At 37.9% G+C, this 126,688-nt stretch overlaps 4 protein-coding genes and 1 long non-coding RNA gene across 6 annotated transcripts; all 5 read right to left on the bottom strand.

Annotated features, from left to right (window-relative positions):
• Positions 1 to 19,157: 19,157 nt before the first annotated feature.
• On the bottom strand, positions 19,158 to 37,265 carry stk40 (serine/threonine kinase 40). Its single transcript, XM_008431108.3, has 11 exons — positions 37,024 to 37,265; positions 33,201 to 33,327; positions 32,654 to 32,739; positions 32,173 to 32,316; positions 30,650 to 30,874; positions 30,362 to 30,414; positions 25,723 to 25,838; positions 24,181 to 24,325; positions 23,734 to 23,853; positions 23,492 to 23,576; positions 19,158 to 23,117 (listed from the first exon to the last, which is right to left on the bottom strand). Exons 2-11 carry the CDS (start codon positions 33,316 to 33,318, stop codon positions 22,899 to 22,901), a joined length of 1,311 nt encoding a protein of 436 aa, XP_008429330.1. The 5' UTR covers positions 33,319 to 33,327; positions 37,024 to 37,265; the 3' UTR covers positions 19,158 to 22,898.
• A 4,620-nt stretch (positions 37,266 to 41,885) lies between these two features.
• On the bottom strand, positions 41,886 to 50,664 carry oscp1b (organic solute carrier partner 1b). 2 transcript variants are annotated; one of them, XM_008431109.3, is made up of 11 exons: positions 50,437 to 50,664; positions 50,011 to 50,052; positions 47,734 to 47,888; positions 46,159 to 46,326; positions 45,151 to 45,231; positions 44,950 to 45,053; positions 44,369 to 44,497; positions 43,875 to 43,944; positions 43,575 to 43,714; positions 43,399 to 43,462; positions 41,886 to 42,226 (listed from the first exon to the last, which is right to left on the bottom strand). In XM_008431109.3, the coding sequence occupies exons 1-11, from the start codon at positions 50,546 to 50,548 to the stop codon at positions 42,107 to 42,109; spliced, it is 1,185 nt and encodes a 394-aa protein (XP_008429331.1). In that variant the 5' UTR covers positions 50,549 to 50,664; the 3' UTR covers positions 41,886 to 42,106. The 2 variants fall into 2 exon arrangements, with proteins under 2 accessions (XP_008429331.1, XP_008429332.1); XM_008431110.3 differs by lacking the exon at positions 50,011 to 50,052.
• Positions 50,665 to 57,390: 6,726 nt separating this feature from the next.
• On the bottom strand, positions 57,391 to 63,252 carry mrps15 (mitochondrial ribosomal protein S15). Its single transcript, XM_008431111.2, has 8 exons — positions 62,987 to 63,252; positions 60,713 to 60,775; positions 60,561 to 60,636; positions 59,535 to 59,583; positions 58,595 to 58,679; positions 58,424 to 58,482; positions 57,819 to 58,010; positions 57,391 to 57,654 (listed from the first exon to the last, which is right to left on the bottom strand). Exons 1-8 carry the CDS (start codon positions 63,129 to 63,131, stop codon positions 57,553 to 57,555), a joined length of 771 nt encoding a protein of 256 aa, XP_008429333.1. The 5' UTR covers positions 63,132 to 63,252; the 3' UTR covers positions 57,391 to 57,552.
• An 887-nt stretch (positions 63,253 to 64,139) lies between these two features.
• On the bottom strand, positions 64,140 to 76,566 carry csf3r (colony stimulating factor 3 receptor). The gene is made up of 17 exons (XM_008431112.2): positions 76,395 to 76,566; positions 73,902 to 73,999; positions 72,477 to 72,551; positions 71,987 to 72,280; positions 71,128 to 71,260; positions 70,801 to 70,967; positions 70,138 to 70,307; positions 69,853 to 70,009; positions 69,473 to 69,555; positions 69,171 to 69,378; positions 68,356 to 68,544; positions 68,061 to 68,162; positions 67,673 to 67,819; positions 67,459 to 67,599; positions 67,262 to 67,358; positions 66,160 to 66,238; positions 64,140 to 65,815 (listed from the first exon to the last, which is right to left on the bottom strand). The coding sequence occupies exons 3-17, from the start codon at positions 72,541 to 72,543 to the stop codon at positions 65,336 to 65,338; spliced, it is 2,514 nt and encodes an 837-aa protein (XP_008429334.1). The 5' UTR covers positions 72,544 to 72,551; positions 73,902 to 73,999; positions 76,395 to 76,566; the 3' UTR covers positions 64,140 to 65,335.
• An 8,506-nt stretch (positions 76,567 to 85,072) lies between these two features.
• LOC103477808 (uncharacterized) lies at positions 85,073 to 87,663 on the bottom strand. Its single transcript, XR_014091486.1, has 3 exons — positions 87,505 to 87,663; positions 87,349 to 87,407; positions 85,073 to 86,064 (listed from the first exon to the last, which is right to left on the bottom strand). It is a non-coding gene; the product is annotated as an uncharacterized LOC103477808 (long non-coding RNA).
• Positions 87,664 to 126,688: the final 39,025 nt, after the last annotated feature.

The following is a 126,688-nucleotide window of genomic DNA, read 5'->3' as shown; positions in this document are numbered from 1 at the left end:
GGGTTCTCTCTGGGTACTCTGGTTTCCTCCCACAGTCCAAAAACATGACTGTCAGGTTAATTGGTCTCTCCAAATTGCCCCTAGGTGTGAGTGCGTGTGTGCATGGTTGTTTGTCCTGTGTGTCTCTGTGTTGCCCTGCGACAGACTGGCGACCTGTCCAGGGTGACCCCGCCTCTTGCCCGGAACGTTAGCTGGAGATAGGCACCAGCAACCCTCCTGACCCCATTAAGGGACAAGGGTGTAAATAAAATGGATGGATGGATGGATGGATGGATGGATGGATGGATGGATGGATGGATGGATGGATGGATGGATGGATGGATGGATGGATGGATGGATGGATGGATGGGTGGGTGGGTGGAAGTTAAAGTGCAACTATTGAATGAATGGATCAAAGAATAACGAAAATCACAAAGACTTGTGCAGTGATCTGCTCCTGGGCGATCAAATAATCATGTCTAAACAGCTTATCATAAAAAACCTCCAAACACTGAATGCAAGCTGACACTGAATCACAATGACTTGACAATCAGAATATGGAGATGTTTCTATTATGTCAGGGCAATTTATCACATGAACCAGTTTGGACATATTCAATTTTTTTGAATAAATCATGGATTTTTATACCAATGACAAAGGGGCCCTATAATTAATTCAAAGAGACATCAACTCCAAACACACCAGTAGGTGATTAACATCTGGGATCCAGACCAACAAGATTCAGCCCAATCCCCAAAGCTTAATCAGCAGACAACAGAAAAACTGTGGGATGAGGAAACGCTGTTTCTGAGGCAAGACCAATAAATGCAGAAGAATGTGGAATGAGTGATTCAATTGTTCAGCACTGAATATCTAGTCACAGGTGCTGGAAGTTGGTAAAATACATCACAGATGTGAAGCACTGGCATTGCAACTAAATATCTCAGAAAAACCAAAGCTCCAAGTTTTTTGAAGAGTTAGTAGATATTTGAGTTTGGAAAGAAAAATCAGTTTTTTGGGGGGTTTTTTGCCTAAAATATTTTTTTGGCAAATCTGTGGTGTGATTAAGAATAAAATGAACATGTCTTCGTGTTTTTCTTTAAACTGTAATGTGTGGTGTGGTACGGACAAGACAGTGACTGGAAGGATGGGTAGTTTAGCATTCCCAATGCATTAACACACTGCTGACTAACTTTCTTAGTATATTGGAGCTCAAGCTGTTTGACAGCAATAAAACAACATTACAAGCGCTCACTGGTATTTGTGAGCCTTGAGAACAATCTGAAGCGAAACACAAAGTAGAAATGTGGTGAAGAGCAGTTTAATGGTATAACCGCTGGCAATTGTGAGCCCTTCAGAGACGCCAGTCTTAAAAGCTAGTGACATTGCAACTGGCATGCACAAGATGTCAACAAACAATCTGCTTTTATTCAGGACTTTCCCACAGTGATTGAGCTACAGTGGATAAAGATGCTATGATTATAATGATGCCACGGCTGTGGAGTTAACAGCTCTAGATTGGTAAAAAAAAAATAGAAGAAAAAAATCAGCCTTAAAGATGTAAGTCAGAGTCATTACTCTTTTGCGCTCCCTCTTATTAAAGTTGAGCCCACAGGAGTGTGCTGGAGGAGTGTAATCGAGATAATCACACAGCTCCACTGCTGCTGATGGAGAGTGTGGACCTTAGCCAGGTTGGAAGTGAGTGTTCTGAAAATCAGAGGGCAGGTTGCCTTCGCAGCACATTCTGAGGACAGGATCCAACAGGTCAAATTAGATGAGGCCACAGATGTTAAAGGTGAGTGAAGTGGTGGCTTTTTGCTTTCTGTGCATATGTGAAAGAATAACAATACTGTCTGAAACATGCCAACCAAGCTGTATAAGACAAAAAGATGAGATGATTAAATAGATACATATCAGACGCTTAAATGCGGCAACATTCTGAGTGTGAATAAAATAAATAGAAGCGACAAATGTACTCGTAAACACCAATGAAATAGTGTCACAAACACGCTAAAAGCAGTGTAATTACAGCCACCCACACTGGTGGCTACACATTGCTATGTTTTGACCCTCTGAATCATTCAGGCATCTGCTTCCTGTTTGCCCCCTCCCCATCCCAGAAGCTTAGGCTCCACAAAATCATTCAACACCACCGCACTTCCTCTCCTCTGCAGCCCCGTTCCTGCTGTCCCCCTCTGTTGGGAACTGTTGACTCATGGCTGACTAAGTCAACAGCACTGGAGCAGAGGCATCCATCTGGTCAGCAGCCAGGTCTGCCGGTCATTTGCCTCTCACCGGAACATACTCCCATGCTAACAAGCTTCGACGGGTCTTCATTTGGGAAGAGTCACTTTGACTCCAGAACGTCGTCAGCAGAGAAAAGTGGATTCAAAAGGTTTGTAGTGGAAACCTTAAGTCCCGAAGGTTTTTGAAACATCACTTAAGTGATGTTTCAATGCTTTGAAAAAGTGAGCAAGTACTAAAGGAAGGCAAAGGTTGCATGCCTCAGTGGGAGTTTTAATGCATTCCCTCTTCATGCTTTGATACCATCAAAGGTAACTACTGAAATATGAAATATAATTTGACCTTACAAATGAGGAGCTCAAACAAGTGCTGACATGTAAGAGATAAAGCTGATCTTCTTAAACTATAGCTAACCCGTACACAAAATATCCTTTTACTTTGTTGTATTACTTCAGGCACAGCAGAGGGAATATTAGAGGCATTTAAAAATGTGGCGGCAATCAGTTTAAAATATGTTACCTGCAGGAGAACAATATCACAAGAGACACACATCATGAGAGTCTAAAAGTTTTCTTTAAAGGCTTAAATTAGAGAGTGCATGTAACAGCAGACTGTGACTCTCAATTGTTTTAAACAGAAAACAGGTGGTTTCCTTGACAAAAAATGACTTTCTAGTAGGAATGACCCCAGGCTGGGATTTGACCCCACAACCTTAAAATAGAGAGGCCGCTGCCCCACCACACAGCCCTAGAATGTATACCTGGTGATATATTGGCATATTGAGTAGTTTTACTTTCCCCGAAGATCCTACAAGTAGTAAAAAGTAGTTGAGATTGAAAACAGTAAAAGGTGAAGTAGGTTAATTTCTCTAAGGACAGTCTTCACCAACCAAGATGAGTCTTTCTGTTCAAAACATTTTTTTGACCCCAGATCATCACACAGATTGTCAATCCAAAGCTGAGAGACAAGGATGCAACACATTATACCATGATTATGACAAATAGCTATAGCAGAGAGTCATCAGCCAGGCTATTCAGACAACTGTATGTGCTAATTAAGCATCTCAGGTAAGATCATTTGTTGGCGCAGTATTGCCCATAATTATTGGCTACAAGACTTGTTTTTCTAAGTCTAATAAAATTAACCACAGATTGCATGTTAGTGTTTTGACTTTGTGTTTTGCTTTAAGTGATATTTTAGTGCCAAGCAACATAGAATCATAAGAGAACTAACCGCAGATGTTGTTGTGATAGATAGTATTCTCAGAATATGGTTTAAATGCTAATTTATGATGGCTTAGTTAAGCCACAATGCCTGACATGAACTGATTATGTGTGTGAAAAGTGTCACTTTTTGATACTTTGTTCCATCACACTGCCATCATTTTTACAAAATCACTGTATGGGCAAATATTACAAAGTAGTCTGGTAGAACAGTGGTCAGAAAAAGTGATCAACTCTTCGTTCACATAAGCCACGATGCTGTTAAAAATGTCACCGGAAAACAACGTCTTTCTAAATGCAGTCAGAATTTCTGTTTTTCTAAGCAGTCTTTCTCAACTGTGGTGAATTACAGACTTTGCTTGTCACCAACTTCTTACTCAAATCTTTGTAAAAAAAAAAAATCCACATAAATCTTCAATGTAGGAGCTCACATTTGAGCCAGAGGCCCTAATGTTTTCATTTTCATCTCAGGAGGTCATTTTTTGATGTCTGATACCCAAGTTAAGCTACAAGCTACCATGCAGTTCAAAATCAAACGTTGTAAATCTAATGACATGTCCTTTATTATTTAGATATAGACTTCCCTTATTAATTAGCAATACAGACAACTAATACATTAGTGATTGAGTATGAAAGCTGAATCCTTGCAGCATGAAAATAAAACAACTATGAGTGATTACTCCCTTGCCCATGTGCAGCATGGATTTTTTAGCTCTCCCAGTGACAGGGGAATGTAAAAACAGAACTCCCTTGGAGTTGGAAACCATCTGCCTCGCTTGCAACCAGCTTGTGCAGTGTCAGGGTGTTTACACTAAAGCTTCATGCTTGGAAGAGAAAAAGAAAGAAAAAAATACGTGCAGGACATCATAAATCAGCTTCCTGTTAAAACACCCACAGTTTATGCAACCTCAGCAGTATGATGCTTATCGGTGATGAAATGAGTCATTTAGGATAGGAAGTAGCCAAACTGAACAATTTACAAGGCCTCCTTCTAGCTGGCTTTTATTAGAAATATTTGTAGTTGGCTGCAAAAAGTTTAAACAGGATCCAGGTGGTTACTGGGTTGCTAAGTTAATGTCGATTTTAATTTGAGGGATGAGGAAAAAATGTGTGAAAATTCCTGAATATTGGCACTCTCTTATTTTAATGTTCCAAGCCTCACACCATTCACAAGCACTCCAAGGATATCTTAGTTTTTTCTTTTTCTTTTTTGATGAGATCTAATAGACATCTCTACAGAGGGAATGAAATTCCAGGGATGCAGCTGCGGCATTCGACTACAGAGCCTGCCTGATCCCCCACCCCCAACAGACTCACGCTCTCAAACAGCACATATAGTCTCTTCTCGTATGGCTTTAAGACCAGACCAGAGCTGCAGCAACTGCGGTAACATGAGTATGCAGCCAGCATGCTAAACTAGAAGTCAGGAAATTAAATTGTAGGAGTAAAACATTCCTTCTTTGCCCTGGAATAATGACTTCATGGCCTTTCTTTTTAGAGGATTCCAAATCAAACAGTGTTCTGATTTGGCTTCAACGCCGAGTGCCATTCAGAGTTAGAGCGCTGTTATTTAATACTGTATTTGTAGAACCCCTCCAATTCCAGTTTCTCTTGCTACTTCCATTTTGAGTCAAAATATTTTTCGCAAATGCCTATAAGTTAAAATGATCACTTGGTCAAGACTACTGTGCAATTTCATGGGTTTATGCCCAAGCCGACTCCTCGTTGTGTCATTGTCAGCATCCATAAATGGAACTGATAAATAGCCCAGTTTTAACCTGAACAGCACGGCAGAGGGTGAAGCTTTTCCTGGAGGGTATGGAAGGCCAGATAGCTCGACGACTGAGTTCACCCCAGGACATATTCAGAGAAAAAAAAATAAACTATTACAGCCGCACAAAGTGCATTCACTGTAAGCAAGTGAGCTGTTTATAGGTGTTTGAGTGAAAGAGAAAGAGAGAGAGAGGGAAGAATGATGCATGCAAGTGTGTGGGAACAATAAACACAGCTGGGAGCTCTGAACACTAAACCGCGTCATGTTGTTGCCAAATTCAATTCATATCTGACCATAACAGTGAGAAAACTGCGACAGACTTGCCAGTAAATTCTCACCTGCTGCGAGCAGCCAATGCTGACACGTGTTTTCTGGTGGAGGTATTAACTTTTAATTTTATCATAAAAATATTTACAGCTCAGAATGCATGTAAATACAGAGGGTGGTCAGGTGAAGTGATCTCTTTCCAGGTTTAATCCCCCTCTCCTGCTCCACATGGACCAGTTGCTTGGAATAGAAATGTGGAGGGCAGGAGATGGATGAATGGAAGTGACACAAGCTTAATAAATAATATTCTCTGAAACCAGTTTCACAGTATAATGTGATCCTTTGAAGCAAGATGTTGCTGATAGAATTATGACTTAATTAGAAGTGAGACTGAATCACTTACACTATTTTTGCATTAAGTGCAAAAAAGAAAAGAGAAGGAACCGCTTAGAAGTGCTGGCTGATTGTCAACCACTCCATGGAGCCCACAGCCTTGAAGAGACTTGAGAGCCACTTGAGAGAGAAGGCCAGGAAGCGACCTGCCTGTTTCTGAAAACAAATTTAAGCTTGCAAAACAACTTAAGCAGAAACTCCAAAGGGAGCTTATCTTCCTTAAAGCTGAGCTAGACCTCCATCTCAGTCATGCATTCACCAAAGAATGCAGGGAGCAAAGACTTAGTTGGAGGAAGTCCCTGATGAACCCAAAAGCACTGACACTAGGCCTTGATAAGATGGCGCCCAGCCAAAGGAGGTCAAGGAGAAGGTCAAATATCTAAGAGATAGCCCAGTGCAGGACTGAATTGAGGACTTTAAAGACAAAATATCTTCTTATTCGACAGCCAGGAAATCAAAACATTTGAGAGTATGACGCGTAAAGGAATCGATATCATTCCAATATCATTATTTTTAATGCAAAATAAAAACAGAGAGAAATATTTTAAGACACTTTTCTAACACAAAAAAAGAGTTTGAGTGACGCCCTTTAAACCGGAAATGTCTTTCCGCCTAAAACTGATGCAGAAGATGCAAAAGTACCGTCTGGAAATTAGGCACTTTGGATGCAAATAACAACAACAATATATATATATATATATATATATATATTTTTTTTTTTTTTTTTTTTTTATTTAGTTTTTTTTTCTATATAAAAAAGAAAAAAAAACTTTCTTAGAGGCTTAACAGATGTGTGGCTGCTTACTGGTAACACAAAAATGGAGAACTTTTTGCTACAAATATCTGTACAGGAAACCAGGGTGAGGTCTTAGAAAGTAGATTAGTGAAGCAGATGCATGTCAGCCATCAAGAACAGTCTCTTATTTGGAAACACTTCTTGTCCAAAGAATTATAAAAAGGTTATAGGAAGGGAAGAATCCTGAAGTTAACATAAGAATGTCAAGTGTTGCATCACTTGTTCAAAATAATTTAAACCTGACTGGTCTGCTAAAATCTATTGTCCTTACTGGTACGGATGCTTTAGTTGCTTAACTGTCTTCATCAATAACCTCCAAATGTTTTTATTCTAGAGAAAAAAAGACATTTTAAGTAGCTGCCAAATTATCAACTGGACAGAAATATTTAAATTCAATAAATGATCACTGTTTAAGCACAAAAGGGAGACAGACACCTGTTAATAAGACACCAAAACAATCATAATTTAATGTTTTAGGCACCATTACAATATTCTAGTCACCGATAATGTTTCTGGAGATCTTCCCATTTCTAATGAATGGATCATCAGGTTTGCATTGGATATTGCTGGAAATATTTTAAAATGGGAGCTACATTTTCTCCTCTTACTTTGACAGAACCACAAGTAGCAGGTACTAAGATTTCTGTTTAAGTCAGAACAGAATGGATATTGAGGACGGTGTGTGTCATGTATGCTGTTGTATGTTCCTTAGTCCATGAAGCCTGCCGTGTTCATCCCGGCCCTACCAATTCGGTCAAAAGGGGGGAAGGGAGAGTCATCAGCTCACCCTCTGTGGTTCAATTCCTTCCCAGCTGCTTGGAAATTGCCGCTTCCTGAGGGACATGCAGTTAACCATCTGTAGTCACCACAGAAAGTGTTTCAACACAGTAAGGTGGGCAACCTTTTTCAACCTGTGAAAGGGCTTCCATCTGGTGCAAAGCCCACCTCCCATGTGCCCAAGTGCAATGGCACAGAGAGCAGAAAAATCAATCTGGACGAGCAGCTGAAGTTCCCAAGTGTCTGCTGATGCCAGAGATACATATGGCATCCATCTGCAGCTTTCAAGGAGGATCATTCTCCTAATCCTCCTTTTCTCACAGACATGTGGAATTAGAAATGTTTTTCTGCCTTTTTTTAGTTGTTGGATTTTCGTCAAAGACAGCAAACACACATTTATGGTGGTTGGGTTTTATTCCAGGTTTTTAGATTCCTAATAATGGAACGTTCTTGTTTTTTATATATTTTTTTTTACAACATGGTCACGAGTGACCTTTAACATTAAAGTTTTACTATGTGCTCTTTAAAACAATATTTTTATTTAAGTGACTTTTCCAGTTGTTTGTTTAATGCAATCAATCATCCTTATTAAGAGGAAACAAAGTCACATCGTGATCTAAAATAATTAATTACTGCTTAAAGTGATTACATTAAAATCCAGCAAAAAAAGGCCAGAAGGTTAGAGTGTTCCCAGAACTGAAACAGCTCCTTCTTATCTAATTTCAGCTAACACAGGAAGAGATATTATCAGAGTAATATTCAAGCCCCTGTAGCTGTTCTTTATCCATGTTATTTCAGTACTTTACATAGAACAGTCTGAATCACCCTTGTAGGAAAAACAAAACTAATATTCCTGCTGCAACATTTTTCAAATACATTCAGTTTCCCTGGGGAAACGAAAGCCTGTCTGGTCTTTTCAGCCTATAAAAAGGACCATGAAAAAAAGAGGGGCATGTCATTTTTTTTATAAAGCCATAAAAAAGAGCAACTTCTTGATATGTTTGCCTAAGCATAGACTGCACTTGAGCATATATTCTGTTCTGTTAAAATACACTCATGCAGTAATCTGTATGTGTTCACGCTCTTGAAGGTTCCACATGTTGTCTCATGACAAACAAAATGTTCAGCTGGACTTTATAAGACAGACCAACATAATGTAGAGCTTCTCAGTTCGAAATCTTTTGGCGGTATGTCTTTTAAAACATTTGTAAATCTAAAGACAAAACAATTCACCAAACAAAATAGCTAATATCACATCTACATTTACATTGAAGATGGCATCAGCTTTGCTCCATCTCAGTGAGCAAAGCCGAAAATCTTAATGGCCCCCGTCCTCAGACTTGACCAAATTTTAGCTGCCATACACTCGAGATGGGACAGCACATTTTGCTCGAGTGTTGCTTGTAGTTTTCTTGGAAAAAAAAAGAGAAGAGAAGCTTAGAGCGATAAATTCCAGAAATTGTTTTTTTTTTTTTCATAAAGGCAGAGCTCTTATCAATATTTCCCCCAGGTGTAGAGTAAAAGTTCACCTAGGTTCCACGTGTTACACTTAATATCTCAGTTACTAACCTGAGAACCCAGCGAGTGAAGATCCCTGAATACAGTTTGTTTTACTAAAATCACACTGAAAAAGACACTGACTTTCAGGCTCAACGATCCAAATCAAGCTTCCTCCCACTGCTAATTTAGCTAATTTTTTTTTAGAATTTTCCTTTCTCTTTAAAGTCCTGCACTAGTTCTTGTTGGCCGATCACATGAAACCCCTATAAACTAAACTGAAGTTTTAAATCAGAGACGGAGTATTATCAGAATACACAATATACAGTTTTCTGCTTGGAGATTTAAAAGACTTTCATAAAACAACACATTCGTATCACTGACAGGCCAAACTTGAAAAGAAAGCAAGAGCTTTAGCTGGAAAGATGCACCTGGTCTTACGATAAACCCCAGAAATGCCTTTACGTCTTCCTGCTGGAAATGCTCTCACAGCTATCGAGCGACGCAAGTCAGCCGCCATTATGGAACAGATCCCAAACCAAACCCCTGAGGAATTTACATCTGGAACAGGATGAGGCTGGAATTTAGCTCAGACGTGCTCTTCTCTACGGGTGCCTGGCACCATTCAGGGGGGAGAAACTCGGTTTGGTTTTAGTAAGTGGCACCCCACCCATGCCTCATTGGGGCTAAGGACACAACCGCAAGAATTACACCCTACATGAATGTTTGTCACCCAGTGTCTGCTGTAAGAACCACCATGAACCCACTTTACCCCGACAGAGCCAGAATAGACACGGGGAGCCAGTCAAGCATTCATCTGGGAAGCCTGTAATGATAACTTTGAGCTGTATTTGGCTTCGTGTGGTGACAATGATGCCACAGAGTGAAACAGAATGAGAAGGTCTAAGAAGAATGTGTTTCTGATGTAGGTATCTCAGAGATTGTTGTTGCCTTGTTTTTTCTACTGTAAATCAAACATTTTAAAGAATGTGTGGCATGATCATCCTTGCGTGTACTGATGTTTACAACAAGTTTGATTTTAGAAGGATTAAAACTTAACAAGGATCTGGATTTAGCAATTTTATAGTTTTATGGAGAATCCTGAAGCACAGTACTTTCCATATGAAGCAACTGCAGAGCAAAAATCCAGTCCAACTCGCCACATCCTGCAGAAAATAAACTACAGAACCAACATGTAAATTTTAGATTTCACTGCTTTGTGATAGGATTCACAACTGCAATTTAATTAAGACAATTCTGTAAATTCATGACAAATGTCATCTCAATGCAGTTCTAAAAAAATTGCACTGAGATGCTGTAAGGTGAGATCAGACCAATGTGATTTTATTGTAGTGATTCAAATTTAGTTGAACAGATCACAGTTTGATTCTGCTTTGAATTGACTGCAGTCAAAATCAGTTTATTATGCCTATTGGTAAAAGAGTCATCTGAAGAAGCTTTACCAATTGGATAAAGTCACTGAAAATAACATGGAAGATGTTTTAAGGCTGGAGGCGAATGTCACCCAGAGTAAATTACTGACTAAGCAGTTTCTTCTTTGGATGCTGTTGTCCAAAGAGGGAAACCTGTCTTGTCTGAGTTTCAAAGCAGAAAATAAAGAAGCTTTTATGTTCTGAATACAGGCTTAAGTTTTATTAACTGGTTGGTTTTATCTTGTCTTATCAATAAGTATAGCTGAGCATCACTGGAATATTTATCTCATGCTGTCTGGTAACTTTACCAAGCAAAGACAAGTAAAGACAACTCCCCTAAAGCACTGAACCCTGTGGTACTTCATAACTAACTCTGGTCCAAAACAAAGATTAATCATTAACATTATGCAACTGTTGAGTGTTTTGATTCCAACAGCATGTGCAAGCTTTTTATTGTTTTTGTTTTTATTTATGGATTTTTTTGCACCCTTTATTTGACAGTCAGCTGCCAGGAAAGTGGGTTTTAGAGAAGGGCACCACAAGATATCAGGCTGGGATTTGTACCTGTCTCGGCCGTATAGGGGACTGAGGTCTCCGTACATGGGTCACACGATTTAGCCTTGTGTCATCGCCACACCTGTTGAAGCTTTTTATATTCCATATTGTGAACATCTAAAAGGACAAGTACAGACACAAGGGTATAATCTGAGATTATTCAAATTACATTAGTGCGTTTTATGGCGCTGCTTTAGTGCAATGTTGAGCTCTGAAACCTGGGTAAAACTCTTCAGACAAGCCAAGAATTTTAGATGAGGATTAAATGTGGATCTTATTGATTAGTTGATTAATTTCTTGCACTGGGTCCAAAAGTATAACTCATTTTTTTCTTCATTTGAAAATAAATGATTAAATGTTCTGTCACACTATTACTTTCATTTCATAATGAAAGTAAAAATAAGAAATACCTCTGCTGTCACCTCTACTAAGTACAGCATTCTCCCAGCACACAAAGAATTCCATGTGGTCTCATGAGACCAGAGCACCTCCTCCATATATTCTCTGTGTCCCCTAATTGAAGGGTTGAACATTTTTGAGCAGGAAGTTTTATAGCTTTCTTTCAACAACTGAGTTGTCCATGCCATGCCACTTCACTGGCTACTTTTATAGAGCCAAGTAGCGTCATATTGCACCACTTTGAGTTGCTCCATCATAAAAGGTCCATTAAAAGAAAAAAAATGGCAACTATGACATGAAAAAGGTTGAATACTTTCGCCAGTCGTTGTAATAGAATACTTTTTCCAGTCATTATAATACATATAAAACTTGATAATGATGTATGTGAAGAATTTCATTCATTTAAACTCTGCAGCAACTTATTTGATTTTAAAAAGTACGTTTCAAGTTGGAATTTTGAATTTCAAAGGCGTTCCTGCAGATTTTTATTACTTGGGAAACAGAATCCAGAATGATGTTCAAATGCTCCCCAATTCAAAAGTTTGGGGATTTTTAAAAAATGAATTGATTTTAACCCGGTTGTTTTTCAGAAGGTTCTAAGGGTTTGTCCTCGCCTCACTTTTCAATTTTTATTGGATTTCTTTAAACTTCTGCTTATATTCACTCCATTGATTTCAGTTTATCTATCCAAAGTTGTGATGTCCATGGGTGTACCATGCTTGTATGTAGACACGTTTTAACTGAAACAAAGTGGGAGATGCATCCACCCGTCTTGTCTTAACTCATCTCCTTCATCCTGTGCTTTGATGTGAGACTTAGCGATGGCCTTCCAGAGATTAAACCAGGCTCTGAAGCTTGACTCTTTGATTGGAGAAAATATTTACAGCATGCACAGAGAAAAAGAGACATGTATTAACCACCCACGCCATAGCTCACTTTTGAGTGGGCAGGGTGAGTAAATCCAGAGGTTGTTTGTCACCACAAGATATGAGAGGAGGGAGTAGGAGGATATGAAAGGCAGAATTTATTTAGCATTTAGGTAAATCTGGTATCTTTACAGGAATAACTGAACATGCAGCCTTGTGGGTTTCCTAAGACAGTGCAGTAGGGCATAGTTTCCTGTAAATGATTCAGCAGGCAGACGCCCACAGAACCCATGCCAAATGCTTGTGTAGTATGTAATTGTGAAATTTTTATTGTGGACACGACTCTGTACTCTGGTCAACAGCTGTTGGTTTAAAGATGTGCATCTCAACAACAGGATACTCTTGTAAAAGAGATTTCTAATCTCAAGGAGTTTTTATCCTGCTTAAATAAAGGATGAAGAACACCATCAGATGTTTTGCTGGAAGCTAAAATGCTTGGTTGTTTTGTACAAGAAATAATCTCTTGAGGTAAATATGCAGAAATTTCAGATCCAGAATCAACACAACACATGACTAACTCTGGTGCACAAAAAAGATTAATCATTAATCACTATTTTGGCAGGTACATCTGTGTATAAATTGAAATTTTGCAAATGTAGGAAAAAAAAAAGCATAATATCCCATCGCATCTGTTTCTCAGAAGGATTATGTCATGACACCAAGCATCAAAATCTTGGAGAGTAAACTTAGGGACTAATAGTAGCAGAGATCCTGCAGATGTTGGTTAGACTGAAGGGCAACAGCTGCAAGAGTTCGAACCGTGCAAAGCAGTTCTTTTCCCACACTCACACTGTCTGTGTCCACCACTGGTTACCATGGGATTATTTAGTGCTACGGTCACTTTTTTGGGTCTATTTGGATTGCAGCTGTTGGGAAATTAAACCATCATGCTTTTTGACATGCAAATTTTGTACCATTACAACTGCACATTTAAATGTATTTTATGGGGATTCTTTTGTGATAAATCGATAAAAAGTAATGCATAGTTGTGAAGCGGAAGAAAAACGGGATTTCAAAAATTTTATATAACAAAAATATGTAAGGCTTGGCGAGCATTTCTATTCTGCATCCTGTACTGGCATACCCCTAAAAAATCTAGTGCAAACAATGTCTTCAGAAGTCACCTACTTAGTAAACAGAGTTAACTTGTCTGTACATTAATCTCAATATAAATACAGCTGCTCTGTGAAGGCCTTGGAGGATTGTCAGGACATCAACAAAGAAATAGTGCCATGAAGAAGACGAAGTAACAACAAAGAGGATGCTTAGGAGGAATTTGAAGCCAGGTTAAGTTAAAACAATCAAAAAAATAATGTGTAAAGACCCTGATACAACTTCAAACCTACCAAGACATGGCCATCTACTTAAAGTAGCAGACCTGGCAAAGAGAGCGTTAATTTGTTTATGATTGACAAGAAGATGAATGGAGCTTATTTAATTTCAATCCTGAAAGAAAGTCTTTTTGATTTAAGACTAGGATGGAAGTTCATTTACCAGTCTGTTAGTGAAACAAAACTTTCAAGCAGAGCTTCAATAGGGTGACTCACTCAAAACAAATATGTGCTCAAATGGTCCAGTCAAAGTCAAGTCTTCTTTCTGTCCTCCTAAATATATGATAGGATTACATTAGAATGAATTGGATTGAACAAATTTGATCTTGTAATTGCATAAGAATTGGACTTATTTGGAAAGAGAAAGAATAAAACTAATAAAACTGAATTGTTATGCAACAGTCTTCAGGATTGCAATTTGTAAATATTCTCTCAGTTCATTTTGCATATCTAAACTGAATTCACGACTGAACAATGAAATATTAATAAACTGGTCTGTCATTGAGTAAAACAATTGCAAAGTGTGACTAGCATGGAAACTATGTGACCTTCTTTCCCCCAGTTTGCTCACAGCACTGAATTAATTAGTAAACAAGTTCCATCTGCTGATTTAAAACAATAAAATCAGGAACCTCTTGAAATAAAGAGAATGCTTTAACCTCCCTCCTCCCTTTGTCTTCTATAAATCCAATCTTGTCAATGTCATGCCAATTAAAACTCTAAAAACTGCCGTGTGAAAAATGCAATTAACTTTTTATAGACGGGTTAAATTTATCTGACCAAACAGCGTTATTGCACATGTGCCGTTACTTCCATCCAATTCCACATGTTGTTTTACAAGAACTTTAAGTACCCCAAAGGTCTGTTGTTTTGTTAAAACAAAACAAACACGAACATTTAGCTGGCAATTTTGGAAAAAGAAAGCAGAAAACTCTCCATTCACCCTCGCAGAGTGTTTCAGAGTTTAAATGATGCCAGTTAAAGATGGTTCCAGTAGAAACAGTCAGTCACCACACACGCTCATATTCATAACGCACACATGCCTCCATGTTTACCTTGAGGTGGGTTCATCTCTCAGTGGGCTGGGGGATACAAGGCTCCCATTGACAGTGTCGCTCCCCTCTCCCTCCAGGGACCAGATGTTCAGAGTTAGCGGGCGGTTTGAAAATCACGCGCTCACTGCTGCGCCATGTTGGATTTCCCACTCGGCTCCATACGGAAGAATTTAGTGAAGGGAGCTCAGTTTTAAATTATTTTTCTTGAGTAGACTGTAAGAAAAAAGTATAATTCCGAGGGGGCGGGGGGGGGGAGGGACCCACACACCTTCGCAGTTCTCCGCTGTCAGCTGGCCTGGCTCGTCTCACATCTGTCTCACTGAGATATATGACAAGAACTGTATTTCTCAACGCTGAATAAAGCCATGTCCCAGTAAAGTAAGTTTTAGCTGACCGGGCTTTTCTGCAGCGCGTCAAACACACTGAAGACACATGAAAAAACACATTAATATCCTACAATGTCATCTGAAACGAGATAAAAAGCAGAAGTGTTATTTTTAGAGAGCGGTCAGAGAGAGAAACAGGACAGCTGTGAACAATCTCATGCCATGCAGATTTATATGATAGCTCAGTCATGGGTTTACATGAAGCTTTAAGAATGTATAGATCACAGACTGGAACAAATAGATTTTCTTAAACTTTGCAACGTAGAGTACCGAAGAAGGTGCTTACAAGCTTTCTACTGTTGACCAACATAAATGTCCTTTGCCAGAAAATAGGAGCCAGAATAAGACAAAGTCAGAACCAGACTTTCCCAAATGAAAGAGTGAATCTAAATGGATCAGAAACTTAAGTATGTGGCACAAACACAAAGTCAAACATATGACATGGTTAGTATCTACCTACAGTTACATTAATGTCATCTGAAATGTCATTCCATTAAGCTACACATGTTGGGATTGAGGAGAAGTTCAAATGAAAGCACACAGTCAGACTGCATTGGCTGTCACATATTCTTTCATTTGAGTCAAATATGAAAAAAGCAACAAAAAAAAAAAAACAATTTAACTGATTGACACAGCTGTACTGATAATAGGAGAAAGAAAAAAAATCACTGTTAAAATGCATTTTCTTATTTGCTACACCATACACTGCAGTTGCCATTTACAATGAGACAGCTGTAGCACTGGATGTGATTTATTCATCACAATTTCAATAATTATATATATTTTTAAATGTGCTAAACTATTCTAATATTTGCTCTTCAAAACCAGATGCAAATCAACTTTATATAGGACATTTACGTGGGAAGTTTGAATTTGTTATAAACAATGTTCATAGAATACAACAGGCTTTATAAATGCTCATTCATCTTTTTCTTCTCATCTTGTTGCTCATTCATGTTCTCTAGACATGAATGTTTGCAGGATCTTTGGTACATCACACAACCATCTTAAACCAGTTTAAAAGTTTTCTTTGGAAGCAGAAAGGCTACAGTGACGAGACTCAAGCCGTGACATGGATTGAAAGAGGTCTGTCATCTTATCACTGTGTGCTACATCATCGCTTGTCAAGCTGACACCTCTCAGCAGGCCAAAACACCCCTCAGGCGTTCCGGTGCTTGAGAGGCTGTCATCATGTCAGACGATGGTCCATGGCAGGAGATAGGCAAGCTTTGATGTCAAAAATTAGCACACACATCTAAAGATCACAAATGAACACACTGCATATTAAAATGTCTAAAGAGTCCATAGCAGTTTGGCAATACAAGCAAGCAGCCAAAGCATTTTGATGGAAAAAAGACATAGTGGTTGAAATGCTCTCCTGAATATGACCAGACCATAAAACGTCGTGCAAGTTACCTGTGTCTACCGCTCAGAGAAAACGAGGCATGAGAGGGGGAGAGGGTATTATGTAAAACTGAATTCATTTATGTTTTTATCACGTTATGTTATTCCCTCATAAAAAATAATAGATTCCTGGAGGGTTGGCTTGATTATTTCATGCATGTTTGGGAAATTCTTGAATCTCCTGCGGCAGCTACTCGGAGGTGCCCAAGCAGTTGAGTAGTTGTTGGTGGTGAAAGGTTATTCTATCAAAAACTGATGATCTGCTGGGACTTTGGGTCGCAACCATCTCTCTAGTTTAGACTAAAAGGTCCAAAAAAAGAGAGAAAATAAAGAAAGTTGCAGTGGTGTGGTAGAAAACATGGCACGCTGACGCCCAATCTGGAGGGATTTGTTCACCGTTTCTGATTCAGAACCAAAGCCTTGTGTTTATGAGAGCTAACCCTTAGTCGCAGCAGTTTCACATTAATTTACAGGCAACTCCAGTTTACCATCACCTGCAAAAAGCAAAGCACAGAACATTTTAACGGTGCTAGATATAGCTCAGCTTTTTAATCCCGTTGCCGTTGGATGTGTACGTGACCACACCAAAGTCTCTCACTTCTCACACCAGTTTTGCAGTTTCAATAAAGTCTCTTTTTGCGGTGTCGTTTCAGCTGTTTTATTGTCTTATATCTGGTTACTCTTTTTACTAGTACATACTAGGTTTGATTCAAAGAAAGTAGCTACAAAATGAACAAAAACAAGGCTGGAAAAATTTGGACATCCAACCGTTTCTTTTTCCCTGCGGTTGACAACAACATAAATTCATTTTCAGATCTCCTGTTTTATCGCTTGTTTTAAGACGGAGGAAAGATGTAGAGTAATTAAATAAAGATCTTTCGCAGATGTTCTCCCTCTTTGCTCCTCATGTGGGGGCCAATGTCTGTTTTAGGGGCCCCTTTTGTAGATCTGACAGCTTGCCAACAAAAATGAAGTTAATTCAGTGTCTGTTACGCAAACCGCAATGCTGCTAATCTCATCTCCTCCAGACTCTTGGGGGTGCTCGTTGGAAAAAAGGAATTGCCGGGTTAGTGGCTTTGTCTCAAGTTTTAGATGCTGCGTATAGGATCATGTTCCTCAGTGGCTAAACCTTTGTTTTTGGAAAACGGCTTCCCCCTAGCTTCACTCTCAGGCTCTGCATGTCATTAAACTTTTTGCCACTTAGAATGTTCAAGTTTTTGGGTTTAATGTTAACTGTTGTGCGATTCTACAAAAATGTTAAAAAAATAAATACTATAGCAATGTATAACCAGCATTTTATTACATGTGGCCTTCCCATTGCGGTTGTCGCTGATACCTTAAATATAACAAATTTTGGTCTGGAGTGTCTAGCGAGGAGACGCCATAAACCCTCAGCTGGAAACATATTCACACTCAACATCCATAAAGCACTCACTGACCCGCTGTGGCAACTGTGAGCTTAAATTTCTTGTTTCCAATCCTCTTTTTAAGAACCTCTACCAGTAAATTACTGACAAAAAGCTGTGACAATACTGCTACATAAGCACATCTGGAAATAAGTGGTTTCTGTTTATCCGTGTCCAACTAAATAATTCGTGCTCTGTCCTTGTGAAACTGAATATGTAATGCTCTCTGAGGTAATTACAGCAGAACATTACAAATGTCTGACGTAGTCTTCAATGAACACTTGTTCTGGACACCAGTTAAGCAGGGAAGGCCCTCAACGGCCAGCTGGTTGTGATTTCTGAGGACAAAGCATCTTTAGAACTTTGACCTCTAAAATCTCTGGACTTTCCCCTCATTCTCCCAAGTCTGAGAGGTTGGCTGGGCGACCGAATAGAAGCAAGCGAGAACTCAAAGCCAGATGTAAGAAATATTAGAAACTTTATAACTGAACTTTTAATTATTAGGCATTGGCAAATTAATGATATTGTACCATTATTATTATTGCATTCACAGCAGGACAAAAAAACTATCTTAAAATTGAAAGTTCATTTCTTCCAGTTGTTTTAAGGCAGATGTTTCATAATTTTTATTTTGGTACCAAGAAATCCAGCTAAAAAAATAATAATAATAATCTGGCTGTAAAATATACTTGCATATAAAACCGTTTGAGTACTGCAAATTTAAAAAGTCTCCATTGCTTCTCCTAGCTCTTCCTAAATACTGAAATCATTGCAGATTTTTTTGTCAAAACAAAAATATCCGTTTGTCAGGGATTCTCATGATGAGGGAGTCAATGTGTTGATTTCCTGATCCCCAACCCTTATAATGAAAATAGTTGCCAAAAACGGTATGCATCTAAGGCAAGATAGGTGTGTGTGTGCGTGTGTAGGGAAAAGGGGATCAGTAGCGAAACCCCACAGGGAACTACTGTTAGTCAGCAGAGGGTTTCCTGTTTGAGGTTTGCTTCGTTCTGACCCATAACTGGAATCGCCAAAGAGGAAATCTGTAGAGATGCACAAAGACTCATTCATCTTGCTCTCTTCACATTTTAAACCTACCAATACACCAACTGACAGTTTTCACTAAGTCATCTCATTTATTTGTTGACCTCTACAGAAGTAAACATAAACAAGAACATTTTCCTTAAGGAATTAACAAAAAAGAAAAAAAAAACTGGTAAACTGCTTTTACCTTTATCTTAAGAAAATTGTTTTTAAGCATACTGCGCCACCTACTGGTAAATTATCAAAGTTCAGTGAGGACAAGACAAAGTTGAACGCTTCCATATCAAAGTTTATTGCTGACATGCATGTAGAGATCTGATGAAGTAGAAAAATATGTTTTTTTTTATACAAATGCGCTTATCTGTACAGTTAATCAGTTTTCCGTATTTAGATGCCCATATCCAACCAAGCAGCTCACAACACTTTGTGACTCCATGTTTCACATCCCTGCATTGAATTTACAGTTGGATCAGTCAGCAACATCTCAAATATGTACTGACAATTTTAACCAACACGTCTGTACTACTCACCCCGCTGGGGGAAGATGATCTGACAAAATGTTTTCTGGACTCGCCTTGCACGTTCTGAGTTTTACTAATTTACCTCGTCGTACAAAGTATTTCCAGATTAAACAATCTAAGAATCATTGGGGAGAGTAAAGAACAATTACTAATGTGTATTTGTTTCTCATGGTGATTGCATCAGACATTCCCAATGAATAGCCCCTAAATGTTAGCATTCAGTGGTGGCAATGGAGTTTTCTGATGAACCTAGACTACTACAATACTGCTGAATACCCACAGAATTCACATTGAGATGGGAGAAAGCCAGCGGCTCTCCAAGTTTCATTTTAAACTCTGGATGTGATGTTAGACGGCCAACGTGGCCCAAAGAACGAGTCGATCACCATGTGCTGAAACAAAGCTGGTAAGTCACAGGGTAGAGCTTTTGTACATAAAGTCTGACCGTCACAGTCATCATGGTACATTATTTACATACTGACCAGAGAGTGCAGCCTTGGGTTGGGGTTTAGGGGTTAATGGCAACAAAAGATTTTCACTACCTCTACCCCTCCCGTAAATTAAGATGAGAAAATCCATGTATTATTATCATCATCATTTCTTTAAAAAATAGAACTATGCAAAAGTCAGTCTTAATATTAGTGTAGCTTAAGGTGACCACAAGAAAACAATTGAGTAATGTTAAGAGGAAAGGCAATGCTACTCTTTCACAAATGTCTCTGAGAAGGAAAAGGATTTGGATTGCTGAAGTGGAACCACTGTTTAAAGCTGAGCGAGCAAACAGCTGTGGGGCCTTGTTTTAAGGAGAGTTCTTGACTGTCTACAATCAATGTCTGTGATACAAGCACCAGTGGTTTGGAGAGGGAGGGTCTACACAAGTGAATAAATAAATCAACAAACTACAAGGAAAAATAGAGCAGTAAAAGACATTTAAAGAGACTCTATGTTCATGCAATTTGAATATAAATAGGAAAAAAAGCATAGAAAGCAATAAAGCAAGTACCAATATGCAAAGGCAAGATGCACAGTACAGATGCCTAACAGTCACTGGTTAGTAGCATTGCCATGGTTTCAAAAATTGTTCTGTAAAAAACAGAATAATGCATCAAGCGAACCCAGAAACTGCACTTATAGACCTGTGAGTTTGTATTTTCATTTAACTACAGAATATTACAGTAATATTTATCTGCCACTGGCTGGGGCTCACAGGGGCCCACATGGTGAGACAAGAAGAGCATGTACAAGGTGAGTTTGGGAGAGAAGAGTTACACCGCCTTGCAGACGTATTAAAACCCAGAATGTCCTCACATTTCAACAGGTATTTTAATGAAGTGATGATTGGGATATGTGACACAAAGTCCATAACTAAACAGGGACAAGATTTTGAAAATTACAACATGTATTTTAAGCTCCCTGTACTCTGATGGGACTAAATAAAATGTAATGCAAACATTTGCCTTTAGAAGTCATATAATTTGAAAAGCAACCTGTGTGCAACTTAATCCCAGTACTAATAGGGTGTATTGCATTCTTTGACGGCTTTAGAAGTTTGCTAGTGAACATTGGGAAACAAATAGCACCACGAAGACCAATGAAAACAGCAGACAAGCCAGAAATAAAGGATATTTAAAGCACAGCATGGCTTTAAACAATATCCCGAGAGGCTAGTACAAACAACAAAGGGTTGGGTGGCAAGACTGTTGAAAGACAGGGTAACACAACAAAGGAGAGGACTAAAATTTGGTCTTTTTGGGATGCATGTAGCACCAAAATGTGGATCTACTGCATATTAAATCAGGGAGCTGAATCCAAATGTATGCCACAGGTCTACAGATTTTTTCCCCCCCAAAATGTATCCTTTAACTTCACAGAACTGCTTTGTGTTGGGTTAGCATATAAAAACCAATGAAATATATTAAAGTGTGTAGATTTTGTGTGAAAAAGGGGTAATAATACGTCTGAAAGGAGATGTATACGATCTTTTTCAATCTTAAAGCATTCCCGTCATCCCCTCCTCCCCAAGAAAAAAAAAAAAAACAAAACAAAGAAAAACATTCAGTCAAGCCCCAACTCAGCAGAGCCTGGTCTGTGTTTCACAGTGTCTGCCATAGAGGCAGGCCAGATAACAGGACACAACAATAAGTGGAGGATAGCTTAAAGGGTCAGAGTTTCAGCTTCATACACCCTTGTTTGTCTGGCCCCAACCTACACACACACACAGCATGCACACTTCCGGATACTGCAGATTCATCAAAGCGAAGAAATTACTGTTCACATTCACACAGAGAAAAACACAAAGCACTTTTCCCATGATTGGTTTTGATAAGAAGACATAGGGAAGCTACCTGGAAGTCAAACAATTCTAAATGAGTCTGAAAGTACCAGTTTCCTTGGCTAAGAAGAAATTTAAGACAGGATTTTAGGCAACGGAAACGTGACGATGCCGGATAGTCATTGTAGCGGCACTGAGGAAGAGTTACCATCATCAATATAACTTGGCCTCATTTAGTTCTTGGCATTGGGACTCCCAGGTACCTCACAATAGCTGCCGAGGTGCTAAAAAGATTTCCACAGGGATGAGAAAGAAACAGGAGACGATGCAGAGCGTGAATTTCAACGTAAGCTTTGATATACAAATCTTTCTTCAATGAAACTACTGAGATAAAATGCTACTTATTCAGGTAAATAATACAAAGCTTATTCAGATTTTTAGAAACCGCCTAAAATGGTTTTAAAGCAGTTTCACTCCAACTGAAAACATTAATGCTTTATGCCACTGGTGGGTTGAGACTCGGTTGTTACAATCCCTCGCCTCAGAACTGCGAGTATGGTTTAGAAACAGATGGACAGAGACGGAGGTAGATTGATTTGAAGAGTTATGGTTAGAACAATACAGGAATAAAATCTAAGAGAGAGAGAGAGGGAGAGAAAAAGACAGAAAAGGAAGGTGGAATGGAGGTATAACATGAATGACATCTGTGATCAAGTGACTGGACTTGAGGAAATTCCAAACCATGGTGAAAAGAGGAGGGGCTGCTACATGATTCTGGGCCTGTATTGCTCAGGGAAGCCAGAATGGATGGGGAAGTTTTAGAGGCGCAAGGAAGAGGAATCAGGGGTTAATAGTTTCTTCAACACTGCAGGCAGAACCTCATCAGCACCACGACACACCATGCCGACGAGTTTGATGCACAGTGACTAACAAGTGGGCAAAGAACCTTTGAGACGGGAGTTCCGTGTCCAGGCCAGAGATGATCCAGACTGGGAAAGTGAAGCTCTGAGATGTGAACCTGCTCTGGTACCCAACTATGCGTCTGCTCCACTTAGCTTACTAAAACCCCAGTATGCATCTGTCTGCTTGCCGGCTCAGGAAGGTCTTCCTGTGTGCCAGTTCCGTTTTGGGAATTTTTCTCCCAAGTTCTCTCTGGTCTCCATGGGTGCATTTAGTTCCCAGAGAGGCATAAGAGGTTGATGTGGCTGGTTGAGGGTTATTTCCGGAGGAATCGTTGAGCAAGGGCAGTAGCGTCAAATGGGCTGACCGGTTGGGCGTCGTGACCCAGACGTCTGACAGGTGGGATGTTGCCAAACTGTCGCTTGGTGAGAAAGCTCTTGGCTTCATGAATAGTGTTCTTCTCTTCAGCCAGCAGCAGCTGCTGGCGCATGTAGTTCTCAAATTCGTACTGCGAAGACTCTTCGATTGCCTTGCCCTATGTTGAAAAAAATCAAATTCTGCTCAATGTGCTGCAGTTACTGCACTGATACACATGTAAAATATGTCTAAAAAGTGTACCATTTTTTCATTTTAGTTATAGATAAAAAGCTCCCACTGAGTAAGATGTAGAACTCTGACATTTTCTTCAACGTTTTTACATTTTGTCACATGAAAACCAAAACCTTGCAGCTTAAGCTAACATCGCTTGGACGGATTTTATTTATGTGTTTACGAGTAAAGCAGGGTGAATAAAAAGCTCAGTCTCATTTTCAGGGTTTCATTCATTGCAAATCATGCTTGGCTTCCCTTCTTCACAATTAAGGATTACATTTAGTTGAGAAAACCTGTTCTCTTTTTTTAATATCTTACCTCCTGTAAATGTTCTTGGTTATTGACCTGATCGTCAATATCTGGAACTACCTGTAGAGGGCCACTCATCGATGAAACCGACTGCCTGTGATTGAAAAAAACCCACCAAAATATGATTAACTAATTAACAGAAACGAGAGTTTAATATTAAGTATGTGAACTGCTATGATAACTGGCCATGATATGCAACACATCCTGAATAAGTTCAGATTTTTCAGCCAGCCAGCAGGTGGTGCAGTTACCATGAAGCAATAATGGCACTGAGTGACTCTAGCACTTCTCCTGCAGCCAGCCTCTGCTGAGGGTCCAACACGAGCAGCTTTCGAATGAGGCACACCGTGTTCTCAGACACACGACCGTCTCTGAGGTGGGGAGAGAACGTAGAAGGCGGTTATTTTAACCAATAAAAAAAAAAGAAAAAACATAATTGTCACAGATTTAGCAAAAACATTTGGAAAATCCTTCAGTGCTATACAGAATGCAAATAGAAATTCTTAGTAAATCAAGAACTTAGGAAAAACCCCCCAAAAATTATGACTTGTTTGACAAAAACAAACAAGTCATAATTTAGTCTTAATGGGAGATGTTTTGACATCAGCTTAACAGAATTTGTCATTGACTTGACTTGCTTAAAGTTGTGAATGAATGGATGCAGAGTTCCCTCAGCTCTGCTTCAAATTAACACTCACTCTGGAATAGAGTACTCTGCAGCCTTGATTTTGCGGAAGAGTTCTTGAGGCATGCTGTCATAAAAAGGGAACTGGCCATACAGCATGGTGAACAAGACAACGCCGAGGGCCCACATGTCGCTGGGTTTACCACGGTATGGGCGACCTGGGGGCAAAAAGGAGAGGGGCATCTCAGTTTTTGTCAAAACGCACGCAGAGAAGTACAGATAAAATTATCCAGACACACACAACACAGAGGGCGACATTATTTTACTGTAACGACGGATTGCTTCCTGTTTTAACACAGGCGTGACCAAACATTCAGCGAGTTCAATCCCTGTCAAGTCACGGGGTTTTAATGATTAACAAAACTGGCAAACACGAACTGCATGACTCAGCATTTATGATGCTTCCTTGAAATCCGCAACTTTTTAAATGTGGAGAGCCGCTTGTTAAAGCAAACAGAGGCAATCAAGCAGCTGTGTATGTGGAGCTGATGAGGCTGTAGCATCATAGGCTGCGCTTTACCATAGGCGGTGTTGTTCCAGCCAGAGAGGCGGCAGCAACAGCAGTCGGCAATTATATTCAAGCTTGTGTCACACATACACAGGCGGGGGATGGGAGTAGTTTCCCTCTGGTGAGTCATCACCGGATGAGTCACTGAAGCTCTGTTTAATTGTGTGCCTGTCACGTTATGCTGATATGTACGCAGCGCTTTTATCTGTTGTTTGAACTGCTGGACAGGCTGCAAGATTGATATCATTCTAAATTCAAGACAACATCCAGGATGTTGATCAGGAAATGAATATTCAAACAGATTCAACTATGGTTTTCTACAGGAGAGCGTGGCCGAGCACTGATGTTGCCTATTAGGAGTGCCGGAGCTTTTCCTGATGTTTTTCTATGTATGCAGGTAGCTTTCTGTGTGAAAAATGGGACATTACCATGAATACAAAAACAAAAAACAAGGCAAAAACTACTTCTGGGTATCGCAGTTCACAGATTGCAACACAACTTCCGTGAAACTGCTTAATAAACGGAAAATCATGCAGGGTTTTGATATTACGCAATTCTACAACAAAAATCCCAGGATTGTTTCTGGAATCTAATAAGTTTAACTACAATATTTGATTGACAAGGATCCGGTACATTTTAAAGTTTTTTTTAGTCAAGAAACGCATTCCACTGTAATTTAATTCAACAGTGTAACACATTTTTACACGATGTAGGCGTTTATGCTTTCAATTTCAAACTTTGATACACAACTTTCTGGTTTTATGATTTCACAGATAGAGCAAAAAGCATCTGCCCAGTTGAGATTTGTTATCAGTTTTCTCCCCACAAATCATAAAACTGCTAATCAGCACTGTGGCAAAAAGCTTTTCACTATTGTTTCCACTATAAAACTGCAGAATACCGAGAACAATCTGAACTGTATTAGACATAGGTTATCAGAATATGTCAAACCCAATGTGTACACTGGCAGCATTTATTTATTTACTGGAAATCTAAACAGCAATTTCTTCAAGCAAGACTTTACCTTGGACATCATTTTCTACTTACCACTTAATACATCAGGACTAATGTAGGCTGGGCTGCCTCTCTGGTCTTTCAGGAGGTCATCCTCACTCACCAGATGCTTTCCCAGGCAGAAGTTAGTGATGGTAATGCGGTGTGTCCTGATAAACAGAAAGAAACATTTTAATAACTGCTTTTAAATTTGTAGCTAAGTCAACATAAGACGGTGAATGTATTGGGGAGCATGACGGCCTTTCATGGTACACAAAAAGCCATCAAATATCTGTGACGCTGTAGTTTCAAAACTGCCAGAGCACTAAACCTTAAGAACCGTACGATGGAAAAATCCTTTTAATGGGGTGCCAGAGTGACCGAAGTTTCTCTGGCTGCATGGACCACATTTAAAAACTACTGCACTTTACTAATCTAGATACACATCTAGGTGACGTTTAAACTGAGCATCAGAAGAGGGAGGAAAAAAAAGCCTTCAATTCATAGAGAAACGCCAAAAGTGGACAATAACAGCCCGGAAAAATATTGCCTGGTCGCATGAGTCTCATTTTAGCTGCCGCATTTAGCTGGAGGGATCAGAATTTGGTGCAAAGAAGATGATCATTTTAGGACTATTTGTACCAATTAAGAATCTTTTAAACACCATGCTCAACCTGAGTATTAATGCCAACTAAATCCATCTTTATAACCACAGTACAGCTATCAAATCATCTAACTGGTTTCTTGTGAATAACAGAATTAAACTTCAATGACCTTCACAATCACCATCAAATCTGTAGCAACTGAGCAATAACATGTCAGCATGAACTGAAATCTATTCAGAGAAGAAGCAGCAGTTCTAAAGGCAAATTCAGAACTGCCATTCTGGCAATACTAGCAATGTGTACCTAATAAAGTGACCAGTGAGTGATCGTTCACCGTACATGCTAGTTGAAATTAAAAGAAAAACTGAAACTATCTGAGCTTAAATTGCTGACTTTTAAAGTTAGCTTCAGTTCTCTCTGACAAAGACATTTTTTTGGGTAGTTTTAGTCTGTTTCTCACCGCGTTAAGTCACACATAAAGTACTTTCTAACCTTATAATTAACCCATTTAAATTTTTTTGATGCAGTTTTACAGAAGTGCACAGTAAGGCATCTTGAATGAACTTTAAATTTGCAAAGAATGTGAACTTCTCATATTTTGACATACAAGGCTTTGTTGTGCTTTGTCCTCATAGTGTAAGGTACATTGACTATCGAGAGTAACCCAAATTACTGGTTGAATTAATAAAGGAATAAGGCAATGTAGTGACTTAAAACTGATAAGACTTTTAGTAATTTGGTGTCTGCTGAAATGTGTCATTAGGAATTGGATCAAAGTAAATTTACTTTGCTCATGATCGGGTGAAACCTGACTATCTTGAAACCGAGGCCTTTTCTGTAGAGGGAAAAAAAAGTTGCACTTTGACAAACATATGAGTCAACCTGTGGCTTATGATAATTGCTGCAATGACTAAGCCTGCACAGTGATGTGTTGGAAACTGATTTTATATAAGCTACAGAAGATTTGAAATGTATACACAACCATGCAACATGATATGCATCCATAATCACTCCCATGCTGAAGTAGAGCACACTGCTCTACTTCTGCAATGGTCTAAAAAAAAAAAAACACACACACCAAAAAAAAAGAAAAAAAAAAAAGAAGAGCTGTCACCCTCTACAGCCTGGGTATTCTCCACATCACGCTTTTCACCCACATCCGCTTTCTAAAAAGCCTGAGGTCAACAGCTTCCCTTATTCTCTCTCACTTTCACACCCTGGTCCGTCGCACACACTCGCCGCTCCCGTAAAGGCACCTCGATCCCAATCTCAATGAACACTGACTGACAACATAAACCTCACTGTGGAAAACTGACACTACGTGACATAAAGCTTCTTATGAGATTCATCCCTTCTGAATATTTTTGCAATAAATGCTTCCAACCATAGATGGCCTTATGAGTTAACTGAGGAATGTGCGAAGCTTCAAGGACTCTCCTTTATGAACGAGTCTCTTCAATTGTGCTTTTGTCTGCGAGCATCACGACCCAGGCTTCTATTCTTGCACCGGAGATTGGATAAATGAGATTGCATGTTCGCCTTGTGAGGCAAGGGTCCCTGAGGACAGTGGATAGACCACGCCGTCTCCGCTTCCTGGTCACATGACTCCGGTCAGGAAACCAGAGACCTAAACAGCCCAGATGACTTCTCCTTTCCGGCCCGTAATAAAAATACATGTGACGAGAAGCGAGGTTAATCACAGGGCAGCTTCTACAGCAAGCATCAGTTCTCAGAACTGGCCATCGCTTGAAGGGTTTCAATGACACGCAGGTTTTAGTTGAGCAACAGCCAAAAGAAAAGGTGCCATCACAGACATAGTCAAAAATCAGCATAACTTCATGAAACATACATTCTTGAAATTCAAGTGGGTCTTAAAACGCATGTTTCAGAATATTATACAACATATCCAAAGGAATTACGTTCTATATATAGGAAGTCATTAAAATTTAAAAATACCCAATCAGTGGCTGTGCAGATTGATTCATCACATCCTGCTTTCACAACAGCTGGCTCTGGGAGAGGAAGTCGCATCATTTCTTGCACAAAGTGCTGATGTTTTCTGATGCCTTTGGTGCATTTCCCAGAACTGACAAACAGGGGAGGCGAGTGGCGTTTGATTGAGTAAGCCTCTAAATGGTCAGTTTTCCCACACCCACTGTCCGTTCACATACATACACACACGCACACACACAGACATGTTAGCCAGGAGAGTGCAGTACATGGTGAGAAAAAACAAAAAAAGTGGAAGACCGAGAAAATGGGTGGCTGTGTTAAAAAGAAAAAGCAAAACACAGCGGAAAGAAATGACATTTTTTGTGCACATGTAGGTAAGTGAGTTTGTGTGTGAGTGACTTGCACTGCGGTGAGTCAGCTCTGAGCTATTGAGCCTTTGGCATGTCTCTCCTTTGTCTCCAGCTGGGACGGAGTGTTCCTCACATCTACTCTGCTCCCCCCCACCCGCATCTCCTGGCCAAAACACTATTTCATCACTATTGCCGCTACTTCTTACTACCACTGCAGATAGGAGGAACCGGGACAAAGAGGATAAAAAAGACCTTGTTGCTTTCCAATGCACATAGTAAGCTTCAATTGATTTATATAAAAAAAAAAGAAAGAAAGAAAAACAACTTTCTTTTGGATTATCATGATTGTCAATTCTTGCTGGAGATGTAAGGTTAATAAATATTTGTAAAAGAAGGTGACTTTATAGTGCATGCACACAGGTTACTTACTGACACTCTTATCTCTAACAATAACAACCAGCTTAATTCACCATATGTGCACGCAAACAAGGAATTTGACTTCAGTTACTGTTTGCTCTCAAATATATACAATATGTAAAAAGGAAAAATAAAAAGTTAACATTTTTCATTCTGGCTTAGAGCAAGGGAGAACAACATTTCAGTAGAAAGGATGAATATAACTGCAAAGATGCTGGAATCTTGGAATATTTATATTGAAACTGATGTTTTTTAATAATACAAGCCAAATTAAACACTGATGTAGAAGATGGTAAAATAGTTAGCAGTAGGTTATATTTCTTGCTGATCTTTTATATCACCGTTCCAAAAGAAATTAAACCAGGTAAAATCTGCATAGTCAGGTCACAAGTTTGGAAAACTGGAGATTGGTAATTGGATGCAAAATTCTGATTGCTGCATCACTTTATTTTATTTGCACGAAGAATCTAAACAAAGCTGTAAGGAAAGCCCAACAAAAACCAGCGTCGTAGCCCTCTAATAACAACTGACAGACCAACACAGTAGAACTGCTCACAGTGGCATAGGCTTTTTGTGTAGGTTGAAAATACATTCTACAACGAGGTATAAATCAAGCTAAAGTGAGCGTAGGAACAAAGTGAGTGTGTGTCAGCTTTAGTCATTCAGTCATACAAAAGCAACATATTCAACAGTTCAAATGAAGTCTGTAAGATCATCCACTTGTGGAGTCAATGTACATTTAATGCAAATTCTAATTTTAATACTTTTCTAAGCATTTATTAAGTAAATGTCAGCCAAATTTAGAAACATTCTCACAGTGAGGAAGAGTGGTTCTCACCATTTGAATACAAGCCTTTCATATCCCCTGCGCATGAGTTGGTTGGAGGGAGTTTACAGATGAGTAGTTTTCCATCCTGCTCGTCTAATCTGAGCTGCAGCACTTTTGACATAAGATGCACTCAAATGGGGTCTTCTGTGCATTACTAAATTACTCATACACCCCAGACCCAAACACTTTCCCACTGAGATCAAAGCAGAGGCATATTCATTGTTTTGTTTGGCACCAGAATCCATTTTCAAAACTCTGACCATGGAGAATGAATCATCTATCGTTACTCAACACCCAGACACATTTGAGTACTAGAAAGCAAGACTTCAGGTTCCTGAGTGTAATTTCACTTATAGTCAAAGAATGTGGCCTCTGTGTGGGTTTAAAGCTCAATACACACACTGGATCCAAATTCTGGGGTCCAGTCAGCCATCAGGAACAATACCAACAGGTTAAAACAGCAAAATTGGCACAACAGGCAGCGTTATTCAGCATGACTTGACCGACAATGCGGGATGAGTGACCTAGTGTCGACTTACCGTTTGTTCAGCACCATATTTCCCAGCTTGAGGTCTCTATGCACAATGTTTTTCTGCAGGCAGGAAAAAAAAAGAAGTATGGTCACATTGTGCTCAATGAATCATTGACAAAACAAGAATTAGTTTCTGGGAGTGGCACACGAGCCTTGGAAGTGAGTAATCAAAAAAATGTGCATCTAACAAACAACAACAAATACTGTAGAATGAAGATTTTCTACATTGATGAAAAATTGAAGAATGAGTCGATTTTGTTGCACATGTACTCTTCAGTAGTGTAGTAAGACCAACCTTATGGAGGGCCTCCACCACACGCACAACATCGTAGAAAATGACAATAGCTTCACGCTCGCTCAGTCTCTTCTCCTTTATGACATAATGCTGAAGGTTTATTAGATCTGCCGTCTTGTCACTGAAATCGTGAGCGCAGAGGCAGTCCAGGACGAGGCAGATCCGCTTCTTCATCTTACGAACTTTGTTGGCTTCCATGTCCTCTACTATTTCATAGGCGCGATCCTGAATCCAGAAAGAAGTGTGGGAAGTTAGCATTGGGAGGGTGTTCACTTTATTTAATTTGACAGAGCAGAATTTGAAATTCATTTGTGGAATACAATCAATGCAACCAGTGAGATTTCTCAAAGCAAGTATCTACAGTTACATGAAAAAGTCCTTGTTCTTGGCTGGTGACCAGAATCTGACTATTCCTGGCCAATACAGAAAAAATGTTCTGGTTTCTCCCAATAAACATTCAACCTGTTTGTCAAGGGGATATTAAGGAAATGTCAAATTAAAGTTAAGAGTCTAAATTCTCAAGGGAATAGACATAGAGAATGCTGTGTTAGTAATGTAAGATACCTCCTGATACAGGAGGTTTACAGGTCAACTCCATGTTTATTTTTCCCCCATTTGTCTAAAGTACTAGTAAAACTTGTTGTACAGGTTCTCCTCTCTCACACAGCACCTCTGGTCTTTATTTAAATCATTAATAATTGTCCTGGACACGAAGGCTAGAAAAATACATTTTCAATCCTGCTAATATATCTTATTTTATTATTGTTCAAGAAAAATCTGAATCACAAAAACTGCATGCCCAGCAGCTGATAAGAATAAGACATCTTCACAGTCAGTGTGAGAGAATATGATATAAAAAAAGATGAGAAAGATAATTCCTATTCTTAAAACTCAAGCTAATGTAGACTCACCATTTGTTTCCTATTGATTTTTGTCTCAGGTTAACAGTTTTTTTTTTTTTTTAATGCAGCCAGCATCTCTGAAAGAATGAACAATGAACTGGTTCACAGACAGCAGAGAAGAACTATAATAATCTAATCAATATGGCAGACCTAAATGAATCAGCGTGCACGCCTTAATGCTGCTATTATAAGGACGCTGAAAGTGAAACGGAATGTGAATGAAAGACAAACGGGGAAGATTGAATCAGAGCTGACGGAACAACAAAGTTAAAGGAGAAGGCAGATGGGCCAGCAGGTGAGGAAGGGGGAAGGGTTGCTGTGAACAGAGAGCAGCCGATAAATATAGCTTTTATTGTATTTCTACTTCTTTACTGAAACAACCTTTATAAGGAAAGTACAGGCAGCTGGCTTGAACTATGACAAACTTGTTTCTGCTAAAGTTGAACTGTTAAAATCAAACTGTTACTTGCTCTGGTATTAAATATATTTATAAACAAAAATGACTGAAAAGAGGGACTGCAGAGAGATAATAATCACATATTATTCTAAAGAAAACAATGACACTCTTTGTTTATTTAACTAAAACCTGCTAAGATATGTAGGGTAAGTGAAAAAGTCTACCTGAAAAAGGCCATGATGGTGAACCACACCATCCTGGTTGTGTAGCAGAGAAAGGAGAGAGTATTCTGTATGCAGCAGCATCTTCCCCTGCCGCTCCTCCTGGGTTTCCCCAGCAGAGTCCACTCGCTCCTCCAGCGTCAGGATCTGCAGAACAGAGCAAAAATTAAGCACCAGAAAAAGATCTAAATGGATTCAAACAAGAAATCATAGTCCGGGGATTGTAGTGATTAAACACTGACATTTCCGAAGCAATGTTTGCTTTAGAAGCCCTGTGATTGCTTAAAACCTACAGAATAATCCCAGTAAACACTGAACCTGGCTCATGTATGCTTGTTTGTGCCAAAACTGAACAAGGGGCAATAAAATGTGCACTGTGAAAAGGTCTGAAGTTCAGATGCTTAAAATTTGCCATGATAATGAGAGTTTTGAAATAACTGCAATTATAGGAGAACAAGAGAATACCTGAATATAACAGACTTACTTTGAGCTGATAGAAGTCATCTGTGCCATCTTTCCTGGCCAAACACTGGACTATACTCGGTACTGGCGAGTTGCCCAGGCGAGGTCCTGCAAGGACGAGAAAAGGAACAGCTGCATGACCAAAAGGCATTCTACGCCGCTGGTCTGTTTGCTCTCCCCAAAACTCATTAAGGGCAGCGTGTGCAGGTATCCATTAACACCCCAAGTGCAATGTTTTCTTTGGCAAAGTATCTGGTAAACGATGCAGAAGCTCTAAAGCAGAATGCACACACACTTCAGAGAATAGGAAAGGAATATATGATACTGGAGGAAAGAAAGAAGAAAGTGCCCCAGCATAGACTTCAGCCTTTCTGGCCGATGTCATGAGGATCAGCAAAATTCTTCAAATTCTTGTCTCAGGCATGTGTAAGTCCACAGTGTACTCACACAGGCACCCTGCAACTTATGCACAGAGATGGTTTGGCTGAATTATCTGCAGGTTATGCAAGGTAGCTATACACACTGTATTTATTTATCAATTCCCCTTTAAACAGTAGCAGCTTCCGTACCGAGGATGAAGGGGCCGGCTCTCTTGGCGTTACTGCCAGATATCCCAGGACACTGCAGCTTGCTGGCCCTGCCTGATGTCTCTCCAGCCCCCCTCTCTGACGAGCGCCGTTTGGACATACTGGAGCTCTGCAGGGAACAAATCTGATTAGTTCATGGGATAAAGATAGCCAAGTAAAAGGGAAAGTACACACATGTGACAAGAACAACAACATGAGAAAAAGTTTTTACAAATAAGCTTTAATAAACGGCATTCATAAATCTAAAAATAAGGATACTTCGAGCTTCAGGGGAACCAGTTAAATGAGAGGACACTGGTTTGTGAACCGAGGTTAAAAGGGCTAAAGTTCATGGCAGCTCCACCCAGTCCATTTCAAATCTCCCTCCCCTCACATTTGCACACCTCAGTGTGAATGTGAGGCCATTACAGCTCCATTTAGAATAATGGCTGCTGGCGTGAAGACCAGCACCTCAGTTCCAATCTCTACATTAGGCAGTGTGCTTGTCACAATCTGCAATTTAAAATAGAAGGCCCTTGAATGCAAATGCATGACTCTAGCAAGACAGGGACATTTTCATTTGCCTCTCTAATCCTGAGCTTTTTTCTTGCAGCAGTTTAGAAAAATCCCCCTGCTTTTTAATCTGCACGCTTATTGCAGAATCTGTGCAAAGAGCTTATCTGTCCTTTAAACATGAATGCCTGTTTTAACATGACCAAAAATTTAAAATGCCAAGCCATTGCACAATAATAAGGAAGCAAGATTTAGATGCCAGCAGAGACAGTGACAGTGTGACACATTGTCATTATACAAACTACTCTAACCGACATAGCAGTTCTCATCCACCTCCCAGAAATCAGAGAGCGAGAGGTATGCTGTGTTTACTGATACCGAGGGCCAATGTGATGAAATGCCATCTGTTTCCCGTAATGGGGAAGTAGAGCCTTAACCGAGAGGAATGATTCATCCTGCTGTCGTCCCAAGTTTTCATTGAACAGAAACGTGTCAATGTTCGGATAATAATCTTCCCAAAATGTCAAACGGTTTCTCGTGCATTCCCAGAAGGCACAGGAAGCTACAAGAGAGGAAACGTAGCGTGTATAGTCATACTAAGATGACTTAGAGGTGCGGAAACAGAATTTGAAAGTTCTTACAGGAAAAATATTTGTTCAAACCAACACACATCACAAATGATGCATTAAACAGGGTGAGAGAGATAAAACATGTCACATAAAATTTTGAAACTGTGTTGTATAACTGTGCAATCCCAGAGTTTCTTTTCTGATAAATTAAGAAACCTTCCTGTTGCAAAACCAACTATGCACCATTTTCTAGTTGGGAATCTGGGGCACGGAAAACATTTGGCTGTTCAGTGAGGGCTAGTACAAATTCTCACTTCCATGAGGCTTTTTGTGATCCCAGACAGCAGACAGTGTCATCATCATGTCTCTCTCCCATCTGTCTCCATTTCTGCTAGTCATCACCCACGGAGTCTGATGAGCTGAGGTTTTCTGACAGTGTTTATGGCGCAAGTCAGAGTGACACCAAGTCACGCTGGGAATACTGGGATAGCATAATACTCTAGAGGACACAAAGAAGCAGTTCAACAGGTAGGACACTTCATGCTGTTGCTTTACTGTTTAATGAAGCAGATGATGCTAATGATCAGATGACTATAGACGTGGTGGACTTGAAATTAAACAGAGATGGATACTGGAATCAGAACACTTTCCCCAATTCTGCAATTTAAATAAATGTTTTCCCATGTTCATTAAATGCATGATAAGCAATTAACATCTTTCTCTCTGAAACAACATTTTTACTCATTAAAATCAGATAAAAAGAGGTGTATGCTTTAATGCATAAAAGGGGATAATACAGTAATTCAAATGTTTTCACTTGTGTTAAAGTACTTAAAAATAACCACTGGAACCAATCAGAAGGAATTAAACATGTAAATAAAAATGCACCAATCAATGTGATAATGATCAAAACTGGCTGGTTTTCCGCCTAAATCATGAAAATGTTTTTTCCCCCTCCTCCATAATGCACACAAACTAAAAATATTCCCACACTACAAACACATTGACCAGGAGTGTGTACTTTAGGAGTGCATTCCTAGAAGGAGTGCAATTTATTTAATGCCCAATATAAATAAAGGGTGGGGACAAATGTTTTAAGGCATCATTTTGAATAATTCTTAATGCCTTGATCACAGGACCTGCAGCACTTTTAGTCATTTATGAGTTAAAGCCTTTCGGTCAGACATCAAAGGAAAGCACAAATCTGTATTGGTCAGAGAAGACCCTCTCCTATGTTAAATGCAAGGTGGACAGTTTCAGTTTATCCACATGATTATTTAATAAAATTTAGAGATGCAACAGTGAGTCAGCCATATGAACTGATCTGTGACCTGCAGATTATGGACTTGGATTTTACATTTTTGCTAACTTTCATAAAACTAAAGTAAAGGTTAAAGCAATGTGCTTTAAAGCATAAATAGGGATCATCTTCAGAGCTGCACATTTCTTCTCTAATGTGTCATAGTTCTTGTACATGCATGCCAATCATTATCCTGGATTAAAAACAACCAACGCGATGACATAAATGCATAACACACAGAAGACAGGCTCATCATCTGCCAGCTAAAGAACCTGCTGCAGAGTTGTGAAGCCAAACCCAGACGCATATGAAAAAAGCAAAAGGTCGATGCAACCAACTCCTGCATGCTGACCTAAATGACATCAGCTTGATGACAGCATACGCAGCTATCCTTTTCTAACACTGCTGCAACTCTCTGCACACAGCCAGTGGTCTGGCAAACAGGACTGGCTGTGACTGTACCAGAGGGAGGACAAGAACAGATCCAGCCTCTGAATCATATCACACGAGAAGAGGAGAGGAGAGACACGCTGCCAGTGCCCACAAGAAATGTGGGCTTCCTTAAATAGTATCAGAACAAAACAACCACGTAGGTGTCTCACGACTCACCTACTCAGACTCGATGCCATGTGTCTGGGCACTGCAAGAAAAAGCTGCACATTCATATCTCATTTGCACACATGAGAAAGAAACACATTTCAAGTCAATAAATCCCAAAATGTCCCGCTTTTGGATCTACAAAGAATGCCAGCTCACACACTTTTCCTCAGCTGTAGACCCCATTCATCATTCCAATAACAATGCCCTTGACCACACCGCCACGCAAAGGTCACGCCATAAAACCACTTAACAAAATGATTGTAACAGCACAAAGGCTACCATGCATTGCTTGGTGCCATTTTGGGTCCACAAGGTCTGGACACTCTGTCCTGGCAGCGTGCTGTGTAAACCGAACGAGTCGTTGAGTAAAGCGCTGACGTTACGCCTTGCAAGTTGGACACAAGCAGCTCACAACTTGAACAGCAAAGTGTCAGCGACAGATATCACGTAGAGTTTAATATCATAAACACACGCCGTGTTTTATTTCTGTAAAAATATGAGCTAAAGTATAATTAGTGCATAAACGAACTCAGGTGAAGCCAACTCCCGTTTCTCGGCCAAATACGTTACAACAACCCGGGACTCACGAGCCACACAAAGGGACATACAACACAACAAGGAGCGGGGTGCAAACCTCACACAGCCGTTGTTAGCATAAGAACGTTTCACTAAAATGCACCATGGAGGTTTAAATATGGCTGTTGGCGAGCTACGTTCCAGCCAGGGCAAAGCTGAACTCTTGTCGGGGTGCTGGGAGGCCATTTAAACAAAGTACGTTCAACGTTACAGCTGGCTCACGGTGAGAGACGAAGCTAGATAGCAACGGAGTCACAGCCTCGCTTACCTCAAAGCCAAAACCGCCGGCTAAGATCTGCGTTGTCCTCTTAAAATATCAACATTTCTCAGGCGAACGCTGTGGTGGGTGTACGGAGCTTCTCTCTCAGCCGGGAGAAGCTTCGGGGGTTTTAGTTTCGCGTTGTTTAGCCTCTATTACTGAAATGAGCAATTAAGGAAAAGCCTCCGCTTCTCGCTGATCGCATCTTTCCACAGCGACAGCACCACCTGACAACGGAAATGACGCACAAAAACGTTTGATTGACAGCTCTGTCTAACCAATGACAGTCGTTGTTTCTCTGTGAATGGCCGTGCCCTGATGATGAAATTCTCAACATAATAATAAAAAAAAAGTTGCTAAATGAAACCATGACATCATGGGACTTCTCATTAGAGCTATTTGCCAAAATTAATCAATTTTAATTCAGACATCATTTGTCTTTTATAACACGCCATGGTCAACTTTTCAATTTGAATTTTGATATTTTGTTGCATTGTTTGAATTGAATTCTTGCTGTTTTTGCTTTTTGCTGACGTTTTTAGACAAATGTTTATTTTAAAGAAGTTTACTTGCATTCTGCATTTTCAAGACAAAACAGTTATTTTGTCTTGAAATAACTGTTTTGAGCAGTTATTTCAAGACAATTTAACAATAGCAAAGCATGTTTGAGAGGAGAGCGTCTAAAATTTCACTATCTAAATCTTCAGAGGTCATTTAAGCCACATTTTTTGAAAACGATCTTGTCTGCTCAATACTTGAGGAGTGATTGCTTAAGTGGAAGATGACTTGCCTTGGGCATTTCACATGTCATCCAAAACAGTTCTCAAGATTGATGTTCACTTTTATGTCTACATGCCTTTCAAAGATATATATTGTTTGGACACATTCTGATCCAAATAAACATGGATCAAGATGATTTTTAATTCACAACAAGGTTTCCTGTAAAACTGATGAACAGGTACATCCTAGACAAATCTGGTTTAAATACTGTTCGATTTTCTGTAAAATCAATGCAACTTTATTGCTGCAAGAACTTTGTAAAAATATGTTAGGATTTGCTGACATATTTTCACACAGAATCCCCTGATTCTGTCATGTTTGGTAATACCAGAATCAGGGGATTTTTCTTTACTACAAGTCACTTTTTAAGTCTTTTAAAATTAAAATTAAATTCAACAATTATCTTGTTTCTTTTACATAAAAGTACAGTAGCATGTTTATAGATAAAATATTTGAGTGTATTCTCAATTTTTTTTTCAAATTAGATAACTGAAATAAAATAAAAATAAATACACTCTCTTAATCCTCACTCAAAAGAAGTAAACATTTCACAATATAAACAAACATTTGAAGGACGTTTTTCTGTGCTTCAAAAGCACATGCTTTTTGATTATTATCATTATTATTATTATACCACTTTCCTCCACAAAAGTAAAACCTTGAAGATATCACATAAACTGCAAGAAATGTTTTACCTTGTTAATTCTGAACATAAGTCTCCAGTTAGGTGAGTCTTCAAGTAGTTGGGGGCTATTTACCATAACAGGATTTCTGGTATTGGTGGAACTTGGACAACAATTCTTCATTATCTTTGGATCATTTACTCTAAGTTTACAATGTGAAATGTCTACTGTTGTAATGAGTGTGAGTTGGCCAAACACTTCTGCTTTAATCTAATCAAAAGCCAGAACAAAAAAGAAAGTATTTTCTCTAGTGTGCTTTTGGAATAATGGCCTCTAAGTTGCTGAATGGCCTCTCTTACCAGCATCTTTCCGAGGTCTTTTGAGTTTGTTTTGGGGTCAGTATTCACATGTTCATCATAGCATAAAGAAATTATTTCCATTCTCAGTGAAATGATTGGCTGCATTGTCCTATGACCTTTGTAAGTACACATAATAAGTTTATTATTATTATTATTATTTTTATTTAGGTGAATAACACAATCTAAATTATGCATCTCTAACCATGATTTATGCATGTTTAAACAACAAGTTTAGATTTAACATTCTACATACCATACTGAGAATATTATTGAATTTTAATGAGGCGTCAACAGCAAAATTCTTAATGTAGGATAACTATATGAGTCAGTGAGACTATATTGTTGTGTTTAGTCACTTCTTTATCAGATATATACAAAATATCTTTACAATACAGAAAATATCAGCTCAGTGTTATTCATGTGTGTTTGAAATGCAGTCTTTCAACACAATATTCACAACTGAGTGCTCTACAAAGTTCCTTTACTCTGCAAGCCTCCGTTTGAGTGGCTGACATTTTGCAGAGCCCACCTATCCTCTTAAATTAGACTTACTGATTAATCTGATATTCCACCCACTGGTAGCAGTTTCCAACCAGTGGGCAGATGCGACAGACAAGGAGAGAGCAAGTTAAATGGCAGCGCCACATTTGAGTTGCACCAGTCTTCCTGCCTTGACTCAGCAGAGCGATCTACCCCCAGCCACATGAAACACGTCAGGCTGCGGCTTTACAGTGTCCTGCCCACAGCCTTTAAAGAGGAAACTGAATCAGAACTAAAATGCACAGACTAAGAGAGAAACCTCTACCATGTAAAAAAATAAAATAAATAAAATGACTGAGTGCACATACATTAAAAACGTATACTTGATTGTACGGGAAGCAGTTTAACTGTCTTAGCCTTTCAGAAGGACTTACGAAAGCTGTGGTTTCTGTTTGTTTTGTAGGTAGGCCGTATCCTCAGGGTCCTGAGGTTTTTTGTTTCTTGCATTGGGATCTCATTGGGAAAACCTCAACAGAAACCTCCTCTCGCCGGATCAATTCAGAGAAATGTCTCAGCATGTTTGCCGCCCTGGAATGCACTGTGTTCATGTGCGAGGGTGGCTGACTGGGGGAGTGCAGACAGTCTCACTTTGACTTGTCTGCAGGCGGACCAAACACACATACACACACACAAAAGAAATCATCTCTGTTAGTTAGCGCTGTTACTATGGTAATTCTCAGGAAATGTTTGCTTTAAAGGTAGTGCATCACTGTGGATTAAAGTAAGGGACGTTCACTTTAATGATCTGGTTTGACGTATTAACTACCAAAGAAGTGAGCAGAAATATAATAAATCAGTTTTCTTTATTGCACTGAATGTCACACCATGGTAAAAATTCCTATTTCACAACTAAATGAGGAAAAGTAATTTATAAAGTAAATTAAATTAAATAATACGTAAAAAGAAGATCTAAAGAAGGGCTAAACAAGATCAGTCATAACGTGTTACCTCGACCCAAAAAATTGTTGGTAGTGATAAACTGTAGAAGTCTGTGGCAGTGAAGAAAAATGTGCTTGCTTAATCTTTACAAAATTCCGACGGCTCCCTCTAGTGTTAGATTTAATTTTCAACATGCTCCTATCACATAAAGTCATTGAAAGGCAATTTTATATGCCTTTCAATAAATAATATGATCAAAAAGTGAATAGATTTCAGTAGAAAAACTCACAAAAATTACATTTTTTTAGACTCATTACACGCAGTGACACATTTCGAGAGTTTATTTCTGGTCATCTTGATCATTATGGCTGACAATTATTGAAAACCTCAAACAAGTTTATCAGAAAAGCTGAATATAGCATAACACCAATGAATAAAGTTTCTAACACAGAGGTGTAATTCCACTGTAAAAGCATATCTTTGTGTTGTACAATATACACCTTCCTAATGATAATATGGGCATAAAAGCATTTTCAAATTAAAAATCAGTTTTTTAATTTTGTTTTTTTATGAGCACTTTGTAATATACCAGATTTGACTTTGTGAAATTGAATTTTGGGTTTTGATTAGCAATAAGTCATAATCCTCACTTTGAAAAAATAAACCCTTGAGATATGTCACTGTGTGTTAATGAAGTTGCATTATGAAGGTTATGACTTAAACTGAAATGAACTCTTTAATTATATTTTAATTTATTAAGATGCACCTGCATTACAGGTATTTATGTATTGTGTTAACTTTCATGCTGGTGATGTTTTCATCAATATATTTAAAATAATAAACTGCACATTTAATAACTTATGAAATGCAGCAATTCCTCCCTGTACACAGAAAAGTTAAATTTAATAAATAGTTCTCCATAAAAATATGTACATCTTAGACTGTTTCTTGTATTGCAATGCTCTGTATTAAAACAAGATAGTTACCAGGAAGCAAATTGTTGAGCTGCATCTAAACATAAATCTACATCAATGTATAGCGTGAAAAGTTTTTAAATATTTAACTCCTATATTTATTTTACAGTTGTAAAAGTCAAATCGGACTTGAACTATTCCTTTTTTAGGGTAGCGTGATTATACAACAAACAACGTCAATGATTTTACAAATGAGACGATTTTGCATGTGGATTTTCTATAATCCAAATAGGGTCAAAATAAAGCACATAAGCTAAAATTGACCCCCCCCACTAATATTTGAATTAATGTTCCTTGGCAGTGTGTGGTTGAGATGCTGTTTGCTAACCAAGTATTCATTATTAAGATTCACTGAAGTTGTATGTGGTGTTATAAGTCCACTCTGGAAAAAAGAACAGCTCAAATCATAAATGGAGTAAAAGTATTACAACACTTGTGTATGTAAACTTCAAACCAGCATGAAATAAAAACAATCAAGAAATTTTGAGCTATTGGCTCCATAATCAGCGTTGATGGGCTAAACTTATACGAGCTGCTGACATCCAGGATTAAATTAAATTGTGTGAAATGAAAGGAATGTGTACTGATAGTAAAAAGGATGCCATTACCACATGCACATGTTCAAAATATTGTTACACATCTACTGTACTTTCAGGGGGAAATTTTTTAACCCTCCTATTTTTTACCGAAAACTTACTAGAAGACTTTACTGCTGGTTTCCTTTCATTCTTTGTTTTTAATAGCAAAAAAACATCTGCTGATGACCAATTGGAGTCCTTGCTCCCATGCACATCTTGAAGCCACCACAAGAACGACGTCTTCTGGCTGACTGTGAGCTGGCTGCTGGATGTTTGCACGTTATAGCCACAGTGCAGGTTGATCTTCAGTCGTGCGGACTCTTCTCATTGCTTTGGGGATTTCTGTCAAGGTGATTGCATCACAAGCCGTCCATCATGGCCAAAAGATCATCTCCTTTGCTGCTGGCACTTGAAGATGGATCACCAGACTCTGTGAACTCTCCCATGATCTTGGTCAGTTCTGCGTTGGCCTGTTGATCCTGAAAAGACACAGTAATCTGCTAGTCATTATGTTGGAGTGCTAATCACAGGGACTCCTAAAGCAGTAAATCCTGTTAAACGGGCAAAGCTTCACGTCCCTGATCGTTAACTTTAGTCCAATCATTCCGTCTGCTTATCAAGGGTAAAAGAGGGCTTAAAGTTTCTGGTTAAAGCATTCATACACATAACCAGATATAACCTTGGTGTCTAACGTCTTGCGTGTTCTGGGAGCTGTGAAAATGTTGAGGTGGGTGTAGCTTTTATTCCTTGAGTGAAGTTGGATGGAAAAAAGAGGGGGGGGAAAAAGGAAAACAAAAAAACAAAAAAACAATCAAGATTTATTCTTCTTTGCAATTTAGCTCAGGATCAGCCAGAGCGCACTGAAAAGTGCCTTGACACATATTCTCAATTGGATTTAGGTCTAAATTTTGACTGAGTCACTCTAACGAATGAGATTTGACTTTCTAAGACTAAGACTTTCTACTTAGATAGGGGTTATGCTTAGGTGCACTTTACGGAGAGCCGGAAAGTAAACTTCATCCCCTCCACAAGATCTTGTGTAGCCTTCTACTATTTCAGAATGATGTGCAGTGTCAGTTTTCTGCCACATATCGCGTTTAGCTAAGCTAAATTAACTCCAGAACTGTATTTTATTAAAGTACATCAGGCTTAAGGAGAAAGCACTTTTCAGATTTCAAGTTATAAAGCCTTATAGAAACTTTGGCTAATTTCCCTTACACTTAAGTTAAGTGATAGGAAAATTAGCCCTTATTTGACGGCATTTTATTGTGCAGTCAAATAAAATGCATAATACATTGCAGTTGTAGCAAAAATGTGAAAATGTTTAAGAATACAACTAAGATATTGTATGAGGCTGACTTAAGCTTTAGACCAGCAGGCAAGGTGTTCTGTTAAATTTGGCTTCTTAGATCTTAGATTTTAAATCTCTGCTCACACTGATAACTATGAACTTAACAGCTGAAGGTAATTCAAGATAAGTTCTTTCTATGCAGACTTCATTTACTGATGGCTAATACGAACTGTCCTGTGTTGTCACTCAGACAAAATATTCTTTGTCTGCCATAAAATGTGTTGCAGAATATAGATTGTTAAAGTACTTGACAGATCCCTTTCTACGTAACTAATTAGTGCGGACAGATGAGTTGTTTACCTTTGTTGCTTGGATGCTTATGACTCCGTATGAAAGCTCATTGGGTCTTGATATTAATGCTTCTCTGTCAGAAAGATGACAAAGAGTAAGTTTTTTTTTAATGGGTTGAATCTTATTTTTTGTTTGTTTCAGGCAGAAAAAAACTGTCAAACTTAATTCAGTGAAATGACACTAACTCTTCTTCTTCATCCGTGGCAAAGAGATTCACCCGGAAACCGGTGTCTGTGCTTCCTGGTTTCTGGACTTCTAGACCTCCCATTAATCTGGCCAACAGATTCAGTTCCTCTTTGGCCAGAGGGTTTGGGGCAGCATTGACCTGTAGACACACAAAGTTTTCTCATTTCAGTATACCTCTTGCTGATAGTAAGCATAGTACATAAAAACTTTCAACCACATGATGTATGTAAACATTGCATAGAGACAACATCTACCACAAGTTATTTAAACTTTCATTGTTAACAAGAACAACATTTAACCTTTGTGTGCTGAGCAGAACTTTTAGATGTGCCAGACATGTGTGTTTCAACTGGGCGACTTACACTGTACCTGAACAAAAACAAGAAAATGACAGTATTTACGCACAAGTCCATGTAAGTTTATAACAGAGCATGCGCAACTCCCAAATCTTTTATTTCCAAAAACAGGAACTGACCCAACTAAACTTTCATTTAAAATAAATTTGTGCATTTAATTGATCAAATTTTTAAGAGACTTGGTTTAGAAACAAATGTACCAACAGAATGTAGATAAGGTCTAAACAAGTAAAATCACACTATGGAAATCATAGTGTGATCATCATAAAAAAATTGGTCATACTTGAACTGCTTCCAAAAAAAAACAGAGACAAAATCTCAAGGAAAACTGGAAATTAGTTTCAGTCAGGAGGCTCTAAATTTTAAGTAATTATCTTCACCTGCAATAAAGCTCAATGTTTCTTCCTCATCATTAACTTGAAAATAAAGGATCTTACATGTTTGTCCCAAGCTTTGTGACTCTATTGCCAAACATTTCAAAAGATCCTTCCCGTAATGCGGAACTATAGTTCCCTCCGTTATTGAACTGTAGTCTGGTCAATTCTTCGCCAGAACAGCTAAAAATTCTGAAAATAAGATAGAAAACATATCAACATTAGCAAGAAGGCCTTTAGTTTTATACATATATATATATATATATATATATATATATAAAACTTACTCTTTGTCATCTTTCTGACATATATATATATATATATATATATATATATGTGTCAGAAAGATGACAAAGAGTAAGTTTTATATATATATATATATATATATAATTTTTTTTCTTCCTCTGACAAAATCAAAAGTAGCTTTTGATTTTACATGTCATCTTATTTAAGTATTAGAAAGCCTAAAAATTATAAGAGTATTTAACATTAATAACTCACAAAAACAGTCCTTCAGAAAATTGACCCAAAACAATAATGGTAGATATGCATATGGAGAATTACCATTTGGTTATAGTGTTTAGTTAATAAAGTCCACATTCGAACCCAAGGAACACAAAGATAAGACAAAAGTACTTTAGCACCTAATCATTCCAGGAATTTGGGTCCCACGAGGCACAGGGCCATTAGTAGGAAGCACAAAGCGGCCATTCGAGTTCTGCACTTTGTCCTTTAGGAAAATAGACACCTGGCGAAAAACACAGCAGCAGAACATGTAGCGAAAATGACTCAAAAATCACACTGAAGAAGTGTCTAAGATTTAGGAAACATGAACAAAGAATTACCCTAATATGCATGTCTTGGAAGAAAATGAGAAGGGTTTGTCTAATCAGTTGGAATTCACCGTTAGACAAGGGCGTATACATCTGAAAAGAAAAGAATACATGCAATCATTTTTGAAGAATAATTAAAGAATAATTTAAAAATATACAAATTTAAAATATTTGTCAAAAATAGAGGTTTTTCAACTATTCAGATACATTTTAAATGGCACTGAGATTGGGCTTGGAACATCCGAAGCAAAACACCCATAAAATAGAATGCTGCTTCCTCTTTACTGTAAAGCAGGCTTGCCAGTCTCAGCCCTTAAAGCTCCTCTATTTCCACCAAATGTAATAGTTGTTACTATGGGCAAATTTCAGTTTAAAAAGACATCAGAAGAAGTGTCTAATTAATTAAGTATTTGTTCCCAAGTGCACTTGCAAACTGCAATCCAGTTTTTTATTTTGGTTTTGGAGTAATAGCTAAGACAGTGACAAGAAAGTTATGTATCTTTTCATACAAAAACATTTGTATGAAAATGTTTTTGTACATTTTCAAATATATACACAACTGTATATATTTGTATATATATTTTTTTCTATTTAAAAAATGTAGATGCTTGTTTTAACAACATAAACATATGCACAACACATAAATCTCCAGTTCACAGCTAAAATCTCTTTCTTGTGCTTTAAATTAAAAGGCCAAAACACAAAGCCCTTTTTGTTACTATGGTATCTAATTATGTCTTATAGCCACTATTCTACTACAAAGCTCTTTAATAAATTATGCTTTCTATTCCTTGAACGACCATATTGTGTTAGCCATATAACTGCATTGCAGAGTTTTTAAAATCCTGCATGAGGAGAAGCAGTGACCCTTAATGCATGACAAGCTCTGTGAGATTAACTTCAGTTCATGCTAAAGAGCTAAATCTGCTGGCCAGTAGAACATATCCAGTACTTTATCTTCTGTTATATCTTTTTTAATAATAATTAATACACCATTTGTGGCACACTCATCTCCTGTACCTCTATGAGTTGCTGGTATGTTTCGTCAACCTGGCTCAAAATGCTAGGAGTATCTTTCACAAAGTCTTTGATCGCATCCATGTGGTTGAAGGAGACAAGCAGGATGTCCTTTGGTCGGGGACAGAGAAGAACCTGGTATTTGAAAGCCATTGTCATCAGGTCATAGAGCTGTGGAGGAGGACACACAGGACAACGTCACTGTCTCCTTGAAAACACAATCCTGTCTCCTTGAAAACACAATCTGTTGTTGCATAATAGACAGCAGGGGGAGCCACATATTAGTCATGTGATTCAGTCTAGTGCCAATAAAATACAAATGCAACAGTAGTACTCTAGCATTTACGTCTGACTGGTGTTTTAATCTGACGATGATGTGATGCATACAGAGCCTTGGAAAAGCATTTACACTCCCTGAACTTTTTATATTGCAACCATAAAGTTAAATGGAATTTTACTAGGTTTTTAGGTGTGAGATGAACATTATAAAATTTCAAAAATATATTACAAATAAATAGCTAAAAAAAGTAGCTAGTAGCAAGCTGGGTTACTTGTCCTGGCTTTCTGTCCCCAATGGAAAAAAAACATCCTACCACATGATGCTGCCACCACCATGTTTCATATCTATGAGCATGCTTTGTAGAGCAGTTTTTGGTTCCCAGAACATAGCATTTTGCATTAGGACCAAAACATTTAGCTTTGGCATCATGTAACCAGAGCAAATGCTTCAATATGTTTTATGCATGCCTAAGAAGCTTCAGGGTTCTTTTTGCTCTCTTCCTCCCACTCTTTCATCAAGGCCAGATTCATAGAGTGGGAGACAAGCAGTCATAGTGGAAAATGTCAACATATTCTCCCACTTAAGCAGCAGCTCCCTGCAGCTCCTGCATAGATACAAAAGGCCTCTTGGCTGCTCCTTTAATTAACACACTCCTCGTTCGGCTTCTTGGTTTAGGTGGGCGGTTATGTCTTGGTGGGCTTGCAGTTATGACATTCTTTTTCCATTTCAGATGATGCGTTAAAATCCCAACATTTAAACAATCCACTATGTGTGAAATGCTTAAATATTGGGATATTGTTTTGAAACCTAACCTCAACTCAAACTTCTCAACTTTTTCCTGACCTGTGTGATGCTTTCCTTTGTCACAATGATGTTGTTTGCTCACCAATTTTCTCTAACAAACCTCTACAGGCCTCAACAGCTGTAATTATTTGGAGAATAACTTACACTAACAAACATATGATGCCTTTACAGAACAGATGTTAGTAACCTGAGAGGGTTTGAATATTAATGCACACCAGGCCTTTTAGATGTCCACCTGCAAAACATCTCTGATAAGCCTGGAAACCATTAAACATTTTACTTCCAAGTCAAGATCGTGATCTACTTCAATTTGATTTATCATATAAATTTACAATAAAATATACTGAAGTTTGTAGATGTAAGGTAAAATCATGCAGAAAGGTTCAATGTGCTTGAGTATTAGGCACTACATGTTGCCATTATTGTAAATTAGATTAATATGATTCATTTCAAGGTCATGCGTGAATAAACATAACCGTACTGGGAAGTATTACCTTGTCCATGCTAGCTTGATTGAGTCTCATTATGGACGCATGGGCCAGCCTGTCGAACACAGTTCGTAGAGCCTTCTTGGAATAAAGCTCCTGTGGCTTAAAAAGCTCTTCCAGAAACTTTTTGTTGAACATGGTGGTGATGATGTCATTCATAACTGATCAGGCAAAGAAATACAACAGAAAGTTCAAACAGTATAAACACATTTTGGAGAGAACTTTCAACAGTGGAAGCTGAGAAGCAGGCATTTTTGCACGCTAAGCTAAAGGTTGGTCAATATGATTTTATCCAGCAGGACCTAAGAAAGCAGCAGCGTTATAATTATGTTTGATAGGCGGTATCACGTATGTGTGTTGTTATGTTGTGTTTGATTTCAGCTCTTTTTCCCCCTTAGAGCTCTGCAAGGCCGGATGTTGAGGTCAATCTGCTGGATTGTCCACTATTAGGAAAACTGTCTCAAAATTTTCCGTTAGTAAAAGACGCAACATTTTTCTATGATGATCAATTAATCAAATGCATAATAAGGAGCACTGGGTTGGTGCTTTCTGTACAAGATCACATAAAAAGGCTAGAGTGTACCTAATTTCTCCAATAACTTCCTCTTTTCACCAGTGAGTGAAGAACTCTAATCTACAATGTGACATTAACAATTTAATCAAACAGCTCTGTATTTAACAACCATACAGCAGCACAATTGAACTAAATGATCCAAATCGAATATATATATTTTTTTTATGTACATGAACATGCTAAATATTAGTCAAGTTTAGGTCATTAATTGGTATCCAGGTAAGTGTAAAAAGTTAGTTTCAAAATAGCTTAATTTTTTCAAATCATATTAATGCAGTGGCTTGAAGTGCTTTTAATGACATATCACAGAAGGTGCTGGAATAACAAACGCTGACTTCATGGAGCATTAGGTAAAGGAGTGAAAAACCTCCACTACGCTGGTAAGTTGGAAACAAAAGCATCCAACTGTCTTCCCTCGCTCACAACAAAGACAGATTTGGCTGTTTGGAATTATGACTGATCATGAAAAGCGCAGACATTTATGGGGTGAAACTAAAGCAGCAGCCCCCATCGCACTTATTGCAGTAAAGCTGTTTTGAAACATTTGGTTCTGAGTTGCAAGCTGTTACGCACTTGACAGCAGGCCGCCTGCCTGAGCAGATGATATCTGCTTGTTAAACAGATAACAAGCAAACTTCTGTTACTACATGAAGAGATGAAAAAAGGTATAATTTTCTGCGCAGTAAGCACTAATGATAACTAAATTCAGTCGATGTCTAGATCTATATATTTACTTAAATTTATGGACACAAAAAAAAATCAAAATGATGACTGAAATAGGATTTCAACAACTGTATTGATGTTATATTGTTTTGACATTAGTAGGAATAGCTGTTATGTTAGACGATTTATGAATTTATCAAAAGTAATTAACACCCTGAATGCTCACATACACTAATTATACTTTGGTTATATGTGTATGTACATATAACTAATGTATAATTGTAAATATCACCATATACACATTGTACACAATGTACACATTTCCTATATTGTTTGCACTGTTGGAGCTGACTTTAATCTCATTGTATGTGTACAGTGGTAAATTTTGTGTAAATATTTAGATACTGTGGCATTATTAATCAAGGTCTTCATGAGAATCTGATATCAGCCCACGCCTTGTCCTGCTGAAAACAAAGGAAGACACAACCACCACGACATCCGCAGAAAGCAAAAGGAGTAGCTTTTGGATTATATAACATTGTTATATGTAGTAAATTGTAATATAAAAGTCAACATGGAACTTTGTAACTTATAAACACTTTAAATTACAGTAATGGCATAAAACACTTATTTTAACTACACATTGCAAGCTCATATAATGTTAAGTTTGTACCAAGCATGCAATTTGGTTGACTCAGCCACTTATGTGACTAATAATCATTGAGAATTTCTGAAATGAGACAATAATATATTTCTGTAATTTAATTCAAAAACTGAAGCTCTTCTATGGATTCTTTACACAGTGTGATTTATTTCAAGTGTTTCTTTTTATTGATTGTAATTCTGTTTTTCTGAAAATTTTAATGAACAAGTTCCCATTTCTGAGTCTAACTACTGAAATAAATCCATGTTTTGATGACATTTTGATTTATCATGATGCACATTTATTGTTCGACATATTCTGTAGTTTAAACAGCGCATATAGTCCAGCTAGGTCAAAGCAAAGCAGAGCATCTAATGCAGAAGTGCATGTTTACACTGAATACCTCTCTTTCTGTCTTCCTCTATCCAGGCAGGTACAGTGGAAACTTTATGAATCAAGAGAAAATGCATTAAAAAAAAATTTAAGATTTAAAAAATATAATTTCATTTATCTCTAATGAAGTATAATTTTGTTGACGTTATGTAACAACATTTAATTATTACCAACAGAAGACAGTAAAATCTGTTCTGAACCCTCACTTTTTAAAAGTTACTCTAAGGAGGAGCAAACTAGTCCAACTATTTGATCCTACAACGTTAACTGCTCACTGTCTGATAATCAATAGATATATTTTTTGTATCACCTCAATTTAAAGGCACACTGACCATTTGATGAACAGGCAAATGAACTCCTCTTACTGCATCATCTGCGTTTTTTTGGAGTATAGTGACATTTGTGTTGTTAGCTGAATAGCTGCTAAGCTCGCTACCTTTCTTAGCTTTGTCAGCGGGTATATTCTGAGCTCGAAGCCGCTGGTCCAGGATGTACAGCATTTCTCCGCCGAGGTTGATAAAGAGCAGCGGTAGAGTCCTCGTAGACATGTTTGAATTTGACGTCTTGAATCTTCCTATCAAGCTAATTGCAGGACACCTCTAACTAGTTGCTATGAAGGGGTCTGTGTGTTTGGTAAAGCCGCTTCTGGTTGCCAGGCCACGAACAAAAGAGCCAATCACAGAGCAGTGACGAAAGCGCGTATGCGTAAGACTGTGGTTGAACTTAGAGGGGGGGAAATATATACATTTTTGATGCGACTTTAGTGGGAACGAATAGTTAGCACACCTTTTGCTTATAGTAGAAGTAATTATGATATTACAAAAATAATGTAAATTAATTTACTTATGGTGCTTTCCAAAATATCAAATAAACTCAACTGAATGCGTTTCCAAAAATTAAATACAGACACGTTACATTACAAACTACATACGATGTATTTTCATCTCATCATCCAAATACTGAACATTATACAATTGTGTAGTACATACAAAACGTCACAAATAAAAGTATGTAAAGTGAGGCATTTGTTTCTATTAAGCCCTCTTTACTCTGAAATTTCTAAACAAAATCCTGTGAAGCCAATTGCTTCCAGGTCTTGCCTAATCAAGAGCCCATCTGTGTGCGATTTAATCTCAGTATGAATGCAACTTCTCTCTGAAAGCCTCGAGGTTTATGAGAGAACATCTGTGAACAAACAGCACAATAAAGACCAAAAACTGCACCAGATATTTCAATGATAGGCTTGTAAAGAAGTTTACATCAGGGTTGGGTTTTAAACTATGTCTCAAGCTTTGAATGCCTCACAGTGCATTTCTACGGGTAACTCCTGAATTCCTGCAGTGACCTTCGGCTCAGATGGAAAAATCTGTAGACATGACTAAACTTTGCCGGGCATTCAAACTTTGTAAAAAGAAAGCCGTTGCTAACACAAAGAAATTAAGCCATGAGGACATGGCATATGAAGACCCAATAAAGCCAGAACTAAAGTATGATCTGCATCAAAGCACATTCATGTGCAGAGGTGGGTGCTAGTGACATTTGAGTAGCTTTTAGAAACAAAAAAAAAATCTTCTAGGAATAATTGTATTGGAGCAGACTTTTTACTTCTACTTCAGTTCATCTGCTAAACATGTACCATTTGGAGGTCATATGAACATACAGTAAACGGTAGATTTTATCACAGGAAGTGTTTTCAGTGTTCCAATGTAGATTACCTACTAGAAGTACTGATTTCAAAGGTTTTATGTCGTGGAAAACTTGGAAATGTCTAGTTCTTCTGCCTGAATTTGTCAGGTTGTAATGATGTGATTGATTATATGCATGTTAAGTAATGAACTAGCAAAAGTATTTGATTTAATGAAGATTTTCAAAAGGAGCCTGATTTTGAAAGTATTTGCCCTCTACACAGTTCTGCTTTTGCCTTTATTGTTCTATCAACTTAATGCACATTATTCAACAAGCTCCTGCTGGCAATGGACAATAACAAGCATCCTTTTCAAAGGCTTATTATGCAATAATACAGTGCCTTCAGTCACAAGCTTCTTCAGAACAGTTTCAACACAAAGTCAACACAAAGGATAGCTTTCCTTCCCACAGCCATCGTTCTTTGAAGTACTTGGATAGTCAAACTTGGATAGTTGGAAGTACTCCAAAAATGTAATTGTCCTTTGATAGTAATTAAGTTATTTTCTTACTTTGTTAAACTGAACAAACCAAAGGGGATAGGTGTCAAACTATAAGTGTTCTTTTTTCTTAGATCCTAAATTAGCCGACATTTGCTGTAATGTGTAATTATGGACAAAACACAGTTTGAGTGGGGTATTTATGGAATCATCATTTCAACATTGCTTTTCAAATTTTCTCTGGTTATTTTTGACATATTTAAATGAGTTCTATGATTCTGAGACTAAAAGGCAAAAAAGAAGGACATCTGTAAGTGAGAAATACCTTTTTATCCAATTCTGTATATAATAACATATTAATCAAATTTTTGTGCAACTATGGCTTGGAGATCACAAAAAGTGATTAAAATAATAATGTGTGTGAATAAAGAATACAATAAATGACCAAAGCAGGAGATAGATCTATACAGATTCTTACCTTGCCAATTTCCATGGTCTATGTTTGATCTTATGGTTTTAAAACACCATAAAAAGAATGATCTAAAACGTTCTTTAAACAAGCAGCTAAGCCCCAAACTGGAGTTATTTTCCTGTCAGATGACAATTCTGCACTGTTTACCATTTATTGTGGGTCTTAATCTGAAAGGCCTAAACAGTTTCATCGTCAGACATCAACAAATCACCCTAACTGAACCCAAGCCTATTGACAGGCTGCAGATGGTTTAGGTGACAGTGTGCTGCTGCATTCTAATCATGATTTCAGATCTGTGGTCCACACACTGACAAACAGAGACAAACTTTATCTTTATCAACACTCTGCAAGAGAACAACAGAAAGGTTTACAAGCAATTCAAAGCGAATACAAGCAAGTTCATGTTGCCTTTAAAATGTAAAACATAAAAACGCAGAATTGATTATTGTATTCAGTGTTATCAAGTCAAATTAAGCTGCCCATATATATTTCAGAACAGGGTATGGAAATCCCTGACATAGAATTACTAAAGGAGAAACAATATCATTGTCCAGCTCATTAAGACTTTTTCCTTGTGGTTGTATATTAAGGGATTAAGTAGCTTAATTTAACATTTTGGAAGCAAATCAGAAATAGAACTCCACATAAGCAGTTTGATTTTTAATAAAATATTCATATACATTGTACATTTTGACTCTTTCTCTAATTTTACACAAACATGGCAAGGATGTGAAATGTTTAAATCATTTTAGAGATGAACATATGCCCATAACATGTTGTTAGTAAAAGCATGTTATATACAAAAAATGTTTTCAATGTGAGCAGAATTACACTTATTATACTGAGCAATAAGTGCAGGGCTTATGAAATCATCATGTTACATTGTAACGTCTCCATTCCTGATGCGAATTTCTCGGGCCATCCTGCACAGTTCACAAAGTCCGCAGAAAAAAGTCATGAGGGCGTCGTTGCATACCGTCCCCTGTGGTTAAATAATGACAAGTAAAATTCACAATAGGGAACTTGAATGAAGAAATGCATGCAAGTTAAGTTCTCATAATCTTAGGGAAAGCACATTATTTCGTTCGTTTGTGAAATCTCTGCCTTTCATAAGATCTACAGTTTTGCAACAAATCTCCCTAACTTCACATAAGACAGGAATTGATCGATTTTGTACCTGGATGCCATATGTCAGTCTCATATGAGTCCTCATGGCAGTAATGCCTCCTGGCACACAACCCAGGCAGCAGTTTTCACCATACTTATTTGCAGTGTAGCAACTCAGACCAATTGGACAGAGGCAACCAAAAGCACCTGAAAACATATATTGAGACAGTTTGACCAACAGAACTATAGCTTTCTCACTCTTTAAAACCATTTGCATAGGACATAAATGACCCGATTGCACTCACAGATTAAGCAGTCACTAAAGCATGAACACAAGCCAGTGCTCCACTCTCCAGTCTGGACATTCGTCCCATAGCCTCCTGCACCAGGTTGATTGGTGACCACTGGGTTTGACATTTGAACTGCTGGAGAGGAATGTTTTATTTCACCCTGTAAAAATGAAGCGTGAAATAAGAGGTGACCATGCGTCACAAGACACAACACAACATGCTTATGAAACATTTAAATATCATCAGAGTTGGGCTATTTGTAGAAAACTATTCCAGTTAAGCATTTTACTATTCAATAAAATACAGCAAATGTGAGTTATAGGCCATGTGTTTAAGGAATCAGAATTTATTAATCTTTCAACAAATTAGAGTTGTTCAACAAAGTTTTCACATATTTTCTAAATGCCACCGAAACTAATTTGTGGAGTGGAGTAGCTCTGACCGATCAAGTAAATAAATAATTTACCTTTTCCACAATTATACAGTTAAACTAATTTTTCTTATGTTGACATAGGCTTACCATACAGTTTCAGGCAATCCTTCTACAAAAACCAGAGTTGTTCTTTTTCTTATGACAAATATGGCGTTAAAATATAAGTTGTATATTTTATGTTCAGTAGTTCCAGAAGAACGCATAACCTTAACCCTGGTTTACGTAACTATGCTTTTGTAGCCAGACACGTAAATGTGACCATAATTAGAAGGTACTACCAAAAGGAAGTGAGAGAAAAAAAGTATAAAGTTACATTAAATTTAATATGAAAGTTTTAGTCTGCAAACAAAAACGTCCCTAGTTGATTTGCAAGTCCCAGAATAAATAGTTTAATTAAATCACTAGAGAATGGTTAAGTTAATTTGCTGACAGAGAGAGCAAACATGTCACTTACCAGAAGTCTGAACTCCGTTTGATCAAACTGACAAGCTTCACACCACACAGGAAACTGTGACGATCATGAGCTGTGAAACGCTGGTTTGCCAACAAACTGCTGTTTTCTGAGGATGACAAAGATCTGTGGGGGATGCAAACTAGGACGGCTAACGACAACTGATGCTTTTCTTAGGCTTTTGCGGCTCACTAGAAGATGAGCCCAGTTAAGACTGTAATTTTAAAAGCTTTTTTTCCCCATAAAAGCACCGTTCAGTAAATGAATGTACTTGTGAGAACTGTCGAGGGAACACAGTTTAGATGCAGAGATGTTAGTGAGACATACAGATCTTTTTCAGTGGGGGGAGAGTCTGTAACTGGGGCGGTGACTTTGAGTAGGCCTGTCTTCCTGCTTTAACATACCTGAGGACAGCTGAGGCAAGTGTTTGTTTTGGTTTCAGTCAGTGTTTGATGAGGAACACAATACAATCGGCGACATGCACTTACCTGCAGGGGTGCAAGAGGGAGGGGCTGCATTTTGGTTTTTAATTCCTTTTTTTTTTTTAAATAGAGGAACCAAACGCTGTTTATCACACAAGTGTTCAAATGGCCTCATTTGTAAGGATTCTGTCAAATGAGGGTAGGGCTAATAACTCACATGTCTTATTTCCCCCATTAGTTTCCTAATTAGCCCTGTTAGTGTGACCGTTCCGACTTCAAATTATGCTCGTTACTTTCAACAATGTTCAGCACTGAAGTAACCTTTTGGATAAGAGTTGAAACATCTTTAAGAAATAAGAAAAGTAGCACAGTTGCCCATTAGTTAAGGATGTAGGATTTACAAGGGGACAACAGCAGGAGGCAGGCTGAGGTTACAGGCTTTTGGTCTTATATTACAAATTGTTTTTATTACACTGTTGAAGGCCAGCAGACAAAATCACTGTGATATTATTGTAGTTTATCTGTCTTGACATCCAGGCACATAAAATAATTTTAAAACTTTTTATTGGCTTATTTTAGGCTTCCAATGCATGAAACACCCTGTATATTGTATTGGCTCCAAATCAAATGGTGAGTTTTATTCAAGAAGAGAACTCAGCTGTAGTTCAAGATCTAAATACAGGATTTAAATTTTTCTATGACTGTAGACAGGTTATGAATTAGAATTCATTTATTTTTGCCCGCTGGCAGATGAAAAAAAAAATGACGGAGATAGATCACTTGTGCCAAAAAAGTAATTTATGCTCTGTGAAAATAGGAAGAAAGGATTTCCCCTGACCCACCAAAAACAGTCTCTCTAATAAAAACTTTTTGAGTTTGACTGGTGTGACAAATATTGTCTCCACATGTTTGACACAACTGTAGTGAAGCTACACCCTCAGAATTACCAACTGATTATTAGCAGAAACATGAGACCTTACACAGCATGGCTCTCTAATATGACGTAGGCTGAAGGTATTCATTGGAGCAAACTGAAGGCTCATGCATGTGGACAAAAATTGTAACATCATATCTGAATGTAACTGGATTTTTTGATTTACAAGAGCATTTGTTACAAAGGTTCATTCTCCACTCTCGTCAATTAACACCTTTTTGTAATACAATACACATTTACTGCAGTTTTCATGGTTTATTTTTTTTTTGCAGAAAAAAGATTGATGGAAGAACCTTTATCAGTCATTTCTTTTGCTAGGATGAAGTTACTTGGATTTAGGGAGCCCTACTCAGTCCTATTCCTCTGTCCAGCAGTGTGGAAAGCCCAGATGCGCTTTAGGCAGCAATGACTCTCATGATGCCTGCATGTCTGTATCCCTGGCAACACTCTCTTCCCGACTGCCCCAACATAGTTCTGACCAAACTGAGAAGTCACAGTGCCAAACTCACCGACACCCCATGTTTGTTTTGTTATATCTATAACTCAACATGTCTCCTGATGTCTCGACTAATTTATAGACTTCAACAGCTTTTTCAGCAGTTTAGCTATCCTATTCATTCGACAAGCTTCACACTTCTAGATTTTGTTGGGAATGTTGTAAACTGGCTTTATAGAAAGTTTGTGTTTTTCACAAATTACTTGCTTTATTTGCCCAACCGAAAAATAACCTGAGTGTTTAGTCATTAGCTTTAGTTAGTAATGTGCATATGTGCAAAATATAATGTTTCATTATAAATCACTAGGCTTTAAGTTGAGATGCATTTTAAAAAATGGAGGGAAACAAATAATGTAAAGCCTTATCTTCTGCACAAGGAAGTGTCAAAGTTATTTGGATTTAAAACATTGCATAAAACAGACTTTATACCAGGAAATCGGTTGATGTAGAATGACAGAGTGAAATATTGTTGACTGAGTTAAAACTGTATGATTGAAAGCTTAGATAGAAGGCATAATCTGCAGACGGGGGTTTTCTTGTTAAATTGAACCCCACTTTGTTTTCTCAGAATTTCTATTTTTTAGTAATCTAGATTCTCAGTAAGTATTTTTTCTAAACCAAAATCACCCTCTGGTGTTGTGAGTTGCACATGCCAAAACAAAGACTTTTTTGAAATTTTATTTCCAACAACCTGACAATGTAAGACAAATAAAAGAACATTAGGTTGGAAGCACAGAAGATGGAACGTGAAAGTCTGAGATGAAACAATCAAACATAAGCCATAAGCATTGAGAGCAGCCAGCTGTACAGATTAGTTTGTTTCATTATGTTTGGGCTTCTGGTGCCTTGGCTTCCTTTGTCTCTGAGGTGGATATTTGCTGCTTCATCTTCTGCTCTGCTTTTTGCTTCTGCACCGCCTTGAAAACCTGAGAAGAAAAAAAACAAAACAAAAAAAACACAGGACAAGCGTTGGTTTGGGTGTGAAAAAAAACAATGCAATCATTAATAAATTATTACAAAGACAAAGAACAGTGGAATACATGAAAAAAATCTCAATGTTCTCAAAAAATTGCGTTTATTTGATTATTACCTTAATACAAAACTCTTTCTTGGCCAGCCAGCGGCGAGTTGCCCGCCTGTAGTATTCTGGAGGGAAGGTGTAGACAATGCCGAGCTGCTCACACACTCTCTCAAAGGTGTCAAAACGAACCAACCTGAGGTTTTTTAGAAGTTTTTTCCTGCGATCTATGGCCATTAGCATGCGCCTCTTGTTAGCTTTGTCCTAGCATGAAACAACATATTAAAACAAACCATAAATGCCATCTAAAAAACTCAAAATGAGACAACACCTGCTTGTTTTGCTCATGAAAACAAATGCAACTCGTTGATGTCACAGAGATGGTATTTAAATTCGCAACCTCTGCCCTCAGTTTTAATGATTAAAATGTTCTAAGTGTGACGTAAGATGGAAACTTCCGACCGCGGCTGTGCTTGTACACATTTTATTTTATGTGGGCTTAGTACACAGGAAATCCTGTAGCACATATACACTTCACACCAGAGGAAGCTAAAATGAGGTGAAGCTGACACATGAAGGTTGTTGAGACAAGACTCTGAATCATGCCATTTTATTTTCATAAAGAATGCACAAAAAACAGTTTAACAAACAAGGTGCAAAGACTTCATTTCACTCACCTTGTGGTGTTTTTGCAAATGCTCCTGATAGTTTCGAATTCTTGCGGTCAAAACAGCAACTGCGATGAGAAACATCAGAAGGGAAATTCAAATCTGATTTGATTAAGATAAGGTTGTACTTATCTTTAAATTTCAGTAGAGACATCACATGCAACATTAATGGCTCCTCACCCTTTACTTCGACTGAATTACGATCGTTCTCATCTCTTTGAACTTTTGTAATCAGTTGTTCCTTTTTCAGCTGGAGCTTTTCCTTCTGAGGACATAGATAACACAGTTACAATCATTACTGAATTTAAAATAGGTGGCTATCCCCTTAAGGGGGAAAACGTGCTTTTCTCCAGCGGGGACAGGGAAGCTGGTGAGATGAGTAAAGCTTAATACGGGTCTATTCCAGAGAGTATTTCAGATCATAAAGAATTCAGTTCCAAGTCAAGCTAACCAAACTAAATCAAACTTTAGTTTGGTTCTTCGATCATAATTTTTGGTTTTCTGCTCATTACAACATCTTGTTATGGTTTTATTTGCTCTAGTGGCCTTCAATTGATAGTGAATCGACAGGAAAGTGAGTAATGAGAGGTGGAAGACATGTGGCAAGTGTAGTCAGGCTAGGACTCAATCTGTGTCGACCGCAACGAGGACTATGGCCTCCATATGTGCGTTGTGCTTTACTCCTGCTCCACCACAGCACCCCAATTACAACATCTATTTGGACATATTCAGTTGTGAAATGAATGGGAAAGCCCTTGTTACACTTCACTGCCTTACGTCTTATCTGTACAATACCTGCTAATTATTGTGGAAAATGTAATTCTAACCAAATGCTATGTTTTGTTCCTAGATGTCAGACATTAAAACATCTCAGTGCTGCAGTGCATGTGAAAAATGACAACAATTTGACGAAAATTGAATAGAAATGTGACTTCAATTTTGAAATAAAATGAACTGAAAAGTTGCTATTTATGTCAACAAATTTTTTTCTGTGTAGCATCAGGTATTGTTAACTCCTACTGCATGTAAATAAAATATAAGCTTCCATCAGTCCAAGTCAAGTTTTAAAAACAAAACACACAGTGAAACCATACTTTTATTTTAAACCATGAGTTCTTACATGACTTGCCAGTTCCAGTGAAAGAAGACGTTTGACGAGATCGTCAGTCCTGTAAACACAAATAAAGCCATGCTTAATTAACATGAATTCATTCTGAAACAGAAGTATGCAATATTTCTGTTGCAAACGTATTGCAACAGAAATATTGCAAAAGTATTGCCATCCTTTGAACCTTTTCAAATTTTGTGAAAAGGTCTGCAACTAAAGTCTGCAATGTATTTTACTGAGATATTATGCAATGGACCAGCACACAGTACAGAATAACTGTGCAACTGAGTACATCAGCTAAAAGGCAATGATTTTAATGTTCTATCTGAAAAATGTTGCATGCATCTGCATTTAAAATGTAATTACCTGAAAGAAAAGGTAAAAGCAAGCCTGTAAATCCCCTCAACCAAATTGTGACCTCAGAAGTTAACCTCAGTGCAATGCAAACTTAGTATAAATATTAAGAAATTTTTCAGAGAACATTAAAATCAGGGTCAGGCTATAAAACAATATCCCATCTTAAAGAGAACTGTTCAGTCCCTTATGTGAAGATGAAACAGAAGAAAACCTAGTAAGTCATAGCTGTCCACCTACACTAACAGTCCAGGTGAAAAGAGCTTCAATCAAAAGAGTAGCAAAGAGGTCTCTCTCTTACAACTTTAGAGGAGCTGTAGAGATCCAGAGCTCAGGTGGGAGAATCAATCAGTGGGAAAACTATTAGTTGTGTACACTGCTGTCCAATCTGCCTGACCTTGAGTTACTTTAAAAAGGCTCACTGTAACTGCAGCTGGAATCAACATCCAAAACAGGTGGAATCTAATCACTAATACAGTGTTTTTTTAAGGTAACTTGTTGCAATGAATTTTACTAAGGCATATCAAAGTAGCAGAGGCTCAATAAAATGTGACAGTATACAAATATACTTTCTGCCTCTTTTATTTAGTGATACAATGTGTTCAGATATGCAAATACTTTTGCAAGACATTTTTTTGTCCATCTTTAATTGCTCGCAGGGTCGACCGAAATGTTTTGTCTTACGTCTGAGCAAGTGGGACAGGTGCATACTCCATCTTCAGCATTGCTGGAGCAAGATCACTGAGTTGGCTTTCTGGGCCTGGAAGAAACCAATTGCTCACATGAGAAGACTTTCTTTTATCCCAAAATATGCACATTTGGCTCTTAATGCACACCTGTCGTCTTTCGCTTTGCAACCCGGGCATAATGTCTCACAGGTGGTGGGACTGCAAAGACTCCTGAAACCAAAAGACAAAGAAAAAAAGCTCAAGGAATCTAAAATTGTGAGGACTGGAAGATTTTAGATTTTTATTGTGAACACAAGAAATGCTAAATTCTCATGCAGGAAGAAGCATACGTCTACAAATAAAACAGTTTCAAACTGTTTCACCTTGACAAAACAAAACACCTTAAGAATTTTCTTGTTGAAGCATTAAGAGCAAGATTTCTTTTTTTGTATAACAAAGGATGATGATGAAAAAACTGGTCAACATGAAAAAATTGCGCAACTGCCTGAAGAATTTTTCAAAATATAACCAAGATAAGCAACATAACATGTCTATCCTGCATGTCAGATAGCACAACTACGCATGCAACTGATAGTGACAAGATAGTGGTTTTCTATATCATCACAACCATCAATGAAGTGGCTTCCTGAAATTCTGATTAGTTCTCATTACAAATGTGTGCAACTGATTCTCAGGTTCCCTTTCTATGTCATGCAGAAAAAAACCTAGCTTTACAAAGCATCAGCTCAGTGTGTAAAAATGCATACACTTATTGAATTTCTACTTAAAGGAGGAAAACAATTTATCATTTTGCCTGTGGTCCACAACACAAAATCCCAACACTCATTGAATTTTGCAGCTGTAACATGCACAAAAGTGAAAAAGTCCGTATAGTACTTTTGTCAGATTGCATATGACAATCTGACATATGCAATCTGACAATCTGGGCTGATAAGGCAGATTAAAAGGGGGAAATGAAGGCAAAGCTTCTCTAGATGGTACAGATATGATAATGATGAAAGATGTTGCGGTGAGAAGTCAGATAAATAATTGCAGTGGAGATGGCTTACGTTGTCAGTCAGGCCTTATGGAAACTTTTTAAAATGGCATAAAAAATATTACTTTCTTTCTGTCCACATAGCATGTTTGTCTCCATGATCACGTTTTTCCTCAATAATCTATCCTTAGGATGTTACGGAAAATGTATTCATAACATTATTATTAACATATGTGTCTTTTCTTACTGTGCGGAGACACTAAGTGCTTAAAAAGAAGACTGCTGGACGGAGATTATTAAGGTTTTATGATGGTAAAAGTTTCGCTTCTATCGATGGCTGTGAACTGGACAGATTTATAAACAACATAAAACAAACTATGTTTAGTTATTTATTTTTTTTAACTTGGGCAGTTGTTTTTAGACTTGATATCCAGCTTTATTTATGACTGTAGTTATGTCTAAAATAAAATCCTTTTAAACTGTGACCCAAGTTGTTTTATTGATAGAACAGCTGGTAAAGTAGTCAGGCTACATGCTCAGGTAACAACCCTTAATTCAGAATTATAAAAGGTGCTGTTCCAATAGTTTCCACAATAGTAATTAGAACACTTTCTTTGGTCTGTAATTTAAAGAACTTTAAATTGTTCTGTATTTTTTTGCAAATGTACTCATTTAAATTTGAAACAAGAACTTGTTAAAACCTTGTTTGGTACCAGTAACTGAGCCCTTCTTAGCTGTAAGTGTCTCAATCTGTGACAATATAGATTGTTAATAGTTTGAAAGTAATTTAGGAAACCTTCCCAGACCTAAAACCACTAAGTGTGGCATTTGTAAGACCACTGCTGGTGTCTTTCCACCCAGGCATTGTGTTAACACACGAGCAAACTAACAAAATTTAATAAAGGTGACCAAATTTTCTAATGACCAGTTTATCAAGTGCATAATAAGTGGCACCTGACTGCAACTTTCCCTTCTAAATCCTACAGAGGTAGGTGGGGTGTACTTACTTTTCCACATACAAAACGTTTTCTATTCTACTTCAGCTGTGCTTGTGTACACTTGAGGTCAAATTCAAATGATAATACAACCTGCAAAGATCAGATTATTTCACTTTGAGATGGGATGGTTAAATATCAAGAGCTTGAAAGGGGGTGCACATTCTTTTTATAATATGTAAACATTTCGTAAAATAGTTATATTGTTCGGTCTGAATAAGAAGAACAAAGTACCAAACATTCCTGGGCAAACGCACATAATTAAAGCATTGTACTCTGTAAACAAATAAAGAGTTTCATCTAAAAAGTTGACATACTTCAATTCGTCAACAGCGCCGACTGCTGGTGACGGTACAAATGACAGCAAGGCTCTATCCGCAATTTTCTAACATTTAGGGTGGATTTTGAAGGAGTATTTACTTCCTCAGGGTTTTAATTTATTTTACCCACCTTTGCTAACTGCAGGTCCTGATAATAGAGCCGAAGCGCAGCAGCTCCAAGGTCCGACCGACACCGTGGGGAACAAAGCGGAACTTTCACACAAAACACCCACGGAGGACTTCAGAATGGTCCGCAGGCCAAAACTGGAAAACATGATTTAGATTATAGATAAATACACATAAAATAACTCCGCTGGAAATGCTTGAAGTGTGACATGTAATCACACTCGACCGCTACAAGAGGTCCGCCATTTTAGATAGACTCTACTAGCGGAGTGTGAGAAAAGGATTGGACAAGTAGGCTGAGCTAACCATCCCAGATAACATCGATAGAATTACCTTCACTTTAAAATACATGAAAAAAAGTTAAAAATAGTGTTTTTGTTTTATTAACAATAAATTAACAATTAAAAAGACTCCTATGGAATTTGAAAACAATATGAAATTTGATGTCATCATTGTCTAGATGAGTATAGAAAAATAAGAGCATGGACAAAGCAAGGTTTTTTTGTCCTTTATACCTTATATTTCTTGTGTTCTTACTTACTCCCTTCCTTGTGACTTTCTTTTATCTTTCCTTCCTTATATTCTTCATTTTTTGTCCAACGTAAACATGGTAAAAGTAAACACCAAAATGTATTTTACCAAGTACAGACTTAAAATTTAGGCTTCTAATTTGTTAAATTACATGTACCATTTCTCTTCCATGCAATGAGGCACTGCCACAGAAAAATCCTATTAAAATGCATTGCTCTTTGGTTCTTAGCACAAGAAATGCAAAGGTTGTGTATACTTTAGCAAGGTATTGCTTAGGTTTAGTACCTTTAACAATTTACTCAGAAATTAGTGAAATAATTAATTTACAGTCATCTGTAAGTGCTACTCTGCTGTAGTTCTGCTGTAGTTGTTTAGTTTTGTTTGGACCATGTATGCATAACAACATCTATTATGCATTAGTCCACACCTAATGACCACTGTAGCTGGGCACCGGATCCCCAGTTGCCCTTTCTCTGCAAGGTTGGGTGGATGAGTAAAACTGTTTATGATTAAAAGAATTAGAAAGGAGAACTTGCCGCAGATCTATTTTGGATGGTTGTTCTGCAACACAGGAATAAAGTAGAAGCTGAAAAAAACACAATTTTCACTTGCACAGGTGAAAGAGGTTACAGAAATCACAAATCATTTTTTATTTACATATTTATCAGAGTGCAGCACCGTGATCATCCAGCTAAAGAATATAAGAATCTGCCTCTCACATGGGCCATCACACATATAGGCACATCATATATATATATTCGTGAAGCTACTTTCTTTGGACTACAGCTGAGTTTAACCAGTCAGTGAATGAGGTATTCATGTTTTCTCACAATATGTAATGAATCTTGAGGTCAACAATATAGTTTTAGAAAATATTGTTAGACATTTCCACCTATTGCCAAATCAGCTATTGTTTAAACCACTCCCTTAAAGAACAGACGCTAATAGAATTATATATCTATATATATATATCTATCTATATATATCTATATATATATATCTATCTATATATATATCTATATATATATATATATATTTTATTTTTTTATTTATTTATTTATTTTTTTTACAAAATCACGAGTTCCAATTACGTTTAGAGTCTGATCAATTTTATGAAATAAACAGAACTAAGATTTTCTAAAAATATTTTCTTAACTTCGCATAGGAATGTTAATTAGTAATTCCTAATTATTTTTTTATTTCCCTGTGGTTAATATATGACATAACAAAGAGGTTTATTTCTATTAGCTTCTGCTCAAAATGGTAAGAGAACATTCCATAACATTGACAGATGTGTGCTAATCCTCAAACATTTGGTGACAAAAATGGCAACAAAACACAATTATTTGCCTAAATTAGATCATATTCATGGTAAAATTTAGATCAAAGTGAACAGCTACAAATAAACAAAGGCTATTTGCAGAACAAGACAATAACTCAGGTGGTGAAAATAAATCTCAATTGTATTACAAAACTGCAACTAAGCCTGGTATCCTGGCACCACAGACTATAGAGATGCTTCACCTGTACACAAAGCCTCAAACATTAGAGCTTTTGGCAGTAGCCTGTTTTAACTTTCGTGAAATGTAACAAAAACACGACTTAAATCTGTTCATTTAACCTTTAACCACCTCACGAAAAGTAAAACATATGTTTAAAAAAAGTGTATTTCTATAAATGTAAAAAGCAGCACAGAAACAAAAATAATCATGAGGTGTAACGCTTGGTGGGTTCATTTACAAAAAGACAAAAACATAAAAACAAACAAACAAACAAAAACCACACTCAAAGCAAGCATACTCTAATGACCAGTAAATTAACTTTAGTCATTTTCACTCTCATTCATGGCCAAGGCACGCAGAAAGGGAAAGTCATCCCAAACAATAGCTGGGCCTTCCTCTCCTTCGGGGATATCATCGTCACAGGGCCCAAAGAAACACTGCTCTTTTGACATTCTATCATTTGCAACATTCTGGTAGCATTTTGGAGTGAAATACTCTTCAGTTTCCAAGAGGGGTTGTGTAGATTCAGAGCGCAGGTAGACATGAGGCTCATCAGGCACTGGGTCGTTGCAAGAGGACAACAGTACAGTCGCATAAGGAACAGACTCGCTGTTTCTACCAGAGTATGTAGGAATGAACGGTGAGCCACAAATCGACTCGCCAAGATCGCTGGTGTCTTCTGAGCTGTTCAACCAGATATCATCCTCTTCTTTGCTAAGTGTGGTTGGAAGGTCCAGGAAGCTGAGATGGGACAAGCATATTGGATTTGGCTCCTCGTTGTCCCAGGATGGATGGGTAAACTGCAGAGGCAAGCAATTAATATATATAAGAAAAAGACAATACAGACAGCTAAAATTGGAAATATACACTGGATTGAATTATTAATTTATATTTTTATCACTACAGTTTTTTTGTTATATAATCTAATCTGACAGTTAGACTTGCATGGATCCTTTGATGTTCATATATTCCAAATAAAGATTTCATTTACATACAGATTTAATTTGTAGGAAAAACTAATATAATTCCAAAATGCTTGTAATTTTGTAATTCTAACACTTTAGAATTGTAGTTCATGTCACACATATGTATTCGTTGTTATCATGTTAAGTTAACATCTGTGACAGCTGTTAATGTTCATTACCTGTGTTGATTCTGAAGACCATTTTTTAATGCTGCTGTTAGCCGGATCTGGAACTACTGGCCACATGTAACCATTCAGCCTTAAGGTCAAACAAACAGAAAGCATGTCAAAAATATAACATACAGTGAAGTGAAAAAGTGTTTTCCTCTTTATGCAATTCTTTTGCTTGTCTTTTTCACTATAGTTAATTGTTTCAAATTTTTAAACAAGTTTCAATATAATGCAGATTACCTGTGGAAAACAAATATTTTCACTAATTAAAGGGGAAAAAAAGATATCCAAATGTACATGATCTTATTTTGAAAAAGTACTGTCCTCCTTTCATGAATCATGAGTTAACTGATCAAGTCACTGTCGTACCTGTAGACTGAAAAGATATTCCAGGAGAGGTTGACTGACCAAACTCCTGCAATTGCACATAATCAAAGAATCGCCCAGGATTTCACAAAAGAACCCAGAAAAAGGTCAAAACCACTGCAGGCCTCTTTTGGTCAGGATTCATGATCCAACAATGGCACATAGGAATTGGCAAACAAAGCATGTAAGGTGAAAACCACAGTTGGCTAAAAATAACCAGTCACTTATTAGGTTTAGTCTTCTCAAACCCACTGTCGGTCATGGAGGTCAGATTCTGCTGGAGGTTTCTTCCTGTTAAAAGGGGAATTTTCCTTTTTTTTAACTGTCTCTACTTGCATGCTCAGTGTGAGAGATTTCTCCAAAGTCAATTACAGAATGCAAGCGACAGTCCATTGCTCCTAAATACTCATCCACAAAGCTGAATACTGCAGGCCAGTAGCCTGACGTAACCTGCTGGGTCTTTGATCGCTAGGATCGTCTATGAATCTGTCTGTAGGATTTGATTGAATTTACTTTTTTTGTAAAGTGCCTTGAGACGACATTTTTTGAATTCACCCTGTAGAAATAAACTGAATTCAACTGAATTTCATTATAACCCAGTAAATAAATGATATTAACATATTTAAACTTGTGCTGTGAACGAAAACATATGCGTGTGGGAAAAACAGAAGAAATCTGTAAGTAAAAATCTATCTACAGCACTGCATCATAGATCTCTAGAGTATGTGGTTTTTGGTGGGCTTACTTTTTGTGTTTGGAGAAGCAGGTCCAGATGGTGGAAATGATCAGAAATGCCAGTCCAACTCCAATTGCAGTTACAGTGATCACAACAGTCAAAGCATCTTGGAAAAGGAAATCATATGTTGCGATATGAAATCTAATCGATAAATCCACATTCTGCTCATTGACTCTCTAAATGGTAAATTAGAATATGTTACCAACCAAAGGAGTTCATTTTAACATAAATTGTTGATCCGTTCAGGCTCCCACCAAATGTGCTAACCATCATGAAAGCTTCATACGTAGATGCAGTGTTGAGGTTCTTCAGGATCACTCTCCTGTCTTCTGCATCAGCTCTCTCAACTGGAAAAATGTCCAAGGTTAAAAAACTTCAACATCATTTTACATTCAAAACAATTCAAACCTTTTAACCTACCTTGTACAGATCCGTTCTCTTCCCAGTAGAAGACTTGGTAGCTCTTAATAAATCCATTCCTTTGCTGCAAAGGGATTTCATCCCATGAAACTTCTATATCTGAGCACCAGGTCTTTTTAATTTGAATTTTAGGAACCACTGATGGAGCTTCAAAAAGAAAGATGCAGTTTATATTAGAGTGTATCTGGATTTGAACGAGCAAATTATTCATTTTCTTTCCACAAGAGGGCAACGTTCCATAAGAAATGATCTGTTCCCAGAGAGCTCACACCGTTCCTGTAATCTGAATAATGTGAAAGGCTTTCTACTTGTTTAAAGTTGAGGCAACTTGACTCTTAAACCTCTGCATGCTCTTTGTGTGATCCCCCATTTGTCTTTGGTGACTTACCCTTTTGTCTCAAGTAGGCATTAACAGTCTGAGGAGGCCCCATCCCATCCTTAAACCGGGGATATACAGAGATCCCATAGGGCTTGTAGGGCTCAAAGCTGCCTATGGATGAGAGTGTAGAGGGCAGAGTGGATCTGTGGTCACAAGCTAATTACAGTGTTTACAGGTAGGTTCAGGAGAGGAGAAAATAAGACTCTTGCTCAAAAGTGACTATTTGAGTTCATGTAGTGAGAGATGAAAGTCCAATTGCAACATGGCTTATGGAAAGATGTACAGCAAATTCGTATTGACATACCGTTTATGATGAGACTAGACTGGTTTTTATTCACAGTTTCAAAACGAATGTGGCTGAGGTCTAGATTTAGTAAAGGTTTCCATTCCACCACGTAATCAGTGAGACCTAAAGTCACCTCAGCTGTCCACTGGACCAGAAACGATCTGTCATTATGAGGAAAAGCTGTGACATCCATGATTGCCGTGTGAGCTGAAGACATAAAAACATCTGAGGTTTACAAAAAAATTATGTACCAAGACACTCTGTATACATTGTCTTGCAAAATTATTCATTTTGTCACATTGTAACCGCAAACGAGAAAGGAGTGCATATGTTTTAATGGGGCACAGCAAGAGTCTCAGGTGCAGTCCAGTCTGCAGAGTCGTTTAGATGTGATTACACTCTGATGCATTATTATTATGTTATTAACCTGGTGGAAATTTCAGGACTTTCTTTAGCCCTCATTTCCCCTTTAGTACTGTTATCAACAGAGACCAGCTTCCTTGTCCTTGCTGAAGAAAGGCATTCTTGCAGCATAATGCTGCCACCCTCATGTTTCATAATGGGAATTCAGATGTGCTCAAGTGTACTGCATTAATGTCCCCCTATCAGAATAAAATAACATTAAGGCACAAACAACAAACAAATATGTACTTTGTAGATTTTGATCTACAAAGGTGGTTTTGTAAACCAATGTGCACTGCTTTGTGTTTGTCAAATAAAATCCTCCAAAAATACATTCTAGTTTGTGGTTGTAATGTGACAAAATGTGGAAAAGCTTGAGGAATATGACTCTTGTAGCATCCAGTATATTTTATTTAAATGATATGAGTTACCTTTAGGCTGGTAAATCCTGATTTTAGTGAGGGGAGATTCCCCCACACTATTCACAGCGCTCAGATACACTTTCCTTACTCTCCCAGAAACTTGAAAAGCGCACCATTTCTCGTTTGTGGAGCACATTCTTTCTCTCTTGCCACGAGGATTTGGTTTTAAGACGACGTATGTCAAACTTTGGCCATTTGCACGGAACTGTTTTGATGGCTGAAACAATAAAAAGGGGAGACTTTATACAACCCTGTAGAGGTTTTGAAGAAAATACGTATTTTTGACAGGCATCAAGAAATTATATAGGTACCTTCCAGAACAACTGTATGTCTAGGTTTTTGCTTGTGTGATTCCTTGATACCTTCATCCACGAGTCTAAACGTCCAGTTGGAGCTGAAAAGGAAGAGACAGCTGTCAGTGTGGCAACTTGTCAAAACTCTGAACTTCCACTCTAACTCTGTAGAAAATAAAACTTCTCCCTACAAGACAGGTATATGGATTCACTGTCTGCATATGCGACAAAACTCAATACTTCAATTCAGCCTGTTCCGCAGAGCAAAGCAGTGAGAGATGTACAACATGACATTTGCATGCACTGAAAAGATGAAGAAAAAGTGGAGAGAAAAGGCATCAGATTGGAAAATGTTAAGAGTGGCTGGTTGTGTCATTCCAAATTGATCCGAACCCTACCGGTCTCCAAGGTGACTCCGGATTTGCTGCTGCTCCACTCGCTCCAGGGTCCCTGCATGTAGTATCTGACTCTAATTTGAGCCAAATATCGAGTTCCATGAAGGAGACGACAGCATTCCGTGACCGCTTTGGTTGGCCTCACTTGGCTTACAAGAATCTGAGAAAAAAGACCATTACATCAAATACACTGTAAATTTCTTCCGATGCTTCCAGCAACAAGATCAAGTCTGACGCAACACGAATTCATGGTGGTGCTTTTATTTCAACAGTTTTAACTGAACTCACTGGTGGGTCGCTCATTTGGTCGCTGTCAGCAGTCCTAAGTCGGACTTCGAGGCTTAGTTGGTTGTGAGAAAGCCAACTCTGCTGCTGGGACATTCTCCACTTCAGCTTGAGGCAACCTAACCTTTTAGGCTCCACACCAACCGTTTCAATACTGGGTTGGTCGAACTTAGCTGACAGAAAAACAATCAAGATTAGATTTTTAGTGGTTCTTTTGTTTGTTTGTTTTGTTTGTTTTTTTCTTCATGAAGCATGGTTTAAATGAAAAACCAAGAGTTTGTGCATCATTATGATTAATGCTGTGATAAGAATTTAGCTTGTATAAAAATAGAAGCTGACCTCTAAAAACAACCCGGAGCAACACTACTGCTAAATTTATTTCTTTAATCCTTGCTGAATTCCCAAGCCATCTGGATGACAGAAATGATCTTGTTTGGTACAAAACAAAGACAATGTTACAAGAATCTGAGAAATAATACTGATGCTGGGAACTTTAAAACATTTAGTACATTTTATGTAAATGACACGAACAACATTGTTTTTATATGTTGATATGTAAGCTAGTTCTGTTACGTTTTCATTTTTCCCATTTAGATTTGTGCTTATCCTAAACAGTGTTTACCAGGAGTTTTTATTTTCATTTTATTATTCTCAGTTGATACTTACCTGCCTGTACAGGATCAAAAACCAGGGGTGCTGAAGTTGCCACTCCAAGGTCATTCTCTGCCTTTACGTAGATCTTGATGTCATTGAACAGAACAAATTCATTACGAGGAATCGAATAGTGATGGACATCTGGTGGCAGTTTGTAAGTATAGTTCTCATTTATGTCTCTAAAATAAAATACAAAGCGAGAAAATAAATGTTAGTTCAGCCAGAAGTACTTACAGAACTCAATGAATCAAAGATTCTTGACATCAAACTTAACTCCTTCAACTTTATTCCTCCGTTGAAAATAATTCAACATATTTATGGTTTCAGGCAGAAATGTACCTTATTTCAGTGTGCAGGGAGTACTTTGTAGGGAGGTGGGTGTCCCGCTGCCCAGGCTCCCATTCACAGTTCAAGGAACTAGGGGAGCTGAACTTTGTCTCACAGGTCAGGTTTTGTGGCTCTTCTGGTGGGTCTAATTATACAAAAAAAACAACAAAAAATAAACGTATTAATTCCAGGGTTATACATGACAATCAGTTGACTACTCCTGTTTTGAAATCAATGTTACAGTTTGTCAAATTATGTTTTATATTTAAAGGATGATCAATTTCACTGTCTATCCTGTTCTTGTATTACCTGTTTCAAATGATACAGAAAATGAAAGTATGCCCTCTGAATGTTTGTAACTCAGGCATGAATTTAAATTGTGTAAACTAAAATTCAAAATTGTTTTATGTGCAGAAGATTACTTCTGGTGCCTTTCAAATGTTTTCATAGACACCGGAATGCTTCAGATGTGACGTGGAAACCACAAACTTCAATGTATTTTATAGTGATTTTGTGTAAAAGACAAACAAAGCAGCACAAAGTTGTGAAGTGGAAAGAAATGTGTAAATTGTTTTCAGTTTTTTTTTTTTACAGTACAGTGTACATAATAGTCAATACTTTGCTGGTTGGGTTTGTCAGCTTTGCAAACAAACAAGTGCTTGGCGATTCTCTTCCTAAATAGCTTAGTTGTACTGGTTGAGAATGTCTGAACATTAAGTTTTAAGACTTTCTCTCAAATTTATTTGCATCCCTACTTACAGTCTATGAAAAGAGGTGTAATGCAGGACTCTGCAGAGTTTCCTTGCAGAATACTTGAGCTAGATCTGTTTATAGAAGTTCCTTTCTGAACATGCTATAAAATTTTTCTTACATCCAGCTCGAATCTGGACTCCGGTGACAACTTGAGAACAATTCTGGATGCAGCAGACAAGTAGTGCCTCGGTGCGATTGAAGCTCGGTACAACAATCCTGGAAACCCTGTTGCTCTCATTGGCTGCAAAGCTGTTGAGAATAAGCTCACTGCCAAGACGCCACTCAATATGAACAGCTTGTCCAATAACTAGAGGGCAGTCTTCTCTGATGACACAGGTGGCTGTGACAGGTGAACCCAGAGGCACCACCGAACTTGATGTGTGGATCCTTGCACATGGTTGGATGTCACCCTCTTGAGAAAATGAAAAAAATAAAAACATGTTTGAAGTTTAGAATGCAGAAAACCTTTTTTTTTTTTATCGTCTCTCTAATATCAAACATTGCATTTAACGGGAAAGTGCCTCAAAAATAAGATGTTTGAAATTGTGTTTCTAACTGGTGGTTAGGTATTTACATTTCAATTTCTGATTTTCAGAAACAACACTCACGGCTTCTCGCTCCGTTTGCAGAGTCTACCAGCACAGCAATCACCAACATCCATGCGGATGTCATCATGACGTAACCTGTTGAGCAGACATGTTGAAAGGCATCAACTGAAAATTACAAGCTTTTCATGCCGTATCACAACATGCCATTTCTTTCCAAGTGATGCAGTTTTGTTGTAAAAGAAGAATTACGGCGATGACATGTTTTGGATAAAAATTAATCACAGGCATGGTGTTTTGTATGTTTCACTGGGATTCGCAGTATACCCAGTATTTTTGTGTAAACACTCATTGCCTTTGAAATCTAGAAAATCAAAAGCTTTTTTTCTGCGTTAAGAAGCAGCAGAATAATAATAGCTCATAGAATATTTTTAGGAGTAATCCAACCATCAACTCACACTGTAGGTTTTCTATAGGATTTCAGTTTGGGGTCTAAAATGGCAATTGAAGAAGGTCCATACCTTCTTCAATTGGCGCCAAAGTGGCCCATTTTCTACTTATCAGTGATATCCACTCGATTTATGATCCTTCTGTTATTTCAGAGTTCATAATATCATTTACTCTAAAAGGGGTTCCATGGCCTTGTAAGAGAAACAGCTCCACAGTTCTACACATTACCTTAAAGTCCAGTTTACGCTGTGTCAAAACCTTGTGCATTTCTGCTTTATTACTGCAGTTTTATGTATTTATACTAAAAACTGGTGGTTATTTGAGGTTTTCACATCAGGGAGAGCCATAATGATTTTCTGCACCACATGTACAGTGACACGTAAAACAAAAGTCTAAGGTCTGATGTCTTTTAGTGAGATGTGTTCACTTCAAGCTGGTTTAAAACACTCAAAGCTGAAGATGACAAGGACAAATTTATAGCAGTGATTAAAGTTTTGTGAGAAAATCCTGCAGTCTGGCTGCTTCTACCAGTGACTGATAATTGTTGCCCTACTTTGCCCAGCCATAAGTGCTTCCACAGCTGTCTGCCCGTCTTTATTTTCTCTACCTCATTTTAAAGCCTGACAGATTTAGTTTGTAATAAGAGCGTAAACACCCCATAGTTGCTGCCCCATCATCATTAAACCAGTATCTTTTTGAGAGGATATCGCTGCAGCAACAAATCATACAGTTTGAGCTTATCTGCAATCATGCCGTATGAGATTAAAATGCTTGAAACATTAATAATGCAGAAAATTTAACATTTACATCATTGTGAATAAAATGTCATAACATAACGTGTGTTCTTCTAGTAACTGCCACTTGTTACAGGCAGCTAGTTGGGTGTTTTTTTTTTTTTTACATAAAAATGGTAGGTGTGAATCTGAGTTCATTGTTATTATTATTAAAAATCTATCTTAACAAAAACTTAACAGTGGATCAACAAACTAAATCTGATACAACATAGGCGAGGGAGAACATTGATCTCGAAATACTCACCATTACACAAGCAAAGATGTTCAGATGTGAAGAAAATCTGATTACCAACTCACAAAGCACCAGCAGAAAAATCCTGCCTTTACAGCGTCGTTGTGCTTCTGCGTGTGAAAACAGAAACAAAAAAATTTAAAGGCATGAAAAGAATAATCCCAAGAAGGAAAAGCGATTTCATTTTTCATATTTAATACAGCTGTGGTTATCAATTCAAGACATGCAGTACATGTTGCATGTAAAATGTTTTTTACATGCAACATGTAAAAATTGGAGCAAAAATATGCATACAGACATAAACAAAGCAAAGTAAAACTGGTACCATCACAGCTGATGTAATGTGTGTAAAAGTAAATGTCAAGATCCTTGTGAGTTGAAAAGTTGACATTTTGTTAATTAGAGCTATAATCGTAGTTTTCTACCAAATACTTGAGTGCATTGACCTAATTTATCTGCATGACCAATTTAATGCTTGCAAAACATAGTGTATGGAAATATATTTTCATAATACATAGTAACCAATAATTGATCCAATGCTGATAGCAGAGAGAAAAGTTCTCACGTCAGGGATGTCTCGTGACTCTTTGTGATTTCACCATCAGACGTTTGAGACAGACATTATGACATACTTGTGTGAGAAATTCATACCAATATATTAGACCACAGCCGTAAACAAGTTCCTAAGTATGCCGCTACCAATTAACTGAGACTGGGTGGTGGGAAAATATGTCTAAGAGTTAAACCCAGAACTCCTTTTTTCTTAGAGACATTATCTAAATAATTCATCTGTTCCAGGTGAAGGGATACAAAGCAAGTGAATTGCTTTTAAAGGCATATATTTGAGCTCTTTTCCTCCCCAGGGGTTGATCTCCATCGGGATGCCTTTTGCCCAGGAGTTCATGGTGTAGTTGTGAAGAGCTGTGTCTTTCTCTCCCTTTTAGCAGAGGAGTTCAAATGTTTGATAGGATGGAGAGGCAGCTGGACAGACCAAGAGGGACATTGTCTGCAGTAATGTGGGCGCTGCTCCAGTATATAGTGATCTAGTGATCTGTCAATATTTCATCCTTCAACTATGGTCTAGAACCATGAATCATGACCAACAGAATGAGATCCTGAATACTAGGATTATCGTCATCCAGTGGGAGCTTGAAGAGCCGCTGTTCCTCTGATTTAAAAGGAGTCATCTGATCGGGATGCCTCCCAGATGTTTCCCTTTGGAAACACCAGATCAGACCCAGAAAATGCTGGAGTACCTATTTGTTCCTTTTGGTCTGGAAACACCTTGGAATGAGCTGAGCTAAAGATGTCGATTTATTTAAAGGTATTTGGGCTAAAGAAAACAAACAAACAAAAAAAAACTTTACATAAACATGGTTTGTTTATGTAAAAGTTGCAGAAATGTGACTCATAATTTAAGTCATTTGCAGCTATCACTCAAACTGTGAGATTTCTCCTCTTTGTCCATAACTGAATATTTGATGTTTGTTTTGCAATGAGAGCGAAATGGAATTTCTCCCATTTTTCTTATCAGCTCTTTGCAAAAAGGCCTCCACTTTCCCTTCTTGCCTTTTTAAGAACTCCTGCTCTCCACTAATGGATAATTGCCTGCAGTTGTAACAAAAGACAAGCGAGAAAAAGACAGAAAAAGAAATAGTCAGAGACGGACAGAGTATTAAACCTAAACCTTGAGTGTATTCTGTCAAACAAACAAGCATGAGTTGCTCCTGATTTGAAAATGCAAATACACGTTTGGCATTTTCCTTTTGTTTCACAGAGACATGGTGCAATGTGTAAAGAAATGTTGTCCTCTTGTCTCTGTACATTTCCTTTCCCGTTGCTTTCAGGGGTTAGTTACACAACGCCCACTCACAGGATTTGGCAATATCCTTCACTCTACTAGTTCCTCTTTTGTGGACTTATTTCTCACGACAGGTTTTGTTTGTTGAATAGAGAATTTATTTTTCAAATTTTGTCTCTATATCCGAACGATGAGTTAAAACACAGTTTAGTTAAATTCAATCTAAGATTTTGCATCAGCATTCTCTAAAGTCCCACATTCCTAGAAAAGAAACAATCAGTTTCACATCCTCTTTTTTTTCATGATAGAAGAAGAAGAATGTGCTTTCCCTACCACAACACTCAAGTACGTATCTCATAGCTTTGAATAGAGAATTTTACGGTTTTCACAAAGATAAACAAGCTGACCAAACGGTCAAAAATAATTGTTAAAATAAAACGCTTCTTGATGTTTCTTGTACCTGCTTTACAGTCAGAAAAGCATTAAAGGTGAAGGATAAATGACAGACTGGACAGAAAAATTTGAGCAATCTCAAAATGAAATTAAAAATGTCTTTTCAGATTTACCGCTTGTACTTGAGTCACTTAAAACACAAGTTTTGTGAAGTTTTCATTTTCAATCTGGCACAAGGATCATAATGAAAGGAGCAGCAAATTGCTTGATGCGAAGATAAAGGAGAGCCATCAGAGAGGCTTGCCACTCACCACACAGCAGCTGCAGCCGACCGAGAAAGACAAGAGGCTCTCATCAACCCTGATAGCACCAGATGAAATGGTGTGACTCAAAGCGGCTCAGATTGGAGGACGTATGTGTGTGTGCAAGCCAAGCCGCAGAGGCAGCAACACTAACATCCTTGTTTTGAATTTGATTTGTGAAACTTCACTATTTTCCAGGAAGAAACGAATGACTAATGGGGCCCTATTCTGGGAAGGAAAAGTGGGGTGTTTAAATTACCAGCATAGTTTCAAAAGAAAGGAGATAGCTGGTTCTGCAAAAAAAATAAAAAATACAAATATGGAAAAAAGGACATTTTGTAGGTGGATTGTGAATATTTTCAATTTTTGCACCATGTACTGCGATTGCCAACAAAACCAACTACTAAGAATTATCCATCAACTTCTGTCCAATAAATCTTATTGGTGCTTTATTGATCATTAGTTTTTTTTTTTGAAATGCATGAAATTCACTGCAGCTGCCACTGGTGGTACTTTGCTGCTTCTAGCAGTACTCATAAGAAACTACAATATCTCATCAACTACTTGCAATCTAAGTATGAAGTCAATTAGCTTGCATATGAAGTTCATAAGCAACAACAAATGTTTTCTTACCATTCCATATTTATCTGACAAATATCTGTGCAGGACAATCTCAGGATGTCTTTTGTTTCTGAAATACACAGACCAGGCTGTATGACATTGACAATCACTTCAATCCCCTTACTTACCCGTTCTGGTTGGTTTGAACTTCAGCAGATCTCTACTGTTTATATATCTCTAAATGCATTGAGTTGCTTCAATGTGATACTTAAACATTAAAGAGACATGGAGGTGGTACATTACATTATGTGTCTGAAAGATTTATTCACACACAAATTGCCAAAAGAAATTGTTATTGAAGCTATTATTGCGCATAAAACACATTGGAGCTGCGCTGGATGTTGAGGTTGGTTAGAGACCTTTCTCTCTACCTCTTGATTCCAAAGAGCCTTTCTATTCATTTTCCAACATGGTATTTTGTCTATTTTACTTCAAAAATAAATAAATACAGTTAATCTGAATCCTTTGTTGTTATTGTGTTGTTACAAAAAATTTACTTATGTTGTGCTGGCAATATGGTAGTACTTAGCGTAGTACCTTTCATAAAAAGCATATTAATCATTATTCTACCTCGTGAGTCCAGGGAGCGTTTTTTTCCTGAAAGGATGAAATCGTTCTGCATCAAGAAGACCCCCAATGTTGAGGGTGACCTTTGAAGCTGCAGATTTGCTGTATCACCGAGGCTGCTTCAAAATGCCATCATCTCCCTCTCTCAGCAGGTTGACACTTTTGTCTGCATGGTAATAGAACAGGCTTTTAAATGGGATTGTAAGCCGTGGCTTAACCCTCCCAAGGGCGCTTCGAAACTGGTTGCCATATCCCATTTATTAGCTTGTTAAGTCCTAAAATGATCCCATTGATGAGGAGTCATTTCAAACGGTGAGCGAGATGCGCCAGTGAGCTCAACCACTAAACTTTTAATCTAACAGCTGCATCTCTGCTCCGTCACTAAGCTGCCCTTAAAATCATAATAGGGGCTAACTCTTAATCAAGAGGCCTCCAGAGGAGGAAATAAATGCAAGCGGCGGTGGGTTTCAGAGAAGGAATCATCGGGAGAGGAGAAAAGCAGGCCCTAATTAAAAACACATTAACTGGTTATCATGAGTTGACATATTTTGCTTGATCTTATTTCCTAATCAGCACTAATGAACAAAGTGTTCTCCATCCACTGGGTATTACATGCAACGTTTCAGTGAGCAGTAAAATTAGCAGAGGGTCCCGGAGCTAAGCTGAACCGACGAAGCTCGGCTTGGTTTGATTGCAGTTCTTGTACTTTGCTCAACAGAAAACCGTCTTGTCTTTTGATTCTTGCTCACATTTGATATGTAGCTAACCCCAAACTAGTCATTTCTGAAAACATAATTGTATATCATTTTCATTTCATGCTGTACAGAGAATTACTCCTGTTAACTTTAATCACAGCTGCTGTTGTCATTGCTTCTGCTAGTCACAGAGGTTCATTTTTGGGTTTAAACGTCATTTAACTAAACTGTTTTTAATGTTAAGTAAAATAAATAAATAAGGGTTATGATCCAGTTTGAAATGAGCCACACACAAAAAAGAAAACTGACTATTGTCAGAGAAAAGTACTGCACAATTCATGCACAAAAAAATTAAAGCATTAGGAAGAGATTGTTCTTACCAATTTAGAAGTTGTTCTTAAGAAAATGTATATTGGATCAACATTTTGTAAACTAACTTAATGCCAGGAATATAAAATACCGCTTTCGTTGTGGTAATTATAAAGGAGATATATCCTTGAAAAGATACTTTGTCCAATTCACTAGCTGTTATTTAAATCATGAAATGTGGTTTTTATTATTTAAACACATGATGCATAAAATTATGACATCCAGCATGTTTTTCTTCGTGGTGCTTAAATGGAGGAAGTTGTAGTGTTGCAATGGATCCCCACATTGGAAACTTGGATATGAAACAATTGCAACACACTCAAAACCCACTACATGTGACTAATGACATGTTTTTCTCTACACAAAATGAGCGTTTTACTGGATTTCTCTTCTTTAGGTTTCAGTAAAACTGAAATCAAGACCACTGACAGACCAGAACAATATCATCCAGTCAAATTTGAGTAGCAGTCATTCAGGCTCACACTCTACCTTAGACATTTCAAGATCGTTCAGCATTTTTTTTGCAATGTGGCAAATCAATAAATAAGGCAGAGATATGTGGCACCTACCTCATGTGATACAAAATCATTCATGGATTTTATACATATATACAGATGGTTTTGAAGTTGTGATTTAGAATTTATAACAGTTATAAGCCAAAACATGTCGACCTTAGTGTCCATGACTTGGTGAGGCATGTTGTACCTCTGCATGTGAGGAACTATGCACACATATGCTTAAGTCTAATGGAAAGTCTCCAGTTGTACTCCGGTTTAAGCTGCAATTTCGGTTTTATCAAACAAGAAAAAAAACAAACAAAAAACAAAAACAAAAAAACAAGTCCTCTGCCAAATAACTTTGCTTCTGTAAGCTTGGACTCCTAATAGTAATGTCTAACATCTGTAAAACCTAGAGGTGGTGAAGGACCAAGTTAGTCACTCTTCTCTTTTAATTTAATTGCCAATGACAAGTGGTAGAAATCCATAGTAAAAAAACAAAAAAAATCATACTGTTTGTAATATTAGCACCACATGTACACATTATTTTGCTGTAAATATTCAAAATTCAGATTGTTGCACACTGATGCTCCTTACGAGTTAGTCATGCTAGTTCCTTCTAGTTCCTGCTTCTTCTTACCCTTGGCAACACAAAGCAAGCACAGAGCTCCACCTGTCATCGTCTCCTAAGTTGCCAGGGAGTAGAGCATGTTCTTGAGCTTTAACGGCTGTGTCCACTGTACAGTGACCACATGAGACACTGTGTACTTGCGGGAGAGGAGAGGGTCAAACAAGCTCAGACTCACGATCCTGCTCCCTACATGCACCCAATCCACTCCTATCTAGTACCTGTCACAGACTGGCTGCAAAATGGAATTGACTATTGATTTCCCCCTTACCACAGGTCAGTTGCGCTGGCAGGCCAAAGCTGGCTCGCCGAGGGCCTCGAGTGGGACAACAAGAGGAGGGCAGCAGATATTGCAGGAGGAAATACACACATGACAAATCACACAAGGACATGTACTTATTGTTGCTAACCACCTCATTCACTGCATGTGTGTGAAGGGCAGCAGTCAGCATTGCTTTAAAAGAGCTGTGTGTTATTAAATGCACAACCTCACACAGATACACACACAGGACTGGGTACAGCCTTGATAAAATTGGAGTTTATTTGGAAGAGCCGTGGAAATTAGCTGTGGATTGGTGAACTTGAGATCAAAACTAAACAAAAAAACCAAACAAAAATAAAAAAAACATTGCCAAAATGCAACAAACTAAAAACAAGCTTTAAAGTAAAACAACATAAAATGAGCTCTGATTTAGTTTTGCTAATTAACACAACTCTTGCAATGTTAGCAATCTGCATTTTTTAATACCATGATGCATAAACTTGGAGTCTTAATAGGGGAGGGTGAATAATATTATGGCTGATGAGCTGCAGCTAAAAAAAAACAACAAAACAAATTAGAAACAAAACGTAATAATTCACTCTCAAAAAACCAGAAATAATCTAATAAACGAATCTAACAGCACACCTGTGTGGATAGCGCTAATTTGATTGCTGCCCCTGTTGTGCCGTTAGAGATATTGTTGTCTGTGTTTGTTAACAGAAGCTGAATACTAAAAAAATGTTGTATTACCAGAGTTGATGCATATTAAAGCACAATCCTATCCAGTCCTTTCTAATGGCCCTTAATTTAAAAGCGATTTAATATTTCATTACCAGCAGGGGGAAGTCTTTAAGTAGCACAAAACATTTATTTTTATTTTTTTACATAACTCTTTAATTTAAAAGTTTTCGGAGATAGTTTGGCAAGTTGCATTATGCGCAACATTTTTATGTTCCTGTTGTAATAACATATATGATGATAGCCATTTTGCACATAATGTGATATACATAATGTGCAAAATGTAACATGCAGTTTTCTTCGTGGTGCTTAAAGTTTTAGAGAGGGGCTAAAAGGAACCTGTGCCCTTGCAAATCTGTTTCTGTCCCCTTTTACAGGCCCCGTAAAGTTAATACTTAATTAATTCGTTATTGTGATACGAGTTGGCACCGAAACCGCAACACTGAGTTCCTTTAAATTGAGACCAAAACCTCTCCAGGCTCCAGCAGTCAATCAGCAGAGTGCGCTCCCACACCTCAACCTGCATAAACAGAAAGAGACTGAATGTCCTAGAGGCCACGGGCCATAACATATGCAAACAAACTTGATTAATCGGAACAACTTCAGTTTCACTTCAACAATAAATTAAAAAAATTATGGGGTTGCACTTTTAGCGTCAGCTATATTGAGATAGGATCACAGCTTTTATCTGCTAACTGATGGGTCTCTGCTGCTTTTTACCCTGTGGCTCACTTAATATAGTAAAAGAGGAACTATAGCACTGGTTTTTTCTTTTATTTGTTTTATTTTTTGTTCTGTGCCCCAATGAGAAAAAAACACTGCCCCCCCCCCACCCCCCCAGTAAATTTGTTCTAGAAACACCACTGCACTGACAAGTCATTTATCTCAACTAAGCGTCATTTTTGTTTGTTTTTTTGCAATGTTTGTCTCAATTATTCTCCCTGTGGGGATGTTCTCTTATTGAAAGAGTTATGCATACACCCCCACAAATGTTTGAATAAATGTCCCTCAGCATGTTGCACATAAAAATGCTGAGGGACAGTTTTTCGTTTTTTTAAATTTACATCCAGTTTGGATAAAAAAAGAGTCAACAGTTAATTAAAACTTTCACACTCAGTTGTTTTGATGCACAAATCATTTAACTCTGAAAAAAACAAAACAAAAAAAGGTTCAAACACGTCATTAAAATCCCCAGATTTACCATTACATTCATGCCTATTATGAGTTTATGAACATTTCACACCAGAACTCCATGATTTCAGTATTAAAAGCATAATTAGATCCTTAAAGCCTTAAAGTACAACATATGCCCTCCTATAAAATGGCCTCACTCAGTTCACTGCTGGAGAAACAGTTGCACACAACATCATTAGTGCTGATTTATTGCTGACATTTTAATAATCAAAATTGGCCACAATTCATGCTGAACTCGGAGCCGCATTTTGAACTCCGAGATAAAAATATTGATCGGCAATTATTTTTTCCGCTTAAACCAAAATTCCCTCTCTTTGACACAGTCAACATTGAATTACCAACATTTGCCATCAGGCGAGAAACGATTGCTTCATTCAAATAATAAATTAAACAACCAAAAGGAGCCAGGGGGCTGCTACTGCTACTGCTGCTGCTTGCGTTTGTGTGGTCTGCAGCGATATTCATTATTTTCAGCTTCTCATTCCTAAATGTGCCAAGTGCAGCTGCCAACACGGCTTTAGTGCAGAACTATGTAGAAATTCATCTCATTTACTACTTTCAAAAAGCACAATAGCAACCATTATTTAGGATGGTTTGAGGAAATGCAGTTCTTGTGCATTCACATTTTGCAGACAGGCTGCTTTCTACAGCAGACATGATAAACAGCCCTGTCCTCTCCCAAGCTATATGCTAGCCTGGCTTACAGACAAATCCTCCAGCACAAAAAAACTGGAAGAGAACAGTGTACAATAGGCTCTAAATAGATAATTACAGCATCTGTAAAACTTTAAATCTGGAGAAAAAAAAAAAGGTTTGGTAGCAACACAGCTTTTTGAGGGGAGAAACAGCTTATCTGCAGGTGGTGATAATAGCTAAGGGAATGTGCAAATCTAAAGTATTTGTTGCAAATAAACAAGAGTGTAGACGCAGCTACACTTGGAGTTATGAAAAAATAATCATCTTCTCAACTTTATTCACATTTTTTTCACATAAACTCCACAAAGCTTGACATGCCGTATGTATTTTGATTCTATTGGAATAGAGTTGAGGTTTGGTGATAATTTGGATTCAACCACCTTCACACCAATGGCCCTAAATAAAATACAGTCCACCCAAATACCTTCTCAGATTACTTAATTAGGAACTAAAGTCCACCTGTATGTAGTCTAACAAATACAGCCCAAAGAGGCAAAACATTTCTGAACAAATATTGTCACATAGATCAAGAAATGCAGCAAACTAATAAGGAACAAAATCCTGAAGAATTTTATGGTTGGATTACTTTATAAAATATCCTAAGCTTTAAACATCATGAAGAGAACTGTTCAATCCATCATCTCACAACAGACTAAGTTATGGCCATCCACTTAAACCAGAAGGTTGGGCAAGAGCAGCATTAATCTGAAGAAGCCGGTAATTAGATTAGAAATACTTTATTAGCCCCACAGAGAAATTCTTATTACAAATATGGCGCACTGAGGACAGCCACCCTAAACATACAGCCAGAGCTGTAATAAAATGTCTTAGATCCAGGCGTGTATTTCATTTGAATACTGATGTTCAGACCTCCTGCATTTAATCCAACTGAACTTCAGCATTTTTTCTTAGGATTAGCAGACACCTCAGTCTGTAATTGCACAAAGCAAGTGGAAATATGCAAAATGCTTAAAGTTGTAATGCTGCAGAAGGAGGTTCTGTAAAGTTTTGACTCTGAATAAAATGCTAAGCACATTTCAGTTTTGTCAGAGAGAAGAAAACCCCGTTTTTCAACAATACACCCAACTTCTGAGGAACAAAAAGTGAAAGAGGTCACTATGTGAAAGACGTGCATGTTGTCTTCTAGTCAACTTTATATGGAAGTGAAATTCACATAATTGTGGGGTTTATTTATCACGTAAAATGTTTTGTCTAAAAGAATGCATCATCTCCTGCTGGACCCCAGAGACGGAATCATTTTCCTGATAATTTAATGTCCAAGTTTCCTTTAGAGAATCTCCTACCATGAACTACATGCTTAAAGTAGATAGTCAACAAAAAAAATAGATAAAATGATCCCAAGATTCCAGAATTTGTACCGCTTTGTAAAAATCACATCTACAAACAAGTCGAGCTGCATGTCAGGAAACTGCTTTTTGGTACAGATCCAGTTTACCATGCATTACACGTTTCAACAAATGAGAGCTGCTTGCTGTACTAAATATAGTCCTTGCTGCAGCTCGCTTTTCTTTACCCTCTCTAAGCATTTTCGTGTGCCAGCCATCATTAAAAGCAGAAAACAAAAACCTTTTGAACACATTACAAAGCACTATTGATCAAGGTTAAGGTGGTGCCGCATCTCAAAGCACATCTGCGCCAAACAGAGGTTCTGACACCCCTCCCCACTTCTTTTAGAACCCTTGTTCAAAATATTCCATGTGAGTTTTTCTCTTTAAATCCAACATCACATCACTGCTTCAAACTCAATGTCCTCTGCTGCCAAGTGGTCCCCTCGTTCTCCCTGCCCAACCCAGTGTCCTTTGTGATGTATTGCTGCTCTTGTCGGCTGCCTTCCTTCCTGCTGCTCATGCACAGTTGATTGCTTTACTTTGTTCTGCCGCTCATTTGCTCACTCCCTGTTCCAAATGACTGCTCATAGACCCGACTCCCTCCCCAAGCGCCTGATTGATTGATTTATGGGGGTCGAGTAGTGATAACCTTACCCACCTGCCACCTCACATGCTCAAACTCTGTAAGCAATTAAAGACGAAGGCTAACGGGTGGACTTGTTTTCTATTAATCCTGTGTAGGGACTATGTAAAGCCAATATTGGTCTGCACTAAAAAAGTAGAAAGATCCATTTCTTATCTTCTGATTTGCTTTAAATACAGCCAGATGAATGAAAAATGCCACTCAAGACTATTTAGAGAAATTAGGATATGTACCATTAGTACTCACAGATTGTTAGGCTACAGGATTTGTCAAAGGCCAACCCTCTGTTAAGCAACACCTGTTTAAAACATTGCGAGCCAAAATGATTTGTGCCCATTAGTACCAATAGATGGCACTCTGGTAGCATATAGACATCATTGACTCATAATGAGAAACAAAAAAAAAAAAAAAAAGAAAGAAGAGAAGCATTGACAATTTGGAACAATTTTATATTCGAGAGAAGGTGTGACATGACTTGTTTTGGAGTTACAGATGAGAAAGCAACAGCACATGAACTTGTACAGATATATGGCTGCACATAAAGTAGCAGTAGTACCTAAACACTTGCAAAAGACAAGTTATGCTACCCCACCACCCACACATACAGCCCTTAAAATGCCTGTTAACTCATGTCACAGTGACACTATCTGACAAGACAGCCGTGCTACATGTCAGGCCCTTTCCTTCACACTCATTTCAAGAGCACCTTACTTTGTTTTTCTCAAGCGCTGTAAGATGGCTCTACCTTGAATAAGAGGCCTCACACCAAGTCTCCTGCGTGGATTCTTGGCAAGATGGCCAGGGTGCTTGACCACTTTCCAAAAGCCGCGCACCGGAGCCCAGCCACGCCGTCTCTGGAAGAAGCGAGCAGAATGCAAAAGGGGGACTTCAGGGTTAATTCCACTTTGGTAAGCGGCATGACCCCAGGTCAGCGGCGGGGCATGTCCAGTCAAAGGCATGCCACGTCCATTTGGGGCAAACTCGTCACCGGCAGGGTTGTTTTCGCTGCGACTGAACAGAAACGGCTTTCTGTGACCTTGAGGGTGCAGATTCATCGGGTCAGGACGGCTGGGGGCTTTGACGAGTGTCGGTGGGGCAACATGGTTGACCTCCTCCAAACTGGACTCAGGCCTTCTGTTCAACAGACCTCGAGGAACGCCAAGTATTTGGTCAGCCATCTGTCCCCTTGAGGCTTGTGGGAATGGGCCATGGCTAAACGGGAACCTGGCGCGAGTTCCTATATACTGAGGTTTATCAGAGGGGGCTTTCTTATGATCATCTTCATAAGAGTCCATGTTAGATTCAGTTAGAGGCAGGTCATCATAACTAAAAGTTGAAGGATGCCACAAACCAACAGATGAGGAGAGATCAGGGGCTCCATGGACTCCAGGATACTCCAAACCCAAAGCGGCTGAACGAGCTGGAAGAGCACAAAGTCAATACAAACCAAGTTCATCTTAAAGATGCAAAAGACGAGAGACCAGACCATTTAGTTCACAGTCAAACCAAAACTAATTCACTCCATTATCATACAGTTGCATCTCAATGAAATGGAACATTAATTTACATAATAAAAAAGCAGAACTCAGTTTCATCTTACAAAGAGTATTGTATGATAATGGCTTATAGCTAATGAAAACCCAAAATTCAGTTTTTCAGAAAACTCAAAAAAAATAAAAATACATAATTTTTAGAACCTCCACACTCATGGGGACAGCCTGCTGCTTTGACAGTTATCAAGCATGCAGTCACTGAGGGCAATTCACAAAAGGTATTTGATAAGCAAGCTGGGTTTTCAGGTTGCACTTTCCAGTAGTAATGAAGTTAAGAATGGAAGAACACATTTTGACAGTCTACTCAAACATTTGAGAGATTCCTAAGGCCTGGAAAGTGGCTGGATCATTTAATGTTCACAACCATTTGCATTCCTCGTCTTCTGCTATTCCTCAAGTTGGGAAACTGTCAGAAGTGATTTATCTAGGCAAGAGAAAAAGGTTTGGGCCAAAAGTAAATTAGGGTACGATTGTGCTCGACTCCCCTAACCCAAGAGACAAGCTATGAGGTCTTGAGCTGAAGACTGCCAATAAAGCAAGCTGGACTTTAGCCCCTCAGCAGAGGAACAGGTTGATCCACATTGCTTTGAAGCAGTCATCAATTCAAGAGGAGCCCTAACCAATTATTAAGTGCATTACTTTACAGTGCATGGGCACACGTTTCAGCAAGCCAACACATCTGCATCAATTTGATTTTTTAAAGAATATTCTGTAACATTAATTCTCAGAAGTGCATTTTAGGTTTCAATTTTCTGCAAGACAATCAAAATGAACAAATATTTCAAGTATATATTACCGTGTGTAATGATAATTAGTATAAAATATCAACTTGAGTTGAATTACTCTAAACTAAATTATGATTTTTCTAATCTACTGAAGTGGATCTATATGCTATGATTTAAATAATACATCACAGCCGATTTTAATGTACACAATATAGTCAGATGATGTTATGCCAATTCGTAGAAAGTTGTCCAAGGAAGGCAAGCCAACTGCATTTTGCCATTTACTTTATAGAATTCCCTCATCCTGAGCAACCATGTGGCAACAATACTTATTCTGTTAGCTGTGTCATTATTTTTAAAATGTCAAATATCCTCTAATTGGTAATTATTAGTAATCAGTGACAGCAATTAAAGCAAATTACATACCTCTCGCTGTTTTAGCACAATATGCCCCTCCAGCTGATACAGAGTGAAGTACAGCAGTGCTGGAAATGACAAAAATAAATAAATAAAACAAAGTGTTGAAGGTAAAAAGCACAGCTGTGAGAAGCTATGATTGTTTCAAATTAAAGCAAATCATACCAGAGAAGCCACCAGAGGAGCACACATTTCTGGACTGTCATCATAATTTCCATGACAGCAGAATTCTGCTGACTCCCTCTTCACTGTTGAGTTGTTTTTGCAGCCGATCAGAAGACTAAAACCCAAACCAGGGCTTGATTTGGTAATTATAGACAGCTGCTAATCATGGCAACCTGAAGCCAACCAGTCAGACAAGAGAAACCTGCTTCATCACAGGAAATTAGATCAAAACAAACAACAAATCAGAATTCAACACAAAAAAGATATTTTCATTTGTGTAAAGCGTCAGTAAAATGGTCAGAAACAAACATTAAGGTTTAATATTTGTTCATTCTGGTAACCTTCCACACAGTGCAACAACAGTTTTCATGTTTTAGCTCGAAAAAAAAAATCTTTAATGTTGAACTTTTATATGATTCTGTGACCGTGAAACATCTCATCAGATCTTTACACTACAAAAGCAGGTAGCTTATTAAACTTTCTAACCCCCAAAAAATGAAAGTGACACTTTCTGCATGATTACCATAACTGTAATAACGTAAAATGATCTCATTAAGTTTGACCTCTTTCATTTCATGGTTCAAAGAACAACGCAGCATACATACATCAGTACTATTTTAACTTTGTTTTTCACAGACATCTTTTAAATAAGTGCAATTCACAGTCTTACTTGGGAGATAAACAAGCAAAGCTTGTATCTCTGCAGCTCCTAAATACTAACAATGAAGATGCTGAGGGCTGTAAAGCTTTTAATAATTCAGCCAAATTATTTCTGTCAGGAATGACAAGCCCAACAGGGTCTTGATTCAATTCTATAATTGCACATTCACCTTTAGCATGATCCCATACTTGGGTAATTAATAGTTCTGGGTTTTATTTAAAGGGTCCTGTAGCATGTAATGGATTCCAAATTGGTGGCAATGTTCATCCAAAGATGTGAGCGGCTAAGGAAATTTGTGATTTTCCTAATACAGAGTCCCTCTGAACCAACCTCCGAATTTTGACTTTTCAATTCTAAAGACTTTTTCTTCTCCTATTCACCTGAATCAGCCACATTATGATTTTGTTAAATTATTGCATCCATTTTAAGTAATTAATTTCAACAGAAAAGTCAACAAAGAGGTGCAATTTGAAGCCATGCATAGTTCTCCTTCTCTTTGCCTCCCATTTCTTTTACATAAGCCATATAAATTCATATGGAGCCTTCTAGGGGATACAGGGGATTTTTTTTTCTTTTGCTTTATCTTGCAAAAGTTTTGCATTTAATCCCAATAAATTAAAATAATACACCCTATTCTATTTTGTAAATAGACACAGTGATAACAAATGTTAATTTAAACATTCACATATGTGCAACTTTAAAGAGCCTCAGTGGAAATATATTTATACATTCTTAACTCTTCGGTGGAGAAAACTGGTAACTCAAAAATAGTCCAATTAGTCTGGAGGTTTTTTTTTAAATTTAATTATTTCCTTCTTACAGATGGTTTCTGTCATGTTTATGTTTTAGAGCATGGATGGAAAAAGCATTTTTGACATGTTTCGCCTCTGGGATTTTGCACATAAGTTTGTGGTGTGTTTGTATCCCAAAGAAAAATATATAAAATGTGAGATATCTCACAAACGAGAATACAAAAGCCTTACGGACACCTTATATTGTAACAGAAAGACTTCGGCATTCAAGATGCTACACAAACGGATTAGTATACAGTATTACGGGGGAACACAAGAACTTTTGCAAGGGAATGCAAAAGTACTGCGTGGGAAAACAATACTTTTGTGAGGTAACACAAAAACCATTTCCCCCATGTCCTCCAGGGGGCTCCATACATTAGAGGGTTGCAGAATGAGATATGTCTTTATTTTCATTTGTCCATTTTCTTCTATATTTGTTTTGTGGCAGAAAAAAGGGACTGCAGTTTTAAGTTGTACAGAAAACCCAGCATCTCGTACAGTCCCGACATACAAAGGTTGTAGAATAAATCGCTACAGAAATAGGAAAAAAAAAGAGGAGGTCAGCTTTTCAATTCTGCTATCTTCTGCTGAAGTGAATTCTCGGGGACAACAGGTCCAGTGCTTTCTTTTGTTGTCCAGAAGTATCTCTTAGCCAAAGAGACAGTTATAAGGGGCCCACGCATCTTTGGGGATGCAGCCTGTTCCCTGAACTGAAGACAACAGCATGTCTCAGACCTAAAAAGGGCACTTTATGCTTGTCCTGAGTGGAATTTGATGTAAATGCCTGCAGATACTCTTGAGGTTTGTAACACAGAAACCTTAAATTTTTTTCCCTCCCCTTTCAGTTCACGATAAGCTGTAAAACTCTACATAACTAAAATAAAGTCGTTTATATTTCATATAAAATTTATTGATGTCAAGAGACAGATTTGACTTGATTTATGAACACCAATGTCTTTGTACTTGATATTTGCTGAAGTTGAAGGAGCACAAGGCCAGGAACAGTAAGAATCCTTCAACCAGCCATCAGATGTAACCTTTCCTTTCACCTAGAAGACCGTCTGCCTGTTGTTAAGAGCAGACTAGACTTCTCTTGAACTTTGCAGTTTGACATGTCGGTCTCAGTGGAGTTCCCAGGATTGAGTAAAACACATCCACTCATTCAGACAGTACAGCACCCACAGTAGTGGTGCTGACACGTCCATCAGCGAGGTGACTGCATCGGCTTTGTGTTTGTTCCAGGAACACTAAAACAGACATTTACCTCATGTGGATGAGGTTGAATTGCTTGACACACTGCCTCTGGAGGCTGGTGATGGTAAACAGGGTCAGCAACAAACTGTCAGTGCTCCACCTCTTGACCCCAGCCCCGTCAGCTGCCTCCCATCATCACCTCTGGGCCTCATTTGTGATGATCAGGAGACCCATGAATTAACTCCACCAGAGGTTGACACCAACAGAGTGCGCTCACTGGACTGCCAAGTGAACTCTGACACCACAGCGTTTCCGTTCCGGCGTCTTTCAACTAAAAGGTGCAATTTAATGCTTTGCAATGAGATCCATGAAAAAAAACGACTCACATTTGTTTTGGGTTAATTTCCTAAACTTGTGCAAATATGTATCAGAATCAATTAGGCCTATTAATATACAGTCCTCTGAGGATTCACATCAAAGCACACAATCCAATTAGGAGTGTTTACTGTTTAGATTGAAATGCTCAGCGTTCCGCTCTTAAACCCAATCCGCATATCTGTAAACAGTGTTTGCCAGAGTGTCTTTACCAGTGGTTGTGTGTAGGCATGTGTGTGTGTGTGTGAGAGAGAGAGAGGTTTGCATGTAGAGCCAGGACAGAGATAACAGGGACAACATATGCAGCCATGTAATCTTCCACATGGCTTTGTGCATTTATTTTCCACGCTGGTATACATTAAAGAATCCACCACTGAAACTGCCACACAGAGACAGAGTTTATTATTTTTGACTTTGAAAAAGTGTTGAAAGAAAACAGACAAAAACAGTACATGCGCACAAAATGTAAGGTTTGTTTATTTTCTAATACTCACCTTTTGAGTCCAGGTCTGATGGTAGTTTTAAAGGCAGTAAAATTTGATATCATTTCTTTGGTTTGAACTTCTTGCAATTGACAATGCATAGTTCTCTGATTACAACAGTCTACTGAGTGGTGCACCCTGCAGCACTGAGCCATTTCTCATTTCTTCGACCTGTTTGGCAAATCCAATGTTCTTGTGAAGTTTTCACGCGAATCATCGGCACAGCTTTCCACGATGACCAAAAGAGAGCGCATTTTTGTTTGTAAACCAAAACCAAAAACAAAATAAAAGTTGTGGCTTGGAGATGTGAATTATTTATGAGATGAGTGGTCTCCTGCAGGCTTAGACACCACTACCTAACAGCAAAGCAGCTTTTCAGGTTCCTATCAACTTTACAACAAATACAGAAGCAGAAAAGAACCAGAATGCTGCAAAGAAAGCATGTTTACTTTAGAAACAGCTAAGTGTAGTTTTTATTTTATGTAGGTGGACAGAATAACTCAGTCTTATATATATGGATTAATATTCACTATTATTTTTGAAGCAATAGTAGTAACAAATTTTTTTTTTCCGCAAAGGAATGTGATTTATTATTTATCATTATACACTTCTCAATTTTTCTTAAAAAATAATTGCGATATAGCTGATTTTAATTGCTATATGTCAATTGTGATCAACCCACACTTTTCTTATCTTATACTAAACATATTACATCATATTACAAACATTGATGTTGCAATGATCCTGTTGATTCAGTATAGTGTGCAGCTCTAGTTTTAAATATTTTTTTGAGGTTGCTTTATCTTCTGACTACATCCATTCAAAACATGCATTTTACAAATATCTACATTGCCTCTTGAAATAAATATTAAGGAACTTACCTAACACAAGTTTATAGGTCAATTTCTGCTTCTGCCTCTGAGTGACATTTTGTCATGAGTTACATTTCCCTTTAGATGTTTTAGTGTTTTCTCTAGTATTTTTAGCAATGTCGCCAAAGCAGAAAATTACAGACAAAAAAACATGGTTGTAGAGCTTAGCAAGAAAATAAATAGCTCCCAACAAAGCTTTGTTTGAACTGCAGTTATGGGATAAAAACTGCATTATCTGTTAATTATATTGCACTATTTACTTTTTCTTAGAAATTGCAATGAAACATAAGAAGCTACTGCAGTCGATTTACAGCATGTTTAGTAGAATGAATGCTTCGCTTTTATTAATCAGATTATTTTTAAACTAATTTCTGATGTCAAACTGTTACCAGGTCAGCCATAATGTAAATAATACACATAGATGTATAGGCTTGCATGTTGTAGGCTGAGAACGTATTTAAAATTCAAACTAATTTTACTGCACAGTTCTACCATTTTAATGCTGCCTACTCGTTCCCTCTCTTAGCAGCAAACATACTGAACTCTTTGAGCTTTAGGGCTCAAGCTGCCTCTCAAACATGAATAGCAATCAGCACAGGGACCAAGGGAAATGAGGATATGAACACATTCAGAGAGATCAACTTTTTTTCTTAAAGCAAATAGCTAAAACATGCTCTCAATGAGGTACCCAAAAATGGCAGAGAATAAATGCGTGCAAGAGGAAGCAAACGATTTGTTTCTTTTACCAAACAGGCCAGCCCTTGAGTGCAGCTCCTGTTCATTTTACAGCCATTTTAGACTTCTGCAGACTCGAGGCTTGCTGAGCCTGTGATTTGAGACGACAATTAATTTAGGCCTTTCTGGAACATTTCTCTCTCATCTTTTAAACAACATAGACTGCTGCCTGCAATCTGTCCCTATACCCCGCTCCCTCCCCCCTGTTTTTCAAAAATTAGAAAACTTTGCAAAAACAAAATAAGCCCAGCAGTATAATTAACAATGACACTGCTGAGATTGCTCCTTCAGATTCCATTCCAATTAGGAAAAGAAAATAGTCAGCAAGTATTGTTTGTGATATCACCCAAAAAATGCCCCTTGTGGTTGGTTTCTGCATGCGTGAAGGGACTTTTATTGAGTCCGCAGTTGGTTGTCAGAAAAAAAAAACAAAGTGTGGTGCCATCTCAAAATATCTTCCTACTCTGGGCTCAGTGTCAGGGATTAATTAGTTATGTTTGGATCACACATGCTAAGAAACTCGGGCAAGCTAGTAAGGAGAAAGAAAAGCAGAGGAAAGATGTGCCGTCTTCCTTAAAGTGGTTCTGATTTCTAAGAAGTGTAAGCTACTTCAAGCATTTTGATGACTGTACTTTCTGGCAGCATAACATGTTCAAGTAAATTACATGTCTATAAATGGAATGGTGCTGAAAATGTAGCCCTCTTTCTGGGAGAAAGACTTGTATGTTCTTGTTATTTGAATAAAGAGATATGCAATAAAATCCTTTCACATCCCCCAAAAATTGTTGAATGTTCAAAGCCCGTAAACTCTAATTCTGTCCACCTTAACGTTCCTCGAAAATATGTATGTTTATAGAAACAGCTCAGGTGGTAACATCTGCTGAAATACACAACTGTAGGTTTTGTGGGTGGAATTCAGTGGTGGGATCATCATGCTATGGGATGCACTTTCTTTTTTCCAAATGAAAACTGGTCAGAGTTGTGGTGAGACGAACGGAGCCTAAATGCGGGGCAATCATGGAAGAAAACTTGTTAGAGGTTCCAACACAGTTGAGACTACTGGTGCAGAGATTCACTCTTTCAGCTCCAAAACGGCTTAATTTATTATCATCCGTAGCCTCATATTTTCTATGTTCATTCTGTCAAATATGAATTGATTCTAAGAAGCAGGTATTCTTACTTTTGTGTTGTATTTTAATTAAAGTTTTGATTATTATTTAACTCAAATTCAACTAAAACACCCAAAACCAATATACCAAAAAAAAAAATAAAAAATCGATAATTTATTATTACATTATATGTTTAAACTGCTTTAGTTACAGATGTCAGACATTTACGGATTTTTACGACACACTCTCCTCACATCTGTCTACTGACTGAAGTGGCAGAAAGATTCTCCCCTCTTTGTTTTCACATTTTAGTACTTATTCTCACATGTGATTGGCCAGAAGGCAACCATGCTACCAATCAAAACAAAGCTCTGCAGTGAGCAGGGCGGCAGCACTGAGAGTGAGAGCTGAGCAGTGAATCATCGAGCCAGTTCTCACTGGGTTTCTGCTCTTTTGATTCCTGTTGAATTAGAAGACCGGGTTTGATTGTGACCAATCACACCAGACTGTGATCCGTCAGATCACAATCTGTAGTGAGTCTACATCAGCGCCCTCATTTACAGAGAAGAACGGACACGAATTTCAGCCTGTAGATGTAAAAAGATGGTAGAGACACAAAGGAGATGCAGCAGAAACTGTAGCATAAGGTGGTTCTACAATTTTCTGAAGTTGGATGAATTTAAATACAGACAGCAGATCATGGCCAGCTAGAAGTGGGCATCAGCCCACTTCATGAGAATCGAAAGTGTATTTCTGTCTGGCACAGACAGTTTAAAAGCTTTCACTGGGAACACAGCTTTTGAGTAAAATCACCTCAAACATAATTTTCCTAATTACAGAGTCAGTTTAAAGTACACTTTGAGCAACAGATTCAGCAAGAGCAAGTTTCTAATGATAAAGAGCAGTTCAACTAATTCCTCTTTGTTTCATTATGTAAGAATTCCAAGTAAAATGTGTCTGACTAGCCAGTGTTTTATACTTTCTCGTTTCTGCATCTTTTCGTCTCCAGGACAAAACATTTATTAGAGTGCCTGAAAAAAAGATGGCAGATGATGACGGCCATTCCTTTTGGACAGAATACATCAGTGACGAACAATGTAACTGGTCATACTGGTGTCACATTTTAACACTGAATAAACCAGCGCTAAAAGGAAGCAGTCGGTGACATAGCTTACCAACTGCCCATATCCTTAAAACTCAGCTTATGTACAGGTAACATAAGCTAAATCAGATGTTTAGTTCAGAAAAAAAAATGCAATGAACTCATGAAATTGAGCCAGTAGGGAAAAAAGTATCTTGGAAGGCCTCCAAATAGGAAGCCAGGGGGCAAGCATTAGCTGGCTGTGACAGGCTGTTATTCGGCTGTAGGCCTGTGGGAGTAAAGCCTCCTGGAAATGCCCGTCTAAGCCACTGCACATCTGGATGTGCCCTGCAATCAAAGCCCTTCTGCTGGTGTAGTTGGTGACTACTAAAGCGTCACCACATGATATTACGACGAAGAGAGAAGAGATGGGTAGCATGGGTAAAATGAATGGACATTCAACAGAAGAAGAAACATTTAAATGTAGAAGTCAGGAAGCAAAGTAGCTCTTAGGATAAAAAAAAAAAATCTTTACTAGAAACAAATAGTACATAATAATACTGAGAATACAGTGACAAAAAACTAAGTAGAAACTTGTATGAAGTTTATATGCTGCAAAAAAAGCAAAACAAACCAGATAGACCAGAACACAGAAAAGGAACTTTTCTGCTGTGATGGTTGATCCTGACATTCAAACTTTGTCTTTTCTTCCTCATTAATGAAAATACAGCCACATAATAAGGCAGCACAATGATTGTATCGATTCTGACAACACTACCGTACATCATAAATACAGCACTCATATTTTAACACCCTGTGTCTTATTCAGAAGTCAAGACTCAGGTATTACCATGCCATCTTTGATCCTGCAGGCAAACTGTTATTTCTAACAAGCCTCACCGATTCACTTATTATACAAAATTAGATGTTTTCAGCTGAAGGCTTCTCCGTATGAAATGGAATATTATTTTGCATGCCTTCTGAGAATGCCTAACATGGCTGCAATTGCCATAAAAATAGCTATTCAGATTTTCTGTTCTCCATCACAGCTTTGTGCCTGTTTTTCACATAGCTGCTGTGGCAGGAAGCGAAGATGGGATGATGGCGGATGGAAATGGGAAGGGGGAATTTTCGCAGTTCTCCATATGTTGTGTCATTTGAGGGTTTGCTGGTGTCTGTGTGTGCTTGGCAGGTCTTGGCTTCTTCCCTCTGTTGAGGGTGTTTGTGCAGCCTCTTTGTCTGTCTGCGCACACCTGTCCCTTGGCTTCTAGATCTGGCAGAAGTCTTAACACTTTTATGGTTCCTGTTCATGGAGAAATACTGTAAATAATACATTTTTGGGAGTTTTAAACCAAAGTAAATGTTATGTAGTTGCATTTTGTGGCTTAAAAAAATCTGTAAGAGTTGATGCTGCAAAGCTTCGGAGACAACATTACAAAAGCTGTTTCTTTAGGTTTATTGTTCTCACACGCTGCTTACTCTCAATGGCTGATGTCTTCACCTTTACTAAACTCAGGCTGCTTAAAATCCTAAAGAAAAGAAATGTCTAAGAGAAAAAACAGAACAAAGAAGGATGTAATCAGAAGTACAGGATGCATACATCTCTTGAAAGTAATGCATTTCTTGAATAAAATTGTGTAGTCTGAGATCTTGCTTTTACCCTAAAGAAACCTTAAAACATAGAATACATTTCAAAGAGTATCATGTCACAGATATTAAAGCAAAGTGAAATGGATTAACGTTGCTGTTAGATGTCAAAACTTTACAAAACAAAATGTCTAAATAGGTTGAGAATAGAACTTTTTCAGAAACAAAAACACAAGAAATCTCAGGCTTTGGGCTTAAATTTCATGTAATAGACAAATGTTTCTCTGGAGAAACTGAGTTTTGAGTCCAGTATGTGAATCTCTTTTCTGCTACAAATCTACTGGTCTACTGAACACTTTTAAGAACTGAATTACTGACTATTTAATTATTTATAAACACCTGAAATTTATCACCAAAACAAAGAGATACTTACACTAGCTCCATATTGCATACAATGGTTATATTTCAGGTAGAGCGAGTGTCATTTTACTTTTACTGCAGCATTGTCATATTCTCCCCAGCAGTGAATAAAACAGATCTGTGGTCCATCTGGAAGCCAGCCCTTTAGACTTTTCGCAGGCAGTTTCAGCATCCCACTCTGTGTGTTTTCGTTCTGCAGTCAACATTCATTTGGTTGTGCTGAATAACACAGATTTAAGTTATTTAATTGGCCGCCATCGTTGTGGTTAAGAGAGACAGGACTGCAAGTGCAGCGGAAATCGAGCACAGCTTCACAGGGTCAGTGTCTTATCTGTGCTGACAGGAGATGTCAGCACTGCTGTGAGACTTGCACTAAATGGACTGATGTTCTGAAAATCAGCAATAACACGACGAAAAAAAAATACAATAAAAAAAATACACCTTTTTAAACATATCTCAAATCTGTGTGCCTAAACAACCGGTCAAGAGCGGATTGACGGGTCAAACAGAAGAGGCAACGGTAACAGCGCGGCACGCTGTGGGGTTGGACAGACTATACATTACAGATGAATTATACATTTGACTCGTTGCTGCCTCTGGCACTCAGCAGAGCAGAACTCTGTTCTGTCCAGGCCTTGGCACAATATCTGCTGGATGACGGCATGAGAAGCTTCCCTGCAGGTGAGGCAGTAAGTGCAAGGTCAACCAGAACGTGTGAATCATGACCAGCTTGGGGAAGTTGCCTATGAGGGGATCTAAACAAAGAGACGTATAATTCCTTGACCCAAATGCCAAATCGTTGAGAGCTTGTTAGGATAGAGTTTAATGGTGTTCAGTGACAATAATCCATCAGGAAAAGTCACACACATGGTTAAAAAAATGGTTAGGCTTCCTCTGGGTTGGTTTCCCTAAGGTTGATTAATCAGATTAATCGTGATGAATCAATAATAGAAATAATTGTCAACAAATTTAGTAATTAACTTATCATAAACTAAAGTACTGACTCAATAAGGTAATTTCCAGAAAGGACACAGACAGAGCTGTAATTAACCAAAAACTGTAAAAAAAAAAAAATACACACATTTTGCATTTACAGTAAAGCATACACTGAAGGAGTGCAATGTTATGGAATTTTAGGGAATTAAATGTTTATTTTCTTATTTAAAAAGGACATCAATTAATTTTTTATTTGCATTTAATTTATTTATGTTATATAAACATTTTATAGGTCAAATGAAAGACCTGCAAAGTATTCCAATTAAAAAAAAAAATCTATGTAATCAATTAATCATCAGGATAATCCATTACAAAAATAACTGTTAGTTGCATTTCTAATTTGTTCATTTCATTATTCTACTTTAAATTTGGTCTTAATTTCCAAAGAATTAAAACCAAAACCCTAAAGCTGTATTTTTTAAGCTTTCATCTTATTCGATGAATTACCATCAGAAAGCTTTCATGGGAAATGAATGGCGATACGAAATAAGACGAACCCACACACAGCCAAACCCTTGACGAACAGCAGAGCATTGGAGCAGAGTTTAGCAATCAAAAACTTGGATATAAATGACATTCATTAAAATCTAGAAAGCTAAAAACTCTTTGTTAATCAGGTTATTTGTCAGGGTGCTTGGAAATACAAAATTCCTCACAGAAAGCAACACTTCAAATGAGCAATTCAGAATAGCAGCTTGCTCACCAGAAGCTTGTATGTGAAGCAGCAAACAAAGAAGAGACTTGCTGAAGTAGTTAAAAAAAATCAGTGCAGACAAAGGCAGAGCAGACCTTGATTGCAGAGCGAACACCATGATGCCTTAGAGTGGAGCCCAATCATAGCTGCTGCTCTGGCAGCTGCTGTATGATAAATCATTTCAAGTTACCCCCAAATAAAAAAAAGAGAGAGAAATGTCAATTGCCTTTCATCATTCAGCACTGCAGCACTTTATTCAGCAAAGTAAAAATTGTGCTTTTTTTTTTTTTCAAAGGTTTGGAATTGAAAAGTTTTTCGTCCCTGAACTCAATGAACCCATTGCAATGCAAACCTTTACTGGCTGGATTTGTTCGGGCTTTCTTACCACTTTCTAATATTGCTCTTCTGAAACATTACTGAATGTTCAGATTGAGCTCTCCTTCTCCTCTTTTAGTTCTTTTCTTTTAACTGATGACAAGTACTTTCTATCTACCTCAACTCTAAAGGGAGCTTGAATCAGACTTTTTAAAATGCCTCTGAAGAATGATGCTTAGGAGAGATTTCTTAGCTTTTAAAGGGAATAAGTTAGATTGCAGCAGAGAACAGGGTTTGTTGAATAGAAGAGGAGAGACATGAAGATAATCACAATTGAAACTGAGGCAATACTTAGTGTTCCTGTTTAGGTACCAGCTACTCCTACAGTTGCAGTTCATCTAGATGTAGCAGTAGGTTAGAAAAAAAACCAGCAAGGAAAGACAGATACTTTTTAACAGCATTGGAGCTTCACCCACCCACATTGATAAGGTTTGGGTTTGGACTAACTGCACAAAGACAATAAAGGAGACTTGTAAAAACTCTGAATCAGCTCCCCAAACTCCCTGTGCCCCAAACTTAACCCATTTAGACCTGACACACCTTCTACACATGGGAACTGATGTAAGATCATCATGGTAAATATTTTAGTGATACGGCAAGAAACGTCAGGAAAGATTGATTCTGTTCACTTAAAATTTCTGGGAAATCCTTGCAGTTGCTGCTCACATCTGGACTGAAGTGTTGGCCAGACCAATGCACAAGCAACTGAGTGAATAATCTTTCAATACTGCTGCTGAAAAAAAGCCTTCCACACACATTTACTTGCGCAGCACGATTTCCATTCTCATCTGTCTTTCAAAGTGATTGACTGTCATAGGAGAATTTTGCCGTTTTGATGTTCCTTTTCTGGGTTACAGACTGATTTTGACAGCATGCCACGCTTCTCTTCAAGACGATGCATGCAATTGCTTTTCATAACAAGGGAATAATAGATTCAATTTAAACAACTGGATGTTAGATTTACTCAACAAGGTGATGGAAAGGTTTTTAGCCCAGAAGGAATCAGTATAAAAAAGCCAGTTGCAAGAAAGACGACCTGTGACATTGACTTCAAGTGCAGTTAATGCTGAATATTTCAGCCGGTCTTTTAACGTTGCAGAGCTGTTCGGTTCCCCAGAGTGTGCTGTGATGTGCTCTGATTCAGAATGGGGATACCTGCACTTTCACATCAAGGTGAGTGTGCAAGGTATTGATCTAGTGAGGAATCAATCTCACTCATAGAGTGTGTGAGTTTATTATTCATTAGTTCATCTGTCATTCTGTTTATCCAGACACATATCCGCGTATCAAAGGCTTTTATCTGTCACTAATTGAAATCATCTTGAATTTTTCATTTGCCTCTGCAGCTCTTGCCTAGTGACCCCGCTGATCCAGCAGGTGTAACACAGGGATGTGATAACCTTTGCAGATCTCCCGTGTCCTCGCATTGACTTGTGATTATAATGGAGAACTGAAATTGTAAGCAAGATAATAATGCGCTTAAAGCCTCAAGTGTTCAACGTACAGTTGGAAACTGATTTTTACTTGCACTGGTGACTACCTTCTTCGAATTCAGATGTTTTCAAACATGGATATTCATTTATACTATTGGAGAAACCCCAGATTATGATTGTATGACTTCATAAGATTCTGTTAGGTGAAGTCACAATATATGGGTCAAATGGAGGTACACTTATACTTTCAGTCAACACTAAAAATCAAAGATGAATCAACCTCAATATCAAGAGGAGAATTGTGGACCAGTACAAGTCTGGTTTATACTTGAGTACAATTGTCAGCTCTCGTGTTTAGGAAAGAGATGCAATCTGTGTCCCACAAATCCATATTTAATGGTGTTAAATTTGTATAAGCTCCACAATAAAAGCTACGTTTTTTTGAATATGCTGGTAAGAGTCATTATACACACTGAAACAAGTCCTAAAGTGACATGGGCCAAAAGGCCTCTCATTTAGGAAGAAGCTATTATTGCAAGAGCAACATAGAAAAAGAAAATTACTTACAGTTGTCAAATGCATCCAAGGACAAAGACCATAAGTTTTGGAGACATGTCCTACGGTCTGATTGAATTTAAATTTGAAGTGTTTGACTATAATCACCATCATTAAAGTTAGAGGGTAAAGTCGGGAGCCTGAGAACACAATTGAACTGTGAAGTACGAGAGCGTCAGCATCTTCATTTGAAGAAAGTCATAAAAATTATGCAATGTCAAACGGGTACCTTTCTCCACACATTTGGTTTCTGCTGTATCTCCTGTAAATAAGTAAGACAGTAAAGACAGTTATTATTTATGGTCCTTCTATCTCTCCCTCATGTTTTCATAATTTGATTTTTATTTATTTATTCATATTGTAGATGCTAGAGAATAAAGCAGGTCAGGAACAAAAAAGTTGCGGAGAGGTTTAAGGTGGGAATGGGTTATCAAACAATTTCCTAACCTTTGGATATCTGAGTAATGAACTTTGTTGTCCATTATCTAAAAAGTGCATGACACACAACAACAAGCCTACCAAGACCAAACAATCCACCTAAACTGACAGGATGGACAAGGATTGCAGAAAAATGTAGCCACAAGATATTTTATCTTCACAATTTTCCACAGACAAAATTGGCAACCATGTGGAAGAAGGTGACAAAATTTAATGTTTAGGTCTACATTTAAAATGTTATATTCAGAGACAACCTACCACTGCGTGTCACAATGAGTAAATCATCCTTGATTAAAAACATGGTGGCAGCAGTAAAATGCTGTGGGGATACTTTTCTTCATAATTGTCAACACTCACGGGAAGACTAAATCCTTGAATAAAAGCTGTTTAATGTATTGGAAGACTTTAAACTGGGGCAGAGGTTCATCTTCTATCAGAGCATTGACACATGGGAAGGTTTCGATCAAACCACATTTATGTGTTAGCCTTACCAAGTCATAATCCTGACCTATATGCAATTGAGAGACTGTGGCAAGAATTCAAAATGGATGTTCAAAATGTATGTGCTCCGTCAAAGCTATATAATTGTCAGTCTCTAGCTGTGCAAAGGTCAAAGAGACCAAAAAAGAAGTAATAATTGCAGACAACAAACTATTAACCCAGGGTGCCTTAGGTGAATATTTTCAAGATCGCGCAATTCATTTTTTGGGGAGTTTCACAGTAAAAGCATATCATGTCACTAATGTGTTTTTTAGTCGCATCATTTTTGATCCGCTTTACAATTATGCATTGCTTTGTGTTGGCCATTCACATCAAGATCCAATGAAATACACAGAAATGTATGCTCGTAATGTGGCAAAATGGATATGAGCATAAAAGGAAAGGTACTGTATATGACAACACACAAACAAGGCAATTAGTTACTTGAATTAGCCCAAGCACTAAAAAACAAACCAAAAAATAATTTATTTTTAACTTGCTGCCAACTTATTTCCCACTTAGTGGGGGTTAAGTGTTATGATCCAGGAAAGCCCTGCTTGGAGACATTTCAAAACTCTAAAACACTAATAGTATGCAAGCGCTATTTGACCCGTCTATAATTTACATGCCATGCTGCATACATATTCATAAAGCCTTTGTCGCTTCAAGACCTAATATTGTCTAACGGGGTAAAAAAAAATGACCATATTGTTACTGCAGGGCTAGCTCCTTGTCAGATGGTGATGTCTGGCATTTACTCGTTGGTTGTATCTGATTAAATACATAATACTTTCATTTGCTCAGGGATGCCAGAGTTTGGTTCTAACAAAGAAATGACCTGGAAAACCTGATCTGAAAACACTGGGAATGTAGATTAAGTATTTTATACATCGTGTTTTACTTTATAACTAAACCTTTTAAACTAAAATACGTAATACTGGATAAGTGTGTAACCATATGTTGGAATTCAAGAGTGTTTCCACGCTCAGTGAAGCATTCCCTTTAAATGGACCGAGAGTAACAAACAAGCTCCGTTTCAAAAGGGGATTGTTTCCTTATTAATGCAGCATATTGTCACCTGCTGCACCTCTCCTGACGCTTGCGGGAGAAACGACTCTTTCATGTGAGTAAATGCAAAATAAAGCGCTGATTAGAAGCCAAGGCAGTTAGCGATCAAAAAGGAAATTACTTTTCCTGTGAATGAATTGCATATCAGGATCAATTAATGCTATGCTGTCTTAATTAACTTGCCGCAGATGAGGGATGGATAGCTGCGGTGAGGAAAGCGGGGGCTGAGGTCTGTTTCTGTGGGAGGAGAGCTGATGTTAAAACAGCATTTAATCAGAAACTTGGAAACATTTCTTCTTAAAGAAGAACATTTTAATATTTTTCATCTTGCTTGTCTTGTCAACTATATTCTGTTTCCGCAGGATACAGTTGGTGTAAATTTCAATCTGGCCTTTTGAGTCTGATTTAATTGTTGCCAAATAATCCGGAAATCTGCGCAGTGTCTTCAGCTCAGGGTTTTTCCTAAAGTCATTCAGAAAACAAGTAAATGCTACTGAAACCCAAATGCGATTCAAAACACTAATTCATTGAACCCCTGCCGATTTTATTTTATTTTTTGCAATAAAACAATTTGCCAAGCGAAGATTATTGTCTTGCAATAAATAATTAGATTTAAAATAAACCAACACTGGGAGGCAATTAAATTCAGATTGAATTCAGGCTTACATTTGTTTACATCTTGATCCACAAGAGATGGGTTTATTTTTGTATTTTTTTTTCTGGTGGGAACTCGGCCATATGGTGCATGTTGAAAGTCAGACTTTTATTTCTTCCATTTACGCCCAATGTGTGCATGACTCTTCTCTGATACATTTAACAGCACATTTTTTTTACTCTAAATGAAACCACGACCTAGAGGAAGCGATACAAAGAGCAGACTGTGACACAATGAAAGCAGATTTTCTCTGTTTTCCCTCCTCATTCTGCCTCTGGGACAACAAGCGGCAGCCTCGTCGCATCGGTAATGCATCCAGGGCGCACGCTGCTGAGCTGGTGCTCCCTTTGCCCACCTGCTCATGGTGTGTTCTCCAGAGGAAGGACTCCCATTGACTCTGCTCACGCACCTCCATGATTTATGAGCCATCTGTCGCATCTGATGTTCCTGTCGCCTTAGACAGGATGTTCCCGGCTGGCACTCTACATCGCTCTGCGTGGGCACTACCTGGGTATGCCAAGGTCCACTGTAATTAAATTACAGCCAGTGGGAACAGAGAGGTACCGCTTATGCAAAATATCTTCAACTGAAACAAAAAAAAAATAAAAAAGGGAATGAGGATGTTTTTTATTTCATGCTTCGTGTATGGAGCATCTGTGTAATCTGAATGATGAATAAACATCATCACTATGAATAATAACATTAAAAAAACACGTTAAACTCAAAAAACATTCCACAGCAATGCATGTTGTTAAGAGAAACACAAATTAAAACAGTAATAAAAACGACACGACACCACGGTCTCACTGAAGCATTGTTATACGGGATTTAAGACACAGTTTTGTTCAGGAACCTTTAAAACAATTGCGTCTAACCAAAACACAAACTATACAGGAATCTTAAAACACAACAAAGCTGATCTGGGTTACCAGGGGCTTTTGTTTATCTCCTGGTGACATTGGGAAAAAGACAGGGTACACTTGATCACCAGTCTATTACAGGGTAACACAGACGCAGAGAAAAAAAACAAAAAAACTATGCACATGCGCGCACACGCACACACACACACCCCTGCACGCACACATACACGCATACACACACACACACACACACACACACACACACACCCCTGCACGCACACGCGCACACACACACATTCATGCCCAGGGGCAATCTAGAGCAGTCAATTAACCTAACAGTTGTGTTTTTAGACTGTGATGCTCACACACATGGAGCACATACTGGGATTCAAACCCAAGACTTTCTTGCTGCCAGTCAACAAATTTCTTCAGAAAATTTCTAGTTGTTAGCGGTTTTGGAGTGGCCCAATTTGGATTTGACCGCTAACATGCTGAGGAAACTACAAATTACCATTACTGAAGAAAAACCTTGAAATACCAGTAGAAAAATGCAAAACACTGGATGTATTTATAAGAAGGGTTTGATTGCTGTAATGTCAATAGAGATTTTTCCACTGGGTATCAAGAACAATATGAAAAACATTGTAAATGTAATTGTAGTTGTAATATTGCAAATATAATTGTAAAATAAAAGACAACTATGCACTTTTTACATTATTTTGTTATGTTTTTAGAGACACACTTATTTCCTTTCAGGACTGGACTTCTTGGTTTCATGACATAATCTGGAATATATCTATCAGGAAGGTGAATAATGTTTGGCCTAACTATTAAAAATGATCAGTACATATGAGTGTCATACATGAGTTTTAAATGTTTAGGTGGTTTAAGAGGCATGAAGCTCTTCAGTGATCAACAATGAAATTTAACCCTTGAAAGAACTGGAAAGTAGTGAAGTACAAGAGGATATTTTCAAGAATTCGTGCTAGGAAATGGGTTGACCGATCTTAAACACTTTCTTCCAAGATTGCCCGTTATTTAGCACCATTCACTTTCCCATTTACAACCAGCTTCACTTTCCCTCCTGAAGAAACGTAACAGCATTATGCTGTCACGGTATGGATGATGTGTTCAGGATGATGCGCTGTATACTGCAACACCAATCAGCTCAATTTTGTCTAATCTGGCCAGAGCACTTTTTTGAGATGCTTGCTGTCTCTCCTACATATCTAGCTAAAAGGTGCAATTTGTTTATGATTTTATTTTGGCAATGGCTTTATTCTTGCCACTTTGCCATGATAACTAGCTTTATGCCACGCACAATTAATAGCAGTCATGTTGACTAAAGAAAGAAGATGCAGCTGTGTAAGGAATCAGATCAGATTATTGCCATAGACATCATGACGACATGTAACATGATATGAGAGGGGAGGACAAGTAAGCAGCTGGTGGAAGCACAGCTTCGTCCTGCTCAGGACAGCAGACAGGACACAGCATGGGATGCTGGAAGACAGGACGCAAACAAAACCATAAATGCTGCACCCTCAACTGCTGACTTGAGATGTTTTCTCCTTAGCTTTACATAGAACAGTGTAGACAGCTTTTCTTTTATTATTATTATTTGGTTTAACAGACAGAGCATAAGAAACTTTTAAATCAACAACAGCTGCTGGAGTAGCAGCACAGCAAATCCAACTACCTAAAATCACATTTTCTGACCTACTAAAGTGATGGTTTGGATCCCACATTTTAAATAAGAATTTTCAGGCAAATAAACTGAGATTTTAATACAAGCAAAAGTTTAGAAAAATCCTTTAAATGGTCCAGTTGCAGCTTTTTTTTGACATAATTGCTCATTTAATCTGCATTGTACTATAAAGTATATAAAATAGACACAAGTGTTTTTTAGGTTTAACTCAAAGTTATGTATAAAACAAGTCAATTTTTAATCTCTGCGCTAAATTATTTTGCCATTAAAGAACAGAAGTGTAGCATATGTAAAATCCACAACATGTATTTTAATCTGTGTCTTTTTAAGGTTTCTTTTTGTTTTGACAAATAAAAGTTGGTTACATTGCACAATACGTTCATTGATCAAAAGAAGTTGAATTTTTATCATATTTCTTAGCTCATTTGTTACTTGGTTAGTGTCTCAAAAAAGTCTCGTAAGATGATATCGTAGTTCAAAACAAAACAACAACAAGAAAACAAAATATTTCCATAAGCAAAATAAAACAGAAGAAAAAAGCTAACATCTGGTGGTAACCATGAAAACAGACACCAGACTGATAGGTCCACCTGTGCACAGTCAAAAGCTATTCTCTCAGGAAAACTGGAGTTAGACTTCAACAGCTTTCACTGCGAAACTTGGCGGTGTTTTATTTTTTCCAGGCTTATTTTTCTGTCAGACTGGCATGTGGCTACATATGTTGCCATTCAACCGAAACATCTTGTAACATCAACGATTCTGTTGAAATTCTCACAGTCAGAAGTCAGATGTTGCAAAAACAAATAAATAGATACATTTGTATAAAGACTTCAGTTTTTTTTTTTTTTTTTACCTTTGTGAGAAATTATTTGGAATTCTCAGATAAAAAGTTTTGAATTTATTCAAAAGATATTTGAACAAATTATGAAATACATTGTTTATATTGTCATATTTCAAAGAGTTAAGAAGTCATCAGAGAGGTTATTTAAGTATTTAGTAATTTGATACAAACATTTAACTTGGATATATTTCTGTTTATTTGATAATGAGTTACAGCTAATTCAAACAGAAAAATCTGTTTATTAGATGATTATCGTATTACATAAGACCAACAAAAAATCTTTTATGACTTATGTTAGGAGGCATAAAATTATGGAGTAAACTGCTGACAGCTGACATGTGAGTTACATTTTTTGACATTATTTGACTGAATTAAAGTAGCTTTTTGATGATATTTTGATAATATTAGATGCACATTGAGTTTCCATTATTCATAACTGTTGAGGGCTGAGTCTAATGAGAACTTAAAAAGGTTTTTGGTAGCAGCAGAGCCGCTAATGAAAGGACAGAGTTGTGCAATAGAGTGCACAGATAGTTCAAGGTTTGGTGAGTGACTGAGGTAGAGAGAGCTGGCCTTCCTCAGCAGCTGCAGCACTTGGCATCAAATCCCTCCTCCCTGCACTGCTTGTTCCCTGAATGATTCCTCATTCATCTAAGATCACTGAGTCTTCAAGTGAAGTTGCTTCATTCTCCTCACCCAAAACACCTGACAGGCTGGTTCTGTATTGATGCTATATTTATAAGTAGGTAGCTGCCGAGTGAAAGACAGCGTGCGCCTCAGGTCTTCTTCCCTGCTCTGTGTCAGCCCACAAGTTCACCTACGCACAAGAACTCGGGTTAGATGATGTGAGCTGTTGTTTTGATCCAGATTGACATGCATTATGTTTCACCTTGCATGTTTAATGTGCAAAGAGGTGCCGGTATGGGCGTTATATAATACTTAAGGTCTAATGAGGATAAACTGCATGCAACACGCTGCTGTTCCAACTTGTTAATCCCTAAATTTGTTGTTTGTGGCGATAACTTTTACTCTTGGGAAACTGTGCTTTCCCTATGCCAAAGAAACTCACAGTGTACAGTTATCCTTCAGCGAATTTACCCTTACAAACACTCAGCATCTGAAGGCACTGTTCCAAGATGAGCACGATGGTCACAGATTGCAAAACTAAAGACATATGGTATACCTGGACTGAAAAAGAATATTGTTTTTCTAAACTTAATATTTTATATTATCAATCAATGAATCAAATTTTATTTGTATAGCACATTTCAGCAGCAAGGCATTGCAAAGTGCTTTACAGCATTAAAAACAGAAACACAGTCATGTAGCATTGAATAAACAGTAAAAAAATAAAATAAAATAAAAATTTTGTTTCCTAAAAAAAGTTTAAACTAATTGTGGTTATAAGGGTTTTGTTTAAAGTTGGAACAAATGTGTAGGTGTGTTAGCAAGACTTTAGCTAATAACTTCCTCTCATTGAAACAAGGAAAAATGCAGAGGCCTAAATAAATAGGCTTTTTCAAAACCGTAGTTTGGAAAACCCTAGAATCCAGTTAAAGGCTCTGTCCATATTTCTACTTTCTTTCACTAAAGTAGTTTGTGTGCCCAATTAGGTCAAAGTTATTTGGGTTTCTGACAGTAATAGACATGTTTCAGTTTAACAGTGTATGTAAGATGTGATCAGATAGATGCAAGAAATGTTTCTGGTTGGCAATGCAACAACTGGTAAAGTTTTCTACATTAAAACTTGTCAAATCCAATAGTTGTCATGCGTAAGCTGGGATAGTAAGTTCAACAGAAACAACAGCGTATCCAAAGTTAGAGTGTTGAAGGAAAGGAGATGTTTTGATTCAATGAACTTCTTCTCAGTGCCTCTTTGTTGTCTAGCCTGAGGCCTTATGAGCAGCTCCTGAGGAAACATCTGGCATATCAAGGAGACAGTTCTCCCCGTCTCCCTCCTCCACATTTCCAAAACAAATCCTTGAACACTGAGTGCTGGTGACTGATTATAGTTTCTCTTATTACCACGGCAATTTACCAAGAACTCTTTTAGTGAAATCACTGAAACAAATTTGATTCATCTTGGGACATTTAGAAATATCACTTGTGCCTTTTAAGGATAGTTGTTGCACAGTGGCCATAATGAACTTAGAATGAACTTCCTCCACTGTAGTTTGGAAAACAGAAGAAGATATGAATACATCATCTGTCCAGATGAGCAACATTTTAGTATTCATTGCAAAGTAAGAAATTTGAGGTTTATCAAGGTAAAATTTTTTATGGCAAGTTTTGTTCTTTATTTTACCTTTCTGACCGTATTACATTTCTGAAGACAAGCTGAATGATGCTCATCCTGACTTTAGACAGCAGGGCACACCGCCTACCGCAGTGCCATCAGCTTCACTAGACAGGGGATACATCAAGTTGACTCAGTAACTTATTCAAAAAGACTGAATGGTCATCGCTGTTTTATTAATTATAAATATTTGATTTTAATTCAAAGGTAGTGTCAGATTAAGAGAAAGTTTAGCTTTCTATTATTTAGAGTGCTATGGAGTGGCTGTATTCATTATTTAAGCTTAAATAGTTTTGAATAATATGGGGTTATTTGTAATCGTGCAGCTGAATAGATTGTACAGTTGTTTCATGTCTGATATCTTCCATTAAAATACACTGACTTTTAATAAAAACTCAATTAAATAACATTTTGTGCTTGTCGTGAAACCTGCAGTAATATTTCCAACATCACAATTTTGCTGTAAATTTAATAACTGGAATTGTGAACAGCTATGAGTTTGCACTTTTTTTTTTAGGGAGGAGGTTAGGCATTAGCTGAATGGATCAATTTGTCGCCTGCATGCTGAGATAGTGACATGGCAGACAAAGTGCAGGGAAACTCCCGGAGGGAACAGCCCTAGAGCATGCTGAAAATGATCTTTAATGCTGTCTTCCATGAAATAGCAACATATAGTAAAACTGACACACCATTTCAATGAAAACATGTCATGCAGAGGAGAAATATTACAGCAAAAGTATGGACTTACATAGTCTGCACTTGAGAAGGATTGACTGTCATCTTCTGTGTTTTTACAGCAGCTGAGCTTTCTTTTAAGTAAATGTATGTGCTTTACATAGCAACCTTATAAAGCTACCACTCTTCTTGGATTTATGCATACGGCGTGCAAACCTCTCAATTGATTTGTTTTTTCTTTGTGACGGATGATGTTGCCAGAATAAATGTCATTATCCAGGTCATTTCTCCAGCCAGCCTTGCGAAGGTGTTGAGCCATCTTACCTGACTAAAACAATGTCCATCCGTGTCAAACACATAATGGAGCTGTCACACTATTTTTAGGCAACACAGGGGAAGTTTATTTATATAACACTGGCTAAACACCCCCCAACTCTGTTCATATATCTTGTCATCTTATAGTTCTTAAAAAAAGAATCCAAATTAGCTAAACTTGGTGTGTTGGTGGCAGGTTAAAGTTTTACAGAAACTATAGAAATTAATGCATCTCTGGCTTAAAAAGTATGAATGAGATTTAGAAGTTAAAATATGTTCATTCAGCAAAAAAATATGATCGACAATACTGATTCAGATTTATTTCTCATTAGCACCAGGTTACAAAGTGGGAAAGAAATTTCGATAACACTTTATTTGAGGGGGTGTTCATAGGACTGACATGACGCTGTCATAAATATGACATAACACCTGTCATGAATATGAAGAAGCCTTTATAAATATTTATGACTGCTATTATGAAGTGTCATTTGGTAAATAATGACACGTTTAATGCAAAGCTGCACTAAAGCCTACCGCTAAAAGTGTCAACTTTACACTATTTAGTAAATAATGACATTCTAATGCACACCCTTTCAAATAAAGTGCTACCGATATGTCACCTAAAATCTGGCTATTAAGTATGAAACATATCTTGCAGATTCTAAAACATTATTCAAGTTATAGCTTTTGACCATCACCACATGCCTTTATCTGTGAGAAACCCCAGACTAATTTATTTCTTTGTTAAAACACTTGTCAATCACTTGTGATTATTGCTACACCAGCTGGTGTATGACTGTCGACGTAACAAAAAAATATCAACGCTGTCTTCCAGGTGTCAAGTCTTAAAAATATAAATTGTTTTACTTTTTACTTTTTTTACTTAAATTTTGCTGTCACCCAGCATAGACTGTGACTTCAGGTTACGAAGTAATTATATCGATGTTCCACAGTTCAAGAAGGACAGAAATAGGTCTACCCCCAAAACATCTTCACTTGCGTAGATAATTATTGCAGAACAGATGAAAATGTCCTTAATGCATCCAAATTTGGAATATTTTAACCATGACATTGGTTAAAGTCACAGTATGCCCTGAAGGAACACGTTTTTTTTTTTTTTTTCTTTTAGCCGAGAATGAGGACAAGAGCTCCAAGTGCTCCACTGACCTCTGTAATCATCGGGTGGCAAAACCGAGGCGCCACTTGCTTCAGGTGTTAGCAATTAATTCAGGCTGGGGCCCACTCCAGACTTTTGTCCCCATTTTTACACTAAAATATCCCAGTCCTCACCTCATCCGCCGGCCTCAAAACCAGTCAAATAAAGCTGAGTACCAGTGCCATGTGATAAGAATGTGTGAAAAACCTTAAAATAAAAAAAACATATAGATTTTGTTACAGTAGCTGTAACAAAAAACAGTAGCCACCTTTTGCTTTCTTTGCTTCCTTACATGTCCATATACTTTTATGGACAAAATAACCAGCGCCTCAACTGTTGGTTTTCAATTAGAAAACATGTACTCCTTTCCTATAGTTTTCTTCTTCTTTTTTTCTGCAGAAACAAACGACTGTTTATGCTGCATGTCTGGTCAAGCGAGTTTTGAATGTTAACCGACAGCAAATGTGAGAAAAATGAGGTTTGACTTTTGTGACAAGGGTAAACAACGTGTGCTCAGTGGGCAGGAAAATTGATGATTGCATCTATCTGTGGGTTGTATACCTGCAGTGTTAAAATATGTCACTCTGCTGCTAGGGACAGTTGAGCACTGGTGATTAAAATTGAAAAAGGCAATGGATTCCTCCTCAGAAGCAGCCATTTTCGAATTCCATCTGTTCGACAGCTTCCAAACACACTGCTCTGAATTTTCCTGACTTTTTGCTTTCTTTGCTTCCTTACATGCCAGCCGTGTCCCCGGAAAAGACATTCTTGCTCCAGTTTTAGTAGCACCACTCCCCCCCCCTCTCTCTCTCTCCCAAATAGGATCAGTGGGGATTAGTTATGAGGGGAGAACAGAATCAGCAATCATGGTGACATGTTGGCTTCGTTTCACCTGCAGATCATCTCAAAGCATGCATGCTTGTGCTGGAGACAGATATCAGCTCGCAACATCTGATACACCTGCAGAAATGTGGATGACACCTGCATAAGACTTTTTTTCACTCCTCACTTCATGTGTTGCCTGAGGCACCTCTAGATGGCACTGTGCAGCTTTTTGTGAATTGCTGCACAGACAAGTGTGAGGAATGCTTTTATTGTGCTGTGGTTTGACTGGCTGGATCCGTACTGAGTGGAACCTGAAACCATTGTTTTCCTGATAAGCTATCATGTTTTTTTGTAGTTTTGGGGTTTTTTTCATCTCCAATTTTGCTTTAAGACAATGACCGTCTAGCAGGTCAAGAAACCTCTAACAAATACGTAGAAATTTTGAGCTTTCTCAAAACATTTCACAAAATTGGGATTAAATTTGTCCTGATTTTTAAATCATAGAAAAACATTTGCTGAACACGAGAAAGCTTAGGATAAATAACCTTGATCTAACCTCTGGCTACATACCCGAAGCTGAGCTTCAACTCTCATCAAGGTCACTACTTTAGTATCGCAGGGAGCAGGATACGGTTCCTGATCTGTTTCCACTTAAAAAATTTGATCCCATTCTACTTATTATACAGCCTGCTAGATGTGACCCCCCTGGATACATTAGTCACCCCTCTGCAGCCCCTTTGTCCCGCTGTGGATGTCACACAAAGGACACAGAGGAGCACTATGTGCAAAGTGAAGGAAGCCTGAGCCACCATATTGTCTCTGCAAGTGAAATTAATCATATCTGGCACTTGCTGAGAATTTAGCACATATGAGAGAAATGTCTCTGGCGTTTTTTTTTTTTTCATCTGTAAAGGGGAAAAAAAATCATAAACAACAGAAACAAAGAGGGGATCTTTTAAATAATTCAGATGATGTTATTAAAGCTCACTTCCAATAAGAATTACTAATGGGTTTCAAGACCAACCGAGAGAGAATGCAACTTTATATTTATCCAGCCTTTGTAGTGTTTTGGGCACAGCTCTCAGACTATTTTACTGAGCCTCAATCAGATTTAAATTCTTTGCAAAATGATACGTCCTTCAGTTCACACTATATTTACACCAGAATGTTGAGCATTAACCAAACATTATCTTTTAGTAATATTTCTTAAAGTTTGTTATTTCCTGAAGAACTGTTTAAATTCTCAACACAATAATAACCTTATCTAATCTTGTAGATTTTTTTTTTTTCTAATTGAACACAATTAAACACAGCATGCCCTGAAGGAACACGTTTACTGTTTACTGTGTGTTCAGGTTAGATTCATACTGCTTTGTCAAATCCTAGCAGAAAAAGCAGGCTGACATCATAAGTTCTCAGGTTTTCAGGAAGCCCCCTTATGGCTCTTGCATGACACATGTTACACATGTACAAGAAAAACAAACAATATGGCTCCCAAATGGGTGATTTTAATCATACTAACAGTGACGTAAATTCCCACACTTAACTAGGACCACATAAGACTTGCATATGTCCTGGTTTAGAACCACCTTGCATCTGTTTGGTGTGAGACAAACTAAAGACAAAAATCTTTTGGTATGAAAACATCTACTGTTACACATCTAACATTGGCTACGTCTATCTGGAACAGTGTCTTAATGTTGGCTATAATACCCGTTTTATAAATCTGCTTTTCCTTGCAATGGCATAGGAGATTTTGTCATGTTTGAAGCACATGTGCTCAGATGCAGCATTTACCTGCTACTCAAATATCACATCACACTCTCCTCACTTTAACACAATTTATTACTCTCACCTGTTATGTTTATCTATATATGAATAGCTGAAAATCATAAAGAAATTATTACCATGGATTATGCAAATGTAAAATACCCTTCTTGCTTGTCCATGTCAGTAAAAGCCATAAAGTTGAGTGAATGCATTTAGTTTTCTGAAGTTCGGTCTGACTAAATAAGGTAAGATAGCGTTTAATGCTGGGGCTTGGTGACGGCTTTTAGACGCTAAGATCCCACAAATCCATTTCCAGGAAAAGCAAGGGTAAAAAAAACATTTCGGTTGTTATTGTCAATTCCCAGGAGCTGTGGCAATGTTAAGACTGCAGAGGATTCTGATAAGACAGCAAAAGAGACTCTACACCTTATCTCTCTAGCACAGTCCTTGTTCGCTAAGAAATCTCCCTTGCTGTATGTGAAAAACCCAAACAAAACACATTTTTTCTCTTTAATTAATATAATTCCCTTTTTTTAAGAATCTAGTTCATCCCGTTAATGCCAAAGAAAAGAACACTGACAGTAGTAATTGCTAAAATGAGTAATACAATTTTTTTCATTTCCATTTAAAAAAATTTTTTTAAAGATGATCCTCTGTACTTTGTCCTCCACGAGTCTTTTTAAATTGCAAAATTAATTATCAGAGATCATAACCAAGCTTTCCTGCTGCTGCTGACGATAAGAACATCTGCATCAAGCCGACAAATAGAAGAATGGACTCCGTATTTAGAAACATTTCACCAAAACAATCTCACTTTATTAAGGAAGACTAATAATGGCGCCCTTTTGGATCGTGCATGCTGGTGCTGTGGGTCATTAAGCCCACTGGGATAAGAAAAAGTGCCAAGAAGCACAGCTGGGAGTGTGGCAGTGACAAAGTTACTGGTTGTTAACAAACGTAAAGGGGTTCTGTCTAAAATCTGATCTGAATGCAACATCTCAGACACAGGATTTTATGGGTGTTAGACATGAGCTGTTGACATATAAAGAGTCACCTTGCTAGAGCCTTGAATTTGTCCTGCTCACTGATCCGGCTGCACTTGTAACACCACAGGAGCCTGTAGTCATATACCGAACATCCTGCAGCTCCACAAAATGACACTTTAAAAAGGGAGGCACAGTCTTATCTACTAGCAGTCTTCAGTGTGAATGACTTCGTCTGTCAAAACTGGGTATAGCTCATTGGGTATATTATAGCTCATACTTTGGCTGCTTGCACACATGCATGCACTTGCAGTAAGTCATTTTAGGTAACACAGTATGCGAAACAATGTGTATCATGTTTCACTGCTAAACATTCTGCTGTAAGAAAAAAAAAAATCAAAAGAATCAGTTTCTGCTGGCAACAACATATCCTTTTACTCCTCTTCAATATTCCAAAGATAAGAGCAAACAAGTGGGTCAAGCTGGGAAAAGATGATATTTTGGGGGAAGCCTGCATGTTTTTGTCGAGATCAAAGTGAAGTGCCGCTGTTTTTTGCCCTCTAGGCTTTCTGTCAGCGGCTCCTCAAGTTTCAAAAATGGTACATCCAAAAGGTACAGTGGGTTCAAAAAAGTTTACACACCCCTCTTAAATACCTGTTTTACCATGTAAAATAATACGAGAAAGATTAATCATTTCAGGACATTTTCCACTTCAAAATGACCTGTAACTTCTAGAGGTCAAACTGAATTACTGTAAAGAAAAAAAAAACCTGTACAATGCAAATCTAAAATTAAAGATAAAAAAAAAAATAAAAATCCAAACTAATGTTAAGGAGTCAAATGTACCAAATCCAGCAGTTCAATCAGGTCTTTATGGTGTTGCTTTAGCAGCAAAGGCCATGGTCTCCAAAGAACTTTCAAAGGATCCAGGGTATCAATGTTTCAAATGTTGTCAAAGTGGGAAACAAAATCTAATGCAAAACATTTTGCAATAGATATAATGCAGGGCACATGTGGAGAAAATATGGACTGTACCTCGATATGGAGGTACAGTTCCTTTACCAAGAACTGCATGTCCCTCCAAAATGTAATAAAAAATGAGAATAAAAAAAGGTCTTCAAAGGCTGCAAGAGGACTACAGCAACATTAAAGGAGCTGCAGTAATTTCTGATTCGGTGATGGCTCTACTACATGTGATAATCTCATATGTGTTCTTTGTGTCCAAACCATTGGGCATAGTAGCAAGATGAAAGCTTTTTCTTAGAAAGAATGACATCTTATCAATAAGACTTTTGAAGTGCCCCAAAATCATGCAGGACAATATTTTATGGTTTGATGAAATCAAGGGTGAACTTTTCAGCCATAATTCTAAAAACAATATGCTTCACCCAAACACATCATGCCAATAAAAGAACAGTATACTTACAGAGAATACTGTAATTTCAGGACATTACAGTATTATTTTCTGTAAGTATACTTACAGAGAATACTGTAAGTATACTGGAATAAAACCTTCAGGCTTCTGCAGCAAAGCTACTACTGCTGATGACGATGACCCCAAGCATAGATTTGAGTCAACAAAATAACCTCATTAGAAGTAGATCAAAGTTTTTTGATGAGTCAGAAATGACCCAGATTTGAATTCTATTGAAATCTTTCAGATTTATCGATGTTCTGGTGCCAGGGTGTACTCCGCCTCCCGCCCAATCTCGGGAGGACTGGTACATGGCGGCACCAGTTCAATGTGCCGCCATGCAAGTAAAAGCGAGTCGAAACTCTATTGATACAACTGTAGTAAAATCACAAGGTGTTTCAACAAATAATTATCTTACTTGTACTTTTCCCTAAATAATTTTATGTATTTTGGGATTTGCTTTTGATCTCAGTGACATTACATCACAGAAACTTAACTTTTTAGCAAGTTTTCCAAAATAGAACTGCAGACAGCCGTCTTGATGCGTTTCTCTCTACTGCTTTGCATATTTTTGTATGTTTATTCTGCTCCTTGCTACAATCTCCAATCACGTTTACTAGAGAAAATCTCCTAAACATAAGGCAGCCCTCTGTTTACATTTTTTCCTCTAATTTAAATTAACCCAGACAACTTCACTGAGTTCTTGGTTGGTGGTGCAATGGCTATCAATTGGATTTATCGGCAGGCAAGGTAAAAGGGCAGGCTGGCTTGTAAAACTTTGGCAACACGGACTCTGTGCACCCTTGCCCTCAATCCACTTGACTAATGTCTGCTCCCCGGCTAATAAAACAGATGAACTGCTGCTTCTCAACTCAAAAAAAGAAAAAGAAAAAAAAGGAGACGTTTGCAGATCTGCTGCCCTCTGTTTTACCAAAACTTGACTTAGTGAGAATCCCCCAGGCTGCACACTACAGATGGTGAGCTTTCAACCCCTCTGACCAGACAGCAGTGCAGAACTCTTGGGGAAAACAAGAGAAGAAGGAATCTGGCTTTATTTAAAGGAATGTTGGTGGACTGATCTCACAGAGCCACAGAAGTTAAGCAGCCCTTACCTGGAATCCTTTTTCTATAAACTGAAATTTTTTCCATTCACTGAGAGTTTCCCCCCCATTGTTTTAGGTTCATGTTTAGCTGAAAAACTGTTTTCTGACTTTATAACAAACATGGAGGAAAAAGACCCAGATTTTCTCATCATTGTTCAATCAGCACAGTTTTGTTTTGTCTACTGGTTCTGTCAAAATGAGGCTTAACCAACTGAAGACTGTGGAGATGACAGTGGACGTCCAATACAATATAACCACACTACTTTCATTATCTTCAGCAAGACTGCGTCCACTGTGGATTACTTCTGGTTCTTTATTGACATCCTGGACAAACCTGGTTTGGTTTGTTCAGATTGATTCTACAGAGCAATATTTAGAAAAACAAATAAAAAAAATCAGAAAAAGTGTCTTCACCAGATCAATAACTATGCACATTCCCACTAATTCAACCTTGTCTTCTTTTTTAAAAACATTTTTATATATACAGATATTTTCCAAAAAGTATTTATCTCCAAGCATTTTTTAAATATTTAAATTTAGAAATGTATGTATATTGACAGCAAAGTGGAAAGGAATTAAAGTCTATTTTTGTTGGTCTTTCGTTTCAATACTGTGTATTTTGCTCCACAGAGAAATGTCTAATTTTCCCTGAAGATCTCTAAGGAGCCACATGCAAATCTAATAATCAAAGATCTCCATATAGCAAAGTACTTCAGCTACAACAGCAGGTAGCCACAGGGGGAGCAGCCATTTTATCACCAGGTGTACTGACGTGAAGTGCTTCCATTATTTCCCCTCTGCATCGACACTAGAGGTAAACATGGCTTATGTTGTGTTTTCACAGCTTACACAGCGCTACATGTGGTTTCTAGGATTCGTGTTCATTTACAGCCCTATCCGGTGTCGTGCAGTAAAAACAGCAAAAGTTAGAATCCCACAGCTGTTGCACATTTAACAACACTGTTTAAGAAACTGCGTGAAAGGGCATCAAGATGCTTCGGGCTTAATGAACTACACAGGATGATTAGAGAAAAATCACTTAAAAACATACAGCTTACACTGCAGGCACTGCTGAGACTCTCATTTAGTCATTATTTGATAAGCAGATCAGAAATGTGATTGGTTGTTCCTTCCTGGAGGGCTGTGTCTAAGACTGCGGCATTCATTAGCACCCCCGCCCCTCTGTCTTTATCATTAAAGAAAGCAACTGGAAATGGGAGGAAAAATGGTTTTCAGGTGTCTGCTTGTTGAACTCTGCAAGTAATTTTAATTGGATGGCAAATAACTACCTGCTGCGCCATCTCCTCTCACAGAGGACAGTCACTAAAAAAAGAAAAGAGGATGAAAAAAAAACACAGAAAGTAAGCACAAATGTGTCTTTACCATGCATGTCATTCACCACACCTCGCTCTCTGTGTTCTAAACAATTATTCTGGGACAACAGCTATTACTGCTTGTTATCCTTTATGATTGGTTTTCACATACAATATGACTTGTTAATAACTGTGCTGAGGACATCAAAAGGACACCTGCCCCGTCCTATCAGCCTCACTGTCAATGAGCATCAGCCCGAAGAGCAAGGGAAAAAAAGACGAAAATAGAAAAAAAAAAACATTTTCTATTGCATCATAAGTGGCTTGAGGTAACCCACAACTTGTTTCAAGGATGACTGACTAATAGAACAACTGAGTATGACAAAAGGTAGTGTCATTTGCAGTTTCTTACCATGAACATTTCCAGTTATCACATACATATATAAGTATGTACTTTACACGTAACGCCTACATTTGCATTAATCTTCCACACCTACCAGTACAAATACAACTAATACATCCATCTGGTTTGCAGTGTTGAGCTACTATTATTTTGATCACAACTGTGTTAACAGAAAACATAAAAGAATAAAAAGCGGAAAATGTTACCTGTGACAGTCAAAACAGAAACATCCCACAGCTGCCAAGTCTTTTGTGGTTACAGTTTAAAATTAAGTACAGATTAGCTTGTTCCCACACCACACACCCAATACTGACCTAATGATTTGAAACTGAGGCCGGAGGTCCAGCACTTGAGAAAGCTGTGGTCCTGTGTTGATGGAAGTCATATTTTGACAAATGCTGGTCTGTACGTTTAAAAATACAATTAAACATTTACTTATATTATACACATCTGATTCATTGATTCCTTATTTTAATTTAATGCATTTTTAACCTCTATCTTCCATAGAGCTTAATCAATGTGTAAAAGCTGTTGGAAGACTTTGACACAAAGTAGGAATACACACAATTTCCAAAACACAGAAAGAGACTTAGCTATGACAACTGTACTAACGGTGCTAATTGCTAGTTAAATTGAGTTTAAACATATCCGTGATTTATTATGAAAAGCCCATTTCATTGATGTGTTAAGTGTTACTTCTCTCAGTTTCCCAAGTACACACACAGAATAATGTCACCATTCATGAGGAATTAATGACTATTTATTGCAATAATACTTGTTAAACCACAGTTTTACTAGGTATATTTTTAAAATGTCAAAGCTTAGATGCCAAAACAAACTACCGCATCTAAAAGAGCAATGAAAACTTTTAAATGATATCAAGATCACGTGTGTAGGTTGAAATAAGCGATTTCATACATAACTTATGCCCTGAACTTGCCTCTGAGACCTGTAACAAGTAATAACCAGACATAACAAAAAAAAAAGAGATTTTAAATTTTAAGATTTGCCATAAAACAGAAGATAATGGGTATCTGAATAATTGCCTGCCGTTTTAGTGATAAGAGTAAATGTCAGGTAGTTGACTTGTCGCAGCTCCTTTTCTCAGCCAAAATGCCATCCAAAATTACTGGAGAAAAACACACTCAGCTTGCATCTCTTAAACAGTAAAGCTACATTCTCAATTTTATATATAAATGATCTCCAATTTTGGACTAAGGATGGACTTAGTCAAAGCTATTTAAACATTCTACACGTTGTACAATTCATCGGGAGTAGCCACCTTCTATTCCAGTTGATTTGTAGAAAATAATTACTAGTAAACAAGTGGATAACACTTTTGTGATGGCTTAAAAGAATTGACTTTTTTTTTCAGCAAAATGCTTTAGTTAATTAGTCATTTATATGCATTAGTAAAATTAAGGTTTAAAAAAATAGTTATTGAGTTATAATGTCCACATGGCTACTTCACCTTATTATTTATTGAAAATAAAATTGCAGTTCACAAGTCATGTACGAAAACAAAAACATTCTTCACATCACAGAGGTAACAAAATCAATACAAAGAAATTCCCATCATGCCATCTCGATCCTGGACCCTGAGTTAAATATATCTTGCTGACAGCATGTCAAAGAGATATGCATGATTTGGATCACGTCTGGTGCGAAAGGAGCACATTCTGTGGGATTTCCTCCCGCTGCTACTTGATCAGAAAGCCTTGCTGACTTCTGATTGCTTCAATTCGAGAAAAGTTCACAGATTTCAAAACTTTGGTTGAAATTCCAGTCTGCAGTTTGGTTGCAGAACTCTGATCCACATCAGAACCCTGAGAAATTTGGTTACGCACAAGCTGGTGCGCTGTTTACATCCATATTCATAATTTAAGTGTGATAATTTAATGTTGTTGTTTTTATGTAGTTACTGGGAGCCACAGTCAATGGTTTTTGTCATTGTGAAGGACTCTGTGCTTGTACTTTGCTTGACGTGAGACGGCACGATGTGGATTCTCTGTTCAGCTTGTTGAACACTAACTAAAAGAAATGAAAATAAAGTTGACTGAATATGCAATTATCAGTTTATAAACGTAAACATAGATTATGTTGGGATTTTTTTGACCATGTCTGTCTAAATGATGGACAAAGAAAAGGCTTCTGTGCAACCTTTGTATAGAGGGTTGCATATTGGCAGTGGCAGTACAGGAAGTGAACTAAGCCATTCGGCCCATGTTGGCCATGCTTCCAAATATCGAATACCATAAAAAGCCACTTCTCTCTTTGCAGTGCGGGACGATTGTTTACAGCAGAAGCAATTTCTGGTAAGCTTAATTTCATACTGTTTAATTCAGCAGTACATCTGAAAATGTTGTATCACGCCTTGATTTAATTTCTTGTTATTCTTATCTGACACAACCAATCAGGGGTCACTAGCAGGTGTAAATTTGGGAATAATTCCATGTGATGGGAAAGTACTGAACAACAAGAAATGTGGGTTGCCACCTTTCCATCCTGTGTGGATGTTGTTCCTTCCTTAACCAGTTCCAGTGCCAGACTTCACTGACCCAACAACAAAAGGTCAAGAAGATGTGGGACTCAGGGAACTATAGAAACCAACAGGAACAGTCTGGAAGCAATCAGTCTATCACAGGGCCTTCTCAGAAACAGAACAGAGAGAGTGGATTTTGAATCACCAAGTAACCTAGAGGGTGTGTTTTTGCCCTGAAGTTGAAACAGTCAGAGAAAATCCACACAGGAATGGGGAGAGCAAACTCCCAGCAGATTGGCCCACACAGCTGAGTTTGCACAGCATCTACCCACCGATGTTACAAACTGTGATTCAAACATACATGCAAGGAACTCATGACGATCAAAAACCACAATTTCGAAGACAGTGTAGCAAAATCATTCTGTACAACTAAAGGGTCTGTCTGAATCTCTGCCGGTCTAAGCTTTTGCGTGTAAAATAAAATGAGGGTGTTAACCCAGAAGACTGGAGGCTCAATGTAAACTCCATTCAATGTTAGGGTGGAGAAAGTCTCTCTGGATTTCTCTGTACTGCTTTTGAGCCAGAGGCTTGACAGTTTATTGATCTCCCTCTTGTCTAATCAGTAGCCTTGTCACATTATAACAAAGGAGACCTGGTCAAAAAGAAAGCAATTTACTTCAGCCCAGTGAAGATTGCAGGGCAGGGTTTAGTAGTTTTCTTTCCCTTTCATGGACAGCCCTGTGCAGGTAGCGGGGTTCAAGTTGAAATCAAAACAGTGTCTCGATGTATTCAGTCTGGCAGGTTAAAACTCAGGGGCAAAAAACACTCTAACCGATTGTCCATCTTAACGTCAGCCATGAATGCTGTTATTCAGTCCGAGCAGGCTGTGAAGATGAATCTTAAACGTGCCACAAAGCAAAGGTGATAAGCTCAAGAATTTATGGTGCACGACGACAGCTGAGTGATGCTATGAAGCAGAGAAACAGTGATAAATAAATCATGTAATAAATTAGATAATTTACAAAAAAGAACAATCATTGGTGGCACTATCACCATTCATCTCCATACATTCTTGTCTGTGTGACTTACAAAGTGTTGGCTTCGTTTCTGGTGATTAAATGTACCCGTTATATCAAGAGAACAATCATTTAATGAAGATGTCTTGGTGGAAGAGCATCCTCCTCAAAACCTGCCAGCATAAGCCAAGTGTTAGAGTATCGAGCCAAAACAAAGAGGTTTGATGGTAATGTTTCAGTTATAAAGGCCGGCCTGTGGGTGAGCATCCACAAATAAGTCATTTGAACAATCCTGCTTATAAGAGTCAGTCCTCTAAAAAACAATTTTGCTCCTTTGTCTGGTCATTGCATTAGTCCTTTTTAATGTTTGTAAAGCCATCAGTTTATGGCTGCAGACAGTATAAATAACATTGCTGACAAGTTTATATTTTACCCAATTCGTGTATGCAGTAAATTTAAAATTTCAAAACAAAATCTTGTTTTACAAATGATACATGCTTCAAAATACATTATTATGTCCTGTGAATGACTATAAATGTAACATATAGCAATTTTTTGCAGTGTGCCCAAAAATTTATATATTCATAAAATAGACTGAAGTTTGCAGTTGAAACATTTGAACAGTTTAAAGGGTCTGAACACTTTTGCAAGGTACTGTGTTTAGCTGGCGTGAGCTGTGGCTTAGAAATTGCAGAGTTGTTGGGATTTAGAAGTGATTTACTTTTGCATCCCCCAGGTCATCACTGGAGAGTCTTGTTTACAGGCATCCAAACACTCGAGCGGTAGTTTACAGAAGCATCACAATGACATGGTGGGCGGTCGCTATGCAACCGAGGGAATCTATGCCTTGCTGTGACCCACCAGGTTGACCGAGTCTTTCTGGCTCTGTAAGCAAAAAAACACGGGGACTGAGCTGACACTGCACATTCAAAAGCCAAAAAAAAAAGAAAAAAAAAAAAACCTTTTCAACACAAAAATCTTTCTCTTCAGTAGCTCCTGCATTTGTCTGTGCTTTCCAGAGTCATATGCGCTCCTATTAATAGTGTTACAGAGCATCCTATTCATCACATCCTCCTCAAAGCCTAAAAGAATGACCTTTAAGGCCTTATTTTCAGGTTCTGAATTTAAAAGTGCTTTTGATTTTTGTGGCTTGCCCTCCAGCTTCTCTGGAGTCTATCTTTATTCCTTTGGGACTAAGATCTGTTTGGACTTTGGGTTCAAAGAGCAAATGCTTAGGGATGACTAGAAAACCTAATAAAGTCAGTGAGGTGAAATCTCTCAAATGAATAAAAAAAAAAAGAAGAATCTACAAGGTCTAATGGTCACATGCTTCTAAGCATGTACTGCTAGGCTTAATCAGAACAGATAGCTAATACAAATGAGATTGAAAACTTGAACACCATTTTAGTCTCTCCAACGGCAGAGCTGAACAGAATAAGGATACGAAGAGCAAGAAGTACATTTGAAGTACGTCGTTTATAAGCAGAATGTGGTTTTGTCTTTTACTCTCCATGCTTTTGAAAGCATGATTTAACTTTCACAACATTGATGATGCATTTCAGGGAATAATGCAAATGGTTTCAAGAATGGTACATGATTATTTTATGAAAATACAGCACTGTCTCACAGGAGAAAAGCATGAGTATAAAAGGACCAGCAAGGATACAAATTTGTTTGCTATATTAATGCTATCTGGACTGATTACAGGTCACGACTTGAGAGCATGGTTAAAAAATGTTCGCCTGGGCAGAATGTCCTTGGATCCCTGCAGCTTTACTGTGTTCACAGTTTCATGCTTTTAAACTCTGTTTAAACCCACCAGCTGACATTGTGATATCATTGTTAATTAAAATGTCCCACCATAAGCGTTCAAGGTATGCTGCTTTTTTTTTTTTTTTTTTTTTTTTTTTGAAAAATGCAAAACATGAGCCCAAAACCAATGACTGGCTTTAAGTACTTTGAAGAGTTTCACTTACTCTGTATATTAAAAAAGCCAAAGCAACACATGCACATTATTCCCCACCTCTCTCTCTCCCGCACTTTGAAGATGTTTGAAAATAGCTGGATGTGGTCTATGCATTTTAGTAAAATAAAACAAAATCAACTATAATACAAAAAAATCCACAAAGAGAATGTGTTCTTTGTGCTCTTCGACCACTGCATGTGGTCTCAGATGAATTTACTTCGACCACTGCATGTGGTCGAAGAGCACATACAGTGAAAATGAATCAACCCGCAACAACGAATATACTGAGAGATTTTGCGTCCAAGGATGCAAGCACAAAATTACATCAATGGATTGTAGACTTCAAACTGGATAAGTTTGCATGCTCTGTATGTTGCATGAAGTCTTTCATTGGCTGTCCCACAGAAATGTGAAACTTGAGAATTCCCTGATGTTATTATTTAACCTTATGTGACACTTGATATTTATTTAAGGAAACAATTGTGATGTACACATCCAGGAGTTGGAATAGTTCTCAATCTACAGAGTAAATCAAACAAGTAAACTATGAAAATATGTCCCTGCTAAAAGTACAATCCAAAAACATTGTTTGTAAACATTTTTGCTGGTTTTAACTTACAAAGATAATCTGGTATGATGTTTCCCCGAAAGTAAGACAGTGTCTTACTTTGTTTTATCCCCAAAAGCCCCACTATGTCTTACTTTCGGGGTATGTCTTATATTGGAAAGAAATTGTCGAATTTTTTGTTTTAACCATAAAATTAACATTTATTAACAACCTGAACAGTATTGTATTCACCACAAAACAGTTTTATAAAAGGAAGTGCAGGGGACGTGTGGAGAGGGGGACGGTGCGGACGTGGGCAGGAGGCGGCGCGCAGCTAGATGAGAGGGAGGCGGCTAAGCCGACCCCCCTGAAACCTCCGATACGTCTTACAATCAGGGGTGTCTTACTATCGGGGAAACACGGTATGATGTTTAAAGCGATACAGAGTAATTTTGGATGCCATGTAGGAGATCGAAGTTTGCATCCTTACTTGCAATTAACGTTTTGTCCTTTTTCCGCAACAGGTTAGTGCAGACTTAATTCACAATGTGATCTTACCTTAACTGTGCTAATTAATTAAAATCTCCTTAGGGTTTGGAGCTCACAAGGACAACACAAGCTCTAGCATTAGGCACCAAAGTTAAATACAGCCCTGAATGCATTCAAGATGCAGACCTGCATTTCTTTGCCAGTGTGAATATAGTCCTTCCCCGGACACGTTGAAGAACCACCCAAGCATCAAGTCACCGGGAATGCACTCAGTAAAATAATTAAAAGCAAGTCAGAATTGTATTAATCGGGTGGTATCTTAACACTGTCATATTACATCTGTTGAGCTACCCAGGTGAGCTTAGAAAGAGTCTGTGGCTGACATTATTCCTCAAAAATATGCATCAGGGTCATCTTAGCCATTGTCTGAATATTAATGTGCTTAAAGCATTTACAAAGTTGCAGAAAATCAGGGGAACTATGAATTGCTCAGCTGAAAATCCCCCCTTTGATGTGGCTTTTTGTTTATTTGCACTGAGAGCAGATAACAGATCCAATCATTCAGGGAGAAATTTAGTGAATGTAATAATCATTTAAAACCTGGTCCACCTAACATTGGATCAGTTATGATGCATGTTAATACCAGTTATGAAAATGGCTATTTTTTCTTTGCACTGAATGCCACTTGCTTCAGATAAAGCATTCCCGTCTTTCCCTCTGGAGCGCTGCATACTAAGAACTCAGTTGTAGAATTGTGGACAATTTAAATATTACAAAATATTCGCACATCGATTAAGCAAGGCATGTACCCTGTGCTACTCCTCCTCTTGTGCAAGTTCTGGATCTTTTTCAGTAGAATAGCACAAGAATGGCCTGCATGACTCAGTTCCCTCCTGTTCATGGTAAAGAGGCTGCTATAGGATTTGGTTCAGTCCAGCAGACAGAATTCCCTTAGATACAAAATGTTCTGTTCTATTGTGAGATAAGAAAACAAAAAACTACTACATCTCTATTATTT

This window comes from Poecilia reticulata, chromosome 16, assembly GCF_904066995.2.
Source record: "Poecilia reticulata chromosome 16, P_reticulata-male-v2, whole genome shotgun sequence".
Taxonomy (NCBI): Eukaryota; Metazoa; Chordata; class Actinopteri; order Cyprinodontiformes; family Poeciliidae; genus Poecilia; species Poecilia reticulata.
The sequence above is the reverse complement of the archived record's forward strand: the minus strand, read 5'-3'. Positions and strand labels throughout refer to the sequence as shown.

What these genes read in the sequence shown, in the direction of transcription:
- stk40 (XM_008431108.3), bottom strand. Translation starts at nt 33,318, where the DNA reads ATGTCCAAACGGCGCTCGTCAGAGAGGGGGGCTGGAGAGACATCAGGC. An exon ending in AGCCGGCCCCTTCATCCTCG is followed by an intron (nt 32,740 to 33,200) that starts GTACGGAAGCTG and finishes TCGTCCTTGCAG; the next exon opens with GACCTCGCCTGGGCAACTCG. An exon ending in ACCAAGAACATTTACAGGAG is followed by an intron (nt 23,118 to 23,491) that starts GTAAGATATTAA and finishes TTTTCAACATAG; the next exon opens with GGCAAGGCAATCGAAGAGTC.
- oscp1b (XM_008431109.3), bottom strand. Translation starts at nt 50,548, where the DNA reads ATGTCTACGAGGACTCTACCGCTGCTCTTTATCAACCTCGGCGGAGAA. An exon ending in CGCTGACAAAGCTAAGAAAG is followed by an intron (nt 50,053 to 50,436) that starts GTAGCGAGCTTA and finishes TGATTCATAAAG; the next exon opens with TTTCCACTGTACCTGCCTGG. An exon ending in GCCACGGATGAAGAAGAAGA is followed by an intron (nt 43,463 to 43,574) that starts GTTAGTGTCATT and finishes TCTTTCTGACAG; the next exon opens with AGAAGCATTAATATCAAGAC.
- mrps15 (XM_008431111.2), bottom strand. Translation starts at nt 63,131, where the DNA reads ATGTTTTCCAGTTTTGGCCTGCGGACCATTCTGAAGTCCTCCGTGGGT. An exon ending in AGGACCTGCAGTTAGCAAAG is followed by an intron (nt 60,776 to 62,986) that starts GTGGGTAAAATA and finishes TTTTGGTTTCAG; the next exon opens with GAGTCTTTGCAGTCCCACCA. An exon ending in CCTGTCCCACTTGCTCAGAC is followed by an intron (nt 59,584 to 60,560) that starts GTAAGACAAAAC and finishes TTGTGTTTACAG; the next exon opens with GACTGACGATCTCGTCAAAC.
- csf3r (XM_008431112.2), bottom strand. Translation starts at nt 72,543, where the DNA reads ATGATGACATCCGCATGGATGTTGGTGATTGCTGTGCTGGTAGACTCT. An exon ending in CGGAGTCACCTTGGAGACCG is followed by an intron (nt 69,556 to 69,852) that starts GTAGGGTTCGGA and finishes CTTCCTTTTCAG; the next exon opens with CTCCAACTGGACGTTTAGAC. An exon ending in CAGGATTTACCAGCCTAAAG is followed by an intron (nt 68,545 to 69,170) that starts GTAACTCATATC and finishes TTATGTCTTCAG; the next exon opens with CTCACACGGCAATCATGGAT.